Below are 143,137 nucleotides of genomic sequence, written 5' to 3' on the forward strand. Positions count from 1 at the left end.
TATTGACATGTTATCAGTATTGTTACTACTGTAATATCAACGTGTTATCAGTACTGTGTTACTACTGTGATATCAGTACTTTGTTACCGGCCAACAGCTCTGCACCCCCCCGCAACAACTGGCCCAAGACCCCCCCCCCCCTCCGCCGCCATTGTCGCAATCCCTATTACTAGTCTGTTCAACCTCCCTTTCACATATCATCTGAGATTCCTAAAGATTGGAAAGCTGCCGCGGTCATCCCCCTCTTCAAAGGGGGAGACACTCTAGACCCACACTGTTACAGACCTATATCCATCTTTCCCTGCCTTTCTAAAGTATTCAAAAGCATAGTGAACAAACAGATTACCAATCATTTCGATTCCCACCGTACCTTCTCCGCTGTGCAATCTGGTTTCTGAGCTGGTCACGTGAGCACTTCAGCCACGCTCAAGGTCCTAAACAATATCATAACCACCATCGATAAAAGAAAGTACTGTGCAGCCGACTTCATTTACCTGGCCAAGGCTTTCGACTCTGTCAATCACCGTATTCTGCCAGGTCGCAGTTGCAAATGAGAACTTGTTCTCAACTAGCCTACAGTGAGGGAAATAAGTATTTGATCCCCTGCTGATTTTGTACGTTTGCCCACTGACAAAGAAATGATCATTCTATAATTTTAATGGTAGGTTTATTTGAACAGTGAGAGACAGAATAACAACAAAAAAATCCAGGAAAACACATGCCAAAAATGTTATAAATTGATTTGCATTTTAATGAGGGAAATAAGTATTTGACCCCTCTGCAAAACATGACTTAGTACTTGGTGGAAAAACCCTTGTTGGCAATCACAGAGGTCAGATGTGTCTTGTAGTTGGCCACCAGGTTTGCACACATCTCAGGAGGGATTTTGCCCCACTCCTCTTTGCAGATCTTCTCCAAGTCATTAAGGTTTCGAGGCTGACATTTAGCAACTCGAACCTTCAGCTCCCTCCACAGATTTTCTATGTGATTAAGGTCTGGAGACTGGCTAAGCCACTTCAGGACCTTCATGTGCTTCTTCTTGAGCCACTCCTTTGTTGCCTTGGCCATATGTCATGCTGGAATACCCATCCACGACCCATTTTCAATGCCCTGGTTGAGGGAAAGAGGTTCTCACCCAATATTTGACGGTACATGGTCCCTTTGATGCGGTGAAGTTGTCCTGTCCCCTTAGCAGAAAAACACCCCCAAAGCATAATGTTTCCACCTCCATGTTTGACGGTGGGGATGGTGTTCTTGGGGTCATGGGCAGCATTCCTCCTCTTCCTCCAAACACGGCGAGTTGAGTTGATGCCAAAGAGCTCCATTTTGGTCTCATCTGACCACAACACTTTCACCCAGTTGTCCTCTGAAGATGTTCATTGGCAAACTTCAGACGGCATGTATATGTGCTGTCTTGTTTTCTTGTTGACTATGGTTCCAGCTGCCTTGAGATCATTGACAAGATCCTCCCATGTAGTTCTGGGCTGATTCTCATGATCATTGCAACTCCACGAGGTGAAATCTTGCATGGAGCCCCAGGCAGAGGGAGATTGACAGTTCTTATGTGTTTCTTCCATTTGCAAATAATCCCACCAACTGTTGTCACCTTCTCACCAAGCTGCTTGGTGATGGTCTTGTAGCCCATTCTAGCCTTGTGTAGGTCTACATTCTTGTCCCTGACATCCTTGGAGAGCTCTTTGGTCTTGGCCATGGTGGAGAGTTTGGAATCTGATTGATTGATTGCTTCTGTGGACAGGTGTCTTTTATACAGGTAACAAACTGAGATTAGGAGTACTTCCTTTGAGTGTGCTCCTAATCTCAGCTCGTTACCTGTATAAAAGACACCTGGGAGCCAGAAATCTTTCTGATTGTGAGGGGGTCAAATACATATTTCCCTCATTAAAAATGCAAATCAATTTATAACATTTTTGGCATGTGTTTTTCTGGATTTTCTCATTGTTATTCTGTCTATCACTGTTCAAATAAACCTACCATTAAAATTATAGACGGATCATTACTTTGTCACTGGGCAAACGTACAAAATCAGCAGGGGATCAAATACTTTTCCCCTCACTGTTCCTGGTTAAATAAAGGTGAAATAAAACATTCTTATTGGCAGACTCAACAGCCTTGGTTTCTCAAATGATTGCCTCGCCTGGTTTACCAACTACTTCTCTGATAGAGTTCAGTGTGTCAAATTGGAGGGCCTGTTGTCCGGACCTCTGGCAGTCTCTATGGGGGTGCCACAGGGTTCAATTCTCAGGCCGACTTTTTTCTCTGTATTTATCAATGATGTCGCTCTTGCTGCTGGTGAGTCTCTGATCCACCTCTACGCAGACAACACCGTTCTACGCAGACGACACCGTTCTGTATACATCTGGCCCTTCTTTGTACACTGTGTTAATAAACCTCCAAACGAGCTTCAACGCCATACAACACTCCTTCCGTGGCCTCCAACTGCTCTTAAACGCTCGTAAAACTAAATGCATGCTCTTCAACTGATCGCTGTCCCGCCTGCCTAGCATCACTATTCTGGATAGTTCTGACTTAGAATATGTGGACAACTATAAATACCTAGGTGTCTGGCTAGACTGTAAACTCTCCTTCCAGACTCATATTAAGCATCTCCAATCCAAAATTAAATCTAAAATCGGAATCCTATTTCACAACAAAGCCTCCTTCACTCATGCTGCCAAACACCCTTGTAAAATGGACTATCCTGCCGATCCTTGACTTCGGCGATGTCATTTACAAAATAGCCTCCAACACTCTACTCAGCAAACTGGATGCAGTCTATCACAGTGCCATCCATTTTGTTACCAAAGCCCCTTATACCAGCCACCACTGTGACCTGTATGCGCTCATTGGCTGGTCCTCGCTACATATTCTTTGCCAAACCCACTGGCTCCAGGTCATCTATAAGTCTTTGCCAAGTAAAGCTCCGCCTTTTCCCAGCTCACTGGTCACCATAGCAACACCCACCCGTAGCACGTGCTCCAGCAGGTATATTTCATTGGTCATCCCCAAAGCCAACACCCCCTTTGGCTGCCTTTACTTCCAGTTCTCTGCTGCCAATGACTGGAACAAATTGCAAAAATCACTGAAGTTGGAGACTTATATATCCCTCAATAACTTAAATCATCGGCTGTCAGAGCAGCTTACCGGTCGATGCAGCTGTACACAGCCCATCTGTAGATAGCCCATCTAACCAACTACCTGCCTCATCCCCATATTTTTTTCTTTTTTTTTCTGCTCTTTTGCACACCAGTATTTCTACTTGCACATCCTCATCTGCGCATATATCACGCCAGTCTTAATGACTAAATTGTAATTATTTCGCCACTATGGCCTATTTATTGCCTTACCTCCTTACTTCATTTGCACACACTGTATACAGATTTTCTATTGTGTTATTGACTGTACGTTTGTTTATCCCATGTGTAACTCTGTTTTTGTCGCACTGCTTTGCTTTATCTTGGCCAGATCGCAGTTGTAAATAAGAACTTGTTCTCAACTGGCCTACCTGGTTAAATAAAGGTGAAATAAATAAAAAGACTACTGTGATATCAACGTGTTTTCAGTACTGTTACTACTGTGATATCAACGTGCTTTCAGTACTATTACTACTGATATCAACGTGTTTTCAGTACTGTGTTGCTACAGTGATATCAACGTGTTTTCAGTACTGTGTTGCTACAGTGATATCAACGTGTTTTCAGTACTGTTACTACTGATATCAACGTGTTTTCAGTACTGTGTTGCTACAGTGATATCAACGTGTTTTCAGTACTGTTACTACTGATATCAACGTGCTTTCAGTACTGTGTTGCTACAGTGATATCAACGTGTTTTCAGTACTGTTACTATGATATCAACGTGTTTTCAGTACTGTTACTACTGTGATATCAACGTGTTTTCAGTACTGTTACTACTGTGATATCAACGTGTTTTCAGTACTGTTACTACTGTGATATCAACGTGTTTTCAGTACTGTTACTACTGTGATATCAACGTGTTTTCAGTACTGTTACTACTGATATCAACGTATTATCAGTACCGTGTTGCTACAGTGACGTCAACGTGTTTTCAGTACCGTGTTGCTACAGTGACGTCAACGTATTATCAGTACCGCGTTGCTACAGTGACGTCAACGTATTATCAGTACCGTGTTGCTACAGTGACGTCAACGTATTATCAGTACCGCGTTGCTACAGTGACGTCAACGTATTATCAGTACCGTGTTGCTACAGTGACGTCAACGTATTATCAGTAGTGTTACTACAGTGACGTCAACGTATTATCAGTACCGTGTTGCTACAGTGACGTCAACGTATTATCAGTACCGTGTTACTACAGTGACGTCAACGTATTATCAGTACCGTGTTGCTACAGTGACGTCAACGTATTATCAGTACCGTGTTGCTACAGTGACGTCAACGTATTATCAGTACCGTGTTGCTACAGTGACGTCAACGTATTATCAGTAGTGTTACTACAGTGACGTCAACGTATTATCAGTACCGTGTTGCTACAGTGACGTCAACGTATTATCAGTACCGTGTTACTACAGTGACGTCAACGTATTATCAGTACCGTGTTGCTACAGTGACGTCAACGTATTATCAGTACCGTGTTGCTACAGTGACGTCAACGTATTATCAGTAGTGTTACTACTGATATCAACGTGTTATCAGTACCGCGTTGCTACAGTGACGTCAACGTATTATCAGTACCGCGTTGCTACAGTGACGTCAACGTATTATCAGTACCGTGTTGCTACAGTGACGTCAACGTATTATCAGTACCGTGTTGCTATAGTGACATCAACGTATTATCAGTACCGTGTTGCTATAGTGACATCAACGTATTATCAGTACCGTGTTGCTACAGTGACGTCAACGTGTTATCAGTACCGCGTTGCTACAGTGACGTCAACGTGTTATCAGTACCGTGTTAACATGCTCCCTGTGTCTACGAAAGGTTCATTCAATGTTTGTGTAATAAGTTTAAACTTTACATTATTGTAAATTTGCCAGCTGCATATACACTGCTTTACATGAATGTGATGTGTGTATGTATTATTTGTCCACAGACAGATAAGAAGCCTGTGCTAACTACTGCTGTAGATCTGAAGAGGAGGCGTTGTAAAGACACTCTTACCTGAACCAGACAAAGGACCAAACAATGAAACCACCCAGGAACGTGTATATAATTCATTTATATTAAATCACTGCTATCTGTCTGTCTGCCATGCTGTTGCACTGTAATAGTAGAAAACGGATCAATCGTGTGTGTGTGCGTGTGCGCCTGTGTGAACAAATGTTTTACTCAACTGTTCAGGAGTGTGTGGTCGTGTTTTTAGGCCTTGCCTGTATTTATAGTCAGATTTGTGGAAAAATTACCTTTCATGTGGTGGCTGGGCCATTGTGGAGATATGAGGCACATGATTAGTAGTATCTGCTTCATTATCAAATCATAAACTACAGACTTGAAATGTCTAACTGTTTGTGTCCCAAATGGAACCCTAGTCCTTATATAGTGTGCTACTTTTGACCAGAGACGCATGGGCCCTGATCAAAAATAATGCACTATATAGGGCATAGGTTGAAATTGGGGACAGAGACCATGTTAACCGCTTTATTCTGTTAAACATCCCATGTTCTTTGAGTTGCCTTCAGGAGTAAGTAAAGAATGCTGTTTTCCAATAAACTTGAAATGTGTAGGTAGGGCACACTGGACCATTTTGTTTCTTGTAAACACTTGTTCAGAAGCTTCTAAGCTTTTGTATTGATTTCGGGCCAATGTGTTTTTATACATGTAGTATTTTTCTCATTCATTAGCTAGAATCTTAATAAAAAAATGTTCCATGCCATCTTAGAGAAGTCTTTCTTTGTCAGGCTTGACTAGCTATATATGATTGTCTTCTCCTGGAACACTCAAATGGCACCCTATATTCCCTATATAGTGCACTACTACCATATGGACCCTGGCCAAAAGTAGTGCACTATAAAGGAAATGGTGCAATTTGGGAAACATAATCAGTTTAATGACCCATCACTATGATAAGTAGATGTTATTAACACTTACCCCCTTCCACGGTCAATAAATCTTGTCGCTTTGACCCGCCTCAAAACCAATTGGAGAAGGTCAGAGAGTAGGGACCCTGGGCTTTCTCGTCCAATGGATTTTGAGGAGTCGAGGAGAGGATGCAAGGAGTATGCATTTAGATTCTACCACTGTCATCTGGCATGAGTTTGACATTTGACTCACAAACCAGAGACAGGCTGTGGGTTGAAATTTTACATTACATTTACATTTAAGTCATTTAGCAGACGCTCTTATCCAGAGCGACTTACAAATTGGTGCATTCACCTTATGACATCCAGTGGAACAGCCACTTTACAATAGTGCATCTAAATCTTTTAAGGGGGGTGAGAAGGATTACTTTATCCTATCCTAGTTATTCCTTAAAGAGGTGGGGTTTCAGGTGTCTCCGGAAGGTGGTGATTGAATCTTCAGGTCAGAAGGAGCTCTAGAAAGATGGCCTAGTTTCCGACATGGAATTCCAAGTTGACCATTCAAAATACTTTTCCCAAGCAGAGCTGCCCCCCTTAAAAGAGACACCTGAAACCCCACCTCTTTAAGGAATACCTAGGATAGGATAAAGTAATCCTTCTCACCCCCCTTAAAAGATTTAGATGCACTATTGTAAAGTGGCTGTTCCACTGGATGTCATAAGGTGAATGCACCAATTTGTAAGTCGCTCTGGATAAGAGCGTCTGCTAAATGACTTAAATGTAATGTAAATGTAATGAAGATCACTGACGTCATGATTTGACAGCGTTTTTTCCACAGTTGTCTTGAAAGCACAATAATCATAGTTGTAATGGATGCCTTAGTTTCCCTCTACACGCACAAACAGAAGGTGTAACCAGACACATCACAGGTGAACTATCTTGGGTTAGTTATACTTGTCTTCGGTACATTTGAAGACAGTTACATAAACAACATTTCCCATGATATTGAAAATGAGAAGAGATATTGACATCTAATGATACGGAAACAATGAAAGCATTGATAAAATGCAGTGCATGTCAGCGTTTGCCAAGATTTGGTCCGCTATCACGAGATCCACCAGCATGAGAAACCGGAAGGGAATGGCTAACTAAAAAACGATGATGCGAGTACAATAAAAGGGACGATATTGAAACTAGTGGTGTGCCAAATCACAGATTATAGTTTTTTTCTTCTTCTGAATACGATTTTCAATTCCGTATGTTCCCGACATGGCAAAAACTCCGTGGATTATTATTTTATCAGTCATTCTCCGGTCATCTCAGGTAAAATAGGCAGTTAGCTGTTATGCTAGCTAAAGCTAGCTAGTTAGCTCACGGTATGTATCATAACAGTACAGAGATAGATGGAGCTAGCTAGCAAGCAAGCCAGGTCCAACTCTGTCGACAACTATGTGATATTTATTTCACAAATAATATCGACAACTGGATAATATCACCTTTACAATTGTCATTTCGAGTGTATATCCTGTTAGGCAAGTTTGCCATGTTCATGTAGCTAGCTAGCCAATCGCCACCAGCTAAGTTTGCCAGCTGAGTTCTTTCATGGCTTGTCTATGGGGAAGTACCCAACTTTCCAGGCAAGCTTCAGAGTGGAACAGATACTGACAGTGTAATGAAAAAGTGTTACACAGCTAACACTGATCAGTCTCTGAACAAACGATATGTTGTTGTTTCTTATACTTTGTTTACTTTGAAATACATGTTGGTTGTATGTATTTCACTTAGTTACTGTTTTTATTCCACACAGGTGATCTGTCAAGAGGCAATCTTGCACATCTCAAATGGAGACACAGATAAAGAATACTGCCTGGTCTACAACTCCCTATGGACCAACCTGTCACTCTCACTCAGCGCTGCTGTAAGTCCAGTACAGCAACATCGCCATTCTGATATTCAGCTGCCCTATGCCCCCATTTGCTCCAGCTTCAACTGTGTTAGAGTTTAGTATCTGTTGGTGAACCCACAGCACTTTGTGAACCTCACCTGACATCCAGCCTGCTGTTAGGTGGCTCTGAGATTCAGCCTTGCTACAGTGACAAGACATCATAGCTATTAATATATTGATTGTCTAACTGTACCTGTTGTCCTGTGTTAGACTGCGTATCCCCTGGTGAACTTGTCGTCCAGGCTACTGTGTAGCTCTGCAGGGGTGAGCCCAGCCATAGTGAGAGGCAAGGCGGTGGTGGTCATGAGAGGGGGGTGTAACTTCAGCCAGAAGGCTGAGATAGCCCAAGACCTGGGGGCTGCCGCTCTGATCGTTGCCAGCACTAAACCTATGGTAATACTTTGATAATTGATCTACAATGTATTTACAATATATCAATAGTGTTACCTCCAATGTGTTTATTATGCAACACTTAATTTACATTTGTCATAACATGATAGGCCTACATCTTTGTGTGTTCTTTTTAAGACGTGTTTTGTTTTACCTCTCATTTGATTGCTTCTAAAGAGTCCCCCGGGGGCCAATGTGACAGAGTATGAGAAGGTCCAGATTCCGCTGGCTCTGATGAGATACATGGACTTCCTGGATGCACAGAATGTGAGTTCTCTGATACTGTAGGTCCTCTGGTATAGAGGTCACTACAACTCACTATAAGATATGGTATAGTGCTTATTCACGCCTTCTAATTGACTTGTCATCTACAGTATTTCTTTCAATCAATAAGAATAGACACGAGACACTAGTGTGTGTGTCTCAGGTGTGTTAGTGTCTGATCTCTCTGTGTGTTTCTCCAGGTGTTTGGTGAGGAGATGCAGGTTAGGCTGTATGCCCCGGCGGTGCCTGTGTTTGATGCCAGCATTGTGGTCATGCTTCTCATAGGAGTGGTGACTGTTGCTCTGGGAGGCTACTGGAGCGGAGCCTGTGAGAGGTAAGACTGCACACACACACACGTTTCTTTATTTCCTTTGGAAAAGGACAGCCATGCATGCTGTCCACTCTTCAGCCACTCTACACTCTGTGTAACAGTCTGTGTGTTGTGTGTGTCTGTGTGTCAGAGAGAGGCTGAGTGCGTCTCGAGGAGGAGGAGGAGGAGGGGAGAAGAGTGACAGTGGGGACTTGGCTCTGTACTCTCCCCTAAAGGTGGTCATTTTTGTAGGTCTGATGTGTCTGATGCTGGTACTCATGTACTTCTTCTACAAGTACCTGGGTGAGTCTTTCACTCTGGACAAACACTGCTTAATATATTTGTATTACATTTTCATAATGTATTACGTTTATTAACAGTTTATTAACAGTTCTATATGCAAAGCAAACATACCACCCCAGAAGTTGTTAGATACTCAGTGATCGTCTCATAATGAGTTAGTTCAGGAGTATTTTGATACTTTTTGTGTGTGTGTGTGTTTTCCAGTGTATGTGATCATCGCCATATTCTGCTTAGCATCAGCCACCGCCCTCTTCAGCTGTCTGGACGCCCTGTTGGACCTGGCCAAGTGTAGCCCCATGAGGTACACACACACCACACACCACACACACAGAGAGTCACCATTTTCCTGGGGTTTTCACCCGAATTCAAAAAGAAAATCCCCATAACATAGTCCCCCCCCCCAAACAAGGAAAACAAAGTATTGTCTGACAAATGTCACAGCTCATTAAAATCATGGTATTTACATGGAGTCAAGGTTTTCTATAGTAACAACGTAAAGTATGATTTCCCTGTTCCACATACATCTGTCCTCCCTGTCAGTTTCTCTGTCTGTTCCATAGACATCTGTCCTCCCTGTCAGTTTCTCTGTCTGTTCCATAGACATCTGTCCTCCCTGTCAGTTTCTCTGTCTGTTCCATAGACATCTGTCCTCCCTGTCAGTTTCTCTGTCTGTTCCACATACATCTGTCCTCCCTGTCAGTTTCTCTGTCTGTTCCACATACATCTGTCCTCCCTGTCAGTTTCTCTGTCTGTTCCATAGACATCTGTCCTCCCTGTCAGTTTCTCTGTCTGTTCCATAGACATCTGTCCTCCCTGTCAGTTTTTCTGTCTGTTCCATAGACATCTGTCCTCCCTGTCAGTTTCTCTGTCTGTTCCACATACATCTGTCCTCCCTGTCAGTTTCTCTGTCTGTTCCATAGACATCTGCCTTCCCTGTCTGTTTCTCTGTCTGTTCCATAGACATCTGCCTTCCCTGTCTGTTCCATAGACATCTGCCTTCCCTGTCTGTTCCATAGACATCTGTCCTCCCTGTCAGTTTCTCTGTCTGTTCCATAGACATCTGTCCTCCCTGTCAGTTTCTCTGTCTGTTCCATAGACATCTGTCCTCCCTGTCAGTTTCTGTGTCTGTTCCATAGACATCTGTCCTCCCTGTCAGTTGCTCTGTCTGTTCCATAGACATCTGCCTTCCCTGTCTGTTCCATAGACATCTGCCTTCCCTGTCTGTTTCTCTGTCTGTTCCATAGACATCTGTCCTCCCTGTCAGTTTCTCTGTCTGTTCCATAGACATCTGTCCTCCCTGTCAGTTTTTCTGTCTGTTCCATAGACATCTGTCCTCCCTGTCAGTTTCTCTGTCTGTTCCACATACATCTGTCCTCCCTGTCAGTTTCTCTGTCTGTTCCATAGACATCTGCCTTCCCTGTCTGTTTCTCTGTCTGTTCCATAGACATCTGCCTTCCCTGTCTGTTCCATAGACATCTGCCTTCCCTGTCTGTTCCATAGACATCTGTCCTCCCTGTCAGTTTCTCTGTCTGTTCCATAGACATCTGTCCTCCCTGTCAGTTTCTGTGTCTGTTCCATAGACATCTGTCCTCCCTGTCAGTTGCTCTGTCTGTTCCATAGACATCTGCCTTCCCTGTCTGTTCCATAGACATCTGCCTTCCCTGTCTGTTTCTCTGTCTGTTCCATAGACATCTGTCCTCCCTGTCAGTTTCTCTGTCTGTTCCATAGACATCTGTCCTCCCTGTCAGTTTCTCTGTCTGTTCCATAGACATCTGCCTTCCCTGTCTGTTTCTCTGTCTGTTCCACATACATCTGTCCTCCCTGTCTGTTTCTCTGTCTGTTCCATAGACATCTGCCTTCCCTGTCTGTTCCATAGACATCTGTCCTCCCTGTCTGTTTCTCTGTCTGTTCCATAGACATCTGTCCTCCCTGTCAGTTTTTCTGTCTGTTCCATAGACATCTGTCCTCCCTGTCAGTTTCTCTGTCTGTTCCACATACATCTGTCCTCCCTGTCAGTTTCTCTGTCTGTTCCATAGACATCTGCCTTCCCTGTCTGTTTCTCTGTCTGTTCCATAGACATCTGTCCTCCCTGTCTGTTTCTCTGTCTGTTCCATAGACATCTGCCTTCCCTGTCTGTTCCATAGACATCTGCCTTCCCTGTCTGTTTCTCTGTCTGTTCCATAGACATCTGCCTTCCCTGTCTGTTCCATAGACATCTGTCCTCCCTGTCTGTTTCTCTGTCTGTTCCATAGACATCTGCCTTCCCTGTCTGTTCCATAGACATCTGCCTTCCCTGTCTGTTCCATAGACATCTGTCCTCCCTGTCAGTTTCTCTGTCTGTTCCATAGACATCTGTCCTCCCTGTCAGTTTCTGTGTCTGTTCCATAGACATCTGTCCTCCCTGTCAGTTGCTCTGTCTGTTCCATAGACATCTGCCTTCCCTGTCTGTTCCATAGACATCTGCCTTCCCTGTCTGTTTCTCTGTCTGTTCCATAGACATCTGTCCTCCCTGTCAGTTTCTCTGTCTGTTCCATAGACATCTGTCCTCCCTGTCAGTTTCTCTGTCTGTTCCATAGACATCTGTCCTCCCTGTCAGTTTCTCTGTCTGTTCCATAGACATCTGCCTTCCCTGTCTGTTTCTCTGTCTGTTCCACATACATCTGTCCTCCCTGTCTGTTTCTCTGTCTGTTCCATAGACATCTGCCTTCCCTGTCTGTTCCATAGACATCTGTCCTCCCTGTCTGTTTCTCTGTCTGTCATAAACAACTCATAGGTCATAGTTTCATATGGAAGTTCAGAGATGTAAAAAATAAAGAAGTAAATCAGACACATACCAGTCTCCTTGAACATCTCTCTCTCTCTCACACACACACAGACATGCAGACCTTTCTGTGGTTGCTTGCGGTCTTTCTCTCTTCTCTCATGTGTGTTGTGTTCTTCCAGTGTGACGGTCCTGGGTGGGAGTGTATCTGTGAGGTCGGTGCTGCTGTCTGCTGTGTGTGTCACTGTAGCCGTGGTCTGGGGAGTCTACAGGAACGAGGACAGGTACTGTCTATCTCTCTCTCACGCACACTCACTGACACACACACACACACTGACGCACCCCTTGGGAATTCTGTGGGTGGGACAGGAAGCAGGAAGTGGTGTTTGGGGTGAGGGAGTCTGGAGGACTCGGACGTCATCAGCAGAGTAGAGGTGTGTTGTTGCTGTTAGTTTAGTTCAGCATCACTCACTGCCTCATTGACTCTGACTACTGTCTCTGAATGTGTCTCAAATGGTTGGAATAGTGCTACTTACACTGGTCAAAAGTAGTGCACTTATAGGGAGTAGGGTGCAATTTGAGATGCACTTTCTGACAGACAGAAACTCTTAGTCTCTCTAATTTCCAATAACAGAATAACATAATGATGGGTAATGTTTGTGTGTGTATTCATACAGGCCAATGACTGTCCTTAGACCTTAGCACAGTAGAAGTATTAGTGGACTGGATAATTAAATGTCCCCAGTCTACAACAGCAACACACGGTCCACAGCTAATCTCCTATGAAACTTTTCCATGAGCAAAAGCATGGTGGATATTTATAATGTTCTAGAGAATGTGGTTTCACTTCCCTTTCCACCCCCACACATTATAACTCACTCAGATTATACATTTACTCATTCACTGGATCATTACTTGGAAAATGCTCTCATTTTTGCATTTATAAAACTCTAACTAAAACTAAACTAACAATGAATTCCTGGGCCATTTCAGGGTAAAGCACAGGATCCATTGGCAATGGTTGTCCTCATGTTTGTGAGGATGATAAGCTTGACATGCACTTTATAACCTATTTCTTTATTACGTTTATTTAATCAGTTTGGTTATATTTAATAGTTAGTTGACAGGCTGAAGTGTGTTGTTGAAAAAAATGAAGACAATAAACCTTGTACTCTACTTTATTGCCAGGTGGATCTGGATCCTGCAGGACCTCCTGGGTGTGGCCTTCTGTCTCAACTTCCTGAAGACCATCTCACTGTCCAACTTCAAGGTGAAATCATCACTCTGACCCTCTGATTTCTGATCTTCAGTCACAAAGAGGGCCACTCCCTGGCTGAGGTTGGACACGTCCATAGAGATAGATCACAACATGGAAATAAACTGTTTTTACATTGACATACACATTGAGGACTTCCACCGTTTTAAAGTAGTCAACTGGGTGGGATCAGCCAATGAATTATACTTGTGAGCAAACATTCCATAACTGCAGGTGGCAGTAGATCACCAACCTTGACTTTATACCTGTTCAGACAACACACTCCAAGTAGCAGTATGCACCATTTCAGTTTGTTTACCAACTCAGAATTAGTCGAAGAAAAAGTACTACTTCAAAATGGAGATGGCCTCAATGGCGCTGCCTATACTCTCACAGACGCCATAACGGGTCAGGTAAAAAGATGTCGTCTAACTAAGTCTATGGACACGTCTCTAATCATCTGTTCTCTCTTTCCCTCTCTCTTTCTTCTCTCTCCCCCTCACCTGTCTTCCCCTCAACTGACTTCCATCCCTCCTCCACCCCCTCTCTCTCCCCTCACCTCTTCCCCCCCACCCCTCTCTCCCCCTCACCTCTCCCCCCTCTCAGATCTGTGTGATCCTGTTGAGTCTGCTGCTGTTGTATGATGTTTTCTTTGTCTTCATCACTCCTCTGTTCATGCCGGTGAGTCACTTTCCCCGTTAAATACAGTGCAATGTTATTGTCCTATATTTTTTACTAGAAAGGTTAAATACATTGTCCCATGTTTTAAATGTTTTATATGTACAGAATGGAGAGAGCATCATGGTCCAAGTGGCCCTGGGTCCAGATGCAGCAGGAGAGAAGGTAACCACTCATCTGTCTGCCTGTCTGCCTGTCTGCCTGCCTGCCTGCCTGCCTGCCTGCCTGCCTGTCTGCCTGCCTGCCTGCCTGCCTGCCTGCCTGCCTGTCTGCCTGTCTGCCTGTCTGTCTGCGTCTGTCAAAACTTGAATCTTCAATCTCTGGATGTTAAGACGGCTTGATTAACAATCAGTAGGGTCAGGAGTTTTCCTTGACTGAGTGTTCCCCGACCCAGTAAACACTCCTGCCCCTAACTAGAATCAGGCTCCGTAGCTGGGATCTCATCTGCTGTGTACCGTTGCAGCATTGCTGTGTAGATTAGATTCCCCTCTGGGTCTGAATGGCTGACTGTCTGAGGATGCGTTTCAAATGGCACCCTATTCCTTACGTAGTGCATTAATTTTGACCAGAGTGCTATGGGCCCTGATTAAAAGTAGTGCACTATGTAGGGAATAGAGTGCCATTTGGGATGCAAACTGACTGCGTCTGGTTGGGGTGTTCTGTCTCGACGCAGGGTAACACAGTGGAGGTGCCAGCCGAACCCTCGACTCCATATGAAAAAGTAAGACCCCAGTGCTTTACTACTCAGCTTCATATGTACATATGTACTGTTAATTATCATATCAATTCATCTCTTTACTACTCAGCTTCATATGTACATATGTACTGTTAATTATCATATCAATTCATCTCTTTACTACTCAGCTTCATATGTACATATGTACTGTTAATTATCATATCAATTAATATCTTTACTCCTCAGCTTCATATGTACATATGTACTGTTAATTATCATATCAATTCATCTCTTTACTACTCAGCTTCATATGTACATATGTACTGTTAATTATCATATCAATTCATCTCTTTACTACTCAGCTTCATAGTTTAGAGCTATATGTTGTTAGTTTTACAAAGACATTGTTTAAAAACAATGAAGTAAAACAGCCATTTATGTTATGCTGGGGTAAGACAGTTCTACTAAGTTCATAAGATGTATTCTTCAAGAATAAATTGGTATTTATATAAATATTGGAGATGGTTCCTTGCTTTGGAAATGTAAACACATGTTTGCCATGCCAATAAAGACCCTAAAATTGAAATGGAATTGAATTGAGAGACAGAACATACAGTACATACCAACCAACTGTCACATGACCAGCTCTTATGTCACAGCTGTGTTAACGTCTGATTCGTCATGTGTAGGGCCAAGAGTTTTATCAAGTCATCCTGGGTATAACAAACTTTACGATACTATTATACAATATTACACAATCTCAAGTCATTGCATTGTAGCTTAAGTGTTTAAATAATGAGAGGGCTTGATCTGAATTGAATTAAACATTGATATATTTGTTGTGTGATTTGGTGATGAACTGATTGCTTTCCTGTGTGTGTCATGTTCATGTCATTAACAAACACTACGGCTTGACAGTTGGCATATTGACATTACATGTATGTCTGTTTTCTGTTTTGTAATGGAAATACTGTAATTGGTTTTGATACAGAATCTATCATAGTGAATCCTCAGTATGTCTCTCTGTGATTGATTTGAGTTTTAGTTTAGTTTTGGTTGAGCTTAAGTTAACTGTTAGTCAATTGTTATTTAACAGAGTGTTAGATGGTTTTTATTTAATCATTAGTTGACCGTTAGTTGCCTGTTGCCTGTGGTGTCTCCCTGGTAGCTCCCGGTAGTGATGCGTGTTCCACGGTTCTCTGCGTGGACACAGAACCTGTGTGGCATGCAGTTCTCCATCCTGGGCTATGGGGACATCATCGTACCAGGTGAGATAAACATGCTTGCATCCCAAATGGCATCCTATGCCCTATATAGTGCATTACTTTTGACCACAGCTAGGGTTGCAAAGGGGGGGGGTATATTACTGTAAACTTATGTTTTTATTTTATCAGATACCATCTAGTGGGCTTTTTGGGTACATCAGATGATCTATATACAATAAAATATATACAATGACAACTATAAAACATTATCCTAAATATGAACCATCAACTTAGTGAATACCATTAGTGTTTATCAGGAGGGTTTCAGCATGAAATTTCCTTCTATTTATTTAACTATGCTAATATGTCTTTGTTGTCAATGTTTTGGCGCCAAACTGGTGACAGTTGTGAAGAAAGTCAATAGTTGGAAGAGTTGCAGAGTTAATTGAAAAAAAATGCCGTTGTTGAAATGCTTTTCTCATTATTATAATAATTTTCTTCTTGAACCATATGGTCTATCCACTGGAAACTCATGGACAATATGGGCACAGAAAAATTACCATAGATTACCTGTTAATTACCAAAATTACAGAAGATTCTGGTAACTTTGGTAAATTACCGGTCGCTTTGCAACAATAACCAGAACCCCTATGGCTCCATGTTTCTAGACAATGATCTAAGGTCAATATTATGCTTCCCTCTATAATGGTTATAATTAGGATGTGTGGAGTGTAAGTTGATCCTAGATCTGTTCATAAGGTAATTTTCTTCCTGGTGCGATCTAAAGCTTCAGTATCAGCTCCATCTTCACACCCTTCTGTTCTGCCTTCTCATTGGACGATAGCTTCAGACCTTCATATATTCTGTTTGCTGATTTGTCCAACAGGTCTTCTTGTGGCCTATTGCAGCAGGTTTGATGTGTGGGTCAACAGCTCCAAGAAGATCTACCTTTTCTGCTGCTGCATAGGTAATTCATGGACATTATCAATATGTTACTGATCATTATCATCATGGTGTTGATCATCTCCTCTCCACCCCTCCCCCAGCCTATCTGTGTGGTATGGTTTTGACATTTGCGGTGATGTTGGTGACTAAGATGGGGCAGCCAGCCCTGCTCTACCTGGTTCCATTCACCCTGCTAGGATCTACACTGTTGGCCTGGAGGAGAGGGGAGATGAGGCAGTTCTGGAACGGGACCACATATGAGGTGAGAAGACAAGACACTTTTCCTTAGCTGGTGGGGATTCTATTTATTTGATTACATTTAATTGAATATTTCATAACTTCAAAGGGTTTGGGCCTAATTCAATTTGAATTCACACAACTCAGGAAATTAATTTAAATTTGATTATACATGTTTTTGTTATTATGTATTTCTAATATGGAGGGTTGTTATATAGTAGTGTGTGATGTAATGATGATGATTTAATCTCCATCAGGTGTTGGACTCCACCAGGGAACCCTTACTGCCAGGTGTGCTTTCACCCCCTGACCTCTAACCCCTGAGGCCAGTAAGGGCTACTCACGTACTCTTCTACTGCATCCTCCCCGCCATCTAGCTACCCTATGTCTCTAGACTAGCATTATGTTTTCTTCTTACACAGCCTTTCAGCCTTTACTTCAAAGCTTTAGCAAATCAAAAACATAACACTGGAATGTCAACTTGAGTTATGTGTAATATCATGTTACATACTCAGACCAGCAGTACCCGATGTGGTCACTAGATGTCCCTAGAGTCCTGGAAATGCAAGTGGCGCCACAGATTTCACTCTAGCTTGGACACACACACACACACATTTTGGTTAGAAAGTCTGTTTCTATTGTTTTATTTCTTTAGTCTGTTTGTCAATGTCTGCATCCCTTAATTTTTTTCCCAACAGCCGTCCATCTCTTCTAACCAGAGTACAACCATCTCATAACGTTTTTAAGAGTTTGAATTTTCCCCGTGCAGCTGTGTTTTATTCAGAGGGGGAGTTGCCACGTGGGAGCTTTGTTTGTTGTTTATGTTTTGTCATGCTTTCTGTAAACCTGTGGTTTGCTTCTGTTCAGAAGGGTGAACATTTCAGAACGTTGCAGTTAGAAATACAATGCATAGAACAGACACAATAGACTATCTATGACAACAAAGATAAGTGTCTGTTCTACATGAATGTTCTGTACAGTTTCACCCTCCTGAATAAGCTGTGCAAAGCAGACTGTCTGTTGGCTACTGGACTAAGCTTTATGTTGTATGACATGTCTGTCTTATACTGATAAACTCCTCTCCTCCTCTCTGTTCCCTCTCCTCCACTCCCTCTCCTAGATGGAACACCTGACTCTGGCAGCGGAGGAAGAAAGTGCTGACTACAGCTGATCTATGAGCCAACTAACAAACCAATCGCAGGGGCTCTTTTCTACTCTTCAAATCAAGCATCTAGTTTATCATCCATGGGATGCAAGGGAAATACTAGAGCTCGTCTATCAATCAATAAGGATTTATACTGGGGAGGGGTAAGGGGTATGGGTTGTACAGTGTGGGTCTCTGTTGATTGGACAGTGAGAGTGAGTTTAATTTGAGAGGCTTACTAGTGGCTAAGAATGCAGTGGCTAGCTAGTGGCTATAATATTAAAATGATGCCTAAACTGTGTTGCCTTGGTAAACGATGCAAGTGATTTATTGAGAAAGCACTTTAATACTCATGTTGGCAGGTATTGGGGGATTTTAAATTTAAAGTTAGACTGTAGGTGAAGATGTTTTTTTTTTTCGATAACAGCTTTTCTGTGGTTTTCTGTAAAACTTGTTTGTTTTATTGAGAAACACAATCTTTGATTGCTTTTGTTGCCTTAAATGAGTCCAATCTGATTTGAGCTCTGTGTGTTCTTATGTGTTCTATGGCCTGTACTTTATCTAACACTTCATGTCTTTTTAAAGCTCACAGTTAACTATGACATAACTGACTGAAATAATTATAGACTCTAACAAAAACTCACTGTATAAGTTGAATCAGCTGTGTTACTGCCTGGCTGGAGCAAAAGCCTGCGCCCACACTGGCCCTTCACAGGTATCTTTGTCCACCTGTGAGCTAAGTCACTGTGGGGATGGGGCTGGTCAGTGTTACATGGCTCTGTATCTGTACTTGTTACCACCGGTACTTTAGAAAGAGCAAATATTGAGTTAGTGATCTGATTTTGGAAAGGCACTGACTGACTGCTGAGCCCATGGTACCCATTAATGAGAGTGAGAAAGAGTGAGGGGGTGGAGGAAGGCCTGGGAAGAGTGAGGAGGGTGGGGGAGGAAGGCCTGGGAAGAGTGAGGAGGGTGGGTGAGGAAGGCCTGGGAAGAGTGAGGGGGAGGAAGGCCTGGGAAGAGTGAGGAGGGTGGGTGAGGAAGGCCTGGGAAGAGTGAGGGGGTGGGGGAAGGCCTGGGAAGAGTGAGGAGGGTGGGGGGGGCCTGGGAAGAGTGAGGAGGGAGGGGGAGGAAGGCCTGGGAAGAGTGAGGAGGGTGGGAAGAGGGGGAGGAAGGCCTGGGAAGAAGAGGAGGGGGGGAGGAAGGCCTGGGAAGAGTGAGGGGGGGGGGGAGGAAGGCCTGGGAAGAGGGAGGGGGAGGGTGAGAATAGCAGGGAAAGAGAAAGGGAGGGAGATGGAGAGATCAAACTTGTACAGTAAAGAGGGAGAATGAGTTAGAGGTGGCTTTTTGTACTGTTGCAAAATGTTATTTTTTAGGGTTCATCTGTGGAGTTCGTCATGTTTCAGCCTGTTGTAGTTTATTACTGGTGACTTGCCACTTATTGCCTACGTACCAGTCAGATTGAGAATGAGAATAATGTAGATCTACCACATTGACCTAGAAACCTGTTTACAGTACACGCTTACGCCTGTTGCAAAATACACTTATCAAAACACTCATTCCATGGCAATACACTTTAATATCAATGCGGGTATTAATCAATCAAATAATAGATAAATATTCAGGTATTTGACCCCCCCGGTCATGTGACGTGCTCAGTACTCCGGGGCTGACTCAGCTGGCTTCGTCACGCAGCGGCGTCAGTTCAGAGTCGCACAATTATGAAAAGGCAACCTTCCGCTGGAGCTGCAGCTAGGGCAGATTTCACCAGCGACAACTGGACTTTCCTTCCAAGGCTAACAGAAAAGAACACCGCCGATAGATGGATAACGACATCGGAGAAGCTCTTCCTGAGTCTCAACGGTGAAAAGAATGGTACGAGATCCAACCAAAGTGTTCTTCTGCGGGTTTTTGTTTAATCCAGTAGAATGTTTGAGGTTGAATGTGAGCTTCTAGAATGTCAGGTCGGAGGATCGAGCGAGTCGAGGAAGGAGATATGAGTAGTTGGCAGTTATTTACATGCTACGTGATTGTCAAGAAGATCATGATCAGTTGGTATTGCGTACTTGTGTTTAACTATCTATCTACAATAACGTTGGATATGGTTCAGTGGCTAGCCTTTGCCACCGACATCTGGGTAAAACATCTGGGCACCTTTTGCATTGGTAGTAAAAAGGCATCGGCCGAACGTTCGCTGAAATGCAAACTGCGGCTGGCTGAGTAGCGATGCCGCGGCTAGGTAGTTAAGCGAGCTAACGTTCGCATTTACCATCCATCCACAATGGCGTTAGATGCTAACTAGTGAGCCAGCTCCAGTTAGCTCTGTCCGCCAACGGACTTGAGTACAAAGTGATGTGACTGCAGAGCCATGCCAACTCGTGCGATGACTTGACAAAGTTGGATTCCAAGAAAAGGGGTGGAGATGATTGTCCCGGCGAGACAGTACTGGGACCCAACATTCAAGGCTTGCATTTATCAGTCTTGACTAGCTAGAAAATTAGCCTACTAGTTTTCATTTTGCGTAAATGATCAGAGATTGTGTCGCTAACTCGTGGTATTGTTGTCTTTGCTATGGCATGTTGTCATTAAACAATAGCTTAGCCAGCTACATTAGCTTACGAATTTCTGTCTTTGTGGAACCCCCGAGGGGAATCAGTCTCTGGATTGTTCCTCATCTAGTTAACCACCACAGACTAGCATAGTTAAGCTATATATAAAATGGTTTGAAGCTTCTGATCAGCTTGTCATCAGACCGCTAAAAGTCAGTTGAAAACACACGACTTTTTAAAGGCATCTCTCTTGAAGAGTTTAAGGCTACATCGGGCCACTGTCAAGTCGCCGCCGGTTTGGACAGACAGACGCTGTATGTGGCGTCACTAATTGTGCGCGGTGGTCTGGTTGTCATGCTGCTGTGTGTGATGCTCTGTTGTAGTCTGCATGTGTTCACTGTCCAGCGGTTTACCAGGCCAGATGAATGCATGCAGGCTACAGGATATAGAACGGACACCAGCAAATGGTCCCCGATATAATAGAACATCATTTAATTAAACAATATAACCACACCAGTCCTACTTCCATCTGTTTTAGACTACAGGGGATCATTAGACCACGCATCATTTTTTTTGCAAGTGTCAAAGGCCTTTATACAGCTCTGTCCATTCTATACTGAACAAAAATATAAACGCAACATGTAAAGTGTTGGTTTCATGAGCTGAAATAGAAGGTCGCAGAAATGTTCCATACACAAAATGCCTATTTCTCTAAAATGTGTTTACATCCCTGTTAGTAAGCATTTCTCCTTTGCCAAGATAATCCATCTACCTGACAGGTGTGGCATATCAAGATGCCAATTAAACAGCATGATCACTACACAGGTGCACCTTGTGCTGGGGACAATAAAAGGCCACTTTAAAATGTGCAGTTTTGTCACACAATACAATGCCACAGATGTTTTAAGTATTGAGGGAGCAAGCAATTGGCATGCTGACTGCAGGAATGTCCACCAGAGCTGTTTCCAGAGAATTGAATGTTAATTTTGCTACCATAAACTGCCTCCAACGTTATTTTAGAGAATTTGGCAGTACGTCCAACCGGCCACATAACTGCAGACCACGTGTATGGTGTTGTATGGGCGAGCGGTTTGCTGATTTCAACATTGTGAACAGAGTGCCCCATGGTGGCGGTGGGGCTATAGGGTATGGGCAGGCTTAAGCTACGGACAACGACACAATTGGATTTTATCGATGGCAATTTGAATGCACAGATACTGTGATGAGACCCTGAGGCCCATTGGTGTGCCATTCATCTGCCGCCATCTTGTTTCTGCATGATAATACACAGCCCCATGTCGCAAGGATCTGTACAGAATTCTTGGAAGTTGATATTGTCCCAGTTCATCCATGGCCTGCATACTCACCAGGCATGTCACCCGTCGAGCATGTTTGGGATGCTCTGGATCGAGGTGTACGACAGCGTGTTCCAGTTCCCGCCAATATCCAGCAACTTCGCGCAGCCATTGAATAGGAGTGGGACAACATTCCACAGGCCACAATCAACATCCTGATCAACACAATGTGAATGAGATGTGTCGCGCTGCATGAGGAAAATAGGGGTCACACCAGATATTGACTGGTTTTCTGATCCATGCCCCTTACCTTTTTTTTTTAAAGGTATCTGTGACCTACAGATGCATATCTGTATTCCCAGTCATGTGACATCCATAGATTAGGGCCTTAAACATGTATGCCAATTGACTGATATCTTTATATGAACTGTAACTCAGTAAAATATTTGTTGCATGTTGCATTTATTTTTGTTCAGTATAATTTCAGTAAGAAGGACTTGATGGAGGTGGCCGTGGGTTGAATACTGGGTGTAGGAAAACCAGTCCTGTCTGAACCTGTAAATTCCTTGGAGTGAGTGAATGTTATCATTTGTGTTCTCTCAAAGTTCTTCCTCCCTCTGCATCATATGCAGGTTGTTGTAATGCTACTCCTTGTTAGTGTAATGGTCACAGAAGGTTAATGAATAATTCATTACAATGACCTATTATGATGCATTGCTATCACTTTTTTACAAGACCTCTAGGTGCCTCTTAAATGGTACTTTTCCCTATAAAGTGTACTACTTAGTAGTGGTGTGTCCCAATGGTGCCATTGGGACACAGCCCTAGATTGTGGACACCAACCATGGGTTTTCTGTCAAACTTTCCCAGAAGAGCCTGGTTCTGCAATAAGTTCTGGCCAGGGCAGGTGTTGTGGAACTGCTCCTTGTTTCCCTCAGTCCCTGTCCCCTTTCAGCCTGTCACATGCCTCAGCTTACAGCCACTTAGCACGTTGTAGCAGTAGGGTGGTTTACCGTAGCCCTGCTGCAGACAGGCCACCGCTGCAGAGACATGCTGAGTAAGTGTGACTGTCTCGAAGATCGGCCAACCTGATTTTAAAAAATGTAAACTCGCTGATCTACAAATAATTTTGCATCCCAAATAAATGTATTTAAAATGTATGGGACCTGGACTGTAACTTGCGTAGGGCAAGCCCCCTGGAATGCACCCCCTGACTGTCAGTTTGCTAGAGGGCTAATCATGGACCAAAGGAGACTACTACTGTATAGGAGTCTGGCCTGTTCTATATACAGTAAGTAGTGTATAGACTGTTATCACTGCCTTCACTACTTCACGCAGTGACACAGTATAATAGTGAAGGCGGCAGTGTTCTTGTGAAGTAGCAGTAGCATCACTAGCTATCCTCCTCCTGTTCTACCTTATTCACTCTGAGAGAAGAGTCTCTTATATTACACTACTATGCCTACAAGGGCTCCCTGGGAGTGTGAACTGAAGGCTCGTCACACTGCTGTCCCGTGACTTTTCACATGGCTCCACACTTAGCTTTGTTTCAAGTTTGATTAGTCACATGGACAGGTACAGCGAAATGCTTAACTTGCCAGCCCTACCCAACAGGGCCGTATTCAATGTCAAAATAGTATAATTAATAGAAATAAATAATTAGAAGAATGTAAGTTATATACAGGGTCAATGCCAGTACCACATTTACAATGTGCAGGAATAGTGGAGTAGTTAAGGTTGATATGTACATGTAGGCAGGGATCAGGAGGAAGTGACTGGTGACCGGATGAATAATAATAATAGTAAACAATATGGCAGTCGTATAATGATGTGTGTGTGCTAGAGTGTCAGTGTATGTGTGATAGGTGAATATACATGTAAATAGGAGTAATAGTGACCAGTAGCAGGATAAATATACAGTACTAGATACACCTACTCATTCAAGGGTTTTTCTTGATTTTTACTATTTTCTACACTGTAGAATAATAGTGAAGACATTACCTGGATTTCTGCATAAATTTGACATTGTCACAACAAACACAGTGCGCTTAAACTAATAACACACATTATTGTATTTTTTCTTGTCTATATTGAATACATAATTTAAACTTTCACATTGTAGGTTGGGAAAAGTATATGAACCCCTAGACTAAGACTTCTCCAAAAGCTAACCTGGAGTCAGGAGTCAGCTAACCTGGAGTCCAATCAATGAGACGAGATTGGAGATGTTGGTTAGAGCTGCCTTGCCCAATAAAGACACTCACTCGCGTTGCCTGATGTGAACCATGCCTCGACCAAAAGAGATCTCAGAAGACCTAAGTTTAAGAATGGTTGACTTGCATAAAGCTGGAAAGGGTTACAAAAGTATCTCTAAAAGCCTTGCTGTTCATCAGAACGGTAAGACAAATTGTCTATAAATGGAGAAAGTTCAGCACTGTTGCTACTCTCCCTAGGAGTGGCCGTCCTGCAAAGATGACTACAAGAGCACAGCGCAGAATGCTCAATGAGGTTAAGAATCCTAGTGTCAGCTAAAGACATGCTAACCTCTCTGACCAGTCTACGATATGTAAAACACTAAAGAAGAATGGTGTTCATGGCAGGACACCATGGAAGCCACTGCTGTTCATAAAAACCATTGCTGCACGTCTGAAGTTTGCAAAAGAGAACCCTGGATGTTCCACAGCGCTACTGGCAGAATGATTCTGTGGACAGCAGAAACTACAGGGGAGTTGTTTGGAAGGAACACACAACACTATGTGTTGAGGAAAAAGGCACAGCACACCAACATCAAAACATCATCCCATCTGTATCCCAAACTATGGTTGAGGGAGCATCATGGTTTGGGGCTGCTTTACTGCCTCAGGGACTGGACAGCTTGCTATCATCAACGGAAAAATGAATTCCCAAGGTTATCAAGATGATTTGCAGGAGAATGTAAGGCTTATCTGTCCGCCAATTGAAGCTCAACAGACGTTAGGTGATGCAACAGAATGGCTTAAACAGACTGTGATGCTGTGGCATGACCTCGACCCGACTGTGATGCTGTGGCATGACCTCGAGCAGTTCACACCAGACATCCCAACAATATTGCTGAACTGAAACAGTTTTGGAAAGAGGAATGGTCCAATATTCCTCCTGACCATTGTGCAGGTCTGATCCACAACTACAGAAAACAGTTGGTTGAGGTTATTGCTGCCAAAGGAGGGTCAAGCAGTTATTAAATCCAAGGGTTCACATACTTTTTCTTTCCACTGTAAGTCCTGGATGGCTGGGACCTCGCCCCCTGTAAATGCACTGAGCTGTCTGCACAACCCTCGGTAGGGCCTTCTGTCTGCAGTTGCGATACTAGATGGTAATACAAGCAGTCAGGATGCTCTCCATAGTGCAGCTGTAAAAGTTCCCAAGGATCTGAGTGGCCATTCCAAATGGTTTCAACCTCCTAAGGGAGAGGACGTGCTGCCGTGCCTTCTTCACCACCGTGCTGCCGTGCCTTCTTCACCACCGTGCTGCCGTGCCTTCTTCACCACCGTGCTGCCGTGCCTTCTTCACCGCCGTGCCTTCTTCACCACCGTGCTGCCGTGCCTTCTTCACCGCCGTGCTGCCGTGCCTTCTTCACCGCCGTGCTGCCGTGCCTTCTTTGCCGTGCCTTCTTCACCACCGTGCTGCCGTGCCTTCTTCACCACCGTGCTGCCGCCTTCTTCACCGCCTTCTTCACCTGCCGTGCCTTCTTCACCGCCGTGCTGCCGTGCCTTCTTCACCGCCGTGCTGCCGTGCCTTCTTCACCGCCGTGCTGCCGTGCCTTCTTCACCACCGTGCTGCCGTGCCTTCTTCACCACCGTGCCACCGTGCTGCCTGCCTTCTTCACCACCCGTGCCTTCTTCACCACCGTGCCTTCTTCACCACCGTGCCTTCTTCACCACCGTGCCTTCTTCACCACCGTGCCTTCTTCACCACCGTGCCTTCTTCACCGCCGTGCCTTCTTGCCGTGCCTTCTTCACCGCCGTGCCTTCTTCACCGCCGTGCTGCCTTCACCACCGTGCTGCCGCCTTCACCACCGTGCCTTCTTCACCACCGCCTTCTTGCTGCCTTCTTCACCACCGTGCCTTCTTCACCACCTGCCGTGCCTTCTTCACCACCGTGCCTTCTTCACCACCGTGCCTTCTTCACCGCCGTGCCTTCTTCACCACCGTGCCTTCTTCACCACCGTGCTGCCGTGCCTTCTTCACCGCCGTGCCTTCTTCACCACCGTGCTGCCGTGCCTTCTTCACCACCGTGCTGCCGTGCCTTCTTCACCACCGTGCTGCCGTGCCTTCTTCACCGCCGTGCCTTCTTCACCGCCTTCACCACCGTGCCTTCTTCACCGTGCTGCGTGCCTTCTTCACCGCCGTGCTGCCGTGCCTTCTTCACCGTGCTGCCGTGCTTCACCGCCGTGCTGCCGTCTTCACTGCCCACCGTGCTGCCGTGCCTTCTTCACCACCGTGCTGCCGTGCCTTCTTCACCGCCGTGCCTTCTTCACCACCGTGCCTTCTTCACCACCGTGCTGCCGTGCCTTCTTCACCGCCGTGCTGCCGTGCCTTCTTCACCGCCGTGCTGCCGTGCCTTCTTCACCACCGTGCTGCCGTGCCTTCTTCACCACCGTGCTGCCGTGCCTTCTTCACCACCGTGCCTTCTTCACCACCGTGCCTTCTTCACCGCCGTGCCTTCTTCACCGCCGTGCCTTCTTCACCACCGTGCTGCCGTGCCTTCTTCACCGCCGTGCTGCCGTGCCTTCACCGCCGTGCCTTCTTCACCACCGTGCTGCCGTGCTTTCTTCACCACCGTGCTCTTCACCGCCCGTGCTGCCGTGCTTCTCACCACCCGCCGTCTTCTTCACCACCGTGCCTTCACCACCGTGCTGCCGTGCTTCTTCACCACCCTTCTTCACCGCCGTGCTGCCGTGCCTTCTTCACCACCGTGCTGCCGTCTTCACCACCGTGCTGCCGTGCCTTCTTCACCGCCGTGCCTTCTTCACCGCCGTGCTGCCGTGCCTTCTTCACCACCGTGCTGCCTTCTTCACCACCGTGCTGCCTTCTTCACCACCGTGCTGCCGTGCCTTCTTCACCACCGTGCTGCCGTGCCTTCACCACCGTGCTGCCGTGCCTTCTTCACCACCGTGCTGGTGTGAGAGGACCATGTTAAGTCCTCAGTGATGTGGACACAGAGGAACTTGACCCTCTCCACTGTGGCCCAGTGGAGGGGTGTGCTCCAGCCCCTGTTTCCTGTAGTCCACCATCAACTCCTTAGTCCTGCTGACGTTGAGGGAGTTTAACCTGCTTGAGGCAGCCATCTACAGCCAGCTATAGATACTTTAACAACATTATCATATCATGTAGCTACAGTTAATATAAATAACATTATCATGTTGTGTGGTAATAGGACTTATAACAACATTATGCCATGTTGATGATTGTAGTACTTTTTGCTTTAGCTATGAGATCAATCATAGTGACAGCCTGAATCTTATCTTTTCCAATGTCCAAGCTTATTGACCTTCATTAATGCTGTAAAATGTCAGGCAATGATTGGAGTTGTATTACAACTCTGGGTCATTGAGGGCAGTAGTTTATGGTGTTTTATGAAGAGCAGTCAGGACATTTAAGGACATGTTTATGGTGGTGTCTACAATAAATATTGATTTATTATGAAGGGAGGAGAGTGATAGTTCTCTTAGAGTAGATTCCACTGTGCAACTGTTATGGGCCGTGCCACTACCTACCCGGGTGGGAAGTGGGGCCGTGCCACTACCTACCCGGGTGGGAAGTGGGGCCCTGCCACTACCTACCCGGGTGGGAAGTGGTGCCGTGCCACTACCTACCCGGGTGGGAAGTGGTGCCGTGCCACTACCTACCCGGGTGGGAAGTGGTGCCGTGCCACTACCTACCCGGGTGGGAAGTGGGGCCTTGCCACTACCTACCCGGGTGGGAAGTGGTGCCACTACCTGCCCGGGTGGGAAGTGGGGTGCCCACCTACCCGGGTGGGAAGTGGGGCCTTGCACCTACCCGGGTGGGGGTGGGGGAACCCGGGTGGGAAGTGGTGCCGTGCCACTACCTACCCGGGTGGGAAGTGGGGCCGTGCCACTACCTACCCGGGTGGGAAGTGGTGCCGTGCCACTACCTACCCGGGTGGGAAGTGGGGCCTTGCCACTACCTACCCGGGTGGGAAGTGGGGCCGTGCCACTACCTGCCCGGGTGGGAAGTGGGGCCGTGCAACTACCTACCCGGGTGGGAAGTGGGGCCGTGCCACTACCCGCCCGGGTGGGAAGTGGGGCCGTGCAACTACCTACTGGTGAAGAGGGACTGGGGAGAGGTCTGTCCTTAACAACGCTGTCAACAAGGTAGGTCATACAGGTCCTATTTTTGTCGTACCTGGACTACTGTCCAGTTATGTGGTCAGATGCCACAAAGAGGGACTTAAGAAAAGTACAACTGGCCCAGAACAGGGCAGTACGGTTGGCCCTTAAATGTACACAGAAAGCTAATGTGTCAATCTCTCCAGGCTCAGGTAATTGGACTGGACTGATGTGATTTGAGTAGAGGAAAGATTGACTTAATCACTACTTGTATTTGTGAGAAGTGTTGACATGTTGAATGCACAGAGCTGTCTGTTTTAAACTACTAGTACACAGATCAGACACCCATGCATACCCAACCAGACATGCCACCAGAGGTCTCTTCAGTCCCCAAGTCCAGAACAGATTATGCGAGGAGCACAGTACTACAAAGAGCAATGACAACATGGAACTCTATTCCACATCAAGTAACTGATGCAAGCAGTAAAATTCAATAAAATAAAGATAATAATACACGTTATGGAACAGCGGGGACTGTGAAGAGACACACCGACACACACACACTATCATACTCACTATACACACATGTACACATGGATTTTGTGTTGTGGGTATGTGGTAGTAGAGTAGTGGCCTGAGGGGGCACACTTAATGTGTTGTGAAATGTATTTTAATGTTTAAATTGTATTATAATGTATATTACTGCCTTCATGTTGCTGGACCCCAGAAAGCGTAGCTGCTGACTTGGCAGCAGCTAATAGGGATCCTTAGTAAATACAAATACTGGTGTATGTTGAAGTTGCCCTTAGATGCTAGTTTGGGGTCAGTTTTTCATTTTCTGTCCCTCACTAATGGCTAAGGTTGGGATTGCATTGTTGGGAAGGGCCCGTAAGTAAGCATTAGTTACTCTACACCCGTTGTTTACGAAGCATTTGACAAATAACATTTGATTTGATTGGAGGAGGGGAAGCTAATCCTACATATTCACCGGGGGGAAACATCACCCCAGCGTGTACCTACTCTCTAGGTATCCTGTTGTCTCTTGTGACAGGCTAGTTACATGGGCCTACATGTTAACATGTTCCGTATCTCAATTGGGTTGAGGTCGTGTGATTGTGGAAGCTAGATCATCTGATGTAGCGCTCCATCACTCTCCTTCTTGGTCAAATAGCCCTTACACAGTCTGGAGGTGTGTTGGGTCATTGTTGAAAAACAAAATATATATTCCCACTAAGGGCAAACCAGATGGGATTGTGTATCGCTGCAGAATGCTGTGGTCGCCATGCTGGTTAAGTGTGCCTTGAATTCTAGTACATTAGCGTTATCGGCCATAATCGGTGTCCAAAAATGCTGATTGCAGTCAGCATGCCAATTGCACACTCCCTCAAACCTTGAGACATTTGTGGCATTGTGTTGTGTGACAAAACTGCACATTTTAGAGTGGCCTTTTTATGTCCCCGGCACAAGGTGAACCTGTGTAATGATCATGCTGTTTCATCAGCTTCTTGTCACCTGTCATGTCACCTGTCATGTAGATGGATTATCTTGGTAAAGGAGAAATGCTCACTAACAGGGATGTAAACGGATGTGTGTAAAATATGAGAGCAATAAGCCTCTAGGATCTCATGAAACATGGGACCCACACTTTACATGTTGCATTTTATATTTTTGTTCAGTGTAGTTCTTCCCCTCTTATCTCCTTATCTCTCCCTTGTGGTGTGTCCACCTAATCCTTCTGTCTTTGTTTTAGTAATATTAATAATGCCTATTTAGAGGTGATAAAGATAGCGGTCTGTCTGTGTCTGCTACAGAGGCAAGGCCAGTGTGCAAACCACTTTATGTGAGAGGTAAGCCTATTCACCCAGCCTCTCGTAGAGGACAAAGGAAGGTGATTTGAAGCATTTTCAATTATCTTTATTGTAAAAAAAAAACACAAAAAAAATGCAGAGCATTTTTCAATCAACACTGGCCTTCTGAAGATGACTCCACCTCTTTTACACTGACTTTTTGTTGTCATATAGCAGACGCTGTTATCCAGAGCAACTTACACAAGCAATTAGGGTTAAGTACCTTGCTCAAGGGCACAACGACAGATTTTTCACCTAGTCGGCTCTGGGAATTGAACCAGCGACCTTTCAGTTACTGGTCCAACGTTCTTAACCAATAGGCTACCAGCCTTTTACACATTCTCCTGTTTGACCCTGAGATTCTCAGCTTTGTCATGCGCCTTGCCTGGACCGCCAGCCTGGCAGGTAACAACAGTATAAACTCTCTCTTGTTATTAACACCCCAGCACCACTACTTCATGCTTATGTCTTCTCTCTCCCCCAGTTTATAGACTCATTATCAGTGTGAGAACAGGCTGGTTGGCTGGCCAGATGTTATCTGGAATTCTATGAGTCAGTCAGGCATGTTGGCCAGAGGAGTGGGAGACGAGAGGTTAACTAGGGCTGCAGGCCAGGGCTGTGGTGTGCATTTAGCCACCTTTCTCTGTCACTGCCACAGCCCTCCGACCTGGGAAACGGGTTGGAGAGTGGGTGGGGAGTTGGGTGCTTCGTGAGGGTTGGAGAGTGGGTGGAGAGTTGGGTGCTTCGTGAGGGTTGGAGAGTGGGTGGGGAGTTGGGTGCTTCGTGAGGGTTGGAGAGTGGGTGGGGAGTTGGGTGCTTCGTGAGGGTTGGAGAGTGGGTGGAGAGTTGGGTGCTTCGTGAGGGTTGGAGAGTGGGTGGGGAGTTGGGTGCTTCGTGAGGGTTGGAGAGTGGGTGGAGAGTTGGGTGCTTCGTGAGGGTTGGAGAGGGTTGGAGTTGGGTGCTTCGTGAGGGTTGGAGAGTGGGTGGGGAGTTGGGTGCTTCATGAGGGTTGGGAGTGGGTGGGGAGTTGGGTGCTTCGTGAGGGTTGGAGAGTGGGTGGAGAGTTGGGTGCTTCGTGAGGGTTGGAGAGTGGGTGGGGAGTTGGGTGCTTCGTGAGGGTTGGAGAGTGGGTGGGGAGTTGGGTGCTTCGTGAGGGTTGGAGAGTGGGTGGGGAGTTGGGTGCTTCGTGAGGGTTGGAGAGTGGGTGGGGAGTTGGGTGCTTCGTGAGGGTTGGAGAGTGGGTGGGGAGTTGGGTGCTTTGTGAGGGTTGGAGAGTGGGTGGGGAGTTGGGTGCTTTGTGAAACCGACTCATGTCGTCAGAAGGTAAAGGGTCAACTGTGTGTGTGGAAATGGGGCTGGTTAATTTCCTACAGGAAGACTAAGTGGCCAAAAAGAGCCCTTCCTCTGTTTGGCAGAGAGGGAGGGAGGGAGGTAAGGGTACAGCTAGTGACGAGGGAGATAGAGAGAGGGGGAATGAGGGAGGTAGAGAGAGAGGGGGAGGGAGGTAGAGGGAGAGAGATGTGTTTGTGTTCCTGGCTGGGGCTTTAAAGTGCATCTAAATTGAGTCTTTTGTTGCCTGACATTCTCAGGTACCATGGAGACAGGTCAGCGGGGACCAAAGCCTCTCTAACAACCCTCTGTTAACACTATTAACCGTCAGACCACCTGAATGAATGAGATGTCCTGTGTTCATTATCTGAAGCATTCAAATCTTCTCCTGTTATCATAATATCACCATTCTATTGAAGATAGTTTTACCATAATGAATAGTCCTGGGAATTGCCAGGGACTCACAATATTATCACGATACTTAGGTGCCGATAAGATATGTATTGCGATTGTCACAATTCTATATATATTGCGATTCGATACTGTGACTTTGTGCTTTGATGTTCTAAACATATTGCTCACTATAGAGAGTGTCTGCTGCAGAGAGACAAGAAGAGAGCATGAGAACGAGATTTGATCAGCCAGGGAAATAAAAGAGCTGGAAACATGTCGACTCATCATTTAAAAAGAAGATTGAAAACAAGCTATAGGATGAAAAATACAGGAGTTTTGGTGCAGGTACAGCCGACTAGCGCTCGCTAAGCCTACCTACTATAGCATAAATAAATATATTATACAGTCAAAAGTTTGGACACCTACTCATTGAAGGGTTGGTTGTTCTTTTTTATTTTTATTTTACATTGCAGAATAATAGTGAAGACCTCAAAAATATGGAATCATGTAGTAACCAAAAAAAGTGTTAAACAAATCAAAATATATTTTTGATTTGAGATTCTTCAAATTAGCCACCCTTGGCTTTGACAGCTTTGCTTACTCTTGGCTTTCTCTCAACCAGCTTCACCTGGAATTATTTTCCAACAGTCTTGGAGTTCCCACATATGCTGAGAACTTGTTGGCTGCTTTTCCTTCACTCTGCTGTCCAACTCATCCCAAACCATCTCAATTGGGTTGAGGTCGGGTGATTGTGATGGCCAGGTCATCTGATGCAGCGCTCCATCACTCTCCTTGGTCAAATAGCCCTTACACAACCTGCAGGTGTGTTGGGTCATTGTCCTGTTGGAAAACAAATGATAGTCCCACTAAGCGCAAACCAGATTGGATAGCGTATCGCTGCAGAATGCTGTGGTAGCTATGCTGGTTAAGTGCCTTGAATTCTAAATAAATCACAGACAGTGTCACCAGCAAAGCCCCCCCCACATCACACCTCCTCCTCCATGCTTCACGCTGGGAACCACCCATGCAGAGATCATCTGTTCATGAACTCTGAGTCTCACAAAGACCACGACGGTTGGAACCAAAAATCTCAAATTTGGACTCTGAACAAAGACCGGTGGGAATCTGTCCTAATGTCCATTTGCTCGTGTTTCTTGGCCCAAGCTCGTCTGTTCTTCTTATTGATGTCCTGTAGTAGTGGTTTCTATGCAGCAATTCGACCATGAAGGCCTGATTCACACAGTCTCCTCTAAACAGTTGATGTTGAGATGTCTGTTACTTGAACTCTGAAGCATTTATTTGGGCTGCAATTTCTGAGGTTGGTAACTATAATGAACTTATCATCTGCAGCAGAGGTAACTGGGTCTTCCATTCCTGTGGCGGTCCTCATGAGCCAGTTTCATCATAGCGCTTGATGGTTTGTGTGACTGCACTTGAAGAAACATTCAAAGTTCTTGACATTTTCAGCATTGACTGACCTTCATGTCTTAAAGTAATGAGACCGTTTCTCTTTGCTTATTTGAGCTGTTATTGCCATAAGCTCTATTTGGTAAAAGTCCAAGTCCATATCTTCTGTATACCCCCCCTACCTTGTCACAACACAACTGATTGGCTCAAATGCATTAAGAAGGAAAGAAATTCCACAAATTTACTTTTAACAAGACACACCTGTTAATTGAAATGTATTCCAAGTGACAACCTCTTGAAGCTGTGCCCAGAGTGTGCAAAAAAAACATTTTTCTTTTTTGGTTACTACATGATTCCATATGTGTTATTTCATTGTTTTGATGTCTTCACTATTATTCTACAATGTAGAAAATAGTACAAATAAAGGAAACCCATTGAATGAGTAGGTGTGTCCAAACTTTTGATATGTACTGTATATAGGCCTATACATATAATTGTTTTTTACAAATCGATACTTTGAGTCAAATATCTATATAATATTGCAATATGTAACTGTATATATATCCCCCACAGATAGCCTTGTGAAATCAGCTTGATCTCTCGATCGCTCACATTCTGTTTAACTTCACGTCAACGTGAACACAGCGGACAGTCTGCTTGACCAGGCTAGAACAGATTTGAATAGCAGTAATGCCATTGACCAGAGTTGGGCCTAGTTTCAGTGGGAAGTGAGTCGCTCCCAGTGGCTATTAGTTGCCTTGGTAAGCCTTACCAAGTCGTCCTGTAAGTACCTAACCTGTGGGCCTTGTGTATATAGTGGAGGTGGTTGGTTGAATGAAACATGCTCACGTGACGAGTGAGACTGTCTCAGCAGGTGGTCTGGAGAAGATCTAAATTACTGAGGCCTCTACCATCCTGCCCCTCTCTCTCTCTCTCTCTCTCTCTCTCTCGGGTAATAAGCAGTGTGTCTCAGAAACATTCATCAGCCCTCTGAGTGTCTCTGTCTTACAGATTAACTCCTATTCACAGTTAGAGTAACACAAGGTTTCTCTCTACTGCTCACTGATCGCTCAGCTTTTAACTGACACGGATTTGCAATTTTCCATCACCTTTTAGACTTTGAGACTGGAACGATTATGTGTTGAGGGACAGAGCGTGGGAGAGGAAGATATAGTGACAGATGGTATCTGTGGAGATCTGTTGATGCTGTGCTGCTGGTCTGCAGTGCTGGTGTGGTTGGTTGGCCAGGAGATGCATGAAGGTTATTTGGTATGTTCCTGTACTCAGCCCTTGAACACCACCGCGATGAAGAAGAGGACAACTTCCAGGTAGACGACCTGTTTTATCTGTGTTTTAGAACTTCTGTTGTTCTACAACTTCTGGTCTTCTACCTCCTGTTTTAGAACTTCTGTTGTTCTACAACTTCTGGTCTTCTACCTGTTTTAGAATTCTGTTCTACTTCTGTTCTAGAACTTCTGGTCTTCTACCTCCTGTTTTAGAATTCTGTTCTACTTCTGTTGTTCTACAACTTCTGGTCTTCTACCTCCTGTTTTAGAATTCTGTTCTACTTCTGTTGTTCTACAACTTCTGGTCTTCTACCTCCTGTTTTAGAATTCTGTTCTACAACTTCTGGTCTTCTACCTCCTGTTTTAGAATTCTGTTCTACTTCTGTTGTTCTACAACTTCTGGTCTTCTACCTCCTGTTTTAGAATTCTGTTCTACTTCTGTTCTACAACTTCTGGTCTTCTACCTCCTGTTTTAGAATTCTGTTCTACTTCTGTTGTTCTACAACTTCTGGTCTTCTACCTCCTGTTTTAGAATTCTGTTCTACTTCTGTTGTTCTACAACTTCTGGTCTTCTACCTCCTGTTTTAGAATTCTGTTCTACTTCTGTTCTACAACTTCTGGTCTTCTACCTCCTGTTTTAGAATTCTGTTCTACTTCTGTTGTTCTACAACTTCTGGTCTTCTACCTCCTGTTTTAGAATTCTGTTCTACTTCTGTTGTTCTACAACTTCTGGTCTTCTACCTCCTGTTTTAGAATTCTGTTCTACTTCTGTTGTTCTACAACTTCTGGTCTTCTACCTCCTGTTTTAGAATTCTGTTCTACTTCTGTTTTAGAACTTCTGGTCTTCTACCTCCTGTTTTAGAATTACGTTCTACTTCTGTTGTTCTAGAACTTCTGGTCTTCTACCTCCTGTTTTAGAATTCTGTTCTACTTCTGTTTTAGAACTTCTGGTCTTCTACCTCCTGTTTTAGAATTCCGTTCTACTTCTGTTGTTCTAGAACTTCTGGTCTTCTACCTCCTGTTTTAGAATTCTGTTCTACAACTTCTGGTCTTCTACCTCCTGTTTTAGAATTCTGTTCTACTTCTGTTGTTCTACAACTTCTGGTCTTCTACCTCCTGTTTTAGAATTCTGTTCTACTTCTGTTGTTCTACAACTTCTGGTCTTCTACCTCCTGTTTTAGAATTCTGTTCTACTTCTGTTGTTCTACAACTTCTGGTCTTCTACCTCCTGTTTTAGAATTCTGTTCTACTTCTGTTGTTCTACAACTTCTGGTCTTCTACCTCCTGTTTTAGAATTCTGTTCTACTTCTGTTGTTTTAGAACTTCTGGTCTTCTACCTCCTGTTTTAGAATTACGTTCTACTTCTGTTGTTCTAGAACGTTTGATGTGCCACTGCTGTGTTACAACTTCCATTTGACCTTCAAGCTCTGTTTCTGAAACGCCTGTTGTCCTAAACCTGTTTCTGGCTGGTTATGTTCTTTCACTGTGGGAAGACAACAGGGCTACTAGGCCTCTTCAAACCTGGTCATTCCCAGTGTTGTGTACTTCTCTGAGTTAGGAGGAGGTGAAGAATTTCAGCCTGTTCCTTTGTGAAGGGAAGGATTATTGGTGCTAATCGTCTGTGAGGCCCTGTGTTGTTTAGAACCAGGAACAAAAAGCTATCGGAACGATGGAACCCTGAAAAATAATTAAAAATTCTTCTGACATAAAGCCCTCGCTCTCGCTGGACGCTCGGCCGCCTGTCTCAGGAGAGTGAGAGAGTTTGTGGTTGTGAACGGACTGCGCTGTTCACACACACACACACACACTGCTGTCCACTTGGCAGCACTAGCAGCTCTGGTCTAATACACAGCAGGATTTAGTCTGATTACATTTATTAGTTTATCAATCAGAATACTGAGCCTCCTGGATTAGGGGGTCACTAGGAGCTCCTGGCTGACTAGTTTGGGGTGCCCCTGGGGGGAGCTCGGCTCTGGTTACTGGTTAGTTACCACAGCAAACATTGATTGGACTGCCTTTAACTGTGAAAATATTGTCTTGTATTTGTGTTGACATGAGTTCAAATTGTATGTATGTACAGTCATGGACAAGTTTTGAGAATGACACAAATATTTATTTTCACAAAGTCTGCTGCCTCAGTTTGTATGATGGCAATTTGCATATACTCCAGAATGTTATGAAGAATGATCAGATGAATTGCAATTAATTGCCAAGTCCCTATTTGCCATGCAAATGAACTGAATCCCCAAAACACATTTCGACTGCATTTCAGCCCGGCCACAAGGACCAGCTGACATGTCAGTGATTCTCTCGATAACACAGGTGTGAGTCTTGACGGGGACAAGCATGGAGATGACTCTGTCATGCTGATTGAGTTTGAATAACAGACTGGAAGCTTCAAAAGGAGGGTGGTGCTTGGAATCATTGTTCTTCCTCTGTCAACCATGGTTACCTGCAAGGAAACACATGCCGTCATCATTGCTTTGCACAAAAAGGGCTTCTCCCAACCGTTCAGGAACAGTTTGGTGACGAACAATGCATTTTCCAGCATGATGGAGAAACTTGCCATAAGGCAAAAGTGATAACTAAGTGTCTCGGAGAACAAAACAGATATTTTGGGTCCATGGCCAGGAATCTCCCCAGACCTTAATCCCATGAACTTGTGGTCAATCCTCAAGTGGTGGGTGGACAAACAAAAACCCACAAATTCTGACAAACTCCAAGCATTGATTATGCAAGAATGGACTGCCATCAGTCAGGATGTGGCTCAGAAGTTAATCGACAGCATGCCAGGGTGGATTGCAGAGGTCTTGAAAAAGAAGGGTCAACACTGCAAATATTGGCTCTTTGCATCAACTTCATGTAATTGTCAATAAAAGCCTTTGACACTTGTAAAATGCTTGTAATTATACTTCAGTATTCCATAGTAACATCTGACAAAAATATCTAAAGACACTGAAGCAGCAGACTTTGGAAATTAATATTTGTGTTATTCTCAACTTTTGGCCAAGATGGTGAATGTTCAGGGTAAGTCAATTGAGCAACAAAGTAGACCAGCTACAGCCCCGTTTGAACTGTACATTGGCCCATGGTTTCCCTACTATAGTGATCTCTGATACAGGGAGACAATTTGTAACATTGTGATTCATTATATTTCTGTCTCCTCTCTCCACAGTCCCAGAAATCCTGGATAGAAAGCACTTTCACCAAGAGGGAATGTGTCCACATACTTCCAGTGTCGAAAGACCCCCACAGGTATCAATCAATCAAATGTATTTATAAAGCCCTTTTTATATCAGCCGATGTCACAAAGTGCTATACGGAAACTCAGCCTAAAACCCCAAACAGCAAGCAATGCAGACGCAGAAGCAAGATTGCTAGGAAAACTCCCTAGAAAGGCAGGAACCCAGGAAGAACCCTAGAGAGGAACCAAGCTCTGCGGGGTGGGCATTCCTCTTTTGGCTGTGCTGGGTGGGGATTATAACAGTACATGGCCAAGATGTTCAAACGTTCATAAATGACCAGCAGGGTCAAATAATAATAATTAATCAGTGGTTGTAGAAGGTGCAACAGGTCAGCACCTCAGCAGTAAATGTCAGTTGGCTTTCCATAGCCAATCATAGAGAGAGAGTCGAATGCAGCAGGTCCGGGACAAGTTATCACATCCGGTGAACAGGTCGGGGTTCCATAGCCGCAAGTAGAACAGTTGAAACTGGAGCAGCAGCAGGTGGACTGGGGACAGCAAGGAGTCATCAGGCCATGTTGTCCTGAGGCATGGTCCTAGGACTCTGGTCCTCCTAGAGGAGAGAGTTAGAGGGAGCATACTTAAATTCACACAGGACACTGGATAAGAACAGGAGAAATACTCCAGATATGACAGAGTATGTCTTTCTGTCTCTTTCTCTCGCATGTATCTCTCTCTCCCATTATTACCTGCATGGTGGGGTTAGTACACTGCAATCTGTAATTACACTGAGTGTGTCAGTAAAGGCCAGAAGGTGAAACTTAACCTCTACTGTAGTAAGTAAGATGTGGTGTTAGGTCAGGGTGTAGCCCAACTACTAGGTTATCCACCAACAGCCAGCCAGCCAAGGGTGTAACTTTGTGTTGGATGTTGGAAGGTTCAGGGTCAATTGGTTCCCGTGTCAACACCCATCTACAGGGGGTCCGGGGGCTTGGGAGATTTTATTTTATTTGCTGTGAAATGGTTGTTTCTGTTGACTTTCTAAGGGAAAATGCAGTCAGAAAAGATGAGCGCTGAACCGATAGTGATGTAAATAGCAGTGCAACGTGTTTTACCAGACTGCCTTATAACTCAAATGTAAAATGTTTATGTGATGTCCTGTTTGTCATCACCCTGTGCTCTCCCCTTTCTCTACGGACTGTCTCTGATCCCTGCCATGACAACCAAATGAATTCAGAATGCAGACAGCAGTCATTTTGTTGTTTCACTTGGGCCGTAGTCTGCAAAGATGAGGAGTTGAACTTATAGTGCCTTATAACTCATTCTCACCTGATGACCTGTTCATCCTCTCCCTGCCTCAGCATGGGGGATGCTCACTCTCTCTGTTGCCTCTCTTTGAACCCTGCCATAATCATATGATGAAAATGTCTGGCCTTAACAATGATGGGGTTACCCAATAAAGACTAATTAGATTTTGCTTTTATTAGCTAAATTATTGATTTACTGTCTGGGAATAAGTATAGCTAGCTAGCTGACTGCATAGTACCAGTCTATTGTACAGTGTAGATGGCTATGTAGCCATTAATTTACTTAGTCTACTGCACTCCTTCGATCTTATGTCCGGCACTTTTCTTGTCTTTTGTATTGGCATCTCCATTAAGCTACTTTTTCACGAGGGTGACCACTGACTCACTGAGTGCTGCTCATCTGAAACTGATTGGAAAGATAAAAGGGAAGATCAAGATACTGTGCTAGCTTGCTAATGTTAGCCTAGCTAAAATAGCCAACCTAGCATTGCATCACTTAGTGTAAAAACAGTTTTATACCATCTCATCACCAATAGTTTGCTAAATAGACAACAACAGGACTACATTTTGTAAAATGTTCATGAATTTTTACTCGTTTTAAACTTTCAAAACATTTCTACATTGGAGCGCTCGTAAATATAGCTTCTCAGGGCTCAAGACTAATCTTTATTCTGGAGTGGTACCGGAGACCGCGTCTTCCACCACCACCAACAAAGCAACAAATTATGGAATTTCCATGCCTATGCACATTGAAGCTGTTCTGGCAGCTCGTGGTGGCCCAATGGCTTTATGCAGTCAGCTAAGATCCTTTATGCTTTCTCTCCATGTCTCCATCCCACCCATGGCATTATTAACCGAAGCTCGCAGAGCGGAAACCAAAGCCTACTGGAGGCACGGTTTGTTCAAATCAAACAAGAGCGGAGAGAAAGACCAGTGTCTGTTGCTCACCGCGTATCATCCACCTTGTACCTCTGAGAGGAGAGAAAGACCAGTGTCTGTTGCTCACCGCGTATCATCCACCTTGTACCTCTGAGAGGAGAGAAAGACCAGTGTCTGTTGCTCACCGCGTATCATCCACCTTGTACCTCTGAGAGGAGAGAAAGACCAGTGTCTGTTGCTCACCGCGTATCATCCACCTTGTACCTCTGAGAGGAGAGAAAGACCAGTGTCTGTTGCTCACCGCGTATCATCCACCTTGTACCTCTGAGAGGAGAGAAAGACCAGTGTCTGTTGCTCACCGCGTATCATCCACCTTGCATCTCTGAGAGGAGAGAAAGACCAGTGTCTGTTGCTCACCGTGTATCATCCACCTTGTACCTCTGAGAAGAGAGAAAGACCAGTGTCTGTTGCTCACCGCGTATCATCCACCTTGTACCTCTGAGAGGAGAGAAAGACCAGTGTCTGTTGCTCACCGTGTATCATCCACCTTGTACCTCTGAGAGGAGAGAAAGACCAGTGTCTGTTGCTCACCGTGTATCATCCACCTTGTACCTCTGAGAGGAGAGAAAGACCAGTGTCTGTTGCTCACCGCGTATCATCCACCTTGTACCTCTGAGAGGAGAGAAAGACCAGTGTCTGTTGCTCACCGCGTATCATCCACCTTGTACCTCTGAGAGGAGAGAAAGACCAGTGTCTGTTGCTCACCGCGTATCATCCACCTTGTACCTCTGAGAGGAGAGAAAGACCAGTGTCTGTTGCTCACCGCGTATCATCCACCTTGTACCTCTGAGAAGAGAGAAAGACCAGTGTCTGTTGCTCACCGTGTATCATCCACCTTGTACCTCTGAGAGGAGAGAAAGACCAGTGTCTGTTGCTCTGTTGCTCACCGCGTATCATCCACCTTGTACCTCTGAGAGGAGAGAAAGCACCAGTGTCTGCTCACCGTGTATCATCCACCTTGCAGTGTCTGTTGCTCACCGCAGTATCATCCACCTTGTACAGTGTCTCTGAGAGGAGAGAAAGACCAGTGTCTGTTGCTCACCGCGTATCATCCACCTTGTACCTCTGAGAGGAGAGAAAGACCAGTGTCTGTTGCTCACCGCGTATCATCCACCTTGTACCTCTGAGAGGAGAGAAAGACCAGTGTCTGTTGCTCACCGCGTATCATCCACCTTGTACCTCTGAGAGGAGAGAAAGACCAGTGTCTGTTGCTCACCGCGTATCATCCACCTTGTACCTCTGAGAGGAGAGAAAGACCAGTGTCTGTTGCTCACCGCGTATCATCCACCTTGTACCTCTGAGAGGAGAGAAAGACCAGTGTCTGTTGCTCACCGCGTATCATCCACCTTGCATCTCTGAGCAGAGGCAGTCAGCAGTTTGAAAGTAGCCTAGCCAAAATCAGACCAATTATTTGATAAATACTTCCTTATGCCATTGAAACCAGCTTTCTTTCATTGTTCCAGCAGCCAAAGACACAATCCTAGTCATATTAGCAACCCATGCTAGTTGTTGCATCTATAGATCTCCCCTCTTTCTAAATGCTTTTTAGTGACTTCCAGCTACTTGCTTTCTGGAACATTCATGCAGAGCCTACTGCCGCGTGTGCGTTGTTACGCTTATTCTGATCTGTTGCATCAGCCTTATTGCTTTGTATTTATTTTTTATATACAGTGGTTATATGAATGTTGGATCTGTTGTCCCAGAACAGTCCCAAGGTCTGTTTTGAACCGTCCCAGACATCTAATTTTTAACGTCCCGGGTTGAAAGGGACACCTTTTGAATTTTGAGCCCTGTAGCTACATCTCCTCAGCAAACAGCACAAAGAGAGAGAGGTAGTGCATGCTGCTGAACTGTTACTGCAGGGCTGCTACCTCTGGGGACCGAGAGCAACCTAAAGCGTTTTTGGAGACTGGGGGATCCAATTATAAATGAGGAGCAGGTGTTGTTTTCTATGTTTATAATCTGACAATATAATATGATGGTGTGACGTGTAGGCTAGGCTGTGTGTGTTGTGGTTAAGGCTTGTATGAACTTGAAGGTCTCCTGTCGCTTAGTACTGTAGTATTTCCTACTTGAACTTGCTGGAATGTGACATTGCAGTGCTGGAATACTACAGAGGTCCCATTTGAACACTTTTCACACTACTAAACCAAGCTGGCCGGGTTACAATGCTGCAACTGTGTTGGGAAAGACAATCTGAAAAGAAAAATCCAAGCAAGCACAGTACGGTTTGGGTTCGAGACAGTGTGAAAAGGGTTCTAGTGTGTGGTAGGTTACAGTCATTCAGTTCACCACGTCTACTGGACAGCTAGACACTCAAATAATCCGGCTCTCTTCAAAACATGTATTTTATTGTGAAGTACTAACAAAGGATTTCACACTGGCAATTTTTCCCAATATGACATCAATCGTTTCCAGTTTCCCCTCAGTGACACGGATTCCATCTCCACACTCTAAAAGTAGTGGTTCCCAACCTGGTGTTTCTTGAGGAACTCTCAGGTGTGCCGTGAAACTTCTTCTATTCTTGATTTAAAAAATTTGAACACTTAGTTAAAAGTGACCAGTGGAATGCACATGGGCGCAGTGGCAGTCAGATAATACACTAAATGGCACATGGTTACATCTGTATCGTTGGTTCAAGTCGTGTGCTCAGGCTGTTACATTTGTATCTTTTGAAAACCATTGTCACAGGCAAGTTTGATTAGGCTTAACCAGAGTCATTTATTTGTTAATATATGGCTCTGGACTTAGCTATGCCACAGCCTCTGCCATAGAACCAAATGGATCATGGCTTTGTCTGTGGTGGCACCTTTTACAAAGCAGGAAAACGATCATCTGTTGCCAAAACCATTCAAAACTAAATACCTATTTTACCGGAACTACATTTTCTTATTTCTGGCGCAGGTTGAGGGACGCTCTTAAAACGGGTGCACACTAAAATGAACCATCATGAGTAAGGAACTATCAAAACTATGAAAATATTTCAAATAAACCCTAATGTGTATATATAAAAAAAAGTTTTCAAAATAAACAGCTATTTTTAGTTCTCAACAGGGATGTTAGATTGGGTTCAAGTCCGTGCTCTGGCTGGGCCACTCAAGGACATTCAAAGACTTTTCCCGAAGCCTCTCCCGCATTGTCTTGGCTGTGTGCTTAGGGCCGTTGTCCTGTTGGAAGGTGAATCTTTGCACCAGTCTCAGAACCTGCTCAGAACGCTCAGGACTTCATCAAGGAGCTCTGTCCTTCTGGAAGATTCTCCCATCTCTACAGAAGAACTCCAGAGCTTTGTCAGTGACCATTGGGTTCTTTGTTTCCTCCCTAACTAAGGCCCTTCTCCCCTGATTGCTCAGTTTGGCAGGGCGGCCAGCTCTAGGAAGAGTTTTGGTGGTTCCATACTTCTTCCATTTAGGAATGATGGAGGCCACTGTTCTTGGGACCTTCAATGCTGCAGACATTTTGTGGTACCCTTCCCCCAGATCTGTGCTTCGACACAATCCTGTCTCGACGCTCTACGGACAATTCCTTCAACCTCATGGCCTGTTTTTAGCACTGACATTCACTGTCAACTGTGGGACCTTATATAGACAGGTGTGTGCCTTTCCAAATCATGTCCAATCAGTTGAATTTACCACAGGTGGACTCCAAGTTGTAAAAGCATCTCACGGATGATCAGTGGAAACAGGATGCACCTGAGCTCAATTTCGAGTCTCATAGCAAATGGTCTGATTACTTATGTAAATAAGGAATTTATGTTGTTATTCTTTATACATTTGCAAAAATGTTATGTTTCCGCTTTGTCATTATGGGGTATTGTGTGTAGATTGCTGAGGATTTTATTTATTTAATCCATTTTAAAATGAGGGCTGGAACGTAACAACGTGGAAAAGGTGAAGGGGTCTGATTGCCTTCTGAAGGCACTGTGTCTATATACACATCAATTACACAAAACACGAAAAGCAGAACACAAACATATGAAACAAACCCTTTCTTCAGTAAAAAGGCCATCTAACGTCTTCCTGAATTTCCCCTAGAGCCACCAACTTTAGGCACTTTTGGAGATAATTCCTAACTCTGTGGAGATCATATCAAATATCAGCTTTCTGTATAAACTAGAGGAGTCTCAGTTGGCCCGACCAACCAAATCAAATTTTATTTGTCACATACACATGGTTAGCAGATGTTAATGCGATTGTAGTGAAATGCTTGTGCTTCTAGTTCTGACAATAGTAATAACTAATGGTTCATCTAACCTAACAATTTCACAACAACTACCTTATACACACAAGTGTAAAGGGATGAAGAATATGTACATAAAGATATTTGAATGAGTGGTACAGAATGGCATAGGCAAGATGCAGTAGATGGTATAGAGTACAATATATACATATGAGATGAGTAATGTACGCTATGTTAACATTATATTAAGTGGCATTGTTTAAAGTGGCTAGTGATGCATTTTTTTACATGAATGTTTCCATTTTTAAAGTGGCTGGAGTTGAGTCAGCATGTTGGCAGCAGCCACTCAATGTTAGTGGTGGCTGTTTCACAGTCTGATGGCCTTGAGGTAGAAGCTGTTTTTCAGTCTCTCGATCCCTGCTTTGATGCACCTGTACTGACCTCGCCTTCTGGATGATAGCGGGGTGAACAGGCAGTGGTTGATGTCCTTGATGATCTTAATGGCCTTCCTGTGACATCGGGTGGTGTAGGTGTCCTGGAGGGCAGGTAGTTTGCCCCCGGTGATGCGTTGTGCAGATCTCACTACCCTCTGGAGAGCCTTGCGGTTGTGGGCGGAGCAGTTGCCGTACCAGGCGGTGATACAGCCCGCCAGGATGCTCTCGATTGTGCATCTGTAGAAGTTTGAGTGCTTTTGGTGAGGAGCCAAATTTCTTCAGCCTCCTGAGGTTGAAGAGGCGCTGTTGCGCCTTATTCACCATGCTGTCTGTGTGGGTGGACCAATTCAGCTTGTCCGTGATGTGTACGCCGAGGAACTTAACTTACTACCCTCTCGTCTACTGTCCCGTCGATGTGGATAAGGGGGTGCTCCCTCTGCTGTTTCCACGATCATCTCCTTTGTTTTGTTGACGTTGAGTGAGGAGGTTATTTTCCTGACACCACACTCCGAGGGCCCTCACCTCCTCCCTGTAGGCAGTCTCGTCGTTGTTGGTAATCAGGCCTACTACTGTAGTGTCGTCTGCAAACTTGATGATTGAGTTGGAGGCGTGCATGGCCATGCAGTCGTGGGTGAACAGGGAGTACAGGAGAGGGCTCAGAACGCACCCTTGTGGGGCATCAGTGTTGAGGATCAGCGTTATGGAAAAGTTGTTACCTACCCTCACCACCTGGGGGTGGCCCGTCAGGAAGTCCAGTACCCAGTTGCACAGGGCGGGGTCGAGACTCGATGATGAGTTTGGAGGGTATGGTGTTAAATGCTGAGCTGTAGTCGATGAACAGCATTCTCACAGGTATTCCTCTTGTCCAGATGGGTTAGGGCAGTGTTTAGTGTGGTTGCGATTACGTCATCTCTGGACCTGTTGGGGCGGTAAACAAATTGGAGTGGGTCTAGGGTGTCAGGTAGGGTGGAGGTGATATGGTCCTTGACTAGTCTCTGAAAGCACTTCATGATGACGGAAGTGAGTGCTATGGGGCGGTAGTTGTTTAGTTCGGGTACCTCAGCTTTCTTGGGAACAGGAACTATGGTGGCCCTCTTGAAGCATGTGGGAACAGCAGACTGGGATGAGGATTGCTTGAATATGTCCGTAAACACACCAGCCAGCTGGTCTGCGCATGCACTGAGGACGTGGCTGGGGATGCCGTCTGGGCCTGCAGCCTTGCGAGGGTTAACACGTTTAAATGTTTTACTCACATCGGCTGCAGTGAAGGAGAGTCCGCAGGTTTTGGTAGTCAGTGGCACTGTATTGTCCTCAAAGCGAGCAAAGAAGTTGTTTAGTCTGTCTGGGAGAAAGACATCCTGGTCCGCAACGAGGCTGGTTTTATTTTTGTAATCCGTGATTGACTGTAGACCCTGCCACATACCTCTTGTGTCTGAGCTGTTGAATTGCGACTCTACTTGGTCTCTATACTGACGCTTGGCTTGTTTGATTGCCTTGCGGAGGGAATAACGACACTATTCGGTCATGTTTCCGGTCGCCTTGCCCTGATTAAAAGCAGTGGTTCGTGCTTTCAGTTTCGTGCGAATGCTGCCATCAATCCACGTTTTCTGGTTTGGGTAGGTTTTAATTGTTGCTGTGGGTACGACATCACCGATGCACTTGCTAATAAACTCGCTCACCGAATCAGCGTATTCATCAATGTTGTTTGACGCAATGCGGAACATATCCCAGTCCACGTGATCGACGCAATCTTGAAGCGTGGAATCAGATTGGTCGGACCAGCGTTGAACAGACCTGAGCGCGGGAGCTTCCTGTTTTAGTCTCTGTCTATAGGCTGGAAGCAACAAAATGGAGCCGTGGTCATCTTTTCCGAAAGGAGGGCGGGGGAGGGCCTTATATGCGTCGCGGAAGTTAGAATAACAATGATCCAGGGTTTTACCAGCCCTGGTAGAACAATCGATATGCTGATAGAATTTAGGGAGTCTTGTTTTCAGATTGGCCTTGTTAAAATCCCCAGCTACAATGAATGCAGCCTCAGGATACGTGGTTTCCAGTTTACATAGAGTCAAATAAAGTTAGTTCAGGGCCATCGATGCTTGGGGGGGAATATATGCGGCTGTTATTATAATCGAAGATAATTCTCTTGGTAGATAATGCGGTCGACATTTGATTGTGAAGAATTCTAAGTCCGGTGAACAGAAGGACTTGAGTTCCTGTGTGTTGTTATGATCACACCACATGTTTTTCACTGTCGTTTTACTATTGTTTTTATTTCTTTACTTACCTATTGTTCACAATACCCTTTTGCACTATTGGTTAGAGCCTGTAAGTAAGCATTTCACTGTAAGGTCTACCTACACCTGTTGTATTCGGTGCATGTGACAAACTTTTTGATTTAATTTATATATCAGTGTGAGTGTTACTCAGTCAATGCTAGCTGGTTTACTTATTGATCATACTAACAACACTACTGCTTCATGTGAAGTACAACCCTGAGATGGGCTAACAATGGGTACATGATGAACGTGTCTTCAAACAAGACTAGATAGAAACGGTTGTCTGGGTTCACCTCTTATTTTATAAGGCCAGGTTACAGCTAAACTATATATGCAAAAGTATGTGGACATCCTTTTCAAATGAGTGGATTCGGCTATTTTAGCCACATCCGTTGCTGACGGGTGTATAAAATCGAGCACACAGCCATGCAATCTCCATAGACAAACACTGTCAGTAGAATGCCGTATTGAAGAGCTCAGTGACTTTCAACATTGCACCGTCATAGGATGCCACCTTTCCAACAAGTCAGTTAGTCAAATTTCTGCCCTGCAAGAGCTGCCCCATTCAGCTGTAAGTGTTGTTATTGTGAAGTGGAAACATCTAGGAGCAACAACGGCTTAGCCGCGAAGTGGTAGGCCACACAAGCTCACAGAACTGGACCACTGAGTGTGTAGCATGTAAAAATCTTCTGTCCCCTCTTAAGAGTTCCCACATATGCTGAACACTTGTTGGCTGCTTTTCCTTCACTCTGCAGTCCAACTCATCCCAAACCATCTCAATTGGGTTGAGGTCGGGTGATTGTGGAGACCAGGTCATCTGATGCAGCACTCCATCACTCTCCTTCTTGGTCAAATAGCCCTTACACAACCTGCAGGTGTGTTGTCATTGCCCTGTTGAAAAACAACGGATAGTCCCACTAAGCCCAAACCAGATGGGATGGTGTATAGCTGTGATAGCCATGCTGGTTAAGTATGCCTTCAATTCTAAATAAATCACAGACAGTGTCACCAGCAAATCACACCTCCATGCTTTACGGTGGGAAATCACATGCAGAGATCATCTGTTCACCCCACACCGCGTCTCACAAAGACGCAGCGGTTGGAACCAAAAGTCTCCAATTTGGACTCATCTGACCAAAGGACTGATTTCCACAGGTCTAATGTCCATTTGCTCAGGTTTCTTGGCCCAAGCAAGTCTCTTCTTCTTATTGGTGTACTTTAGTAGTGGTTTCTTTGCTGTAATTCGACCATCCGTCTCATCTGAACAGTTGATGTTGAGATGTGTCTGTGACTGGATCTCTGAAGCATTTATTTGGGCTGCAATTTCTGAGGTTGGTAACTATAATGAACGTATCATCTGCAGCAGAGGTAACTGAGTCTTCCATTCCTGTGGCGGTCCTCATGAGAACCAGTTTCATCATAGCGCTTGATGGTTTTTGTGACTGCACTTGAAGAAACGTTCAAAGTTCTTAATGTTCAGTATTGACTGACCTTCATGTCTTAAAGTAATGATGGACTGTCGTTTCTCTTTTGTTTATTTGAGCTGTTATTGCCATAATATGGACGTGGACTTCTACCAAATAGGGCTGTATACCACACCTACCTTGTCATAACACAACCTAATGCCTTTGAGCCAATCAGAAGAAAAGACATTGCACAAATTAACTTTTATAAGGGCACACTTCTGTAGCTCAGTTGGTAGAGCATGGCGCTTGTAACGCCAGGGTAGTGGGTTCGATTCCCGGGACCACCCATACGTAGAATGTATGCTTTGGATAAAAGCGTCTGCTAAATGGCATTATTATTATTATTATTATTATTATTATTATTATACACCTGTTAATTGAAATGCATTCCGGGTGACTACCTCATGAAGCTGGTTGAGAGAATGCCAAGAGTGTGCAAAGCTGTCATCAAGGCAAAGAGTGGCTACTTTGAAGAATCTCTAATCTAAAATAAATGTGGATTTGTTTAACACTTTTTTCTACATGATTCCATATCTGTTATTTCAGTTTTGATATCACTATTCTACAATATAGAAAATAGTAAAAAATAAAAACCTTTTTGAATGGTAGTGTAGGGATATAATGTATGTATAATACTTATATTTGACTTCATACTCTAATGTGAAGATGTGTTTGTTGATGTTGTTTCAGATGCCTTCCAGGATGTCAGATCTGCCAGCAGTTGGTGAGGTGAGTCTTTGGCCCTATTCTGATCTCTGACAGACATGAGCCCAGTCCTTGACTCAAGACCCTGGGACCTCCTCAATTCAACCAACCTCTTCTAAAATACTGTACTGACTGACATAAACAATAACTGGTATTAAAGTTCTATGTGGAAGTGTAGCCTAGTCTCTATTGCACTCCACGCCTATGGCTCTTTACTGTATCTAGTGCTGTATCAGTGGCAGTCGGTGCCGTTTTAAGATGAGGAATGACGATTTTTACGATATTTTTATGAGCAGGCCGTTATTTCTGTTACAGCATATTTGGTGACTGTCATTCATATTCCATTCACCCAACTCAATGTAACATCGTTTAGGTTACTACATGATACTCAAATTGTCCCTATGCCCATCATAAGGTTGTTACAACCTATCTTATGAACGTTTACAATGTAGGTGCACAGGTCGAGAGAAACATTTGAGTAATCAAGGTAATCAATCTCATTCAATACCGCCTTGCACAATCTTGCCTGCATCTAGCTGATCTAGTGTGTAACTAATTATTAGCCCAATAGTTGCAAACGAGAGTTTCTATTGGACAAATGAATGTATGTGTATCCCCGTTTCGTTACGTTTGCTCCAGTTTAACCTCATAGTCTACCAATACCGGATCTGGGTTCGTGACTACGGCTCAAGCTCATTAGCATAACTCACAATGCGAAAAAATATTCCTAAAAATATTTAACCTCCACACATTAACAAGTAAAATAGCTCAAATGAAAGATCAACAAGTTGTTTATCTACCCTAGATTTCTAAAATGTTTTATGGCGAAAACATAGCACATATTTATGTCAAACCACCACCACAGACATAGCTCATTTGCATAGCCAAGTAGGAAAAAATATGCAATCAACAAACGCAGGATTAAAAGAAATAATTTCACTAACCTTTTGAAATCTTCATCAGATGACAGTAATATAACATGTTACACAGTACATTCATTTTTTTTTTTTCAATAATCTGCAATATATATCCATAAATCTCTGTTTACAATGATGCATCGTTCAAAAAATGCTACTAAAATGTCAGGAGAAATGCCGATAGCTCCGGCACATAACGTCAGCTAACAAGGAATACACATCACAAACTTTGACTAAATATGCATGTTTTACATATGTATAGGAAGATACACTTCTTCTAAACGCAATCGCTGTGTTACATTTATTTTTAACGTTACAGGTTGCGTTCACTAGGCTATACTAGAGTCGGCGCTCCAAAATTAGCATTATCGCTCCTCTATCTTGGAGTCGACAGAAACCCAAATTTACCACATAAATATTCCCTTACCTTTGCTGTTCTTCCATCAAAAGACCTGGAAGGGATTATACTTACCAAACCAGCGTTTAGTTTTCAAGTCTGCGTCTTTCGGTTCTCAAAATAGCCACATTTCGGTCGAAATGTAGGCAAAATTCAAGTGGATGCGCACCAAAACGTCGAAATTACATATTATATGTAAAGTAAACTTGTCAAACTATGTTCATAATTAAGCTTTAACATGTTATAAAGGTGCACATAAATCTTGAGGACGAACAGAAACACACACGTCGTTTAATCGATCCTGAAGAAAATACATCACCCGGCCAGAGCGCGCGTAACAGTCACCTTTTTTTTCGCTTGGCCGAGAGGTTTCGGCTCGCTCAAACTCCCGTGAGCGCGCGATTCTCACAATGAGAAGCCCCATTGAAAGCAGGCTTCGCGCTGAACACGTACAGACTGTTTCCAGAGCGGTAGCTGTTTGGGAAGTGCGTGTGAGATGACGTCAAAGTTGGGCCAACTTTTTCCATGACAAGAGAGCATTTGGGAGAATGCATGCCCTGAGGGTTCTGCTTTACATAGAGACAAAATTTAAACGGTTTTAGAAGCTTTAGAGTTTTCTATTCGATAATATTTTTATATGCATATATTAGCAATTTTGGGGAAAAATATTTTCAGTTTACTATGGGCACACACTTTCTCCAACAGGGGCAGTATAGAGCAAGAGTTCTAAGAGGTTAAGGAAGTTTTTTGGCGGAATGAATACACCCCTGATCATACGCAAATACAGTTCACTTTCATAGCAGCCACATACAAACAGCATGATCACTTTCCTCATTAAATTCTTCTCAAATCTATGCGCTTTCTTCCTCTCACTTTTTCCCTTCATTTGTGGGCTTCAGTGCACAATACATCAGCTGTCTGTGACCAGGCAAAAAACACTTTCCATGCCAAACCTTTATATCATAACCGCTAACCTCTACACGTAGCCTACGTCGTTGTCACCATATTAGCCAACGTCAGTCAACATAGCTACTAGAACTAACGTGTTAGTAAACCCGCTACAGTCATGCAGTACAGTGTACAGTTAGCAAGCAGTTTAGCAGATACACTGGCGGGCCCCGGTGGCAATACATTTATAAAGCTTACCTTGGAAAAGTTCCAGTGTTGAATAGCCATACCCAGCTAGCTAACATGGCATCCCTCTCTGTTTGAGCCAGGTGTTTTGAGTAGGCTAAACTAGCTAGCTGCATTCGCTAGCTAAAGTAAGTGAAAGTAAAAATATAAAATTAATATAGTTTGTTCTCTCTATCTCTTGCTTCTCCATTTTTTAAATAAATTAAATAGTTTATAACTGTTCAGCTATTGTCTTTCTCTCTCTCTGTGAGTCAACTACTCACCACATTTTAAGCACTGCAGTGCTAGCTAGCAGTAGCTTATTCTTTCAGGGTAGCCTAGTGGTTAGAGCATTGGACTAGTAACCGGAAGGTTGGAAGTTCAAACCCCTGAGCTGACAAGGTACAAATCTGTCGTTCTGCCCCTGAACAGGCAGTTACCCCACTGTTCCTAGGCCGTCATTGAAAATAAGAATTTGCCTAGTTAAATAAAGGTACAATTTTAAAAATACGAGTCATTATCTGATCCTTTGATTGGGTGGACTATATTTCAGTTCAAGCTGCAAGAGCTCTGATAGGTTGGAGGAAGTCCTCCGGAAGTTGTCATAATTACTGTGGAAGTCTGTGGAAGGGAGTGAGAACCTTGAGAATCCTAGGTTTTGTATTTAAGTTCATGTACTCAGAGGAGGATGGAAACTAGCTGTCCTGCGGCTACACTACAGAGTGCTGCTGAGGCTACTGTAGACCTTCATCTCAAACCTTGTGTTTTAATCAATTATGTTATGACACGTGAATATATTTAGTATAGTTTTATCTAAAAAGGATAACATTACTATTTTTGTTTTTTATTCACTGAGGATGGTCCTCCCCTTCATCCTCTAAGGCACCTCCACTGTACTGTATATAGTACTCCACTGTATATTACTGTGTATATAGTACTCCACTGTATATTACTGTGTATATAGTACTCCACTGTATAGTACTGTGTATATAGTACTCCACTGTATAGTACTGTGTATATAGTACTCCACTGTATAGTACTGTGTATATAGTACTCCACTGTATAGTACTGTGTATATAGTACTCCACTGTATAGTACTGTGTATATAGTACTCCACTGTATAGTACTGTGTATATAGTACTCCACTGTATAGTACTGTGTATATAGTACTCCACTGTATAGTACTGTGTATATAGTACTCCACTGTATAGTACTGTGTATATAGTACTCCACTGTATAGTACTGTGTATATAGTACTCCACTGTATAGTACTGTGTATATAGTACTCCACTGTATAGTACTGTGTATATAGTACTCCACTGTATAGTACTGTGTATATAGTACTCCACTGTATAGTACTGTGTATATAGTACTCCACTGTATTGTGTATATAGTACCCCACTGTATAGTACTGTGTATATAGTACTCCACTGTATAGTACTGTGTATATAGTACTCCAGTGTATAGTACTGTGTATATAGTACTCCACTGTATAGTACTGTGTATATAGTACTCCACTGTATAGTGTATATAGTACCCCACTGTATTGTGTATATAGTACCCCACTGTATATAGTACAGTACTACACCCGGGTCCTGAAAATAAACCATTACCTTCCAGGCTTTGTGTGTCTGGAGGAACACGTCATCCCTCTGAGAGAGGGTGTAGCAGGACCTAGACTGCCCTGTGTGTCACTTTATAGAAATGTAGAGGGGTAAAGCTGATATGGGGCTCTGATGTGTCTGTGTGTAAAATAATATGTATCTCTGTGTCTCCCCCCCCTTCCTCTAGATGCTGCTGTGGTCGGCTGGTACGGCAGCATGCTGGGTTTACAGCCAGCCTGGCCATGAAGTACTCAGACGTGAACTTGGGTGGGGGGGCAGAGGGTGGGGTGCAGCCGGAGTTGGAGGAGTGGGCTGTGGACAAACACACACAGGAGAGCCCTACAGACGCTTACGGCATCGTTAACTTCCAGGGAGGGTCGCACTCTTACAGAGCCAAGGTAGGGTGGAGAGAAGCTTACACACACACTCTCTCACATCTCCATGGTGGACCTCACAGAGATGGACACTTTCTAAGCGCTTAGCTCAACAAATCAAACCAGTGTCTCCGCCACATTGTCTCTGGCCATCGCCACCAGCTCCAAAGGTATACATTATAAGATATCCTTTGACCTGGCCTGGCCTAGCATTCTGGAAACTCTTCCCTGAGCTGAGCAGCCTAGCCTGTCTAGTCTGCCTCCATAGCCAGTGGGTGAGTCCCAAATGGCATCATATTCCCTATATAGTGCACTACATTTGACCATGGCCCATTGGGCTCTGGTCAAAACTAGTGCACTATGTAGGTAAAAGGGTGACATTTGGGATGCAGACACCTATACAACACCTAGGAAAACACTTTTACCTCAGACTAACTTACTTACTTAGGCCTGTGTATTCCTTGCAAAACATACGCAATGTTTTTGATGAGTCACCTCCATCCCTTTTGGGCTAAACTAAGTGTTTATTATTGGTTATTCTACATGAAGTAGAATATAATCCCACAACGCCATTTAGTCTACTATTTTAGAAACAGCAGTGACTGTAATACGGGCAAATCCCCCTCTTAAAACTACAGGTTTATTATGCCTTGGAACAAGTGAAGGGGTTGTGTGGCTGTGAGACTGAGAATATCCTTTACGGTACGTTCAGGACCGCTTTCCACGGCCCAGATTGACACATTTAATGGTGACGATGTATCAAGCATGTCCATGTAGGTCCGGGAAATCCACCCTCAAAGACCCAAGTGTTGACATTGGAACATCATTAATAATCATGTTAAGCTCGAGTTCAAACTTAAAATTAAAGGTGGGTGTATTTTGAAAGGACTGCAACATTTAGTTTGTACAAGAGAAGTTCAAACCCTCCAATCTCTCCTTTCCTCCCCTCCTCTCCACTCCTCTCCACTCCTCTCCACTCCTCTCCACTCCTCTCCACTCCTCTCCCCTCCTCTCCACTCCTCTCCTGTCCCCAGTATGTGCGTCTGTCCCATGACAGCAGGCCAGAGAGCATCCTGAGGCTGATGCTGAATGAGTGGCAGATGGAGCTTCCTAAGATCCTCATCTCTGTCCACGGAGGCATCCAGAACTTTGACCTGCACCCCCGAATCAAACAGGTGGTGGGGAAGGGCCTGATCAAAGCTGCTGTCACCACCGGGGCATGGATCCTGACAGGAGGGGTGAACACAGGTGATGCACATACACACGGGCATAGAAAAACACACATACGCACAGATTCGAGCAAACTCTCTCACACACAGAGACTTCCTGTTCTTAGTAGGTAAAAGACACACAAGTCGGGTGTTCTGTCTTAGCAGAGTTGTGTGTCTCCATCCCAGTGCTACTGGGACCTACATACTGTGTTTAACTCATTACGGAGACCTAATGATAATGTTTGACTCCTTACTTAATGACAGTGTTTAACTGATTACTTAATGGGTTAATTAACCAGACTGGTGTTTATTCTGACTGGTCCTGATAGTAACACTCAGCTACAGCAGACTGGTTGTCCAGACAACTACACTAGTCTGTTTTGATCCATTGCTTGGTGTTGATTGGTTGTATTTTAACCCCTGACCTCAAGGTGTTGCCAAACATGTGGGTGATGCGTTGAAGGAACACTGTTCTAGATCGTCAAGGAAGATCTGTACAATTGGAGTCGCTCCCTGGGGCGTCATTGAGAACCGCAATGACCTCATCGGGAGAGACGTGAGGAACACACACTCACACACACAAAAGTTTGTTTTTTACTATCCTTGTGAGGACTTCTGGATAGTGAAACCAAAACACAAAGAAGCACATCACAATACTTATTTACCCAGTAATTATTTTAAGTGGTCAAAAATATCTGCTGTCCAGTCTGAGTAAAGTGTGTGTATGTTCCAGGTTGTAGCCTCCTACCAGACGTTGCTGAACCCCCTGTCCAAGCTCAACGTGTTGAACAACCTCCACTCCCACTTCCTGCTGGTGGATGATGGGACGGTGGGGAAGTACGGCGCTGAGGTCCAACTACGCCGCGAGCTGGAAAAACACATCAAACTGCAGAGGATACACGCACGTAAGAGACACACACATGATAAACACATCAAACTGCAGAGGATACACGCACGTAAGAGACACACGCATGATAAACACATCAAACTGCAGAGGATACACGCACGTAAGAGACACACGCATGATAAACACATCAAACTGCAGAGGATACACGCACGTAAGAGACACACGCATGATAAACACATCAAACTGCAGAGGATACACGCACGTAAGAGACACACACATGATAAACACATCAAACTGCAGAGGATACACGCACGTAAGAGACACACGCATGATAAACACATCAAACTGCAGAGGATACACGCACGTAAGAGACACACGCATGATAAACACATCAAACTGCAGAGGATACACGCACGTAAGAGACACACACATGATAAACACATCAAACTGCAGAGGATACACGCACGTAAGAGACACACATGATAAACACATCAAATTGCAGAGGATACACGCACGTAAGAGACACACACATGATAAACACATCAAACTGCAGAGGATACACGCACGTAAGAGACACACGCATGATAAACACATCAAACTGCAGAGGATACACGCACGTAAGAGACACACGCATGATAAACACATCAAACTGCAGAGGATACACGCACGTAAGAGACACACGCATGATAAACACATCAAACTGCAGAGGATACACGCACGTAAGAGACACACACATGATAAACACATCAAACTGCAGAGGATACACGCACGTAAGAGACACACACATGATAAACACATCAAACTGCAGAGGATACACGCACGTAAGAGACACACATCAAACTGCAGAGGATACACGCACGTAAGAGACACACGCATGATAAACACATCAAACTGCAGAGGATACACGCACGTAAGAGACACACACATGATAAACACATCAAACTGCAGAGGATACACGCACGTAAGAGACACACATCAAACTGCGAGGATACACGCACGTAAGAGACACACATGATAAACACATCAAATTGCAGAGGATACACGCACGTAAGAGACACACACATGATAAACACATCAAACTGCAGAGGATACACGCACGTAAGAGACACACACATGATAAACACATCAAACTGCAGAGGATACACACACGTAAGAGACACACACATGATAAACACATCAAATTGCAGAGGATACTTCAGCAATAAGGCATGAGAATTGTGGATTATAGTGAATTACACACAATTCTGGGCTGTAGTTAGGCACAGTGGGAAGCGGCGTGCCGGGAAACAACCCTAGAGTCTGTTATTCATGATCATCTACAGGTTTGAGTCTGTTATTCATGATCATCTACAGGTTTGAGTCTGTTATTCATGATCATCTACAGGTTTGAGTCTGTTATTCATGATCATCTACAGGTTTGAGTCTGTTATTCATGATCATCTACAGGTTTGAGTCTGTTATTCATGATCATCTACAGGTTTGAGTGCCTTATTGCTTATATAAAATGATTACTAGCATGTTTTCATAAAACAAAAAAATGAGTAAATTCATTTTATTCATCTTTCCACCCAATGATAGTGTCTGGACAAACCCCAGTTGTGTGTTCTATTTATGTGGTTGCTTGCCAAAAGCACATTGTTTTTGTTTGTTTTATTGGCACATTAGCTAGTCAAGTGAACTGGTCGTCCGTTCTAATTGATAAAGGTTACTATGCAGGCTAGCAATTGTTCCTTTTCTAGCTAAGCAACTAAAGCTAACACAATCACACCAAGCAGCTGGAATGGCAGCAAACTAGCTACATTTTAGTTTGTTTCACCTTTGTTTCTATTGCCATTTCTTTGAATATATCCATAATAATTATGCTGATGCATGAACAGGGCCGGCCCGCCCATTAGACAGGATTAGGTGGTTGCCGAGGGCGGCATTTTACGAGCTAAACTGACCAGGAATCACCTCCAACACATAACGCCTCACATAATTCTGCCCAAAAACAATGAAAATGTATCTCGCCCAATGGCATACGGGCTATTTAGGTGAGTGCTGATACCACCCCATGATAAAGAGTGCCCCCTTTGCCAAAGTCAGGTTTGCAAAATATTTAGCTTGTCCATTCCCAGCATGCCTCTCCAGGGTGCTGTTGGAGATGAGCAGAGTGGCGGTGCTCCACCAACACTCAAGTCACATAACATTAATCATGTGGCCTTTAGTAGAAAGAGTAGTAACCTGTGGTTTTTCTGTTGCCTACAGACTGGAGACCATATTTATGACAATGTTATGAGACAGGCACTTTTTTTTTTTTTTTTTTTTTTTTACATCAAGCACGTCTCTTTGACCAAATAGCCCTATTAAATAAAAATGCAATCTATATCCTAAAACCAGAATGGGTCCAAATAGAATGGACAATATGGAATTAAATGAGGCTCCTCACGACTGCTGTCCGGGAGTTTCACTCCGATTGGTTAAATGGTCATGAATCAATTGTAGGCCAATTTGTCCATTTTTTTACGAGCTGATCATAGCAACGAAGAAAATACTTCTGTATTTCCGGCTGTGTAAACACACGGATTCTCACTGAAAATGGACTCATAACTCCTGATTATCTTGGGTATCTCATATGCAGATCTTAAATAGACAAAATGATTAGTCTTAAGCCTTGGTCAGGAATCCGGATTAGGCTAATAAAATGTAACTACCTGTTTTACAAACAGTAGTACATGGATGGGCATTAATAAAATTGCATTGTGGGCTGTCACTGTAGGCTACACTATTCTAGTTTTTCTGGGATAGGAGGTGGGCGGTAATTTGTTCTCGCCTAGGGCGGCAGAACGGCCAGGACTGGGCCTGCCTGAATTCACCGGGCTCAGAGAAGCTGTCTGTCTCGTCCGGACACGTTCATTCTCATTTTGCACATTGAAGGTTGCATTCCAACACTGTTGCAGAGATTGGAGAGGCAGACTGCAGGGTTTAGACAACCCCCCACTGTTGCAGAGATTGGAGAGGCAGACTGCAGGGTTTAGACAACCCCCCACTGTTGCAGAGATTGGAGAGGCAGACTGCAGGGTTTAGACAACCCCCCACTGTTGCAGAGATTGGAGAGGCAGACTGCAGGGTTTAGACAACCCCCCACTGTTGCAGAGATTGGAGAGGCAGACTGCAGGGTTTAGACAACCCCCCACTGTTGCAGAGATTGGAGAGGCAGACTGCAGGGTTTAGACAACCCCCACTGTTGCAGAGATTGGAGAGGCAGACTGCAGGGTTTAGACACCCCCCCACTGTTGCAGAGATTGGAGAGGCAGACTGCAGGGTTTAGACAACCCCCCACTGTTGCAGAGATTGGAGAGGCAGACTGCAGGGTTTAGACACCCCCCACTGTTGCAGAGATTGGAGAGGCAGACTGCAGGGTTTAGACACCCCCCACTGTTGCAGAGATTGGAGAGGCAGACTGCAGGGTTTAGACAACCCCCCACTGTTGCAGAGATTGGAGAGGCAGACTGCAGGGTTTAGACAACCCCCCACTGTTGCAGAGATTGGAGAGGCAGACTGCAGGGTTTAGACAACCCCCCACTGTTGCAGAGATTGGAGAGGCAGACTGCAGGGTTTAGACAACCCCCCACTGTTGCAGAGATTGGAGAGGCAGACTGCAGGGTTTAGACAACCCCCCACTGTTGCAGAGATTGGAGAGGCAGACTGCAGGGTTTAGACAACCCCCCACTGTTGCAGAGATTGGAGAGGCAGACTGCAGGGTTTAGACAACCCCCCACTGTTGCAGAGATTGGAGAGGCAGACTGCAGGGTTTAGACAACCCCCCACTGTTGCAGAGATTGGAGAGGCAGGGTTTAGACAACCCCCCCCCCCACTGTTGCAGAGATTGGAGAGGCAGACTGCAGGGTTTAGACACCCCCCACTGTTGCAGAGATTGGAGAGGCAGACTGCAGGGTTTAGACAACCCCCCACTGTTGCAGAGATTGGAGAGGCAGACTGCAGGGTTTAGACAACCCCCCACTGTTGCAGAGATTGGAGAGGCAGACTGCAGGGTTTAGACAACCCCCCACTGTTGCAGAGATTGGAGAGGCAGACTGCAGGGTTTAGACAACCCCCCACTGTTGCAGAGATTGGAGAGGCAGACTGCAGGGTTTAGACAACCCCCCACTGTTGCAGAGATTGGAGAGGCAGACTGCAGGGTTTAGACACCCCCCACTGTTGCAGAGATTGGAGAGGCAGACTGCAGGGTTTAGACACCCCCCACTGTTGCAGAGATTGGAGAGGCAGACTGCAGGGTTTAGACAACCCCCCACTGTTGCAGAGATTGGAGAGGCAGACTGCAGGGTTAAGACAACCCCCCACTGTTGCAAACCAAATGCTAGGCTAGAAACATGGGGAAATAATGTCAAGATGCTGTTTCCGGTAGAGAGAGAGTTTTGGAATTGCCTGGCTGGGCTGTGGGACAGTGAATGCGCAGTGATAATTCAAATAGAACTGTTAACAAGCATTACCTGAGGATTATCGTAAATAAATAATGACTATCAACCAATTATCATCCAGGATCCAAACGTAACGTTTTATAATGATTATTTCCACCACAGGCATCTTCTCTGCGGCTGTGTGTTGAGAGTACTTTAACACCTGAAGGCAATGTCTAAGAATAATGGTCAGGTCCAAAATTATTGGCACTTTTGATAAAAATGAGCAAAAGAAGTCTATCAGTCAGTGTCTACTGTAGTTGCTGTATCTCCGCCTTTTCTGTCTCCGTGCGGTGCTTCTAAGTGCCAGTGTGTGACAGAGGCAGTTACCAGAGACTGGCTATTATCACAATAACCTTAGATCCCCTATTATTAAAATAGCCTTGGCAGACACCCATACAGAATGCACACCCACTGTTATTATGGTGTGGCAGTCTGCTGACCTGCTGAAACACCCTCTTAAAATGGAGCTTTAAGACCTGTCACATGTCTCTCTGTAAACCCTTTACTGCTTTCCTGTTGTCATCACAAACCGAGACCAATAGAATACAGCATCTCGATGAACATACACTGTTGCTATTTGAGATGTTTCCAATGTTCTTAACAGCATATTTAGTGATCTTCTGGCTTTCTCTCTTTTTCTCTGTCCTTTCTCCCTCCCCCCAGGAATTGGTCAGGGTGTTCCTGTGGTAGCGTTGATATTTGAGGGGGGTCCCAACGTAATTCTGACTGTGTTGGAGTACCTTCAGGAGACTCCCCCTGTTCCTGTGGTGGTCTGTGAGGGGACTGGGCGTGCTGCTGACATACTGGCCTACGTCCACAAACAGACTGAGGAGGGGGGGTGAGACACACTTTCTTCTAACAGATTGCACCACATATAATGGGGTTCCACAGGGTTCTGTGCTAGGACCGTTACTTAGAGGAATGATCGTGGATGTAACTTCCTTTAACCCTTCAGGGGTCTACCTGACGGTGTGGAGACAGAAATCATCGCTACGATCAAAAAGACATTCAACTTCAGCCACAGCGATGCTATGCACCTCTTCCAGACCCTTATGGAATGTATGAAGAGCAAAGAACTGGTAAACACATGGTTAAACTCACAGTGAATACATGGAAATCTATTCCACATCAGGTAACTGATGCAAGCAGTAGAATCAGATTTAAAAAACAGATAAAAATACACCTTATGGAACAGCGGGGACTGTGAAGAGACACACAGGCACAGACACAGGCACATAAGATACACACGTACACATGGATGTTGTTTTGTAAATATGTGATAGTGGACTAAATGTATTGGGTAAAGTGTTCTGAAATGTCATGTAATATTTCAAATTGTATATAACTGCCTTCATGTTGCTGGACCCCAGGATGAGTAGCTGCTGCCTTGGCAACAGCTAATGGGGATCCTTAACAAATACTGAATGAATTTTAAGAGAACGCTGAATCCTACAATGCATACTGTGTTGTCTGTTCATAGTCTGATTAATATAAAGATGACTCTTATAGTTTTTCATAAATACCAGAACCTATTGCATTACTTTAGATTTTTTAATGACCATGTGGGTTTTCTCTCCCTCTCTCCTTCCTCTGAACGACAGATCACTGTGTTTCATATCGGCTCTGAGGACCACCAGGATATCGATGTGGCCATACTGAGGGCATTACTGAAAGGTGTGTTGGGTAACTTCCTCTGTGTCCTGCTGTTTGACTGACAGAAGATCTGTGCCCATGACCTCTGACCTCCTAGAGAAAGGGAGAGGGCAAATGAAAAGATCACAATAATAAAACAAACAGAAGGGCGAGACAGTGGGTTGTGGAACCAAAGTTTTCATTTTGAAACTGATACTATAGATATGTTTTGAGAAGTCAACACTCTCCTCCCTCAGTCTGTCTCTCTCTCTCTCTCTCTCGTCCTGCTCTCTCCCTCTACTCCTGAGCTCTCTCACTATCTATCTCTTGTCCTGCTCTCTCCCTCTACTCCTGAGCTCTCTCTCTCGTCCTGCTCTCTCCCTCTACTCCTGAGCTCTCTCTCGTCCTGCTCTCTCCCTCTACTCCTGAGCTCTCTCTCTCGTCCTGCTCTCTCCCTCTACTCCTGAGCTCTCTCACTATCTATCTCTTGTCCTGCTCTCTCCCTCTACTCCTGAGCTCTCTCACTATGTATCTCTCTCTCGTCCTGAGCTCTCTCTTGTCCTACTCTCTCTCGCTATCTATCTCTCCCTCTACTCCTGAGCTCTCTCTTGTCCTGCTATCTCTCGTCTTATGTTTCTCTCACTATCTCTTGTCCTGCCGCTCTCTCACTTGCTCTCTTTTGGGGTTTCCCTGTGGGTCTCGGAGGGGCTTTTTGCTAGATACTCCGAGACCCCATTCTCACAACACATAAAGCTGTCCTCTTCTCACTTTTCTCTGTTCTATTCTATCCGATCTGGCTCTAACACAGAGGGCAAGAAAGAGCTCTGAAAGGATAGGTATTCACATGAACTAGTCTGTCCCTGTGTATTCAGTAGTTGTGTGTATGTCTATCTATCAGTGGTCTTCTGTCATTGAATAAGAAGTTCAGACAAATGCAGGAATGTGTTCAAAGTCCGCCCCACGCAGCTTGTCTACCAGCTATGTAGATCTCGTAGTAGAGGAACCAGTCCAGTCAGTCAAGACTTCAGGACATTCTGACTGAGCATAATAATCCCCAGCCAGCAGGAAAATATAAGCCTGTCAAACCGGCATTAGTCTTGGTCAACCAGTAACACATCCTCAATAGAAGGCCTCAATAGCTCATTCGACCCTAAAGGAAACATACACAAGCATATGGAAATACCTTTAAAATAGCTGTCCAGTGTTTCCAGATTTCTATGAAATATGACCTACCCTGCTCAAAAAAATAAAGGGAACACTAAAATAACACATCCTAGATCTGAATTAATGAAATATTCTTATTAAATACTTTTTTCTTTACATAGTTGAATGTGCTGACAACAAAATCACACAAAAAAGATCAATGGAAATCAAATTTATCAACCCATGGAGCTCTGGTTTTGGAGTCACACTCAAAATTAAAGTGGAAAACCACACTACAGGCTGATCCAACTTTGATGTAATGTCCTTAAAACAAGTCAAAATGAGGCTCAGTAGTGTGTGTGGCCTCCACGTGCCTGTATGACCTCCCTGCAATGCCTGGGCATGCTCCTGATGAGGTGGAGGATGGTCTCCTGAGGGATCTCCTCCCAGACCTGGACTAAAGCATCCGCCAACTCCTGGACAGTCTGTGGTGCAATGTGGCGTTGGTGGATGGAGCGAGACATGATGTGCTCAACTGGATTCAGGTCTGGGGAACGGGCGGGCCAGTCCATAGCATCAATGCCTTCCTCTTAGCCACATCAGCTAATGAGCCAGCTCGGTGATAATGAGAAGTCTCCTCTATGAGGAAATGGCAAGCATTTTTGAAATGGTCTGCTTGAGAGGTTGTTTTTTTTCTGTATTTTATGCTTTGGTCACATGAGTATAGGAAGAGTATAAGTCAACAACATGATTTGTGTTTGAGTTAACAGATTATGAGCTGCTAAATGTGAGATTTTCTTTGGACAGTTACTTTAAGATTTCCTCCATAAACATATCAGATGAACCGTAAGGTTACAGAGACATGTTTTTAAATATGGAAATGTCCCGTCTCCCACATCAGGATTTACATCCTGAAAATACAACTTGAACTTTAAACTTTACCAAAAGGAAATCCTGTAGGAAATGATCTCTCTATGGTGGTTGTATTTGACTGTGTATTAGTATGCACTATTATTATTTTTTATTTTTAATAAAAACAGTATGGGGATGAGGTAGGTAAAAATGGGTGTTCTATTTACCGATAGACTATGTACAGCTGCAGCGATTTGGTTCGCTGCTCAGATAGCAGATGTTTGAAGTTGGTGAGGGAGATAAAAGTCTCCAACTTCAGCGATTTTTGCAATTCGTTCCAGTCACAGGCAGCAGAGAACTGGAACGAAAGGCGGCCAAATGAGGTGTTTGCTTTAGGGATGATCAGTGAGATACACCTGCTGGAGCGCGTGCTACGGGTGGGTGTTTAGCTTTCATTCACTAGAATACTAACTTGGTGTGTAACTCTGACTCCATGGGGTTATATGGATGATTAGAGTGTACATTGGATCCCATGTTAGGATATGGTTCTGTGTAAAACAGTAGTGGTGATTTAGTATGGTAATTCATCTGTATTATTCTGTATGGTTGTTTCTGTATTGTCCTTCCCCAGCCCGGTTCTCTAAATCCTGCTGCTCAGTCAACAGGAAACACACAATTAATGTGGCTTTGCCTAGCAATTAGTTTGTGTGTGTGTGCTTACGCTGCTGCTACTCTGTTTATTATATATCCTGATACCTAGTCACTTCTAACCCTGTCCACATGTACATACTACAAACTACCTGGTACCCCTGCACATTGACTCAGTACTGGTACTCCTCGTATATAGCCTCGTTAATGTGTTTGTTACTATTTCCTTTTTATTTAGCAAATATTTGTCTTTTTATCTCTGCATTGTTGGGGCTCGTACGTGAGCATCTTCCTGTACACCGGTTGTATGTGATGCATGTGACCAATAACGTGTGATTTGTGTGCTGCTCCTCCAGGCACCAATGAGTCTGCGTTTGACCAGCTGGTTCTGACTCTGGCCTGGGACCGGGTGGACATCGCCAAGAACCATGTGTTTGTCTACGGACAGCAGCTACTGGTACGTCTATCTGTGTGTGGCTGGCTGACTCTCTTTGGCTCTTTCACTGGCTGGCTCTATCTATTTATGTGGCTGGCTGGCTCTCTGTCTGTCTGTGTGGCTGGCTGTCTGTCAAGACTGCATCTATTATGAATTTGCTGTTCATCAGGATCAGCCTTAATGGAATAAATGTCATTTAAACCCCAAATATCTCCTAAGCTAGCCACTCCAGAGTCAGTGGTCCTATATGACCCAAGGGACAGGCTACAGGAAGGCTGCCAGTAGTGTTTATTTTGACTAATCTGAACTGGTCTGGTGTATTTATTCATTGTTAGTGCAGTCAATGTTGGATCCATGTTGAGGTGTGTGTGTGTGTGTGTGTGTGTGTGTGTGTGTGTGTGTGTGTGTGTGTGTGTGTGTGTGTGTGTGTGTGTGTGTGTGTGTGTGTGTGTGTGTGTGTGTGTGTGCAGGTGGGTTCGTTGGAGCAGGCCATGCTGGATGCCTTAGTGATGGACCGTGTGGAGTTTGTGAAGCTCCTGATTGAGAATGGAGTTAGCATGCACAGGTTCCTCACCATCACACGGCTGGAGGAGCTATACAACACGGTAACACACACACGGCTCACCAATTTCACACACATACATGTAATGATGCTCCACAGGGCTCTATGCTGGTACCATTTACTGTTCTCATCACACGTGCAACCTGTCAATTCTAACGTTTGATTCGTATTCTGTCAAAATCATTTCTACACGGTCTGTTTATCCATGGTCCTGCTGGGCATCGTGTTTTTATCGGTGTCTCTTCTGTTCCAGAAACAGTCTCCTACCAATCCCACGCTCTTCAACCTCGTAAGGGATGTCAAACAGGTGCATCTTTGACTTCTTGTCAACCATTGATTGGCAAAGTTTGAATTAATTTGAACAATAGTAATTGATGATGGTGTTGTTGATTAGTATGGCTCACTATGACTCTAATTGTTTCCAGGGTAATCTCCCCCCTAACTACAAGATGACCTTAATTGACATTGGCCTGGTGATAGAGTACCTGATGGGCGGGACTTACAGGTGCAACTACACCAGGAAACGCTTCAGGATCATCTACAACAATTTCCATGGCAACAGCAGGGTAAGGGTTAACAGTTAATGTTGAAGATAAAAGGTTAAAATGTAAGTTCGCTTCAGGGTCAAGGGTTAAACTCATTGTTCACACAGGTTATTTTGATCTTTCACTGATTGATTCATTTAGAGTAATGGTGAAAGTAAACTGTTCTCCTACTTTTTCTCTGTCTCTCTCCAGAGGTCAGGTCGCCACTCTGCAGGGCCTGGGTCCCACCTGAGGAAGAGCCAAGAGTCGTTCAGTATCCAGGCCGACAAGAAGGAGAAGACCAGGCACAACCACTTCATCAAGACTGCACAGCCATACAAACCCAAGGTACACACACACGCACAACATGGAGAGTCATATTTGAGAACACACTGTGACTTGTGTGATGGCAAGAAACAGCCTGTCCACTGATGACCTTGAGGAAATCTATACCAATGTAATCTGACCATGCCTGGAGTATGACAGTGTGTTGCTGGTAGGCTGCACAAAGATGCAGCAAGCTGCACTGGATAAGGTACAGAAAAGGACAAGCAAGATAATAACAAAAACAGAGACATCCCACTGACCCTTCCACCACTACAGCCATGGAGAGAGCAAGCAGCAGTAAGATTGGTCACTGACATGCACCAACCTGACCACCGTCTACAGGATCTCCTAACACAGAAGGGGAGAGTACTGGCAGAGTCCTCCGCAACCAGAACCAACTGTCCAGCATCAACGCAAGGAAAAATAGGCTGAAAAATTCTACCATTGACATCTGCCATCAGACTTTTTAATAACAAAATGTTAAACTGTAATTTCTTGTAAGATGGGACCTTTTTTTATTTAATGTAGTATCTTGTTTTTGAAGTATTGTCTGAATGTAACTGTGCATTCTGCATTACTCTTGTTGACTGCGAGCATGAATGAAAAAAATAAATCAAATCACTACAAACCCAGGGTGTACACACACACACACACACACACACACACACACACACACACACAATATCAGCCATACAAACCCACAGAACTGAGCCATCAGATTATTCAAATCGCCCTCTTGACGCCCACCCCTCTCCCTCTTAGTTGGAGTCGGCGACAGACCAGTCCAAGAAAAAAGCCAAGGAGGAGATAGTTGACATGGATGACCCGGAGACACGCAGGTTCCCGTACCCGTTCAATGAGCTGCTGATGTGGGCCGTCCTGATGAATAGGCAGAAGATGTCTCTGTTCTTCTGGCAGCATGGGGAGGAAAGCATGGCCAAGGCCCTGGTGGCCTGTAAACTCTGTCGCTCCATGGGCTATGAGGCCAAGAAGAGTGACGTGGTCGACGACACCTCCCAGGAACTCAAGGACTACTCCAAGTATGACACATTACACACCAAATGACTAGGACACTTCAATCCTCACTAATACTCAAGACTACTATAATATGTGACAGATTACATACTAATACTAAGTACTCCAAGTATGATGCATTACTACTAGTAGTCACTAATACTCAAGGCTACTTGAAGTATGAGTATTACTGAGTATTAGTATGTGATGTATCAGACTATTTTTGTGAGTGAAGTGACCATGAGGAGCTGTGTTGTGGTGACTGAGGATGTTAATGATGGTGTTTTCAGTGAGTTTGATACTGTGGTATGTGTGTGTCATGTTCAGAGGGATGATGTCTGGAGTAATGTAAGGTTGATTATTATTATTTCATAGTGAATTTGGCACCCTAGCAGTGGACCTCCTGGAGCAGTCATTCAGACAGGATGAAACCATGGCGATGAAACTGCTGACCTACGAACTGAAGAACTGGAGTAACAGCACCTGTCTGAAGCTGGCCGTGTCGTCGCGGTTACGACCCTTCGTGGCTCACACCTGTACCCAGCTGCTGCTGTCAGACATGTGGATGGGACGACTCAACATGAGGAAGAACTCCTGGTACAAGGTGACACTGCCCAGCAATGCAGTGTGTGTGTGTGTGTGTTCCACATGGCTCTGTGCTCGGATGGTTATTATAGATGTATGTTTTTCCAGGTGATTCTCATTATCCTGGTCCCTCCTGAGTAAACATAAATAAACATATACATTTAAAAACGAAATATAATAATGTATATATCTCTAGGTGATCCTCAGTATCCTGGTGCCTCCTGCAATCCTCCTGTTGGAGTACAAGACAAAGGCAGAGATGTCCCACATCCCTCAGAGTCAGGACGCCCATCAGATGACCATGGAGGACAGTGAACACAACTTCCATAACACCACTGACAACATACAGATGGTCAGAATCAATATGACAGAGTTCATGTCATCTTTTATTTTCTTACTGTGTCTGTTCTGGCAAGTACACTGGTGCTACTGGTATTCTAATGATCCTGGGATTTAGCTATGAGGGTCCCGGGGTTTAGCTATGAGGAGAAGCTATGAGGGTCCCAGGGTTTAGCTATGAGGAGAAGCTATGATGATCCCAGGGTTTAGCTATGAGGAGAAGCTATGAGGGTCCTGGGGTTTAGCTATGAGGAGAAGCTATGATGATCCCAGGGTTTAGCTATGAGGAGAAGCTATGATGATCCCAGGGTTTAGCTATGAGGAGAAGCTATGATGATCCCAGGGTTTAGCTATGATGATCCCGGGGTTTAGCTATGAGGGGAAGCTATGATGATCCCAGGGTTTAGCTATGAGGAGAAGCTATGATGATCCCAGGGTTTAGCTATGAGGAGAAGCTATGATGATCCCAGGGTTTAGCTATGATGATCCCGGGGTTTAGCTATGAGGGGAAGCTATGATGATCCCGGGGTTTAGCTATGAGGAGAAGCTATGATGATCCTGGGGTTTAGCTATGAGGGGAAGCTATGATGATCCCGGGGTTTAGCTATGAGGAGAAGCTATGATGATCCCAGGGTTTAGCTATGAGGAGAAGCTATGATGGTCCCAGGGTTTAGCTATGAGGAGAAGCTATGATGATCCCGGGGTTTAGCTATGAGGAGAAGCTATGATGATCCCGGGGTTTAGCTATGAGGGGAAGCTATGATGGTCCTGGGATTTAGCTATGAGGGGAAGCTATGATGGTCCTGGGGTTTAGCTATGAGGGGAAGCTATGATGATCCCGGGGTTTAGCTATGAGGGGAAGCTATGATGATCGCAGGGTTTAGCTATGAGGGGAAGCTATGATGGTCCCAGGGTTTAGCTATGAGGGGAAGCTATGATGGTCCTGGGGTTTAGCTATGAGGGGAAGCTATGATGATCCCAGGGTTTATCTATGAGGAGAAGCTATGATGGTCCCGGGGTTTAGCTATGAGGAGAAGCTATGATGATCCCGGGGTTTAGCTATGAGGAGAAGCTATGATGATCCCGGGGTTTAGCTATGAGGAGAAGCTATGATGATCCTGGGGTTTAGCTATGAGGGGAAGCTATGATGATCCCGGGGTTTAGCTATGAGGAGAAGCTATGATGATCCCAGGGTTTAGCTATGAGGAGAAGCTATGATGGTCCCAGGGTTTAGCTATGAGGAGAAGCTATGATGATCCCGGGGTTTAGCTATGAGGAGAAGCTATGATGATCCCAGGGTTTAGCTATGAGGGGAAGCTATGATGGTCCTGGGATTTAGCTATGAGGGGAAGCTATGATGGTCCTGGGGTTTAGCTATGAGGGGTAGCAATGATGTCCTGGGGTTTAGCTATGAGGGGAAGCTATGATGGTCCTGGGGTTTAGCTATGAGGAGAAGCTACGATGATCCCGGGGTTTAGCTATGAGGAGAAGCTATGATGGTCCTGGGGTTTAGCTATGAGGGGAAGCTATGATGATCCCGGGGTTTAGCTATGAGGGGAAGCTATGATGATCGCAGGGTTTAGCTATGAGGGGAAGCTATGATGGTCCCGGGGTTTAGCTATGAGGGGAAGCTATGATGGTCCTGGGGTTTAGCTATGAGGGGAAGCTATGATGATCCCGGGGTTTAGCTATGAGGGGAAGCTATGATGATCCCAGGGTTTAGCTATGAGGAGAAGCTATGATGATCCCAGGGTTTAGCTATGAGGGGAAGCTATGATTGTCCTGGGATTTAGCTATGAGGGGAAGCTATGATGGTCCTGGGGTTTAGCTATGAGGGGTAGCAATGATGTCCTGGGGTTTAGCTATGAGGGGAAGCTATGATGGTCCTGGGGTTTAGCTATGAGGAGAAGCTATGATGATCCTGGGGTTTAGCTATGAGGAGAAGCTATGATGGTCCTGGGGTTTAGCTATGAGGGGAAGCTATGATAATTCTGGGGTTTAGCTATGATGGTCCTGGGGTTTAGCTATGAGGGGTAACTATGAGGGTCCTGGGGTTTAGCTATGAGGGTCCTGGGATTTAGCTATGATGGGTAGCTATGAGGGTCCTGGGATTTAGTTATGAGGGGTAGCTATATGAGAGAGGGGGTTGGACTGCAGTGCTCTCTTCATTCGTGGTTTCTTAATTTCTGGTGCTGGGGTCTGTTTTCAGTCTGCATGTATATATATGGACATATACATGTCTATACAGTCTATTAAAGAGGCGTTATTAAACATGATTCTTCTCCAGGATGTGTTCCAGGAGGCGAAGGCGGATGACAACGTGGAGGTGAAGGATGAGGCGGAGACACAGGTCCGCTCCCGAAGACTTCCTCTAACCAGGAAGTTCTACGCCTTCTACCACGCCCCCATCGTCAAATTCTGGTTCAACACGGTATGAATCCCTAGCCCCTGGCTCTACCCCCTCCATGTGAGCTGACTAGCAGACACTCTGAGCCCTACTATGTTTAATGGTACAGCAGAGTTCTGACTACCAAGGTTTTCCCTGTGGAGCCGCTAAGCAGCTTAAATGGAAGGGATGTTTCCTTTCTCCTCGTGGGATATTTCCTGTGTGTGTGTGTGTGTGTGTGGATGAGTTCATTTTGAATCGCTTTGTGTCCCGGGTGGGTGGAGATTTCCCTTTAGAAGCAATGTAACGGTCTAAAACTGAGCACCACTTGCCCAGTGTGTGTACTATGAGACCAGGGAGGACTGACATGAAACGTCTCCATGTTGAGAGGACAGAGGGAGGCTGGGGCGTGTGTGTACTTTTCCAGAGCTCTACCTCCCACACCCTGCATACTTCACACACACACACACACACACACACACACACACACACACACACACACACACACACACACACACCCTCAGGTGGTGTTCCAGGTGCCCTGGCTTCATTTGCATGTCCTGATAGCATCAGTAGAACAGTCCTTAACATAACTATATCTGCTGTACCCAGATCAATGCTCATCTACCCCACAATCAACATCAACATAATTATGCTGCCTGCCACACAATGATCCAGCTCTCACACTATGTCTGTCAGATCATGATCTCTGCTTCCACATAATAACCCTGCCTGCCCCAGTCAGCACTGATCCCCACACTGAGCAGTCTCAGTTTAGTCACGGCCCTCCAACAGCCACACACCCTACCAAACCCCCGGGCCATAGTTCGAATGACTGATGTCTAGGGTGGGGGTGGGGGGTCTGTATAATGGCTGAGAGGTGTTGTTGAATGCTGTAGTTTACTTCATGCTTCACTAGTCATGCTCCCAGTGTTCACCTCTAAAAAGACCTGGGGGTATGTCACAAAGCAGGAACAAAGTAGGACTGCTGTAATAGGATCAGTTTAGCCTTTTAGGTCATAATGACCCCTACAGATCAGACTTTTTCAAACCTCTCCTCTAACGGCCCTAAACTAGCACACCTGTTTTACCTGGTCGAAGGCTTGATGATAAGTTAACTAGTTGATTCGGGTGTGCTAGTTCTGGAATAGTTCAAATACATGGAATATCTGGGGGTCTCTGAGAAAAGGTTTGAGAAGGTTTGATATAGATTTTAAATAAGATTATATGGACGGGGGGGGGGACACTTTTTAAATATGGGCCCTGGGCATTGTCTTAGACAAGGGTTTAGTAACAATAAAGAAGCATTTTCAATCAGCTTTACGCTTACCTGGTTCTTTCTGTATTAGAGTGTGTGTTACCAGTATCGATACTGGTATCACAATACTACAATACCAGTATCACAATACTACAATACCAAAACAAGCACAAAGCAGACTGTGGTGCTGTTGTACAACAGTGTGTGCTATTGATTGCAAAATAAACAAATGTGACTCAGTGACAACAAGGCCGTTCTTTTCCAACATTAGGACTGTTTTCCTCAAGTAATTAAGTCTGCTTCATTTTTCCTTTCCTTCCTTACTTCCTAGTATCGCGGTACTGGTATATTGATAACCCTAATTTAAGTTGTATGTGTGTGTTGTGTGTCTCCTGGCTAGCTGATGTACGTTTGTGGGTCTGTATAATAGTCTGTGTATGGTATGTAAAGGTGTGTGTTGTGGGTCAATATAATAGCCTGTGTCTGGTATGTAAAGGTGTGTGTTGTGGGTCTGTATAATAGCGTGTGTGTGTGTGCGTGCGTTTTCCCCTGGATAGCTGGCGTACCTGGGCTTTCTGATGCTTTACTCGTTTGTCGTTCTGGTCCGGATGCCCGAGTTTCCGTCTCCTCAAGAGTGGGTGGTCATCCTCTACATATTTACCTCCGCCATCGAGAAGATACGAGAGGTACGCTAATGCTGCTCCCTGCTCTCTACATCAATAGGGTTATGTTCCATCGAGAAGATACGAGGGGAGGGGTACACGAATGCTGCTCCCTGCTCTCTACATCAATAGGGTTATGTTCCATAGAGAAGATACGAGGGGTACACGAATGCTACTCCCTGCTCTCTACATCAATAGGGTTATGTTCCATAGAGAAGATATGAGGGGTACACAAATGCTGCTCCCTGCTCTCTACATCAATAGGGTTATGTTCCATAGAGAAGATACGAGGGGTACACGAATGCTGCTCCCTGCTCTCTACATCAATAGGGTTATGTTCCATAGAGAAGATACGAGGAGTACGCGAATGCTGCTCCCTGCTCTCTACATCAATAGGGTTATGTTCCATAGAGAAGATACGAGGGGTACACGAATGCTGCTCCCTGCTCTCTACATCAATAGGGTTATGTTCCAATTGGCACCGGATTTGCTATGTAGTGCACTGCTTTTGCCATTTGGATTGGACCCTATGACTGTATGAGTAAGACAAGACACTTACCCAGCCATCTTTGTCTCTCAGAGGATTCAATACAATTTAGTTTAGTTCAATTTGCTTTAAACAAGCTCATTCTTCTAGTTGACAGTTTAAACAGAAGTACTGAGTCCACATTCACATTGATAGAAATGGAGAAATATTCTATCACTTTGTTTCCATATTTGATTTGAGCTCTCAGTTCACTGGATGCACTCATGTCCTATTGTCTGTTCTGTATCTTTCTTTGTAGATGTTTATGTCTGAAGCTGGGAAGATAAGCCAGAAGGTTAAAGTCTGGTTCAGTGACTATTTTAACCTCTCAGACTTCCTGGCTATTGTCACCTTCTTTGTGGGCTTTGGATTGAGGATCGGAGGAGAGGATGTGCTTGTCCCAGGCCGGACTGTGTATTGCTTGAATATCATCTTCTGGTACGTGAGACTCCTAGATATTCTGGCAGTCAACCAGCAAGCAGGACCGTATGTGATGATGATCGGTAAAATGGTGAGTTATTTGTTTCCCGTAATTCTTTACTAATCCAAATTCGTTCTTCAACTGTGTCAAATCAAATTGTATTTGTCACATGCGCCAAATAAAACAGGTGTAGACCTTACAGTGAAATGCTGAATACAACAGGTGTAGGTAGACCTTACAGTGAAATGCTGAATACAACAGGTGCAAACCTTACAGTGAAATGCTGAATACAACAGGTGTACGTAGACCTTACAGTGAAATGCTGAATACAACAGGTGTACGTAGACCTTACAGTGAAATGCTGAATACAACAGGTGCAAACCTTACAGTGAAATGCTGAATACAACAGGTGTACGTAGTGAAAGAGTACACCTTACAGTGAAATGCTGAATACAACAGGTGTACGTAGACCTTACAGTGAAATGCTGAATACAACAGGTGCAAACCTTACAGTGAAATGCTGAATACAACAGGTGCAAACCTTACAGTGAAATGCTGAATACAACAGGTGCAAACCTTACAGTGAAATGCTGAATACAACAGGTGCAAACCTTACAGTGAAATGCTGAATACAACAGGTGCGAACCTTACAGTGAAATGCTGAATACAACAGGTGTACGTAGACCTTACAGTGAAATGCTGAATACAACAGGTGTACGTAGACCTTACAGTGAAATGCTGAATACAACAGGTGCAAACCTTACAGTGAAATGCTGAATACAACAGGTGTAGGTAGACCTTACAGTGAAATGCTGAATACAACAGGTGCAGGTAGACCTTACAGTGAAATGCTGAATACAACAGGTGTAGGTAGACCTTACAGTGAAATGCTGAATACAACAGGTGTAGGTAGACCTTACAGTGAAATGCTGAATACAACAGGTGTAGGTAGACCTTACAGTCAATGTGGAGGCTTTATACAGGGGGTCCCGGTACAGAGTCAATGTGGAGGCTATATACAGGGGGTAACGGTTCAGAGTAAATGTGGAGGCTATATACAGGGGGTCCCGGTACAGAGTCAATGTGGAGGCAATATACAGGGGGTACCGGTACAGAGTCAATGTGGAGGCAATATACAGGGGGTACCGGTACAGAGTCAATGTGCGGGGGCACCGGTTAATTGAGGTAATAAAGAAAAAAAGAAACATCCTCGCACTGTCAACTGCTTTTATTTTCAGCAAACTTAACATGTGTAAATGTTTGTATGAACATAAGATTCAACAACTAAGACAAACTGAAAAAGCTCCACAGACATGTGACTAACAGAAATTGAATAATGTGTCCCTGAACAAAGGGGGGTCAAAATCAAAAGTAACAGACAGTATCTGGTGTGGCCACCAGCTGCATTTAGTACTGCAGTGCATCTCCTCCTCATCTCCTCCTCACCAGAATTGCCAGTTCTTGCTGTGAGATGTTACCCCACTCTTCCACCCAAGGCGATCCCGCTCCAGAGTACAGGCCTCGGTGTAACATTCATTCCTTCAACGATAAACGCAAATCCGACCATCACCCCTGGTGAGACAAAACCGTGACTCGTCAGTGACGATCACTTTTTGCCAGTTCTGTCTGGTCCAGCGACAGTGGGTTTGTGCCCGTAGGCGACGTTGTTGCCGGTGATGTCTGGTGAGATCCTGCCTCTCTCAGCATATTGCGGACAGTCTGAGCACTGGTGGAGGGATTGTGTGTTCCTGGTGTAACTCAGTTAGGTTGTTGTTGCCATCCTGTACCTGTCCTGCAGGTGTGATGTTCGGATGTACCGATCCTGTGCAGGTGTTGTTACAAGTGGTCTGCCACTGCGAGGATGATCAGCTGTCGGTCCTGTCTCCCTGTAGCGCTGTCTTAGGCGTCTCGTAGTACGGACATTGCAATTTATTGCCCTGGCCACATCTGCAGTCCTCATGCCTCCTTGCAGCATGCATGAGCAGGGACCCTGGGCATCTTTCTTTTGGTGTTTTTCAGAGTCAGTAGAAAGGCCTCTTTAGTGTCCTAAGTTTTCATAACTGTGACCTTAATTGCCTACTGTCTGTAAGCTGTTAGTGTCTTAACGACCGTTCCACAGGTGCATGTTCATTAATTGTTTATGGTTCATTGAACAAGCATGGGAAAAAGTGTTTAAACCTTTACAATGAAGATCTGTGAAGTTATTTGGATTTTTACAAATGATCATTGAAAGACCGGGTCCTGAAAAAGGGCAGTTTCTTTTATTCGCTGAGTTTATGTGCATGTAGGAAGAGTTAAAAGTGCCTGTGCATAGATTATAAACCGAGAGTAGAAGCAGAGTAAAACAGGGGTCTGGGTAGCCCTTTGATTAGCTGTTCAGCCTTTTGGCCTTCCAAACCCTACCCATGCTCGTGACGTTCAGGCCTTACCCTACCCAAGCCCGATTGGCTTCTGCCAAATGAAGAGCCGGCCCTGCCCAAAACCAGAAATAACTTATTTTGTTTAGTAAATCCCTTAGCTGCTCGTCTCGGTCTGTCACTCACTCCCTGTGCGAATCTCACTCTGCATGTACTCTGTAAGTATCCATAGCAACGGCTCCACTTGGGCTGCTCTGCTCAATGAAGAGAACAGTTAGCTGTTTTTCATCACTCTAAACCTCAAGGAACAGTATTTTCTGTGAAATAATCTCTCCTGTAGTATATATTTGACAAGGTTGAAGCACTTCTGACACCATGTTATGATCTTAGTCAGATATGACTGTGCTGCATAGCAGAGCACGAGCAAATGGCTCAGCTTCAAAATGTTACTGATCAATTTAGTGAGAGGAGCTCTATCCATTTTATATGTATGTACTGTATTCTAGTCATGGCTCATCCTATATACAGTAACTACAGCTATACACATTTTCTATTCATATACTGTCCTCACACACTGAAAAATAGCTCAAAGAAACTAAGGGAGGTGCGGGAGACAACCAATGGGTGTGTCTATAAAAGGCTTTCCGACGGAGGTTGGTTTGCGTAGACTGGGAAATCACTGTGGAGAGCCTATAAGAACACAAGGTGAGAGGAAGGTAGCCTTTGACCAATTTATTTAGGTAATGTGTGACGGTAGATTGGATGTTTTTCAGTCAATAGCACATCTCTAGGGTTCCATGCTGGTTTGCTTTGAAAGAGGCTAATGATTGGCGGCGGGGGTGTTTTTTAAAGGGGTAGCCCCGCCTTTCAGGTGGACATGATCTGGTGGATTACATTGAATGAGGTGTGTGGTGACCAATAGGTGGCAGGTTCCCCTCCAGGGTAGGAGGGAAGTGGGAGGAGTTGTTTGTCTTTTTTTTTTTGGGGGGTCTGTATTGTATTTCTACATTTTACTGCCCTGTTGGAGATAGAATGGTGTTTTGTTGATGGAAAACAGTCTCAGGCGCCGTTCCATAATCTCACATTGATGTTCAATTGGGTTGAGATCTGGTGACTGAGGCACACACCCTTTAAACCCCCTATGCTCCTTTGAGACCCCTAATTGGCAACTGGACATTTTTATTTGGATGTTAATAGCTTAATTAACTCAGGAACCACACCTGTGTGGGAGCACCTGCTTTCAATATACTTTGTATCTGTCATTCACCCAAGTGTTTCCTTTTAATTTGGCAGTTACCTCTATATATCAACATGTTTTACATAGTGGCAGTTACCTCTATATATCAACATGTTTTACATAGTGGCAGTTACCTCTATATATCAACAACATGTTTTACATAGTGGCAGTTACCTCTATATATCAACAACATGTTTTACATAGTGGCAGTTACCTCTATATATCAACAACATGTTTTACATAGTGGCAGTTACCTCTATATATCAACAACATGTTTTACATAGTGGCAGTTACCTCTATATATCAACAACATGTTTTACATAGTGGCAGTTACCTCTATATATCAACAACATGTTTTACATAGTGGCAGTTACCTCTATATATCAACAACATGTTTTACATAGTGGCAGTAATGTCTACTATCAACAACATGTTTTACATAGTGGCAGTAATGTCTATATATCAACAACATGTTTTGATAGACTACGGGGATCCAGCACCAGTTCTGTTCATTCTGAGGCGCTGTAGCTGTGAGTCCGGAAATTCTCTCAGTATTTCCCAGGAACTTGGACCTGGTTAACTGCATGCACATGCCCTTAATATAGTGGTGGTAATGTCTCTATTCATACAGATAGCTGTTTTATATTGTTGTGATAATGTATAGGACAATGTTTATATTCCTCTAGGTGGCGCTTGTGTTGAGTTATGGCATGCCCCAGAAAGCCATCCTGTAATGTGTGTATGTAATATACATGTTATTCCTCTAAGCCATCCTGTAATGTGTGTATGTAATATACATGTTATTCCTCTAAGCCATCCTGTAATGTGTGTGTGTATGTAATATACATGTTATTCCTCTAAGCCATCCTGTAATGTGTGTGTGTATGTAATATACATGTTATTCCTCTAAGCCATCCTGTAATGTGTGTGTGTGTGTGTGTATGTAATATACATGTTATTCCTCTAAGCCATCCTGTAATGTGTGTGTGTGTGTGTGTATGTAATATACATGTTATTCCTCTAAGCCATCCTGTAATGTGTGTGTGTGTATGTAATATACATGTTATTCCTCTAAGCCATCCTGTAATGTGTGTGTGTGTATGTAATATACATGTTATTCCTCTAAGCCATCCTGTAATGTGTGTGTGTATGTAATATACATGTTATTCCTCTAAGCCATCCTGTAATGTGTGTGTGTATGTAATATACATGTTATTCCTCTAAGCCATCCTGTAATGTGTGTGTGTATGTAATATACATGTTATTCCTCTAAGCCATCCTGTAATGTGTGTGTGTGTGTATGTAATATACATGTTATTCCTCTAAGCCATCCTGTAATGTGTGTGTGTATGTAATATACATGTTATTCCTCTAAGCCATCCTGTAATGTGTGTGTGTGTATGTAATATACATGTTATTCCTCTAAGCCATCCTGTAATGTGTGTGTGTATGTAATATACATGTTATTCCTCTAAGCCATCCTGTAATGTGTGTGTGTAATATACATGTTATTCCTCTAAGCCATCCTGTAATGTGTGTGTGTGTATGTAATATACATGTTATTCCTCTAAGCCATCCTGTAATGTGTGTGTGTAATATACATGTTATTCCTCTAAGCCATCCTGTAATGTGTGTATGTAATATACATGTTATTCCTCTAAGCCATGTAAATATATATACATGTTATTCCTCTAAGCCATCCTGTAATGTGTGTGTGTGTGTATGTAATATACATGTTATTCCTCTAAGCCATCCTGTAATGTGTGTGTGTGTGTATGTAATATACATGTTATTCCTCTAAGCCATCCTGTAATGTGTGTGTGTGTGTATGTAATATACATGTTATTCCTCTAAGCCATCCTGTAATGTGTGTGTGTGTGTATGTAATATACATGTTATTCCTCTAAGCCATCCTGTAATGTGTGTGTGTGTATGTAATATACATGTTATTCCTCTAAGCCATCCTGTAATGTGTGTGTATGTAATATACATGTTATTCCTCTAAGCCATCCATAATATACATGTTATTCCTCTAAGCCATCCTGTAATGTGTGTGTGTATGTAATATACATGTTATTCCTCTAAGCCATCCTGTAATGTGTGTGTATGTAATATACATGTTATTCCTCTAAGCCATCCTGTAATGTGTGTGTATGTAATATACATGTTATTCCTCTAAGCCATCCTGTAATGTGTGTGTATGTAATATACATGTTATTCCTCTAAGCCATCCTGTAATGTGTGTGTATGTAATATACATGTTATTCCTCTAAGCCATCCTGTAATGTGTGTGTATGTAATATACATGTTATTCCTCTAAGCCATCCTGTAATGTGTGTGTATGTAATATACATGTTATTCCTCTAAGCCATCCTGTAATGTGTGTGTATGTAATATACATGTTATTCCTCTAAGCCATCCTGTAATGTGTGTGTATGTAATATACATGTTATTCCTCTAAGCCATCCTGTAATGTGTGTGTATGTAATATACATGTTATTCCTCTAAGCCATCCTGTAATGTGTGTGTATGTAATATACATGTTATTCCTCTAAGCCATCCTGTAATGTGTGTGTATGTAATATACATGTTATTCCTCTAAGCCATCCTGTAATGTGTGTGTATGTAATATACATGTTATTCCTCTAAGCCATCCTGTAATGTGTGTGTATGTAATATACATGTTATTCCTCTAAGCCATCCTGTAATGTGTGTGTATGTAATATACATGTTATTCCTCTAAGCCATCCTGTAATGTGTGTGTATGTAATATACATGTTATTCCTCTAAGCCATCCTGTAATGTGTGTGTATGTAATATACATGTATAGGATAATGATCATGTGTGTCATATATATTCCTCTAGGTGGCCAATATGTTTTATATTGTGGTGATCATGGCGGTGGTGTTGTTGAGTTATGGCGTGCCGCGGAAAGCCATCCTGTACCCAAATGAGGAGCCCAGTTGGACGCTGCTCAAAGATGTGGTCTTCCAGCCGTACTGGATGATGTACGGGGAAGTGTATGCGTATGAAATTGACGGTAAGGAAGACAAGCCTTGTATAAACAACTACGATGGTAAGAGTTTTCTTAAGGATTCTCACCACGGCATGAGAAGCTGATTAGCACTGGAAATCAATCAAAAACCCAGGTTTGGTCTAATCAACGCGTCCTGCACCGCACCGCACAGTCGCCCACAGTCGCCTCACAGTCACCTCACACAGTCGCCACAGTCGCCTCACAGTCACCTCACACAGTCGCCACAGTCACCTCACACAGTCGCTGTGTTTAAATGATTTTGATTTAGAGTACAGAATGAGACCCTAGACCCTTGGTTGGATATGCATATGTTTTACTATTCCTATCCAGTTCTTTCATAAGTAATCAAGTCCTTAGGAGGTAGGGGCTAGGAGTTGATTGGGGACACAGCCAGTCGGCCCCTGTTAGGGGAGGTATAGCCAGCAATGGTAGAGAACAGCAGCTTTTAACCAATCAGGGCTTTAGTTTAGTGTCCGGATTTCTCTTGAAGCATGTCAAATGTAAGTGATATCCTTGTCTCATCGCGCACCAGCGACTCCTGTGGCGGGCCGGGCGCAGTGCGCGCTAACCAAGTTCACCAGGTGCACGGTGTTTCCTCCGACACATTGGTGCGGCTGGCTTCCGGGTTGGATGCACGCTGTGTTAAGAAGCAGTGCGGCTTGGTTGGATTGTGTATCGGATGACGCATGACTTTCGATCTTCGCCTCTCCCGAGCCCGTACGGGAGTTGTAGCGATGAGACAAGATAGTAGCTACTAAGAATTGGATACCACGAAATTGGGGAGGAAAAGAGGGTAAAAATTTAAAAAATGTAAAAATGCAAATCAATTTATAACATTTTTGACATGCGTTTTTCTGGATTTTGTTGTTGTTATTCTGTCTCTCACTGTTGAAATAAACCTACCATTAAAATTATAGACTGATTATTTCTTTGTCAGTGGGCAAACGTACAAAATCAGCAGGGGATCAAATACTTGTTTCCCTCACTGTATAGTAATCGCAGCTACCTGTCTCGCTCATCAGACTCCACCCCAGTTGTGTGGGAGATACAGCGGCTGTGGGAAGAGACCTGTTTATATATATATATATATATAGAGCAGAATGTATACAGTAGCAGTAGATACTGTGCAGTATAATGAAACGTTATTCTACAAATTAGATGGTAGTTGCTGGATTTACTGACCCAAATTATGTTTACTCCTACACAACAACAACAAAAAAATCTGTAGAGACAAAGACAGTAGAAAGCTTAATCTGGCTGTACAAAACCAGTGCATGGAGTTTAGAGGTGTGTGTGTGTGTGTGTGTGTGAATGATCTACACTTGTCACTGTGTGTTGTTTGGGATGTGTGTGTTATTTGTGTTGGGATGTGTGAAGCACCGTGTGTGTGTCTCTGACCCAGTCCCCTCTCTCCACAGTGTGTGCCAATAATTCTGATACGAATGTGAAATCCCTGTGCTCCACTTCAGTGTGGATCACTCCTTTCCTACAAGCAGTCTACCTCTTTGTCCAATACATATTGATAGTTAACCTTCTCATCGCCTTCTTCAAGTAAGACTACACACACAATGGTGTTCCACAGAGTGCTGTTCTGTGACCAATACTATTCTCATTATTCATTTAATAACATTATCATGTTTTTCCCCAATTTTCTAAATCACTGTGTATATCTATTTTTGCCATCTCTCTCTTCTCCTCAGTAATGTGTACCTCCAAGTGATGTCAATCAGTAATCTGGTATGGAAGTACCAGAGGTATCATTTCGTCATGGCCTACCATGAGAAGCCAGTCCTCCCTCCTCCCCTCATCCTCCTCTCCCACCTCGTCTCTTTCTGCTCCTGCATCTGTCACAAGAGGAAGAAGGACAGTCACTCTTACGGACCAAGTACGGGAACTACCATTTATTGCTCTAAAATGCGGATATGACAGAACCACTTGGTGATCAGAGAGAACAAGAGTGGCCCTAGTACTGAGCTCTGGGGGACACCAGTAGTGTATGAACAGACTATAATATGTATAGGTGTCTCTGGGATCTCTAGTTTATCAGCAAAAATATATGCAGCTACAATAACTTATTTGAAAATGTGTACTAGTAGTTACGTTGATCTGTAAAAGAGGTGAAATGCCTTGTTGAAACTAGAACGCTCTTCATCCTCTCCCTTCCCATCTTTCCTTCCCTCCCTTCCTCCCTCCAGAGTTGTTTCTAACGGAGGAGGATCAGAAGAAGCTCCATGACTTTGAGGAGCAGTGTGTGGAGACTTACTTCCATGAGAAAAACGACCAGTTCCACTCAGGGAGCGATGAGCGCATCCGCCTCACCTCAGACAGGTAACTGTTACATTAGTTACCATTCACCCCAGTTTTTATTTAACCCTTGCGCTGACAGTAACAGTTATTGTGTATATATAACATAAGAGGATTAGGAGGTTAATTGAATATTGAACTCTGTGGCAACATAGATGTGTTTCTCCTTTCTCTCCTCAGGGTTGAGACCATGTGTATCCAGCTGAAGGAGGTCGGTAACAGAGTGAACTTCATCAAGCGTTCCCTCCACACGCTGGACTCTCAGATCGGCCACCTTCAGGACCTGTCAGCTCTGACCGTGGACACTCTGAAGACCCTGACCGCCCAGAGGGCCTCTGAAGCCAGCAAGGTCCATAACCAGATCACCAGGGAGCTCAGTCTGTCCAAAAACTTTGCCCCCAGCCTGGCCCCCACCCCCCAGGACCCTACCCCCCAATCCAAGGGGGTCAAACGTAGCGTGGGCGCCTACTTTGGTTCCTCCTTCCCCCAGGTGTCTGGGGTGGTGGTGGGAGGCAACATGGCTGATTCTCTGTTTGGGAGTGGGGTGGACCCAAACCCGCCACTGACGCTCAGTCCCCCAGAGAGGAGAGGAGACTGGGCTGGGCTGGGGCACCAAGCTACTACTGCTATAGAGGCTGGATCTTCCACGGGTGGCAGTGCCAGTCACAGTGCCTTCTCCCTCTGCCCAGCTCCGGTGCCCCCTACTGTCAGTCCTCCAGAGCTGCGGCTACGCGGCCATTCCTTCACCCAGTGGCAGCTGACCCGTCCAGTGCAGGTGGGCATCTCCGACTGCCCCTCCAGCCTGCCCAGCGTGCCCTCTGCTAGGGCTGCTTTCTACGTCAGCTCTACCCCCTCCCAGCCCTCTGTCTCCAGCCACCCAGAACTCAGCCTGGCTGGGCCAGACAAAGACAGAACCTCTGCTTCCACCTCTGCCTTTGCTGTAGAGTTTGGTGCGTTTGTTGGTAAGTATTACTGTGAGGAGAAAGACGAGGACATTAGCTGTGTGTACCCCACTGTTGTTGTGTCCAAGACTTCTGACATTGCTCGCCCCGTTTGCTTGCCTGCTTCCATTGAGAAACGGGAGGCAATTGGTGAGAAGGAGGGGAGGGGTGAGGGAGGGGAGAGGGCGAAAGGGAGGTGTGAGAGGAAGGGGAGGGCAGAAGGATATGTGAATGAGGCATTTTCCGATGACGAGGGAAGACCGGAAGGAGTTCTGATGGATGGGCAGGGCAGAAGTGCTGAGCTTCCGTTGTCTCCTGAGACCGCCCGTCAGGCCGCCCCCTCGCCGCATGCTGACGCTCACAGGAACAGCCCCCTCCCTGGCTGCGCCCTGGCCCCTGCAGTGGTGCCCAGGAGACCCCGCAGCTGTAGAACAAGAGAGGTGGGGTCCTCAAGCCCCATGGCCCAGCCAGGGTCCCCTCAGCAGGGGGAAAGAAGGACTGAAGCCCCCCTGAGAAGTGACAGCAGGGAAACTACCAGAGACAGAGGTTTGAGTCGGAGTTTGAGTCAGAGTTTAAGTTGGCAGTGGGGAAAATCTCAGATCACACTCTACCTTTCACCTGTAACACACCTTTTCCTAACCAGGGTGAAGTATGGTTGTTAGTGGTCTAACGTGGTGGTATGGGGTCTAACTCAAATTAAATAGCCACAGGTGTGTTCTCAAAATTCAAAAACCCTGAGCATAACCTGATATGGCACCATGCTCAATCAAGACTTCAAAATAAACCAATCAGAATGGCACCATGCTCAATCTAGACTTCAAAATAAACCAATCAGAATGGCACCATGTTCAATGAAGACTTCAAAATAAACCAATCAGTATGGCACCATGCTCAATCAAGACTTCAAAATAAACCAATCAGTATGGCACCATGCTCAATCAAGACTTCAAAATAAACCAATCAATAGACTTCATAAACTCATAGCAACAACTCATTGTCATTCGCCAGTAAAACATACACATTTGATATCAGTCAATAAACGGTTGTAAACTTTAAAGAAAAACCTGGGGTACCCTTACAGTGGCTTGCGAAAGTATTCACCCCTCTTGGCATTTTTCCTATTTTGTTGGCAACCTGGATTTAAAATATATATAAAATATATTTTGGGGGGGTTTGTATCATTTGATTTACACAACACACTTTGAAGATGCAAAAACTTTTTTTATTGTGAAACAAACAAGAAATAAGACAAACTGAACTTGAGCGTGCATAACTATTCCCCCCCCAATTTCAATTCTTTGTAGAGCTATCTTTTGCAGCAATTACAGTTGCAAGTCTCTTGGGGTATGTTAATATAAGCTTGGCACATCTAGCCACTGGGATTTTTGCCCATTCTTCAAGGCAAAAACTGCCCCAGCTCATTCAAGTTGGATGGGTTCCGCTGGTGTACAGCAATCTTTAAGTCATACCACAGATCCTCAATTGGATTGAGGTCTGGGCTTTGACTAGGCCATTCCAAAACATTAAGATGTTTCCCCTTAACCACTCGAGTGTTGCTTTAGCAGTATGCTTAGGGTCATTGTCCTGCTCGAAGGCAAACCTCCGTCCCAGTCTCAAATCTCTGGAAGACTGAAACAGGTTTCCCTCAAGAATTTCCCTGTATTTAGCTCCATCCATCATTCCTTCAATTCTGACCAGTTTCCTAGTCCCTGCTAATGAAAAACATCCCCACAGCATGATGCTGCCACCACCATGCTTTACTACTGTGGGGATGGTGTTCTCAGGGTGATGAAAGGTGTTGGGTTTGCGCCAGACATAGTGTTTCCCTTGATGGCCAAAAAGCTCAATTTTAGTCTCATCTGACCAGAGTACCTTCTTTCATATGTTTGGGGAGTCTCCCACATGCCTTTTGGCGAACACCAAACGTGGTTGCTTATTTTTTTCTTTAAGCAATAGCTTTTTTCTGGCCACTCTTCCATAAAGCCCAGCTCTGTGGCGTGTACGGCTTAAAGTGGTCCTATGGACAGATAATCCAATCTCCGCTGTGGAGCTTTGCAGCTCCTTCAGGGTTATCTTTGGTCTCTTTGTCGCCTCTCTGATTAATGCCCTCCTTGCCTGGTCTGTGAGTTTTGGTGGGCGGCCCTCTCTTGGCAGGTTTGTTGTGGTGCTATATTATTTACATTTTTTAATAATTGTTTTGATGGTGCTTCGTGGGAATTTCAAAGTTTATGATATTTTTTTATAACCCAACCTGATCTGTACTTCTCCACAACTTTGTCCCTGACCTGTTTAGAGAGCTCCCTGGTCTTCATGGTGCCCCTTGCTTAGTGGTGTTGTAGTTATCGTAGTTTCATCGCCCACGTCACTTCAGTTAACTGTACGTGCATGTTGCACATGGCTAGTCGAACACCGAACTCTTAATTGAGACAATGTTCGCATTTTTATGTTTTGAGCTGAAATCAACATGAAAGAAAAGTTATTTTGCAAATTCAGCAGGCTATACTGTGACATAGGCTATTAGAAGTGCCGTTTAGTTAATGCCCTCTTTGTGCTTTCGAATGCTTATCAATGCACAAGTCCCTTTTTCCCTACCTATCAATAAAATCATTTTAGAAAATCATACACACGTTTCACTATGCGTCAACTTTCAAATGCATGCTGTGATTACTAAATGTGTAATGTGATAGGTATTTTTAATATTACTATAGAAAAAAATAGTTAAAATAGTTCAATCAGTCGTCCTCAAATGAAGGGGATGACAACGTAGTCTTGGTGAGAGGGAGGGAATCTAATTTCATTGGTCCTCAACTCACGCCTCAGACTCTTCATTCGGATAAATGGAGTTAGCCCCGAGTTAGCCTGCCCCTGGTCAGGTTAGTTCTGAAGGATTCCTTGCAAAATTTTACTCTGAGTTGACCACACTTACCTCGCTAACTCCTCTTTGTAGTATAGGGCTCTGGTCTCGTCACTCAGTCATCAACTCTTCTTAGCTACTTATACAGTGCACATGCTACATGCTACATATACAACAGCTATTTACATTACAGCTAAACAGTTACAGAAGTCTGCTTTAAACTGGGAATCAAAATCCCCTCAGAACTAACTCCGCCCTCCAACTATTGTAATTTGTTCCCTTCACTTTCCCTACGGACCCTCTGATTTGTCTAAGGGGGATCTTTAAAGGAGCTGCATGGTCAATCCTACGTCTGCATTGACATGTAGCGTTTATGGTAATACGGACTATGCAGAATTCAGGGTATTCATACTTCTTGCGCTTCGTCGAGAAGCGCAGAGCTGTTGTTAAGAAAATGAGTTTGTGTTTATACAGGACTTCCCGCCCTCACCTACCATCAACCAATAAAGTCTTTGCGGAGCTGTACGGAATTTACTAAATTTGAGAGAAGCACGGCGATCCGTACGAACTCAATTTGGCCTCTGTGCCCCCCGGAGGCTCTGCAATTGCGTCACACCATCCATACGGCACCTCCGACCACATTTTCGGATCAAGCATAAATTGGCTTTTAGTCAGCAACAGGGAAGAATGCTGCGTTCATAACCAAGTGGAAAGGTGGTAGGCCTATTTACCACTGGGGAAAATCAGGGGAGAACGATTGCCCCATTTCATTGAAGCCATGCAGTTTAAGGCTGACCGGGATACTGCAGGATCCCCCATTATAGTCATTGGGAAAATGTCTATATTTGTGGTCAATATTCGTGATAATATTTTTTTATCCAAAATAATCATAGTACGAATAATTGCTTCTATTAGACAGATGTATGTCCTTGAACCGATTTATTGTTTTTAAATCGCACACAGAATACGTTTTTAAATTATTGATTCAAGGACATACATCTGGTGTAATAGAAACAATTATTGTAATTCCACACAGAATAAGTTGAGGATAATTGATTTGCTTCCTTACAGTAAAGCAAATCAAATCACATGTATTTATATAGCCCTTCGTACATCAGCTGATATCTCAAAGTGCTGTAACCCAGCCTAAAACCCCAAACAGCAAGCAATGCAGGTGTAGAAGCACGTCCAGTACCCTGGACAACCTTCAACTTGAGCTATTCAGAGGGGGCAGTCGTTCTCCCCTAGTCGGCAACATCACTTCCTGGAGTAGCTCAAACTGTGCATGTTATGTATGTCTTGAGAATCCCCCAATGTAGACGGCATCTTAGCAAGCTAAAACAGACTTCCTCTGCTTCAAATGCACCATTTAGTCTTCACATAGGAATGAATGGTGTGATGTCATCATAGATGGCTTTGTTCATTCATATACAGTCATTGGGAAAGATCCAGTTGAACGCCCCTCCAGCTCATAATTACTAATGGGGACCTTGTCTATCAACCCTGAGCTCCGACTTCTCTCACGTGCTGACCTCTCATGTCAACTATTAAAATGTAACAAATATAACCATTATGAATTATTCATAAACATTCATTTATTAATATGTGAACGCCTCCAACTGGTAACTACTACCTTTCTACTTGGTTATGAACGCAGTAGTGCACGACATAGGGAGCAGGGTGTGATTTGGAACATTGCCTAAGAAGAGGTGCCTGGGCTGTAGGGTGCTAGGATCAGATTTGTAATTAACTCGTCGTTGTTGTCTCAATTTCAGATTTCTCTCTTTTTCTTGCTCTACCTGTCAATTATTATGTCAACCTTTTGTCTTGTCTAATGTCATTGTTGTGTTGGGGTGTTGGCCTCTGGTTGATGGTGACCGAGTTGTGACTGTATCACCATGGATTGATTGATTGGTTGAAATTTGCAACCTTTCCTGAAATTGTCTTTATTGGTTAAAGGGTTTGTCACATGGAAAGGTTGAGGCACCTACCCTCTGTCCATTTGTCTTTCAGTGACTGTCCCAGAGGTCTAAGATGTTCTCTCTAAGGCACAGAACCAGGTTTGGTCAACCCCTGACCTGGATCAGGGTTTGGGTCAATTCCATTTTAATTCAGGATTGGAATTGAAATGACTCTAACAAAAAAGCCTGCAGCCTTCCAGGACAAGTGTTGGCCACCCTTGGTGTGATGCTGTCTCTGTATCTGTCTAACAGTGTTCCGGTCCTCCAGGTCATAAAGACAACCTGCACCTGGACCTGCAGCGCTCCTTCCCCAGAGACATCTCCTCCAGACAGCTCAGCCCAGCCACGCAGCCCAGGGAACAGGTGAGACAGTATGTGGGGTTATGTGTGTGTTCCTCCTCCTAGGTATTGAGGCAGTTATTTACTTGCTCTTAGTTCCTGGTTGGGAAGTGGTTGTTGGTTGGTAGAATGTTTAGTCAATGTTATGACCAATTATTTTAAAAAACTGTTAGTTCTAGTTCGATATTGCTGCCAGGGCGAAGCAGTTTATTTACATGAAACATCAGAGACACTTCCACAGAACAAACCAGAATTCCTTAATGGCTTCCTGTCCAAACACATTGTCCCCACAAATCCTAACGTTAGCCTCACTATGTGAAAAACAGGAAAACCGATCTCATCAGCTGAGCCCAGTAGGAGGAAGTTGCTCCTAGACACTGATGCCAGTGTGTCTTTCTCTCTGTCTACAGGGTCATCCTGAAGGCCAAGGTAATATGAGGACGGTCAACTCATATGCTGGCTTCACTGAGTTTGACCGGAGTCCCTCCTTCCTCCATCCAGACTCCTGTAAGTCCAGGAAGATAGACCTGTGCTGCTCGACGCATGAATACACTGCAGAACCCTGACAAGACCTGCCAGAGGTCACGACATGTATACTATGTGTGCTAACTGAAAGGGTCTTTGGTTGTTGTGTCTGCAGCTCTCAGTAAGCGAGAGAGGAGCGGCGTGTCAGCAGAAGACATCCTCATCCACGAAGACCCCAGAGCTGCACTACTACTGGTGAGAACTGTCCCATAACTGTATGATGTCTCACACCCCTTCAGGTTCGGAAATCACTACTGACTGACTGTACCTCTGACTACCACTGACTGACTGACTCTACCACTGACTGACTGTACTGCTGACTGACTGTATAACGGACTGACTGTACCTCTGACTACCTCTGACTGACTGTACCTCTGACTGACTGTACCTCTGACTGACTGTACCTCTGACTGACTGACTGTACCTCTGACTGACTGACTCTACCACTGACTGTATGACTGACTGACTCTACCACTGACTGACTGACTGACTGACACTGACTGACACTGACTGACACTGACTGACACTGACTGACACTGACTGACACTGACTGACTATGACTGACTGACTATGACTGACTGACTATGACTGACTGACTATGACTGACTGACTATGACTGACTGACTCTGACTGACTGACTGACTATGACTGACTCTGACTGACTATGACTGACTCTGACTGACTGACTCTGACTGACTGACTCTGACTGACTGACTGACTCTGACTGACTGACTCTGACTGACTGACTCTGACTGTGACTGACTATGACTGACTGACTCTGACTGTCTGACTGACTGACTATGACTGACTGACTATGACTGACTATGACTGACTGACTATGACTGACTGACTGACTGACTATGACTGACTGACTATGACTGACTGACTCTGACTGTCTGACTGACTGACTATGACTGACTGACTATGACTGACTGACTCTGACTGACTCTGACTGACTGACTCTGACTGACTGACTCTGACTGACTGACTCTGACTGTCTGACTGACTATGACTGACTGACTATGACTGACTATGACTGACTGACTCTGAAACTGACTGACTGACTATGACTGACTGACTGACTATGGCTGACTGACTATGACTGACTGACTGACTATGGCTGACTGACTATGACTGACTGACTGACTATGGCTGACTGACTATGACTGACTGACTGACTATGGCTGACTGACTATGACTGACTGACTGACTATGGCTGACTGACTCTGACTGTCTGACTATGACTGTCTGACTGACTCTGAAACTGACTGACTGACTCTGAAACTGACTGACTGACTCTGAAACTGACTGACTGACTATGACTGACTGACTGACTATGACTGACTGACTCTGACTGACTGACTGACTATGACTGACTGACTGACTGACTCTGACTGACTGACTATGACTGACTGACTGACTATGACTGTCTGACTATGACTGTCTGACACTGACTGACTATGACTGACTGACTGACTGACTATGACTGACTGACACTGACTGACTATGACTGACTGACTGACTGACTATGACTGACTGACACTGACTGACTATGACTGACTGACTATGACTGACTGACTATGACTGACTGACTCTGACTGACTGACTATGACTGACTGACTCTGACTGACTGACTACAAGTGACTGACTGTATGACTGACTGGCATGTTTTCCTCTCTCCTCAGGAGAGGGCTCAGGTCAAGACAGCTCAGGCCAGCAGTCTGTAAGTACCTGACATGCATTCCTACCATCATCCTGTTTTTTCAGCTGGGGTCAACTTACACGTACAGCCCTGGAAGAGTAGAGTAGATGAACTCACTTACAGCTGTGGGTCTAGTAGATCTCTTGGTTGTTGATCAGTTCAGTGTTCCCACAGTTTGGTTCATAACCCTGGGCCAAGCCTGGCTTACCGTTACCATGGTGACCGGAAACAATGTTCCAATCACATTCCCAACACAGCTATTAGGGGGAGTGGGTGGTTGCCTGTAGTGTTAGTTAATAGGTGAACGGTGTTTTACTACTGTTCTACTGTATAGCGTCTGTGAGAGCAGCGCCATTGAGGCCATCTCCATTTTGAAGTAGTACTTTTTCTTCTACAACTTCTATGAGTTGGTAAACAAACTGAAATTGTGCATACTGCTACTTGGAGTGTGTTGTCTGAACAGGTATAAAGTCAAGGTTGGTGATCTACTGCCACCTGCAGTTATGGAATGTTTGCTCACAAGTATAATTCATTGGTTGATCCCACTACTTTCAAATTATGGAAATCCTCATTGACGATGCATATGCAAAATGGGTTATTTAATTTATTTAACCTTTATTTAACGAGGCAAGTCAGTTAAGAACAAATTCTTATTTACAATGACGGCCTACCAGAGGGCAAAAGGCCTCCTGCGGGGACGTGGGCTGGGATTTAAAACATCACGTCAAGAGACACCACAGCACTACATAAAGAGAGAATTGAGACAACAACATAGCATGACAGCAACACATGGAACCACTGCATGGTAGCAACACATTACTACAACAACATGGTAGCAACACAACATGGCAGCAGCACAACATGGTACAAACAATTATTGGGCTCAGACAACAGCACAAAGGGCAAGAGGGTAGAGACGACAACAAATGTAATGATCTCTATCTTTGAGGTGGGTGTTAATGTCCGTTGTGTGTTCTCTCTCTCAGCAGGGCACCAGGGGAGGACTCGGGTATAAATGGTATGTGTCCATTGGAACTTGCTTTCTGTACTATTACTGTAACTTGATAGTTCCTGATTTCTTTCTCTGAGATGAACAGGCTGTTCACCTCTCTATTCGCCTCTTTGACAATTATATTTTCTCTCCTTCCTCTCAGTTGCATCATGTCTCTACAGACACGCCCACCTGGGGAGCAGGAAGGATTGTGAGTGGCTGTAATTAACTACTAACTCCTTGAGATGTGATCTAACCCTTTAACTACGTCTAACTCATTGTGATGTGATCTATCCCTTTAACTACATCTAACTCATTGTGATGTGATCTATCCCTTTAACTACGTCTAACTCATTGTGATGTGATCTAACCCTTTAACTACATCTAACTCATTGTGATTTGATCTAACCCTTTAACTACGTCTAACTCATTGTGATGTGATCTAACCCTTTAACTACGTCTAACTCATTGTGATGTGATCTAACCCTTTAACTACATCTAACTCATTGTGATGTGATCTAACCCTTTAACTACGTCTAACTCATTGTGATGTGATCTAACCCTTTAACTACGTCTAACTCATTGTGATGTGATCTAACCCTTTGAGTTAGACGTAGTTAAAGAGATAGATCACGTCTAACTCATTGTGATGTGATCTATCCCTTTAACTACGTCTAACTCATTGTGATGTGATCTAACCCTTTAACTACATCTAACTCATTGTGATTTGATCTAACCCTTTAACTACGTCTAACTCATTGTGATGTGATCTAACCCTTTAACTACGTCTAACTCATTGTGATGTGATCTAACCCTTTAACTACATCTAACTCATTGTGATGTGATCTAACCCTTTAACTACGTCTAACTCATTGTGATGTGATCTAACCCTTTAACTACGTCTAACTCATTGTGATGTGATCTAACCCTTTGAGTTAGACGTAGTTAAGAGATAGATCACGTCTAACTCATTGTGATGTGATCTATCCCTTTAACTACGTCTAACTCATTGTGATGTGATCTAACCCTTTAACTACATCTAACTCATTGTGATTTGATCTAACCCTTTAACTACGTCTAACTCATTGTGATGTGATCTAACCCTTTAACTACGTCTAACTCATTGTGATGTGATCTAACCCTTTAACTACATCTAACTCATTGTGATTTGATCTAACCCTTTAACTACGTCTAACTCATTGTGATGTGATCTAACCCTTTAACTACGTCTAACTCATTGTGATGTGATCTATCCCTTTAACTACGTCTAACTCATTGTGATGTGATCTATCCCTTTAACTACGTCTAACTCATTGTGATGTGATCTAACCCTTTAACTACGTCTAACTCATTGTGATGTGATCTAACCCTTTAACTACGTCTAACTCATTGTGATTTGATCTATCCCTTTAACTACGTCTAACTCATTGTGATTTGATCTAACCCTTTAACTACGTCTAACTCATTGTGATGTGATCTATCCCTTTAACTACGTCTAACTCATTGTGATGTGATCTATCCCTTTAACTACGTCTAACTCATTGTGATTTGATCTAACCCTTTAACTACGTCTAACTCATTGTGATGTGATCTAACCCTTTAACTACGTCTAACTCATTGTGATGTGATCTAACCCTTTAACTACGTCTAACTCATTGTGATTTGATCTAACCCTTTAACTACGTCTAACTCATTGTGATTTGATCTAACCCTTTAACTACGTCTAACTCATTGTGATGTGATCTAACCCTTTAACTACGTCTAACTCATTGTGATGTGATCTAACCCTTTAACTACGTCTAACTCATTGTGATTTGATCTAACCCTTTAACTACGTCTAACTCATTGTGATGTGATCTAACCCTTTAACTACGTTTAACTCATTGTGATGTGATCTAACCCTTTAACTACGTCTAACTCATTGTGATGTGAACTATCCCTTTAACTACGTCTAACTCATTGTGATGTGAACTATCCCTTTAACTACGTTTAACTCATTGTGATGTGATCTAACCCTTTAACTACGTCTAACTCATTGTGATGTGAACTATCCCTTTAACTACGTCTAACTCATTGTGATGTGAACTATCCCTTTAACTACGTTTAACTCATTGTGATGTGATCTAACCCTTTAACTACGTCTAACTCATTGTGATGTGAACTATCCCTTTAACTACGTCTAACTCATTGTGATGTGAACTATCCCTTTAACTACGTTTAACTCATTGTGATGTGATCTAACCCTTTAACTACGTCTAACTCATTGTGATGTGATCTAACCCTTTAACTACGTCTAACTCATTGTGATGTGATCTAACCCTTTAACTACGTCTAACTCATTGTGATGTGAACTATCCCTTTAACTACGTCTAACTCATTGTGATGTGATCTATCCCTTTAACTACGTCTAACTCATTGTGATGTGATCTAACCCTTTAACTACGTCTAACTCATTGTGATGTGATCTATCCCTTTAACTACGTCTAACTCATTGTGATGTGATCTATCCCTTTAACTACGTTTAACTCATTGTGATGTGATCTATCCCTTTAACTACGTCTAACTCATTGTGATGTGATCTAACCCTTTAACTACGTCTAACTCATTGTGATGTGATCTAACCCTGTACCGCTAAAATTAATTCATCTCTTCACCTCTGTACTTTTTCATCCTTATTCTCTTCCCTACATGCTTATTTTTTTTATTGTACTTTTATTAGCAATAGTCATGAGAGGAGAGCTTGCAAGTAAGCATTTTGTTGTGTTGTGTACACTTCCTGTAACCATGCATATCACAAATACACTTTATATTTGATTGGATTTGAATAACTGACAATTACATTTTTCTTAGCAATTGGTTCCCCTTTCAAGCCAATGGAAAGCTACCAATACTCAGGTGAGGTTTGGACCTTAAAGCATACTGTAGTCAATCTCAAGTCACACCATATTCCACACTACATGGAGTAGGATGTCATTTGACTACTGTAGCCTCCTGCCAATGTTGTGTGTATTTGACTCTGTGTGTTTCCCTCCCTGTAGCTGTGGAGCGTAACAACCTGATGAGGCTGTCTCAGAGCATCCCCTTCACCCCAGTGCCCCCTAGAGGTAAGATACAGTATTACTACACGCCCCCTTCACCCCAGTGCCCCCTAGAGGTAAGATGCAGTATTACACATCCCTCTCACACCAGTGCCCCCTAGAGGTAAGATGCTGTATTACACGTCCCCTTCACCCCAGTGCCTCCTAGAGGTAAGATACAGTATTACACACCCCCTTCACCCCAGTGCCCCTAGAGGTAAGATACAGTATTACTACACGCCCCCTTCACCCCAGTGCCCCTAGAGGTAAGATACAGTATTACACGTTCCCTTCACCCCAGTGCCTCCTGGGTCCATTTCATCAGGCACCACAGTCGGGGTTTCAATTTCTTTCACAGACTATGTTCTACTGTCTGACTCAGCTGTAATCTGTCTAGTTGAAAGGACTACGGTGTTGGGGTCAATTCCGGAAGTAAAAAGAAATGTCTAAACAATGAGAGAGAACTGTCTCACCCCAACCCTGGAGAACTGGACATGTGACAGACGAGGTGACCCCACCCAGTCTGTTAGAATGAGGGCATAAAGTGGGACATATCATGGCCAGTTAAGGGAGATAAGGAAGCCAGTTTAACCTACAAATAATAGTCAGAATTTGGTGGGTGCTTATTTGTCCTATTTTATTAATCAGGTGTGAATTGAAAATGTGTTTTTGCATATCTCAACTCCCCCTGACACACCCAAACCAGTTGAACTTATCTATTCATCTATCCTGTGTGGCTGGAATGATGTATGTAATACACACCTTCACTCTCTCTGTGTCTGTGTGTGCTGCTCCCTGTAGGTGAGCCAGTAACAGTGTATCGTCTGGAGGAGAGTTCTCCCAACACCATCAACAACAGCATGTCCTCCTGGGCTCACAAAGGTCTCTGTGCCAAGATCGAGTTCCTCAGTAAGGAGGAGATGGGAGGGGGGCTGCGACGTGCACTCAAGGTACAGTTGGTGTGTGTGTGGTCACTACTGTCTAGTGTCTTCACTACATGTAACAGAGATGGAACTGAACATTAAAAAGTATTGGTTTGTTGTTGCATTGTTATACAATGTATTTCTCGGGAGGACAATAAACTATAACTATTGTATTGTACTCTAGGTGCTGTGTACGTGGTCAGAGTATGACATTCTGAAGCCAGGTCACCTGTATATCGTAAAGTCCTTCCTACCAGAGGTGGTCCAGACCTGGCAGAGCATCTACAAGGAGGACACTGTACTGCTGCTCTGTCTCAGGGTAGAGGAGAACACACACTACGCTTCACCCAATGATATAGATATATACATATATATCTCTATATATATATCTCACACACACACAGTTGTGGACAAAAGTTTTGAGAATGACACAAACATTAATTTTCAAAGTTTGCTGCTTCAGTGTCTTCAGATATTTTTGTCAGATGTTACTATGGAATACTGAAGTACAATTACCAGCATTTCATAAGTGTCAAAGGCTTTTATTGACAATTACATTAAGTTGATGCAAAGAGTCAATATTTGCAGTGTTGACCCTTCTTTTTCAAGATCTCTGCAATCTGACACAGGACTGATGGTAGCGCTCACCTTGTCTTCTCCGGGCAAGCTTTTTTCCGGAGGGCTTCTTTGCTGCCCTTCTTGATACCAGGCCATCCTCCAAAAGTCTTCACCTCACTGTGTGTGCAGATGCACTCACACCTGCCTGCTGCCATTCCTGAGCCAGCTCTGTTCTGGTGGTGCCCTGATCCCTCAGCTGAATCCATTTTAGGTGACAGTCCTGGCGCTTTCTGGACTTTCTTGGGTGCCCTGAAGCCTTCTTCACAACAATTGAACCGCTCTCCTTGAAGTTCTTGATGATCCGATAAATGCTTAGGTGCAATCTTACCGGCAACAATATCCTTGCCTGTGTAGCCCTTTTTGTGCAAAGCAATGATGACGGCACGTGTCTCCTTGCAGGTAACCATGATTGACAGAGGAAGAACAATGATTCCAAGCACCACCCTCCTTTTGAAGCTTCCATTCTGTTATTCAAACTCAATCAGCATGACAGAATGATCTCCAGCCTTGTCCTTGTCAACACTCACACCAGTGTTAACAAGAGAATCACTGACATGGTGTCAGCTGGTCCTTTTGTGGCAATTATTAGCAATTCATCTGATCGCTCTTCATAACATTCTGGAGTATATGCAAATTGCCATCATACAAACTGAGGCAGCAGACTTTGAAAATTAATATTTGTGTCATTCTCAACTTTTGGCCATGACTGTGTGTGTGTATATATATATATATATATATTACACTCAGGGTACAAAACATTAAGAACACCTTCCTAATATTGAGTCTCCCCCCCCCACTTAAATCTTTTGTCTTGCCCATTCACCCTCTGAATGGCACACATACACAGTCCATGTCTCAAGGCTTAAAAATCCTGTTTTAACATGTCTCCTCCATTTTGTCTACAGTGATTGAAGTGAATTTAAAAGGTTACATTCAGACCCCTTGACTTTTTCTAAAACTTTATTTTCAAATTGATAAAATTATTATTTTTCCTCATCAATCTCTACACAATAAATACCCCATAATGACATATCGAAAACAGTTTTTTAGATTTTTTTGCGAAATGTATTAAACATTTAAAACAGACACCTTATTTACATAAGTATACAGACCCTTTGCTATGAGGCTCAAAATTGAGCTCAGGTGCATCCTGTTTCCATTGATCATCCTTGATGCTTCTATAACTTTATTGGAGTCCACCTGTGGTAAATTCAATTGATTGGACATGATTTAGAAAGGCACACACTATGTAAGGTACCACAGTTGACAGTGCATGTCAGAACAAAAACCAAGTCATGAGGTCGAAGGTATTGTCAGTAGAGCTCCGAGACAGGATTGTGTCGAGGCACAGATCTGTGGAAGGGTACCAAAACATTCCTGCAGCATTGAAGGTCCCCAAGAACACAGTGGCCAAACTGAGCAATCTGGGGGAGAAGGGCCTTGGTCAGGGAGGTGACCAAGAATCTGATGGTCACTCTGACAGAGCTCTAGAGTTCCTCTGTGGAGATGGGAGAACCTTCCAGAAGGACAAACATGTCTGCAGCGCTCCACCAATCAGGTCTTTATGGTAGAGTGGCTAGACGGAAGCCACTCCTCAGTAAGGAAACCTGGAGGAAACCTGGCACCATCCCTACGGTGAAGCATGGTGGTGGCAGCATCATGCCATGGGGATGTTTTTCTGCGGCAGGGACTGGGAGACTAGTCAGAATCGAGGGAAAGATGAATGGAGCAAAGTGCAAAGAGATCCTTGATGAGAGAACCTGCTCCAGAGTGCTCAGGAACAAAGTCTGTGGCGAAGGTTCACCTTCCAACAGGACAACGACCCTAAGCACACAGCCAAGACAACGCAGGAGTGACTTTGGGATAAGTCTCTGAATGTCCTTGAGTGGCCCAGCCAGAGCCCGGACTTTAATCTGATCGAACATCTCTGGAGAGACCTGAAAATAGCTGTGCAGTGACGCTCCCTGTCCAACCTGACAGAGCTTGAGAGGATCTGCCGAGAAGAATGGGAGAAACTCCCCAAATACAGGTGTGCCAAGATTGTAGTGTCATACCCAAGAAGACTCGAGGCTGTAATCGCTGCCAAAGGTGCTTCAACAAAGTACTGAGTAAAGTGTCTGAATACTTATGTAAATGTTATATTTCAGTTTAGAATTTTAATACATTTGCAAACACTTCTAGAAACACTTTTTTTGCTTTGTCATAATGGAATATTGTGTGTAGATTTGATGAGGGGGGGGGGACAATTGAATCCATTTTAGAATAAGGCTGTAACGTAACAATGTGGAAAAAGTCAAGGGGTCTGAATAATTTCTGAATGCACTGTATAAACTGTACGTCATTGGCTTCACCTCAGTGTACACACACTCTTCATAATGACACAACATAGCAGGACAACTATGTTTAGTTTTCCTTTTTAATATATGATCATTTCCACCACCCTCTTCTTCCATTCTATTCATCCTTCCTTCCTTCCTCTGGTTTATTCAAGGCTATTCAATGTGGAAATACCTCATACACTGGTATCCTCTCTCTTGACAGGAAATTCAACAGCAGAGAGCTGCTCAGAAACTGACATTTGCCTTCAACCAAATGAGGCCCAAGACAATCCCTTACTCTCCCAGGTAAACTAACACACCAGAGCCACACTTCTCATTTAGCTGCTTGTATTCAGCTGCTATTCATTTAAAAATGTATGTCTTTTGACATTTGAAACATGAATTTCAGAAGACACAGTGCCTACCTCTCTCTCTGTAGGTTTCTGGAGGTGTTTCTGTTGTACTGTCACTCGGCAGGCCAATGGTTCGCTATAGAGGAGTGTATTACTGGAGAGTTCAGGAAGTTTAACAATAACAATGGGGATGAGATTGTCCCAACCAACCTTCTGGAGGAGACCATGTTGGCCTTCAGCCACTGGACATACGAGTACACCCGGGGAGAGCTGTTAGTGCTGGACCTACAAGGTAATACTGACATTCAACCCCTAACCTTTAACCCCTGATCCTTCAGTAGGGTTGCAAAACTTTCCAGTAAATTTCCAGAATTTTTTTGGACATTTTCCATTGGAAGTTAAGCCCAGGTATTTTGCTTAAATTCATCAAAACAAGTTAGCTTATAACAGTGAACCTTTTTGTGGGATACTACACATAGGTCTTGTGGCATATTTTGTTTAAAATATCCCCAATTCAATGGATTTGCAACCCTCTGCATGCACAGTGCATTCTTCCATCACATGTACAGCTGATTCTCATCTTGCACACTGAGATGCTATTGAGCCCACACTACTACACTGTCTGAGCCAAGGACTACATGCTTACTGGTGAGTTTTGATTACAATACTGGGTGGGGTGAATATATTTTATGACATACGTGATTTTTGTTAACTAGTAAATAGTAGCCTACAGCAAAGTGTTTTAAATCATTTCTAACTTGTTAACAATTTCTGCTAGTTAATTTTGCTACCATGTGGGTTTTAGCTTGCTTGTGCCTGTTAACTGAGGAGTGTTAACTCACCTGTTTCCATACATGTTTCATTTTAAAACATTTGTCTTACAAAGGAGTTGTTTAATCTAACTGCTTAACTATTTATCTGTACATGGAATTGTATTTGTTATTTTTTTACAAATGTTTTCTAATCTTTACAGGAAAATGCCACATCTATCTGATGTGTGGAGACATTTCACTGCAGCTAATGTAGTAGGAAAAGCTGTGTACATTTGCAAATACGGTGCCAAATCATATGTGAAGAATGCAACAAAGATACAGAATCATCTGGCCAAGTGCATAAAGTTCCCTCAGCGCTCACAACAAGCAACCTCTGACAAAAGTCCCTCTACTTCTATTCAAGGTGAAAACGATGAATCAGACACCTTATCGATAGCAACAGCTCATGGTCCTCCTGGAATCAGACGTTTTTTTGGCTCAATGGATGAACGTAGTCAGAGAAATGCTGATGAATGACTTGCTCGAGCTGTGTATGCAACTGGTTCACCTCTGCTCACAGGCAATGTGTATTGGAAGAGATTCCGTAATGTTCTTCGCCCAGCATACACCCCTCCAGCCAGACATGCTTTATCTACTAATTTGCTGGGTGCAGAGTTCAAGTGAAGGTCAAGCAAATCATAGAGAAAGCATACTGTATTGCAATCATCTCTGATGGGTGGTTGAATGTTTGTGGGCAAGGAATAATTAACTACATCTCCACCCCTCAACCAGTATTCTACAAGAGCACAGACACAAGGGACAACATGCATACCGGTCTCTACATTGCAGATGAGCTGAAGGCAGTCATCAATGACCTTGGACCAGAGAAGGTATTTGCACTGGTGACCGACAATGCTTCTAACATGAAGGCTGATCTAAAGTGGAGGAGTCCTACCCTCACACCACACCCATTGGCTGAATCTGCTCCTCATGGACATCATGGCACTGAAAACAATGGATACACTTGACAAGAAAGCCAAGGAAATGGTTAGGTATGTGAAGGGTCATCAAGTGATAGCAGCAATCTACCTCACCAAGCAAAGTGAGAAGAATAAGAGCACCACATTGAAGCTGCCCAGCAACACCCGCTGGGGTGGTGTTGTCATCATGTTTGACAGTCTCCTAGAGGGGAAGGAGTCTCCAAGAAATGGCCATATCACAGTCTGTCGATATGGACAGCCCCATCAAGAGCATCTTCCTGGACGATGTATTTTGGGAGAGAGTGGTAAGCAGCCTGAAACTCCTGAAACCTATAGCAGTAGCCATGGCACGGATTGATGGAGACAATGCCATCCTGTCTGATGTTCAGACTCTGCTTGCAGATGTAAGAGGAGAAATCCGTACTGCCCTGCCCACTTCACTGTTGCTCCAAGCAGAAAAAATGCAGTTCTGAAGTCCATCAAAAAGCATGAAGACTCCTGCCTGATGCCCAAACACGCCGCAGCATACATGTTGGACCCCAAGTATGCTGGTAAGAGCATCCTGTCTGGTGCAGAGATCAACAACGCCTATGGTGTCATCACTACCGTGTCTCGCCACCTTGGCCTGGATGAGGGCAAGGTTCTTGGCAGTCGGCGAAGTACACTGACAAGCAAGGACTTTGGGATGGAGATGCAATATGGCCGTCGTGCCAACATTTCTCAGCCACCTGGTGGAAGGGACTTTGGGATGGAGATGCAATATGGCCGTCGTGCCAACATATCTCATCAGCCCCTGGTGGAAGGGACTTTGGGATGGAGATACAATATGGCCGTCGTGCCAACATATCTTATCAGCCACCTGGTGGAAGGGACTTTGGGATGGAGATACAATATGGCCGTCGTGCCAACATATCTCATCAGCCACCTGGTGGAAGGGACTTTGGGATGGAGATACAATATGGCCGTCGTGCCAACATATCTTATCAGCCACCTGGTGGAAGGGATTTTGGGATGGAGATGCAATATGGCCGTCGTGCCAACATTTGTCAGCCACCTGGTGGAAGGGACTTTGGGATGGAGATGCAATATGGCCGTCGTGCCAACATTTCTCATCAGCCACCTGGTGGAAGGGACTTTGGGATGGAGATGCAATATGGCCGTCGTGCCAACATATCTCATCAGCCACCTGGTGGAAGGGACTTTGGGATGGAGATACAATATGGCCGTCGTGCCAACACATCTCATCAGCCACCTGGTGGAAGGGATTTTGGGATGGAGATACAATATGGCCGTCGTGCCAACATTTCTCATCAGCCACTTGGTGGAAGGGACTTTGGGATGGAGATACAATATGGCCGTCGTGCCAACACATCTCATCAGCCACCTGGTGGAAGGGATTTTGGGATGGAGATACAATATGGCCGTCGTGCCAACATTTCTCATCAGCCACCTGGTGGAAGGGACTTTGGGATGGAGATACAATATGGCCGTCGTGCCAACATATCTCATCAGCCACCTGGTGGAAGGGACTTTGGGATGGAGATGCAATATGGCCGTCGTGCCAACATATCTTATCAGCCACCTGGTGGAAGGGACTTTGGGATGGAGATGCAATATGGCCGTCGTGCCAACATTTCTCAGCCACCTGGTGGAAGGGACTTTGGGATGGAGATGCAATATGGCCGTCGTGCCAACATATCTCATCAGCCACCTGGTGGAAGGGACTTTGGGATGGAGATTCAATATGGCCGTCGTGCCAACATTTCTCAGCCACCTGGTGGAAGGGACTTTGGGATGGAGATGCAATATGGCCGTCGTGCCAACATTTCTCATCAGCCACCTGGTGGAAGGGACTTTGGGATGGAGATACAATATGGCCGTCGTGCCAACATTTCTCATCAGCCACCTGGTGGAAGGGACTTTGGGATGGAGATGCAATATGGCCGTCGTGCCAACATTTCTCATCAGACACTTGGTGGAAGGGACTTTGGGATGGAGATACAATATGGCCGTCGTGCCAACACATCTCATCAGCCACCTGGTGGAAGGTATTTTGGGATGGAGATACAATATGGCCGTCGTGCCAACATTTCTCATCAGCCACCTGGTGGAAGGGATTTTGGGATGGAGATACAATATGGCCGTCGTGCCAACATTTGTCATCAGCCACTTGGTGGAAGGGACTTTGGGATGGAGATACAATATGGCCGTCGTGCCAACATTTCTCATCAGCCACTTGGTGGAAGGGACTTTGGGATGGAGATACAATATGGCCGTCGTGCCAACATATCTCATCAGCCACCTGGTGGAAGGGACTTTGGGATGGAGATGCAATATGGCCGTCGTGCCAACATATCTCATCAGCCACCTGGTGGAAGGGACTTTGGGATGGAGATGCAATATGGCCGTCGTGCCAACATTTCTCAGCCACCTGGTGGAAGGGACTTTGGGATGGAGATGCAATATGGCCGTCGTGCCAACATATCTCATCAGCCACCTGTTGGAAGGGACTTTGGGATGGAGATACAATATGGCCGTCGTGCCAACATATCTCATCAGCCACCTGGTGGAAGGGACTTTGTGGATCTTAGCCCCTTTCCCCTGTTGCCTCCATTATCCTCCAAATCCCACCAACACCAGCCGCCTCAGAGCACAACTGGTCCTTGTTTGGGAACACGCATACCAAAGCACGCAAGCACCAAGGCTGACCAATACAAGGGTTGAGAAATTAGTGGCTGTATGTGGCAAATTTTAGGCTTTTTGAGCCTGACAACAAGCCATCCTCAACGAGGTTGGAAAGTGACAGTGAAGATGAGGCCTCAGAGTCTGATGTTCAAGAGGTGGACATTGAGGAGGTCCAGGGAGAAGACATGGAAGCCTGAGGGGAAGACAACCAAAGCTTTAGTTTCTACACTATAATTTTACAGATGTATGTTGAAAATGTTTTTGTTGTTCAGTGAAATCATCCCATGTGAAGAGTCAACTAATTTAATTAAAGTTCAATTCGTAACTAAATTGTTTGTTTTTCTATTGGAAGCATTTAATAATTTGCAATTATGTCAATGTAAAATGTTTGTCTCCATATGATATGGTAAATATATCCAATGCAAAAACATCTACATTTAAATGTTATTCATATTAATTTGCATATATTCCCATTAATTCCCACGAGAGTTTCCACCTGAAATTTAGCAAAATATGCAACCCTACGCTTCAGTGACTGGACATATGAGTACACTCAGGGAGAGCTGTTAGTGCTGGACCTGCAAGGTAATACTGAACCCTAACTTCTGACCTCCAACCCCTAACTTTTAACCCCTGACCTTCAGTGACTGGACATATGAGAACACCAGGGGAGAGTTGTGCTGGGCTGGTCAAAATCCTGTAAATACAAGTCCCTCCCATTAGTAACTGCTATATTTGTGTTTTTAGGAGTGGGGGAGATTCTGACTGATCCGTCTGTCATAAAGAGTGGAGAGAAGGGGTGTGTAAACCTGTTTTCTGTTCTCACATTCAAAAATCATGTTTCACTTTGTTGTAAAATCTTTAACACTCACATTCTATTTGAATCCATAGATCATACAACACAATATTTGGACCTTTAGAATGCTCACATAATTAATAATGTTCTCTTGACTAATCTGTAGGTCATATGACATGATATTTGGTCCTGCCAACCTGGGAGACGACGCCATCAGAAACTTCCGGGCCAAACACCACTGCAACTCTTGCTGCAGGAAACTCAAACTTCCCGGTAAGGAATTCTCTCTCTGTTTACCGTTTGTATCCGAGTGTGTCCATTACTATGGAGATGAGGTGAGCTTATCTTCTGCTAATATAAGGATCTAGGACAATGTAGTAGTGACATTGTTATTTCAGCTTTATGTAGTAGATGGATGCCTGGCTGTCTGCCTCATCTCTCTCCTCTTCCTGTGTCTGTTAAGATCTGAAGCGGAACGAGTACACGCCGGACAAACTGATGCTGCCTCAGGACGAATCACACGACCCGGGAAGCGGGACCCGCCATTCAATGAGGCTCATGCTCTGATCCTATAGGACACAGCCAGAGAGAAGAGGCCGGTGCTGTTATTCTATTGGCCAATGCCAGAGAGGACAAAGGAAAAACTAGTGTGCACACCTCATGGCTAGAAGGGATCCAGCTTTTGTCAAATTAGCATCAGATTTGACTTTTGGTAGCAGGTTGGGAGGACTTAATGCAGCAGGTTAGGTGAATGATGTTAATGTTAGGAAAAGATTTAGGGTTAGCAAAAAAAAAAAAACTTTTTTTACATTAATTTGACAAAAGCTCGATAAGGTGCGTCTAGCCATGACCCATCTCATCCAATCAACTGGAAGAGCCAAGCCTGTGTTTCCATGGAGACCCATGTATGCATGCAGAACTGTGTTACTTTTGTATCTGTCCAACCAATGCCAATCAGCAACCAACATGATTATTCAAAAAATGTGTAAATGGGGAACAAAACTTTTTAAAGATGTTTTTTTTACTACAAGTTTATATGTTATGAGTGTGTGTGTGTGTGTGTGTGTGTGTGTGTATAAACATAAATGGCTATCAACAGGTACAATATCATTGCATAAAGAGACAGTACTTATTCTGAACAATGAAAAGTTGCCTTGTATAAACTAAAGTGCATTGTCTGTCTGTAGTGCAGGACTGTAAGGGTCAACCTGCTGAGATACAATTTGCAACACTTTATACAGAATGTCACCAGATACTTTTTTATAAATGTAAAATACATGTATTATTATGGAATTAGTGGTTCATATTTAATGAGAAGACACATGAATTTGAAAATCTTGTAAAATATGGGCAGATTGCAATGCAACTTTTACAGTACATATATGTACTAATTGTGTTGAACTCTTCTGAAATGTGTCCACTGATTATTTCTGATAGTTTTTAAGTGTTACAATGCTGGTACTATTATTGTTATTTCTTTGTCATCACGCAAATACCAATCTAGTGTATCTTATAGATACTTATATCTGCTACTGAGCAGAAGCAGATGCTGTTTTATTCAGGGGTGTGTAAGGGTCTATTACTCTATACATGTTCTACTGTATAACATTTTAAACTAATAAAATGACAGTTATGTCCCATTCCTTGTACAGTATGATGCTGATACTGTCTGGTGGGGATGAGGCCCCCACATTCTTCAGTAAGACTGCAGCTGCTGGCAGACAGACGTCCACAGAGAGAAACATTCTCTCACACACCTGTTGATGAGCCTGCTGCTAAAGAACCCAGTAGCCAACAGTTACACATCAGTTACTCGTCTGTAACCCCACACCTTTACCCTACAGTTAGGTCTGGATGGGAACTCTGCATATTTCATCCTTTTCACAAACCTCATCTCCACCTACATCTTTAGCAGTTTGGGAACATCGATCAACAGTGATGAAACCTTTCTTGGTGATGTCACATACAAAGTCCAGTGGAAAGCAACATTGTGTAAAATAAGAGTATGGTAATGAAACAGCAGGGAGCAGGCCTTGAACCCTCGACCTTCGAGCCCGAGGTCCGGCGCGCTATCGACTGTGCCGCAAAAGCATGCTCGTGCGGTAGAGTCGATTTCCGCGCTTATAAACCCAGGGTCGTTACAGTATGGACAGTAATATGTCCATTTTACATCCACAGAGCTGTCAAATCCACCAGTGGCTCCTGGCATTATACCTGAACTGGACATTGCCTTGGCTGCACGGAGTTAAGGTCCAACACTGGAGTGTGAGATGTAATCTACATCTCGATTAGGATAAAACCCTTATTTTCATTGACTGATTTTTTCATTTGAGCGTAGTTATTTCTATACAGCCTACATTTTCTCGCTCTGAACTTCTAAAGCGAATGGGGGCAGGTGTGGCTTCATGAAGATGCCAGAGCAGCTGCCTACCGATTTAACAGCTCCAAACGCAGTTCCACCACCAAGTCATCCACTATGCAGGTGTCTGCTGTCGCTGGTTAATCCTCTGATTGAATCTAAGCCGCAGTAGTTATTAGTGATAGTAGGCTTCCATATATTTGTTGTTTTTATGTCTTGTGAATTTGTAGTTCGCAAATTTCTGTGAAAATAGACAAAATTATTTTTGATCTTCGGCCAATAGAGAGAGCAGAGTACAGTATATTGAAAGTCTGTTGGTCGAATAGCAGATTCTTTTAACCACTTCCTGTCTAGGCTTGATAAACCAGTCTTACCAGTTACCTGAAGGGCGTGGTTATATTGGGGCCAGTGAATCTGCCGTTTACTCACCTTGTTCCTAACAACGCTCACCTGCTCTCACTTTGTCTCTTTCCCATTGCTCTCACACACAAAAACACGTCCCAGAGAGGAGAAACTACCAAGAGAGAAGAATCATGTCTGTGGAAGTCCACATAGAATATTGGTAAGTTATTGTTTCACGTTGTACTACATATGTTAATGTCTACTCTAAAATGTTATTAGGAGATATGTTGTTATACCAAAGATAACAACAGTGAGACAGTGAACAAACTGTCTGAATGTGTTGGTATTGGCTCAGGTTATTGATTTAAAGAGAGAGTTTGCAGACAAAAACAAAACATTGACATGATTTTCCAGTTAGAGAAACTCATTATTTACATCAGTCCAACTACCCCCTCAATTTCTATTGTCCAGTGTAAAGTTCTAGATATGACATGCCATGTGCAGCCTGTGTGTGTGTGTGTGTGTGTGTGTAACGGTGTGATTTTGGTCTGCAGTAGTGGATGAGGGTACGAGTCTCGCTATCAGGACCTAGCATCTGCCATCAAGCGAAATGTTCCTGATGTGACGGTGACGGGAATCACGGGGCGGCGCTGTAAGTGTCACACACACACACACACACACACACACACACACACACACACATCACAGCTGTGCTTTACACACAGAACGACATTACAGATCTCATCGGACGTCAACTACACTCTGGTGGTCCATCCATTAGATTTGATCAATACCTCAGTAGATTATTATGTTATATTCTAACTGATCATGGTTTGTCCCACAGCCAGTTTCGATGTAACAGTGAATGGTAAACTGGCCTACTCTAAACTGGGGGCAGGAGGATTCCCAGACACCAAGGAGGTGGGTGTTACTCCTGTTCTAAACACCAGGTAACACCATACTCACAATGTATCATCATGTATCGTCTGAGGTAAAGCCACAGTATCTGAACTGTAGTTCAGAAGTGTTAAATTGGGGAGCATGGATAAATGGGATCCAATCCCAGTCAAGTCCTACTATTTCTTTAAGCATTTCATTGTACTGTATAGTATACACCACGTGTATCCTGTGCATATAATATGACAAATATACCTTCATTTGATTTATCTCCAACATCCTCTCTGTAACATGTGCTCTACTGTCTGACCAGATGGTGGCGATGGTGAAGGAGGTGAGCCGTGGAGGAAAGGTGGAGAAAGTGAAGAAGAAGGATAACAAGTGTTTTCTCCAATAGATGAGTGGTTATTGAGAGAATGAGAGTGTTTTTTTAAGATCCTGGGTCCTGATCTGATTCTATTAATGATTGTTCACAAATGAAACTAGGGATGTGAACATGAAGTTTACAGTCATTTCAACTCTGTGATCTGAGGGAAATACTCTCATTCTGTGTCTCTGTGTTATACTGTCATGTCTTGTGTTATTCCTTGTCTGATTTTCTTTCCTTATACAGACCAAGATATAACTAGCATTTAGTTTTACATTCTAGAAATATTGTACTCAATGTAGACCTCTGCAGTTGTATAGGCTGTACGTGTATTTTTAAATTATCAAATAAATTCTAGGAATCAATTAGTATTGAGTTTGTGTGTTGGGAGGGTGCTGTTGGACATTTACAATAATGCTGTTGGACATTTACTGGTGTTGTTGTGTTATTATTGGATGTTGTGCCAGGAAATCTTTCCCATCTTCACTTTGCCTCTTTCACTTTCTTTCTTACCGGGTGTGATGATGCAATAGATATACTGCCACGGCCTTTATAGCGGTCAAGGGATTTTATTTGATCTTATCTGATTTTGTGTGTAGGCTGAGACTGGATTCTATCCCCCAAAATGTTATTCCTCTGTGTGTTATATAATTGTAGAGGTACAAAGTCTTTAGTATTCGTTTTTATATGGCTGTATAAAGATGACAGTTTATTATCAAACTTGTGATAGAGATCACACTTCAGCCAAGAGGGGAATTTAATGCAGTTGTGATGTGGGAAAGGGAATTACCACTCTGCCATCTGGAGTTTTACTACATTTTTACCAAAACTGGATTCCATGTAACTTAGAGCTGATTGATTATTCATTATATCCACTCTATTAGCCTCTGTAAAATGCACTTTAAACTGTAATACATCTGTTCTATGATGTCCTCCAGCATATTGGAGAATATTCTAGAATCTGACCCTTTCTACCCCTCTATCTCTCTGGCCCCCATCTAACCATGTCCTTCAGGTAACAGGTGGATAGAGGGAGAGTCACGCAGCTTATCTGTGACAGTGGCCACCTGCTCTCACATCTCTTTCACATTGCTCACACACACACACACACACACACACACACACACACACACACACACAGAGAGAGAGAGAAGAATCATGTCGGTGGAAGTCCACATAGCATATTGGGTGGTTATTGTTTCACGTTGTACTACATATGTTAATGTCTACTCTAAAATGTTATTAGGAGATATGTTGTTATACCAAAGAAAACAACAGTGAGACAGTGAACAAACTGTCTGAATGTGTTGGTATTGGCTCAGGTTATTGATTTAAAGAGAGAGTTTGCAGACAAAAGCAAAACATTGACATTATTTTCCAGTTAGAGAGACTCATTATTTACATCATCAGTCTAACATTTACCAACATTTTAACTACCCTCTCCATTTCTATTGTCCAGTGTAAGTTCTAGATATGACATGCCATGTGCAGTCTGTGTGTGTGTTTACGGTGTGTTTGTGTTGTGGTCTGCAGTAGTATATGAGGGTACGAGTCTATCAGGACCTAGCATCTGCCATCAAGCGGAACGTTCCTGATGTGACGGTGACGGGAACCACCGGGCGGCGCTTGAAGTTACCCTGTCAGATAGTGACGTCACAGCTGTGCTTCACACACAGAACGCCGTTACAGATCTCATCGGACGTCAACTACACTGATGGTCCATCCATTAGATCAATACCTCAGTAGATTATGTTAATTACTCAATTCTGGGGACACCCCTGAGTGAACGTTTTTTGTTGCCCTAGTGTGACAGGTTAAAGGAAATACTCATAGCCTGTTATATATTAAAAATTATTAGTAAGTTCATAGTATGTGAGGATCTTAAAACATCCAAGGTTAAAATGATCATGCATTCAGTATTAGTTGATAGAGATTGATAATTCATATAATTGTGTTAAAGTTCAAATCTGTCAAGCGTACAAAGGGTACGAATTGTGAGAGGAATGTGTAAACGTTATATTGATTACTTTATTTTGTGGTGCCTAACGGAAGGGGAAAAAGGTTCATCTGTGAGCTACTAAATGCTCTTAACCTATGAGCCTAAGATCGATTGCTCTGGTCTCCACCCAAGTTCCCGGAGAAATCGCAATCTTTTCTTTTTGCACTAAAAGTTATTGAGGAAATAAGACCGTATCACTCTCGTGATTATTTCTCCCCTTTTTCAGGGACGTAACACTAGCACTACACAGCTGATTCAAATAATCAAAGCTTGTTGATGAGTTGGTTATTTGAGTCAGCTGTGTAGCGCTAATGCAAACATCAAAACGTGCTCCCAGGGGGGGGGGCAGGACCGAGTTCGGGAAACCCTGCTCCAGTAGATGAGTGGAGAGCAAGAGGTGGAAAGGAGAGAGGGGGAGGACAGTGTTTTATAAGATCCTGAGTACTGACCTGATTCTATTAATGATTGTTCACATTGAAACTAGGGATGTGAACATGGAGAATAGAGTTAGTTAAATAAAACAAGGCACGTCAGTTAAGAACCAATTCTTATTGACAATGACGGCTAAACCTGGACGATGCTGGACCAATTGTGCGCCGCCCTATGGGACTCCCAATCACGGCCGGCTGTGATACAGCCTGGAATCTAACCAGGGTCTGTAGTGTCGCCTCTTGCACTGAGATGCAGTACCTTAGACCGCTGCGACACCAGGGAGCCCCTAGAGTAATTTCAACGGTCTGTGATTTAAGGAAAATACTCTCATCCTGTCTGGTTTATACTGTTATGTTATTCCTATGTTTTTCTTTCATGATACAGACAGGGATATTATTTAGACTAGCATTTAGATTTATATTCTACTCAATATAGATCTCTGCAGTTGTACTTGTATTTTTAAATGATCAAATAAATTAAATCAATCCGTTGGTATAGATTGTGTGTTGGGAAGGTTATAGGGGAGCAGGGCACACACACACACACTGCACTTTACCAGGTAACATCCACACACTCCAGCAGCATCACAGACTGGCCTACCAGGTGACAGTAGTGCGTGCACAACGGACAGATACAATCTCATACCGCCTGAGATCAGAGCACCAATCTACTGCAGACTTCCTGTCCAGATCCTCATCTACCAATCTTTCGCTCTTTTTCTCCTTTCTCTCTCTATCCCACCAGGTTCTGAATGATCAGAGAGGGATATATCTGCGCTATACACAAATCAACATCCTACTGATATTACACAGTGACAACAGTGCCAGCAGTGGTGTAAAGTACTTAAGTAGTACTTTAAATTATGTTTACTTAAATTGTTTATTTGGGGTATCTGTACTTCTTTACTATTTCTATTTTTGACTTATTTTACTTCACTACATTCCTAAAGAAAATAATTTACTTTTTACCCCATACATTATCACTTTTTTAATGCTTAGCAGGCAGGACAGGAAACTGGTCAAATTCACGCAAGATAAAAAATCCCTGTTCATCCCTACTTCATCTGATCTGGCGGACTCACTAAACACAAATGCTTTGTTTGTAAATTATGTCCGAGTGTTGAGTGTGCTGTTTGTTTAATATAAGGAATTTAAAATTATTTTGATACTTAAGTATATTATAGCAATTCAATTTAATTTGATACTTAAGTATATTTAAAACCAAAACCAACATTACGAACACGCATTCAGTGGGGCAAAAAAGTATTTAGTCAGCAACCAATTGTGCAAGTTCTCCCACTTAAAAATATGAGAGAGGCCTGTAATTATCATAGGTACACTTCAACTATGACAGACAAAATGAGATTTTTCTCCAGAAAATCACACTGTAGGATTTTTAATGAATTAAATTGCAAATGATGGTGGAAAATAAGTATTTGGTCAATAACAAAAGTTTATCTCAATGCTTTGTTATATACCCTTTGTTGGCAATGACAGAGGTCAAACATTTTCTGTAAGTCTACACAAGGTTTTCACACACTGTTGCTGGTATTTTGTCCCATTCCTCCATGCAGATCTCCTCTAGAGCAGTGATGTTTTGGGGCTGTTGCTGGGCAACATGGACTTTCAACTCCCTCCAAAGATTTTCTATGGGGTTGAGATCTGGAGACTGGCTAGGCCACTCCAGGACCTTGAAATGCTTCTTACGAAGCCACTCCTTCGTTGCCCGGGCAGTGTGTTTGGGATCATTGTCATGCTGAAAGACCCAGCCACGTTTCATCTTCAATGCCCTTGCTGATGGAAGGAGGTTTTCACTCAAAATCTCACGATACATGGCCCCATTCATTCTTTCCTTTACACGGATCAGTCTTCCTGGTCCCTTTGCAGAAAAACAGCCCCAAAGCATGATGTTTCCACCCCCATGCTTCACAGTAGGTATGGTGTTCTTTGGATGCAACTCAGCATTCTTTGTCCTCCAAACACAATGAGTTGAGTTTTTACCAAAAAGTTATATTTTGGTTTCATCTGACCATATGACATTCTCCCAATCTTCTTCTGGATCATCCAAATGCTTTCTAGCAAACTTCAGACGGGCCTGGACATGTACTTGCTTAAGCAGGGGGACACGTCTGGCACTGCAGGATTTGAGTCCCTAGCGGCATAGTGTGTTATTTTTTAATTTAATTTTACCTTTATTTAACCAGGCAAGTCAGTTAAGAACATATTCTTATTTTCAATGACGGCCTGGGAACAGTGGGTTAACTGCCTGTTCAGGGGCAGAACGACAGATTTGAACCTTGTCAGCTCGGGGGTTTGAACTCGCAACCTTCCCGTTACTAGTCCAACGCTCTAACCACTAGGCTACTGATGGTAGGCTTTGTTACTTTGGTCCCAGCTCTCTGCAGGTCATTCACTAGGTGGTTCTGGGATTTTTGCTCACCGTTCTTGTGATCATTTTGACCCCACGGGGTGAGATCTTGCGTGGAGCCCCAGATCAAGGGAGATTATCAGTGGTCTTGTATGTCTTCCATTTCCTAATAATTGCTCCCACAGTTGATTTCTTCAAACCAAGCTGCTTACCTATTGCAGATTCAGTCTTCCCAGCCTGGTGCAGGTCTACAATTTTGTGTCTGGTGTCCTTTGACAGCTCTTTGGTCTTGGCCATAGTGGAGTTTGGAGTGTGACTGTTTGAGGTTGTGGACATGTGTCTTTTATACTGATAACAAGTTCAAACAGGTGCCATTAATACAGGTAACGAGTGGAGGACAGAGGAGCCTCTTACAGAAGAGGTTGTAGGTCTGTGAGAGCCAGAAATCTTGTTTGTTTGTAGGTGACTAAATACTTATTTTCCACCATAATTTTGCAAATAAATTCATTAAAAATCCTACAATGTGATTTTCTGGATTTTTTTGCCCCACTGTACACACCCACCTGCCCCATGTAACACAGCTACTGTAAGAGCAGATGTATAACTCACAGCACAAAACCCAGGAAGAAGTAAGTCCAAGGGAAGCAAACATCATTCACTGTCCCCCACAGTCTAGTGACATTAACTGTCCCCTGTCCACAGTCTAGTGACATTCACTGTCCCCTGTCCACAGTCTAGTGACATTAACTGTCCCCTGTCCACAGTCTAGTGACATTCACTGTCCCCTGTCCACAGTCTAGTGACATTCACTGTCCCCTGTCCACAGTCTAGTGACATTCACTGTCCCCTGTCCACAGTCTAGTGACATTCACTGTCCCCTGTCCACAGTCTAGTGACATTCACTGTCCCCTGTCCACAGTCTAGTGACATTCACTGTCCCCTGTCCACAGTCTAGTGACATTCACTGTCCCCTGTCCACAGTCTAGTGACATTCACTGTCCCCTGTCCACAGTCTAGTGACATTCACTGTCCCCTGTCCACAGTCTAGTGACATTCACTGTCCCCTGTCCACAGTCTAGTGACATTCACAGTCTGTCACCCCTGTCCACAGTCTAGTGACATTCACTGTCCCCTGTCCACAGTCTAGTGACATTCACTATTCCCTGTCCACAGTCTAGTGGCTAGTGACATTCACTGTCCCCTGTCCACAGTCTAGTGACATTAGTGACATTCACTGTCCCCTGTCCACAGTCTAGTGACATTCACTGTCCCCTGTCCACAGTCTAGTGACATTCACTGTCCCCTGTCCACAGTCTAGTGACATTCACTGTCCCCTGTCCACAGTCTAGTGACATTCACTGTCCCCTGTCCACAGTCTAGTGACATTCACTGTCCCCTGTCCACAGTCTAGTGACATTCACTGTCCCCTGTCCACAGTCTAGTGACATTCACTGTCCCCTGTCCACAGTCTAGTGACATTCACTGTCCCCTGTCCACAGTCTAGTGACATTCACTGTCCCCTGTCCCAGTCTAGTGACATTCACTGTCCCCTCCAGTCTAGTGACATTCACTGTCCCATTCAGTCTGTCCCCTGTCACAGTCTAGTCCACATATGACATTCACTGTCCCCTGTCCACAGTCTAGTGACATTCACTGTCCCCTGTCCACAGTCTAGTGACATTCACTGTCCCCTGTCCAGTCTAGTGATCATTCACTGTCCCCTAGTCCCAGTCTAGTGACATTCACTGTCCCCTGTCCAGTCTAGTAGATATCATTCACTGTCCCCTCTCCAGTCTATAGATATCATTCACTGTCCCCCTCCACAGTCTAGTAGACATTCACTGTCCCCTGTCTCTATAGACAGTCTATAGACATTCACTGTCCCCTCTCCACAGTCTAGTGACATTCATCATTCACTGTCCCTCTCCAGTCTATAGTCATTCACTGTCCCCTCTCCAGTCTATGACATTCATCCAGTCACTGTCCCCTCTCCAGTCTATCCATTCACTGTCCCCTCTCCAGTCTATAGACATTCACTGTCCCACTCCAGTCTATAGTGTCCCCTCTCCAGTCATTCACTGTCCCCTCTCCAGTCTATAGATACATTCACTGTCCCCTATCCATTCACTGTCTCCAGTCTATAGATATCATTCACTGTCCCTCTCCAGTCCATTCACTGTCCCCTCTCCAGTCTATAGATACATTCACTGTCCCCTCTCCAGTCTATAGATATTCCACTGTCCCCTCTCCAGTCTATAGATACATTCACTGTCTCCAGTCTATAGATATCATTCACTGTCCCTCTCCAGTCTATAGATTCATTCTGTCCCCTCTCCAGTCTATAGATGATTCATGTCACTCCAGTCCCTGTCCCCCTCCAGTCTATAGATACATTCACTGTCCCCCTCCAGTCCACAGTCTCCAGTCTATAGATATCATTCACTGTCCCCCTCCAGTCTCCAGTCTATAGATATCATTCACTGTCCCCTCTCCAGTCTATAGATACATTCACTGTCCCCCCTCTCCAGTCTATAGATACATTCACTGTCCCCTCTCCAGTCTATAGATATCATTCACTGTCCCCTCCAGTCTATAGTCATTTACTGTCCCCTCTCCAGTCTATAGATCCAGTCTATAGATTCATTCACTGTCCCCTCTCCAGTCTATAGATATTCACTGTTATTCACTGTCCCCTCTCCAGTCTATAGATATTATTCACTGTCCCCTCTCCAGTCTATAGATATTATTCACTGTCCCCTCTCCAGTCTATAGATATCATTTACTGTCCCCTCTCCAGTCTATAGATATCATTCACTGTCCCCTCTCCAGTCTATAGATATCATTCACTGTCCCCTCTCCAGTCTATATATATTATTCACTGTCCCCTCTCCAGTCTATAGATAACATTTACTGTCCCCTCTCCAGTCTATAGATATCATTCACTGTCCCCTCTCCAGTCTATAGATATCATTCACTGTCCCCTCTCCAGTCTATAGATATCATTCATTGTCCCCTCTCCAGTCTATAGATATTATTCATTGTCCCCTCTCCAGTCTATAGATATTATTCACTGTCCCCTCTCCAGTCTATATTATTCATTGTCCCCTCTCCAGTCTATAGACATAATTTACTGTCCCCTCTCCAGTCAATAGATATCATTCACTGTCCCCTCTCCAGTCTATAGATATCATTCACTGTCCCCTCTCCAGTCTATAGATATCATTCACTGTCCCCTCTCCAGTCTATAGATATCATTCACTGTCCCCTCTCCAGTCTATAGATATCATTCACTGTCCCCTCTCCAGTCTATAGATATCATTCACTGTCCCCTCTCCAGTCTATAGATATCATTCACTGTCCCCTCTCCAGTCTATAGATATTATTCACTGTCCCCCTCCAGTCTATAGATATCATTCACTGTCCCCTCTCCAGTCTATAGATATCATTCACTGTCCCCTCTCCAGTCTATAGATATTATTCACTGTCCCCTCTCCAGTCTATAGATATCATTCACTGTCCCCTCTCCAGTCTATAGATATCATTCACTGTCCCCTCTCCAGTCTATAGATATCATTCACTGTCCCCTCTCCAGTCTATAGATATTATTCACTGTCCCCTCTCCAGTCTATAGATATCATTCACTGTCCCCTCTCCAGTCTATAGATATTATTCACTGTCCCCTCTCCAGTCTATAGATATTATTCACTGTCCCCTCTCCAGTCTATAGATATCATTCACTGTCCCCTCTCCAGTCTATAGATATCATTCACTGTCCCCTCTCCAGTCTATAGATATCATTCACTGTCCCCTCTCCAGTCTATAGATATCATTCACTGTCCCCTCTCCAGTCTATAGATATTATTCACTGTCCCCTCTCCAGTCTATAGATATCATTCACTGTCCCCTCTCCAGTCTATAGATATCATTCACTGTCCCCTCTCCAGTCTATAGATATCATTCACTGTCCCCTCTCCAGTCTATAGATATCATTCACTGTCCCCTCTCCAGTCTATAGATATCATTCACTGTCCCCTCTCCAGTCTATAGATATCATTCACTGTCCCCTCTCCAGTCTATAGATATCATTCACTGTCCCCTCTCCAGTCTATAGATATCATTCACTGTCCCCTCTCCAGTCTATAGATATCATTCACTGTCCCCTCTCCAGTCTATAGATATCATTCACTGTCCCCTCTCCAGTCTATAGATATCATTCACTGTCCCCTCTCCAGTCTATAGATATCATTCACTGTCCCCTCTCCAGTCTATAGATATTATTCACTGTCCCCTCTCCAGTCTATAGGTAACATTTACTGTCCCCTCTCCAGTCTATAGATATCATTCACTGTCCCCTCTCCAGTCTATAGATAACATTTACTGTCCCCTCTCCAGTCTATAGGTAACATTTACTGTCCCCTCTCCAGTCTATAGGTAACATTTACTGTCCCCTCTCCAGTCTATAGGTAACATTTACTGTCCCCTCTCCAGTCTATAGGTAACATTTACTGTCCCCTCTCCAGTCTATAGATATCATTCACTGTCCCCTCTCCAGTCTATAGATATCATTCACTGTCCCCTCTCCAGTCTATAGATATCATTCACTGTCCCCTCTCCAGTCTATAGATATCATTCACTGTCCCCTCTCCAGTCTATAGATATCATTCACTGTCCCCTCTCCAGTCTATAGATATCATTCACTGTCCCCTCTCCAGTCTATAGATATCATTCACTGTCCCCTCTCCAGTCTATAGATATCATTCACTGTCCCCTCTCCAGTCTATAGATATCATTCACTGTCCCCTCTCCAGTCTATAGATATCATTCACTGTCCCCTCTCCAGTCTATAGACATAATTTACTCTCCCCTCTCCAGTCTATAGACATAATTTACTGTCCTCTCTCCAGTCTATAGATATCATTCACTGTCCCCTCTCCAGTCTGCTGGGTGTAAGGTCCCTGATCATTATGCTGGGTGTTTAAGGTCATTGAGGTCAGAGAGTTTAACATGTTTCTCAAACCCCCAGACTTCTGTCTGACTCACTACCTCTCCATTCCTCACACTCTCTCCATCCTGGTCTCTCACCAATTCCCCCTCCCGCTTTGCTTGTTTTTGAGATTCAGTCCCAAGAGTCCCATCTGGGAGCCAGTAAGGATGTCCCCCTTCATCAGTAATCTCTATAATCCATCATCTAAACAGCCAGTGTCAATAGAACTAGTGATAATAACTGGGTATTAACATGTTAGCCAGTTCCCCATGATGAACCACAGCAGTGACGGGCTGCTGTTAGTCGACTGGGAGAAAACATGTCAACAGGATATAACAGTCACACATTGACAACATCAGCTCAGCTCTCAGTATGTTGTATGTGTTCTATGGTAGGAAATCAGGTGTCTCAGTGTTGCATGTTCTGAGGGCCTGAGAGGTCGAGGGCTATAAAGACCCTTTGATGGTTCAGATATACAATGCTATACACGCTTACCTCCATTCACTCACTCTGTCTCCCCTCCTCCATCCCAGAGACTTTTGGTGACATTAAAACAGTCACTCTTAGCCAGAAATCTACTCTGGGGCAGAGAGACATTGTATGGGAAGCAGGGAAAGGGGGTCAAACTCATTTGCAAGGTTTGCTTGGGGTGAGTGCAGGCTAGTCAGAGAGCACGGCTTGTGTGTACAGTGTGGGTCAGCAAGACAGTGCTGATAGTATAAACAGATTGGAGAAGCAGCAGATAATACTGCTCTTCCCATGGCTCAGGGGTGTGTGTGTGAGAATAAACGTGATAAGTGTATATCAGATGGAAAGCCAAAACCGTTAAAAGCCGGCATAACAGAAACTAGTAGCGATCATCAAGATGAGATAGTGACACTCTTGAATAACAGTCTCAGTCACGATCTGATCTCATCTTGATGGGGCAGGCCTCATGCTCCACATCTCATCTCTCCGATACACTTCTCAGAATCGGAATAAAAAGTGCTGACTTGTGTAACAAGATACAACTGCAGCGTCCTAGAAGGTTTTCTGTGGCTACATGTCGAGAACAGCAGTTACCACAGCTTTGTATGTGATGGTGACTAAAGTGCCATTAGTTAAGAGGTGTCGGTCTCTGTCTGTACATCTCATCCTGGTAGACAAGGATGAGACCGAATGGTTACGGCCCTGGTCTAATCCCGCCCCCTCACTGACAGACACGTCTCATTGCTGTAGCGTCACTGAGCGTAGGACTGAATTCTCTGGCTAGGAGAAAACACTGGATTTCCAATTCACCAGAAATACATTTAGCAAAAACTATTGAGACAAATGTGACTCCGTGAAAGACAAAGTTGTGTTTCTCACAGCAATGGCTGTGTTTCTTAGAAGGCTTGCGGTGGCTGTGTAGAGAATAGCAGTAACCACAGCCTTGTATGTGACGGTGACTAAAGTACCATTAGTTGCATCTAGAATAGCAGTAGCTGCAGTTGTGTAACAGGATACAAGTCAGCGCTTTTATTCTAAGAAGAGAAGAGACAAGATGTGGAGCCTGAGGCCTGCAAGACCATGATGGGGAGATGAGGGGTAGTGTGTAGGCTGATAAACACTTATGTGACCGTAACAAGAAGTCAGAAAAAGTTCTGAAGTCAAAGTGAAACCAAAAGGACTCCCAGTGTCTTTAGCATCCTGCAGTCTCTCACACTCACCTTTAACAAAAGACAGTACTGTAACTCCATGACAAACTTTTTATTTAGAAAAAGACATAAATAACGCACTATAGGGAACAGGGTGCATTTGCAATGCAGACCATGTCTAGTCAATTGGTCTGAGGCAGACATGCTTAATATCATCTCACACTGTAGCACCACTGTCTGTAAAGCCCTGAAAAACATTACATACCATCTCAGACACAGATAGAAACCTACACAGACAGACCAAGGATATTTAACTACAGGCCTGGAGGACCTGAACACTTCTGGTTTTCATCATCTCAAGAGACTCTGGCCGGCCAATCAATTAGCAGGTAGAAAAGAATCGAGCAGTAATGTGGACCTACGGGCCTGGAGTAGAAGAACCCTGTTTTTATAAACCAGAAATGGATGTCTAACATGACGAGAGAGAAAAAGGTTAAAAAAAAACTACAAAATAACAATGAAATCTGCCAAGGGGCAAAATGCAAAGATGGCAACTTAACATTTTTATTTCATATAAATATAATATATTAATGTATGTTTATTACACTAAAAAATATTCTTGCCACACACACACATTACTTGAAGTAGAAAGGCAAGAGGGACATTCATAAAAACAAGTCAGGACACCAAGCAGTGGACAAAATGATGGGGTTTGTCCCCAAATGCCACCCCATTTCTATATAGGTCAGGGATATTGAAATCTGGACCAACAAGCCAGTTCCACAGTTGATTTTCATTCCTCCCCTCTTACCAGGAATGGCTTTAGACCTGAGACACCAGTTGGGTGCCATTAATGATCAGGCAGAACAGAAAAGCAGGACTACTTCAGAACGTCAGGCTTGGATTTGAATAGCCCTGATATAGGGATGAAGTCCCCATTTGAGAAGCAGCCATCCACATCTAAATGGTCATCTTTGTAGCTGCACGGTCAAACAGAATGCAACCAACCATAGTAGTCCAGTTGTGGTCAACACAACATGTGGTCCCTGTGCGCTCGTTTTGACAAAATACTATAATTTAATAACATAACAGAGGAAAGATATGCAAACTAATAATATTCACATATTCCATCATTTCAGAAGGCCTTTAGTTTGTTGTGGTACAGGTATGACTCTAGGTATGACTGAATCATAGAGTTGGTAATAGTTTAAGGTATTACTGCAGACTGAAAGATGTGGAAACATTCAGTTGATGAATGAAACTAAACCATGTAATGGAATCCTGCTTTAGTGTGACACATGGGCGTAACTCACCAGGGGGTGAAGGGGGACATGTCCCATCCACTATTTTAAAAAAAAGATATTTTGGCCCTAAGTTAGTCTCTCCCCCCACCCCTCATTTTCAAGACAGTGTTGTGCCCCTGTTGTGACACCATTTAACCCATTGAGGACCTACCACACGGCCATCACTTTGAAATGAGACTGATGATGCAGCAGGGCTTGTGCTGTGTGTTAGCGGACCAGGAGGAAGGTTAACCCTGCGATGCCCACGCCAGCAGCAGCAAACAGGGCAGTCTTCATGGACGAGTCCTGGTTCACCTCTCTTGCTGTGTGGAAGAACTTACAGAAGCCCTCCTAGAAGAGAGAGGATTAGATCCATATATTTTATTGAACACTTATTTCAGGTCACGATGGTGTATCAAAGGACCAGGCTAGAGATCAAAATAAGGAAGTCAAGAAACTTAGTTCAATACTGCTCAAAAAGCCCCATTTCCTCTCGTTTTTTCAGACCGAGAGAGAACTGTCTGTGGACAGTCCCTGCTATAACAGTCCTGTGTCGTGATCAGTAAGGCAAATCTCAAAATGTGGTTGTGTTCATCAGTCTATTTGTTGTTCTGATCCAGACCCAGCTGGTTGTGTTCATCAGTCTATTTGTTGTTCTGATCCAGACCCAGCTGGTTGTGTTCATCAGTCTATTTGTTGTTCTGATCCAGACCCAGCTGGTTGTGTTCATCAGTCTATTTGTTGTTCTGATCCAGACCCAGCTGGTTGTGTTCATCAGTCCATTTGTTGTTCTGATCCAGACCCAGCTGGTTGTGTTCATCAGTCCATTTGTTGTTCTGATCCAGACCCAGCTGGTTGTGTTCATCAGTTTATTTGTTGTTCTGATCCAGACCCAGCTGGTTGTGTTCATCAGTCTATTTGTTGTTCTGATCCAGACCCAGCTGGTTGTGTTCATCAGTCCATTTGTTGTTCTGATCCAGACCCAGCTGGTTGTGTTCATCAGTCTATTTGTTGTTCTGATCCAGACCCAGCTGGTTGTGTTCATCAGTCTATTTGTTGTTCTGATCCAGACCCAGCTGGTTGTGTTCTGATCCAGCTGGTTGTGTCAGTCTATTTGTTGTTCTGATCCAGACCCAGCTGGTTGTGTTCATCAGTCTATTTGTTGTTCTGATCCAGACCCAGCTGGTTGTGTTCATCAGTCCATTTGTTGTTCTGATCCAGACCCAGCTGGTTGTGTTCATCAGTCCATTTGTTGTTCTGATCCAGCTGGTTGTGTTCATCAGTCTATTTGTTGTTCTGATCCAGACCCAGCTGGTTGTGTTCATCAGTCTATTTGTTGTTCTCATCCAGACTAGTTTTTGAGTATTAACGATAGTTGTGTGCTTGGAGGTCACTAGACTGTTACGTTAGAGACAGTACATACGGCTGTTGGGACCAGCTGGCTAGAGGGGGGGGTTAATTCACAAAAGCAGTCAACAAATTGAGCTGCAGCTGTGTTGTTGCTACCCCAGCACTACAGTCCTATGTTGTTTTGGAGTACCCCAGTAACCCCACTACCCCTGATCCACTTTATATGACTATACTGGCTGTGTTGACCTTGTACAAACCATCTTTAAAGTGACAGGTAGATCTTTGACCTCTCAGACAACCAGGGTTTATAGTCCACACCACAGTAAAATCACTCTGTATTTAGTGTATTGACTGAAGAGTTATGCATTTATAAATCTACTGTGACACAACAGCCTACTGACATGTAACACATTACAAGTCAAACACCCATTTCTAATAAGCATTAAAAAGGCTAATTTGGTGGCCTCCCGGGTAGCGCAGCGGTTAAGGGCGCTGTACTGCAGCGCCAGCTGTCACACCAGAGACTCTGGGTTCGCGCCCAGGCTCTGTCACCGGTCGCGACCGGGAGGTCCGTGGGCGACAAACAATGGCCTAGTGTCATCCGGGTTAGGGAGGGCTTGGCCGGTAGGGATATCCTTGTCTCATCGCGCACCAGCGACTCCTGTGGTGGGCCGGGCGCAGTGCGCGCTAACCAAGGTTGCCAGGTGCACAGTGTTTCCTCCGACACATTGGTGCGGCTGGCTTCCGGGTTGGATGCGCGCTGTGTTAAGAAGCAGTGCGGCTTGGTTGGGTTGTGTATCGGAGGACGCATGACTTTCCACCTTCGTCTCTCCCGAGCCGTACGGGAGTTGTAGCGATGAGACAAGATAGTAGCTACTAACAATTGGACACCACGAAATTGGGGAGAAAGGGGTAAAAAAAAGAATAAAAAAAAAAAAAGGCAAATTTAGGGCCCAGACACAATTTTCAAATGGGAATTCTCCATCTCTAATTGCTCTTCAATCCAGAACTACTACTTTTACAGTAATTTAAGTTATTTAGTAGTCACTCTTATCCTTAATTTACAGGAGGAATTCTGGTTAAATGCCTTTTGCTCGAGGGGACATTGACAGATTTTTCACCTAGTTGTCTCTGGGATTCAAACCAGCGACCTTCCCGTTACTGGCCTAACGTTCTTAACCACTACGCTACCTTCCGCCCCTAGACTTAATCTGTGTCCGGGAAACTGGCCCCCAATATTGTCATATTTCTTGTACCACAAAAATCCTGTGTTTTAAGCAGTCATTTCTGGATTAGACCTGAACATTGTGTTGGTAATACAAACACAGCAGCCACATGGCAAGAAGCCACAAGGTGTCTGAAACAGACATTATTGACAATAGAAGGTGTCATTGTCCAACTGTTTCTCTTAGCTTGACAGAGAACTAGTGCTGCTGATATTAGCCCAGATTCCCATCTCTAATTCCCACCAGCTTAGTCAATGATCCTGTGTGTGTGTGTGCATGTGTCCATAAGCGCATGTGTGTGATGCTTACTGCTCAAACCTACCCAGCCTTTGTTCTCCAGCATCCAGTCACTCTTCTCCTCTCCTAGGTAGTCTGCTATGGTCTCCGCCAGTGCCCTGCAGCTCTCCTTCCCCCCCAGCTCCATGCCATTACCCAGCCCCTGGTCTGTGTCCTCTCCCTGTAGTTCTCTCACCAGCACACCAGTGAAGGTGAACAGAGAGACCACCCTCCCCCAGTTCATCTGTCCGTCTCCCACCAGCTCCTCCATCACCCTCCTCAGACAGGCGCAGGGGTCCGGCCCACATTGGCACAGGAAGCTGTGTGCCAGGGCATGGAAGCGGGCCCGGTGCTTGGCCTCCATGTCCCGGGCCTGGCGCCGCATGGCTGCAGCAGAGTCGCTGGGAGGAGGACCAGGCGGGGCTTTCTGGGACCCACTGGCAGGGATAATACTGCAGACAGACAGGTAGTCCTCTGCTATTGCCAGGGTTTCTTTCCACAGCCCACATGACATGGTCTACAGGAAGACATACAGTTAATACATCATCTATATCCTGTATATCAGAAAGGGCCTCTGCTACAGTTGTTTTCCACAGGCAGCACGACATGATAAATACAGGAAACACTATCAATACATTATCACATGCAGTTAATTTCTCACAGCCCACACTGCAGGGGCTAGACTATAGAGGAAACACTATCAATACATTATCACATGCAGTTAATTTCTCACCGCCCACACTGCAGGGGCTAGACTATAGAGGAAACACTATCAATACATTATCACATGCAGTTAATTTCTCACCGCCCACACTGCAGGGGCTAGACTATAGAGGAAACACTATCAATACATTATCACATGCAGTTAATTTCTCACCGCCCACACTGCAGGGGCTAGACTATAGAGGAAACACTATCAATACATTATCACATGCAGTTAATTTCTCACCGCCCACACTGCAGGGGCTAGACTATAGAGGAAACATTCTCAGTATTCATATTGTTATGCCTAAAAGGGTAATACATTATACAGCAGGCTTCTTTCCACAACCCATCCAACACGGTCTATTGGAAACAACCTCAATCTAATCCCAAAGAGGTGACATCCTCTGTGCAATACCAAGAAGAGGCTTGTACTCAAAACTGAAAGCAAAGCTACGTTTCCCAATGAGCTGCATAGACCACATAGCAAGCGTGAACTAATCTGTAAATAGAACGGTAAACAGTTGGCTAGGTAGCTTTGTAACTAGCTAGCTAAATAACTGGCTATGTGAGCAAGACAGTCAAATCTAATTGAAGAGCCCTTGAAGTCTGGATTAATTCAGGACGTGGCATGAAAGAAACAAGGGTTGTAGCTAGAGCTAATGCTAATACGTTAGCTAGCTACAGTACCGTATAAAGAAAACTGAATTGACTTGAACATTGACATATTTGTACTTGCTAGCTTGACTGTCAAATCGAAGGCAAGTCACACACATCGCAATCTAGCTAGCTAAATTAGCTATCCAGATAACGTTAAGTTGTTGGATTGTTTTACATTTTCTTGTCAACATCAACATTGGAAAATAGATAAGCAGTCATGGTTTGGATATGAGTAAGCAGGGCTTCTCGCGAACGTTAGACATTTCTGGCTAGCAGCTGAAAGCTAACTAGTGTAGTACTGATTGACACAAAGGACCAGAGAAACCAAGGCAGCGGACAACATCAGTGGCTCAAACCGCATCGATCCATTCCCTCAATCTGTAAAACCGAAGCTTGACACGCTTATCCAAGAATAGTTCGAGTTGAAGAAAAATAAATCGCATATTCTAGGTAGTAAAAAGTTAACAAAAAGCTCACCCTCCCAGCGATCAGACTGCTTTCTCCACGTACAGACGGAAGGAGGATCGCTGTCGTCAACCGTATTTCCGCCTCACCGGGCTCTCGCCAGACTTTATACTCACTAAGCAACGTCACAAAAATGGCATTTCCCTGAATGGTATTGTTCCGCTAGAAGAGAATCAGATGTAATGGAAATAACGTTACCTGTCTCCATATCATCATCCTCTTCGTCATTTCCATCGGATAAAACAAACTTGTAAGACACCATTAATCAATCATTTAAATAAAATGTATTTATTTCACAAGAAGACTATGATTACAAATGAACAATACGTCAAAACACTCCCTCTTTCTCCCTCTCTGGCTAGCCACAGTCTATGGTCTGGTTTTATATCAGTAGTATTGCACTTTAGATCTGAGCAAGTTACAACCTGGGCAGACTAATTGACTGGTAAACTACAGACTGTGAAGCAGGTTTAAAAGGGGACTAGGGAGCATAAAAACGGCAGTGAGTTAGCTTCTATACAGGAAAGTCAGTACTGCATGGCATTGGCTAGGACCTGCTGTAGAGGAAAACTGCTCAAATGGCTTTAGTAATAAAATAGTAATAATAATTGTAATACTGCTAATAATAAAGCTTTAGGACCTCATTGACCTGATGAGCATTTGGTATAGTCCAACTTCAGTCAAATAAATAGTCTCTGTGAGTCAAACCTAGATAGTTTATTATTGTGCGTGTGTAACTGAATATAGTTTCTATAGGCAGATTCTTTCTGCGGCAGGGTGTGCTCCATGGGCACTCTGGGTCGACTGGTCACATGACTCTGGTCCTGACCCTTAACCTCTGACCCCTGACTTCCAGGGGTTCAGTCTCGCTCTGATGACATCACAGCAGCTCTAGGCCCAGATCTGTTAGAGAAAGAGCACAGAACATCAGATTGTATTCAATAAGACATTTAAACAACAGCACTTGTCAAAAAGTATATTATAGGCACCCGGTGCAGACCCCAAAGAGCAGGCAGCAGCAAGACAATGAAAACTCCCTGGAAGGAAGAAACCTTGATAGAAATCAGATTTTTGGGGAGATGGAGAATCCTCCTTTGTCAGACCGGTGTAGATAATGAGGCAGAGCAACTCAGAGGAGAAGTGGTCCTGTGTGGCTCTGTTGGTAGCGCGTGGCACTTGCAACACCAGGGTTGTGGGTTAAATTCCCACGGGGAATCAGTATGGAGGGGGAAAAGTATGAAAATCTATGCATCCACTAAGTCGCTCTGGATAAACATGTTTGCTAAAATGATGTACGTGAGATCACCAGAGGGAAGACTATGGCTGTGTTACTATACTTCCACAGATATTAATGAAGAACAACTACTACAGTATCTCTCAGTGGTGGTTTCCGCGTCCTATATTGTGGCTGTGCCTGTAGTGGAAAACAGAAGTATGTACTGTGGGGATAGTCTGACGCATGACTCTGCAGAACCAGGGTTTTCCACAAATAGGTACTCTTAGCCTCTCCCCCTCTCTCTAGCCCATGTTGTATCACATCCGGCCGTGATTGGGAGTCCCAAATGGCGGTGCACAATTAGCCCAGCGTTGGCCGGGGTAGGCCGTCATTGTAAATAAGAATTTGTTCTTAACTGACTTGATTTTTTTTTAATAAGGTGTTGTCCCTCCTTGTTTCAGCTCCCTTCCGACCCCCCTACCCTCTTGTCTCACCCGTAGAGTGTTGTCCCTCCTTGTTTCAGCTCCCTTCCGACCCCCCTACCCTCTTGTCTCACCCGTAGAGTGTTGTCCCAGGACCCGGAGCAGAAAGCAGTTCCATCAGGAGAGACTCTGAGTGAGCTGACTCTGTTCTCATGACCAAACAGGATGGCTACTCTGGTCCCCTTCAGGACGTCCCACACATTGATGGTGTAGTCATTATAGCCAGCAAACAACAGACGACCTGGAGGAGGGGTGGAGAGAGAGAGAGAAAGATGGATACAGAGATTGAGGGGTAGAAAGGGTCAGATTCTAGAATATTCTCCAATATGCTGGAGGACATCACAGAACAGATGTATTACAGTTTAAAGTGCATTTGACAGAGGCTAATAGAGTGGATATAATGAATAATCAATCAGCTCTAAGTTACATGGAATCCAGTTTTGGTAAAAATGTAGTAAAACTCCAGATGGCAGAGTGGTAATTCCCTTTCCCACATCACAACTGCATTAAATTCCCCTCTTGGCTGAAGTGTGATCTCTATCACAAGTTTGATAATAAACTGTCCTCTTTATACAGCCATATAAAAACTTAAACTAAAGACTTTGTACCTCTACAATTATATAACACACAGAGGAATAACATGTTGGGGGATAGAATCCAGTCTCAGCCTACACACAAAATCAGATAAGATCAAATTTATTTAATCTTTATTTAACCAGGTAGGCTAGTTGAGAACAAGTTCTCATTTACAATTGCGACCTGGCCAAGATAAAGCAAAGCAGTTCGACACATACAACGACACAGAGTTACACATGGAGTAAAACAAACATACAGTCAATAATACAGTATAAACAAGTCTATATACGATGTGAGCAAATGAGGTGAGATAAGGGAGGTAAAGGCAAAAAAGGCCATGGTGGCAAAGTAAATACAATATAGCAAGTAAAACACTGGAATGGTAGATTTGCAGTGGAAGAATGTGCAAAGTAGAAATAAAAATAATGGGGTGCAAAGGAGCAAAATAAATAAAATAAATACAGTAGGGAAAGAGGTAGTTGTTTGGGCTAAATTATAGGTGGGCTATGTACAGGTGCAGTAATCTGTGAGCTGCTCTGACAGTTGGTGCTTAAAGCTAGTGAGGGAGATAAGTGTTTCCAGTTTCAGAGATTTTTGATAAATAAAATTCATTGACCGCTATAAAGGCCGTGGCAGTATATCTATTGCATCATCACACCCGGTAAGAAAGAAAGTGAAAGAGGCAAAGTGAAGATGGGAAAGATTTCCTGGCACAACATCCAATAATAACACAACAACACCAGTAAATGTCCAACAGCATTATTGTAAATGTCCAACAGCATTATTGTAAATGTGTTCATGATCGGGGGACCAAAAGATGTTTAGTTGACTCTAGTCTCTGTTGAGAGGAAGCTAATAAAGAGGTATTATCTGTCAAACGGTTGCTGACTATTGTCCACATCTTACCACTAAGAGAGAAGTCCACACTGGCGGCTCCAAACATTATGCTGTCTTTGGAGTAGATGGACACCTCCCGATCAGCCCTGAGATCAAACAGACGGCACTGGAACACACAGACAATCAATGGGACATTTTCATTCAACCCATTACATGCTAGTTGTTGTTTCTGTCTGTGCTGTGAACTCAAAGGCCCAGCATATTTCCTAATGAGAGACAAAGTTACATTGTAATTTTCCCATGATGTACAATAAAGTTATATCGTAAGAAGTGGCCCGAATAACACTTCTTAAAACAATACAAACCTGTGTAGTAATGTAAAACAGTGGGATGCTTTGACACATGTACTGTATGATGTGAAAGAGCGGTCTTTGACCAGTGACATCACAGTAAGATAATCAATTCTCTCCCAGAGATTCTGTTAACTGAACGGTGTTATTGAGACAGAGTGTCCGACTGCCACACACAACCCACAGAATCACATCAAAGGTCCATCATCTGTCAAGTGACACCCTATTCCCTTTATAGGGCACTACCTTTGATTAGAGCTTTTTGGTTGCAACTCTATGTGGCTTTGTTCAAGAGTAGTGCACTAAGTAGGGTGTATAAGTGTGTTATAAACTCACGGTAGAGTCGTCAGAAGCAGAGGCAAAAGCATCGCCACTGGGGTAGTACCTGGAGAGAGAGAGCGAGAGAGAGGGAGAGCGATAGCGAGAGAGAGAAAGAGAGAGTGTGAGAGGAGTAAAAAGGTTGATGTGTACACTAAGCTGTATGAAAGCCTAGTGGTTAGAGCGTTGGGCCAGTAACCGAAAGGTTGCTAGATCGAATCCCTGAGCTGACAAGGTAAAAATCTGTCGTTCTGCCCCTGAACAAGACAGTTAACCCACTGCTCCTAGGCCGTCATTGTAAATAAGAATTTGTTCTTAACTGACTTGCCTAGTAAAATAAAGGTTAAATAGAAAACAATAATAAAAAGGGTTAGGTTTAGGGTCAATGGATGCTGTTAGCTGTACTGTAGAGATTATGTGGATACTATAAGGATAGGTGATCTGTAGACAGTGGAGCTGTGTAAAGGGTTAGGTTTAGGGTCAATGGATGCTGTTAGCTGTACTGTAGAGATTATGTGGATACTATAAGGATAGGTGATCTGTAGACAGTGGAGCTGTGTAAAGGGTTAGGTTTAGGGTCAATGGATGCTGTTAGCTGTACTGTAGAGATTATGTGGATACTATAAGGATAGGTGATCTGTTGAGATGCAGCTGTACTGTAGAGCATGTGGATACTATAAAGGGTTAGGTTTAGGGTATGGATGGATCTGTAGATACTATAAGGATAGGTGAGTGGAGCTGTGTAAAGGGTTAGGTTACTATAAGGATAGGGGGATCTGTAGACAGTGGAGCTGTGTAAAGGGTTAGGTTTAGGGTCAATGGATGCTGTTAGCTGTACTGTAGAGATCATGTGGATACTATAAGGATAGGTGATCTGTAGACAGTGGAGCTGTGTAAAGGGTTAGGTTTAGGGTCAATGGATGCTGTTAGCTGTACTGTAGAGATTATGTGGATACTATAAGGATAGGTGATCTGTAGACAGACAGCTGTGTAGAAGGGTAAGGATAGGGATCTTTAGGGTAAAGGGTTAGGTTTGGATGCTGTTAGCTGTACTGTAGAGATCATGTGGATACTATAAGGATAGTTGATCTGTAGACAGTGAAGCTGTATAAAGGGTTGATGTGGATGCTGTACTGTAGAGATTATGTGGATACTATAAGGATAGGGGATCTGTAGACAGTGGAGCTGTGTAAAGGGTTAGGTTTAGGGTTGATGTATGCTGTTAGCTGTACTGTAGAGATTATGTGGATACTATAAGGATAGGGGATCTGTAGACAGTGGAGCTGTGTAAAGGGTTAGGTTTAGGGTCAATGGATGCTGTTAGCTGTACTGTAGAGATTATGTGGATACTATAAGGATAGGTGATCTGTAGACAGTGGAGCTGTGTAAAGGGTTAGGTTTAGGGTCAATGGATGCTGTTAGCTGTACTGTAGAGATTATGTGGATACTATAAGGATAGGGGATCTGTAGACAGTGGAGCTGTGTAAAGGGTTAGGTTTAGGGTCAATGGATGCTGTTAGCTGTACTGTAGAGATTATGTGGATACTATAAGGATAGGGGATCTGTAGACAGTGAAGCTGTGTAAAGGGTTAGGTTTAGGGTTGATGGATGCTGTTAGCTGTACTGTAGAGATTATGTGGATACTATAAGGATAGGGGATCTGTAGACAGTGGAGCTGTGTAAAGGGTTAGGTTTAGGGTCAATGGATGCTGTTAGCTGTACTGTAGAGATTATGTGGATACTATAAGGATAGGGGATCTGTAGACAGTGAAGCTGTGTAAAGGGTTAGGTTTAGGGTTGATGGATGCTGTTAGCTGTACTGTAGAGATTATGTGGATACTATAAGGATAGGTGATCTGTAGACAGTGAAGCTGTGTAAAGGGTTAGGTTTAGGGTCAATGGATGCTGTTAGCTGTACTGTAGAGATTATGTGGATACTATAAGGATAGGTGATCTGTAGACAGTGAAGCTGTGTAAAGGGTTAGGTTTAGGGTTGATGGATGCTGTTAGCTGTACTGTAGAGATTATGTGGATACTATAAGGATAGGTGATCTGTAGACAGTGAAGCTGTGTAAAGGGTTAGGTTTAGGGTCAATGGATGCTGTTAGCTGTACTGTAGAGATTATGTGGATACTATAAGGATAGGTGATCTGTAGACAGTGAAGCTGTGTAAAGGGTTAGGTTTAGGGTCAATGGATGCTGTTAGCTGTACTGTAGAGATTATGTGGATACTATAAGGATAGGGGATCTGTAGACAGTGGAGCTGTGTAAAGGGTTAGGTTTAGGGTTGATGGATGCTGTTAGCTGTACTGTAGAGATTATGTGGATACTATAAGGATAGGTGATCTGTAGACAGTGAAGCTGTGTAAAGGGTTAGGTTTAGGGTCAATGGATGCTGTTAGCTGTACTGTAGAGATTATGTGGATACTATAAGGATAGGGGATCTGTAGACAGTGGAGCTGTGTAAAGGGTTAGGTTTAGGGTCAATGGATGCTGTTAGCTGTACTGTAGAGATTATGTGGATACTATAAGGATAGGGGATCTGTAGACAGTGGAGCTGTGTAAAGGGTTAGGTTTAGGGTCAATGGATGCTGTTAGCTGTACTGTAGAGATTATGTGGATACTATAAGGATAGGTGATCTGTAGACAGTGAAGCTGTGTAAAGGGTTAGGTTTAGGGTTGATGGATGCTGTTAGCTGTACTGTAGAGATTATGTGGATACTATAAGGATAGGTGATCTGTAGACAGTGAAGCTGTGTAAAGGGTTAGGTTTAGGGTCAATGGATGCTGTTAGCTGTACTGTAGAGATTATGTGGATACTATAAGGATAGGGGATCTGTAGACAGTGGAGCTGTGTAAAGGGTTAGGTTTAGGGTTGATGGATGCTGTTAGCTGTACTGTAGAGATTATGTGGATACTATAAGGATAGGTGATCTGTAGACAGTGGAGCTGTGTAAAGGGTTAGGTTTAGGGTCAATGGATGCTGTTAGCTGTACTGTAGAGATTATGTGGATACTATAAGGATAGGGGATCTGTAGACAGTGAAGCTGTGTAAAGGGTTAGGTTTAGGGTTGATGGATGCTGTTAGCTGTACTGTAGAGATTATGTGGATACTATAAGGATAGGTGATCTGTAGACAGTGAAGCTGTGTAAAGGGTTAGGTTTAGGGTTGATGGATGCTGTTAGCTGTACTGTAGAGATCATGTGGATACTATAAGGATAGGTGATCTGTAGACAGTGAAGCTGTGTAAAGGGTTAGGTTTAGGGTTGATGGATGCTGTTAGCTGTACTGTAGAGATTATGTGGATACTATAAGGATAGGTGATCTGTAGACAGTGAAGCTGTGTAAAGGGTTAGGTTTAGGGTCAATGGATGCTGTTAGCTGTACTGTAGAGATCATGTGGATACTATAAGGATAGGTGATCTGTAGACAGTGAAGCTGTGTAAAGGGTTAGGTTTAGGGTTGATGGATGCTGTTAGCTGTACTGTAGAGATTATGTGGATACTATAAGGATAGGGGATCTGTAGACAGTGAAGCTGTGTAAAGGGTTAGGTTTAGGGTCAATGGATGCTGTTAGCTGTACTGTAGAGATTATGTGGATACTATAAGGATAGGGGATCTGTAGACAGTGAAGCTGTGTAAAGGGTTAGGTTTAGGGTCAATGGATGCTGTTAGCTGTACTGTAGAGATCATGTGGATACTATAAGGACAGGGGATCTGTAGACAGTGAAGCTGTGTAAAGGGTTAGGTTTAGGGTTGATGTATGCTGTTAGCTGTACTGTAGAGATCATGTGGATACTATAAGGATAGGGGATCTGTAGACAGTGGAGCTGTGTAAAGGGTTAGGTTTAGGGTTGATGTATGCTGTTAGCTGTACTGTAGAGATCATGTGGATACTATAAGGATAGGTGATCTGTAGACAGTGAAGCTGTGTAAAGGGTTAGGTTTAGGGTCAATGGATGCTGTTAGCTGTACTATAGAGATCATGTGGATACTATAAGGATAGGTGATCTGTAGACAGTGGAGCTGTGTAAAGGGTTAGGTTTAGGGTCAATGTATGCTGTTAGCTGTACTGTAGAGATTATGTGGATACTATAAGGATAGGGATCTGTAGACAGTGGAGCTGTGTAAAGGGTTAGGTTTAGGGTCAATGGATGCTGTTAGCTGTACTGTAGAGATTATGTGGATACTATAAGGATAGGTGATCTGTAGACAGTGAAGCTGTATAAAGGGTTGATGTGGATGCTGCTACTTACTTGACACAGTTGATGTCAGAGTCGTGGGTATCAAACGACTGGACGTTCTGCCCTGAGCGCAAGTCCCAAACGTTAGCCTTCTTATCAGAACCCTGGAATGAACAAACAGACATGTTCGGGGAGGGACAGAGAGATAGATAGGACACACACACACACACACACACACACACACACACACACACACACACACACACACACACACACACACACACACACACACACACACACACACACACACACACACACACACACACACACACGCACACACACACACTGACCCCGGAGACGAAGGTGTTTCCAGTCTCAGAGGGGGCGAGGTCCAGAGTGAGGACATCAGCAGAGTGACCGTGGAAACTCTGCAGCAGCTGACCACTCTCCACGTCCCACAGCGCACTGGTACCGTCCCCACTGGATGTCAAGATCTACACACACACACTTTATCAGCATACTGAAACACACACACAGCAACACACACACTTTATCAGCATACTGAAACACACACACAGCAACACACACACTTTATCAGCATACTGAAACACACACAGCAACACACACACTTTATCAGCATACTGAAACACACACAGCAACACACACACTTTATCAGCATACTGAAACACACACACAGCAACACACACACTTTATCAGTGTACTGAAACACACACAGCAACACACACACTTTATCAGCATACTGAAACACACACACACAGCAACACACACACTTTATCAGCATACTGAAACACACACACTTTATCAGTGTACTGAAACACACACAGCAACACACACACACTTTATCAGCATACTGAAACACACACAGCAACACACACACACTTACAATACAGTGCCACTGACACGTCCCACAACTAAAACATGCGGACTCTCCTTCACTGCAGCCGACGTGAGGAAAACATTTAAACGTGTCAACCCTCGCAAGGCTGCAGGCCCAGACGGCATCCGCGCCCTCAGAGCATGCGCAGACCAGCTGGCTGGTGTGTTTACGGACATATTCAATCAATCCCTATCCCAGTCTGTTGTTCCCACATGCTTCAAGAGGGCCACCATTGTTCCTGTTCCCAAGAAAGCTAAGGTAACTGAGCTAAACGACTACCGCCCCGTAGCACTCACTTCCATCATCATGAAGTGCTTTGAGAGACTAGTCAAGGACCATATCACCTCCACCCTACCTGACACCCTAGACCCACTCCAATTTGCTTACCGCCCAAATAGGTCCACAGACGATATTCTTTATCCCCTTACACTTGTGTCTATAAGGTAGTAGTTTTGGAATTGTTAGCTAGATGACCTGTTGGTTATTACTGCATTGTCGGAACTAGAAGCACAAGCATTTCGCTACACTCGCATTAACATCTGCTAACCATGTGTATGTGACAAAAACAATTTGATTTGATTTGACTTTATCAGGATACTGAAACACACACAGCAACACACACACTTTATCAGGATACTGAAACACACACAGCAACACACACACTTTATCAGGATACTGAAACACACACAGCAACACACACACACTTTATCAGGATACTGAAACACACACAGCAACGCACACACACTTTATCAGGATACTGAAACACACACAGCAATGCACACACACTTTATCAGGATACTGAAACACACACAGCAATGCACACACACTTTATCAGGATACTGAAACACACACACACACACACACACACACACACACACACACACACACACACACACACACACACACACACACACACACACACACACACACACACACACACACACACACACACACACACACACAGCAATGTATTCTTAAACATGGGGAGATGTGTGATCCTACTACCCTTTTGTGGTAGTTTGGGGTAATATAACTAATCTACGGCCATTACACAGAGCTGGTTAACTACTGGGGTGTACCCAGCTAACGCACAACGTTCTGAGAACCATATGTTTCCTAGAACTTGGTGAGTGAGTGGTTGTGCCATGGTTATTTTGCATACAACTTTCCCACAACTTTCTGGGAATGGTGCAGGATAGTTGCTTGGCTTTGGACATTCTGAACACATTTAAGGAACTTGACAAAAAAACATAATTGTATTGGTATTTCATTACTTTAACAGAACGTTTCCTAAAAGTTCAAACATGGTTACATTGCATTTCAATTTTGGTAATGTTCTTGACATTGGGAATATTCTCAAATAATTAAGAGAATGTTAAGAACCAACATTCTTCTGTGTGAATGTCAGTACTTCAGCATAACATTTCCTACAGGTTTCCTCATGGTTCTATTTAAAGTAAAGTTCTCAAATTGAGCTGAGAACATTAAAGAAAAATTACCATAAAAACTACTAGAAAACTTTAGTAATGTTCAGAGAACATTCTAAGAAAGTTATTTAAAAGCATATACATTCTGTTCTTAGCATCAACAAAACTCTCTCTATCCTCTCTTGTTAAGTGTGTTCAGGTGTGTTGGCCGCGCCCATTAATTGGCCCCACCTTATCTTAATGAGTGCTTATTTCCTTTTAAATGGGGTCTGTTTGAATAGACAAAATTAACAGCTTTGTATGTGCAAAAAAAACATGGCATGCTAGTTCCATCCTGGTGGGGCAGTGGACTAATTCCATGGATAGAGAACATTGGGTTCAAATCTCATTGATGCAGTGACACAAAAAAATGCATGTGTTTGCATGATTAATGACTAAGGAAATTAATTTCTATGTTTTCAATCATGCTTGGACTTCAAAAAAGTGAACCCAAAATAAGCTATCAGTGTTATTAAATGTCTTATTGGAACATTCAGTGAACGTTTAAAAAAAGTTATTCTAAAATCCTCCAAATAACCTATAATGTCTATTCTCACAGTGTTAAGAAAACGTTCAAGGAATCAGAGTAAAATGTTCTCACAACCTCCCTACAACCTAAAAATAAACATTCCCAGAACAGGCTAAATGTTATTTTCTGTTCTTAGAACATTTAAATAAAGAAATCTGTTTTACCGGTCAGGAAACGTATGGCTTCGTTCTCGCAACCAACGTGAAGCCAAAAACATCCATTCCTATAACTTTCAAGGAACCAAATGTGCTAACTGTGTATTCACTAGGAACCAAATGTGCTAACTGTGTATTCACTAGGAACCAAATGTGCAAACTGTGTATTCACTAGGAACCAAATGTGCAAACTGTGTATTCACTAGGAACCAAATGGTTGATATGAAACATCCCCCTGTCAGTCAGACAAAGATATGAAACATCCCCGTCAGACAATAATGATATGAAAGTGAGACTGAACTGAGATTGACTGGGGCAATGTAGTCTTGACTCTCCACAACCCTGTGCTTTATTCCACACACACGTCTTCACAGCTCAACACCCACCAACAGACCCCAGTGCATTAGGGAGACAGATTGTGTGTGTGTGCCCTTAGGTATGAGTTTTCAGCTCTGACAGATAAAGGCCTCTTAATGTCTATTAATACACTCACAATGGACGGCCATCTCTCTCTATGGGCCACTTCTCTGTTTCCTCTCCTCTCTCATCACCTTCTCCTCATCCAGCTATAATTCTCAACAGTTCCTCTCCTGTCTAGCAGAGATGAATTATTAACAGCCTTAAACATCTAATATTTCCTTCCTTCTATTCCTCCCTCCCTCTATCCATTCACTCCTTCTTGTTCTGAAAATCTCAATTTCCTTCCCTCTCCTCATTGTGTTGTGTGTGTCTGAGTGTGTCTATGTCTGTGTGTGTGTGTGCATGTATGTGTGTGTCTAGTCCCTAACTTGCATGTCAGAGTTGGTGAAGGTGCAGCCGGACAGGTAGTTGGTATGCATGGCAACCGACTTCTTCTTGGCCGCCAAGTTCTCGTCCTTGTCCAATGAGAGAGGGTACACTGAGCACTTATTATCCAATCCCCTGTCAGACAGACAGACAGACAGACAGACAGACAGACAGACAGACAGACAGACAGACAGACAGACGAGAGAGAGAGAGATTTGTAGGGCATTACTTTAACATCAAGCCCTCAAGCCAGTACTTCAGCATCAAGCCAATACCTTTCTTGGGGCTAAGGGGTTAAAGGTCAGAGGTTAGGGTGAGACTCACCCACAGGCGATGGCACAGCCAGAGGGGGCGTAAGCACACGCCATCACCCACGTAGTCGGCATGGTCACTGCATGTTCCTAGAACACAGTGTGCATATACATTAACGTAAATAAGCCTGGTTAAGACCGCTCCACCATGGGACTGAATTAGGCTGCCATTAGTGCACTAACACACACTCCGGCTGCTTTTACTAACCTTATTGGTGGTGAAAGCATCCCATACGATGACCTTCCCATCCTGGTAGACAGAAGACAAGGAAAATGAATGAAGAAGTGAGGAGAGAGGTGAGAGAAGGGAAGAAGGGAGGAGAGGGGCGAGAGAAGGGAAGAAGGGAGGAGAGGGGCGAGAGAAGGGAAGAAGGGAGGAGAGGGGCGAAAGAAGGGAAGAAGGGAGGAGAGGGGCGAGAGAAGGGAAGAAGGGAGGAGAGAGGCGAGAGAAGGGAAGAAGGGAGGAGAGGGGCGAGAGAAGGGAAGAAGGGAGGAGAGGGGCGAGAGAAGGGAAGAAGGGAGGAGAGAGGCGAGAGAAGGGAAGAAGGGAGGAGAGAGGCGAGAGAAGGGAAGAAGGGAGGAGAGAGGCGAGAGAAGGGAAGAAGGGAGGAGAGAGGCGAGAGAAGGGAAGAAGGGAGGAGAGAGGCGAGAGAAGGGAAGAAGAGAGGCGAGAGAAGGGAAGAAGGGAGGAGAGAGAAGGGAAGAAGGGAGGAATGAAGAGGAAGAGTAATTGATATAAGTGGAGTCAGGGAGTTCAGCATCATGGACAGGGTTGTGACCAAAACACACTAATGACAGTAGAATAGAAGGAGGATAGGGGGATAGGGCGGAGAGGGAGGAAAAGAGAGCAGTTTGTGTGTGTGCATACCTGTGAGGAGCTGACAATGCGTCGTTTGTCTTTGCACCAGTCCATACAGAGCACCTTGTTGCCATGGCCCTTCAGTGTCCTCCGAGTCTTCATGTTTAACTCACCAAGAGCTTCCGCCTTCTCAGCTACCTTCTCCACTACACACACACACACGCGACAATGAATTGTCGTGTAAATGAATAGATAGGATATTTATTTGATCATCCTGTTGCAGGAAAACTTCTCTGCAATGCTCTCTATTCACTATCTTCTGGTAGTTCCTAGGAAGCTCTTTGCCACCTTCTCCTCCCTCCTGAATCCTCCTCCCCTCCCCCCTCCTCCCTCTCTGCAGATGACTTCGTCAACCATTTTGAAAAGAAGGTCGACGACATCCGATCCTCGTTTGCTAAGTCAAACGACACCGCTGGTTCTGCTCACACTGCCCTACCCTGTGCTCTGACCTCTTTCTCCCCTCTCTCTCCAGATGAAATCTCGCGTCTTGTGACGGCCGGCCGCCCAACAACCTGCCCGCTCGACCCTATCCCCTCCTCTCTTCTCCAGACCATTTCCGGAGACCTTCTCCCTTACCTCACCTCGCTCATCAACTCATCCCTGACCGCTGGCTACGTCCCTTCCGTCTTCAAGAGAGCGAGAGTTGCACCCCTTCTGAAAAAACCTACACTCGATCCCTCCGATGTCAACAACTACAGACCAGTATCCCTTCTTTCTTTTCTCTCCAAAACTCTTGAACGTGCCGTCCTTGGCCAGCTCTCCCGCTATCTCTCTCAGAATGACCTTCTTGATCCAAATCAGTCAGGTTTCAAGACTAGTCATTCAACTGAGACTGCTCTTCTCTGTATCACGGAGGCGCTCCGCACTGCTAAAGCTAACTCTCTCTCCTCTGCTCTCATCCTTCTAGACCTATCGGCTGCCTTCGATACTGTGAACCATCAGATCCTCCTCTCCACCCTCTCCGAGTTGGGCATCTCCGGCGCGGCCCACGCTTGGATTGCGTCCTATCTGACAGGTCGCTCCTACCAGGTGGCGTGGCGAGAATCTGTCTCCTCACCACGCGCTCTCACCACTGGTGTCCCCCAGGGCTCTGTTCTAGGCCCTCTCCTATTCTCGCTATACACCAAGTCACTTGGCTCTGTCATAACCTCACATGGTCTCTCCTATCATTGCTATGCAGACGACACACAATTAATCTTCTCTTTTCCCCCTTCTGATGACCAGGTGGCGAATCGCATCTCTGCATGTCTGGCAGACATATCAGTGTGGATGACGGATCACCACCTCAAGCTGAACCTCGGCAAGACGGAGCTGCTCTTCCTCCCGGGGAAGGACTGCCCGTTCCATGATCTCGCCATCACGGTTGACAACTCCATTGTGTCCTCCTCCCAGAGCGCTAAGAACCTTGGCGTGATCCTGGACAACACCCTGTCGTTCTCAACTAACATCAAAGCGGTGGCCCGTTCCTGTAGGTTCATGCTCTACAACATCCGCAGAGTACGACCCTGCCTCACACAGGAAGCGGCGCAGGTCCTAATCCAGGTACTTGTCATCTCCCGTCTGGATTACTGCAACTCGCTGTTGGCTGGGCTCCCTGCCTGTGCCATTAAACCCCTACAACTCATCCAGAACGCCGCAGCCCGTCTGGTGTTCAACCTTCCCAAGTTCTCTCACGTCACCCCGCTCCTCCGCTCTCTCCACTGGCTTCCAGTTGAAGCTCGCATCCGCTACAAGACCATGGTGCTTGCCTACGGAGCTGTGAGGGGAACGGCACCTCAGTACCTCCAGGCTCTGATCAGGCCCTACACCCAAACAATGGCACTGCGTTCATCCACCTCTGGCCTGCTCGCCTCCCTACCACTGAGGAAGTACAGTTCCCGCTCAGCCCAGTCAAAACTGTTCGCTGCTCTGGCTCCCCAATGGTGGAACACACCCCTCACGACGCCAGGACAGCGGAGTCAATCACCACCTTCCGGAGACACCTGAAACCCCACCTCTTTAAGGAATACCTAGGATAGGATAAAGTAATCCTTCTCACCCCCCTTAAAAGATTTAGATGCACTATTGTAAAGTGGCTGTTCCACTGGATGTCATAAGGTGAATGCACCAATTTGTAAGTCGCTCTGGATAAGAGCGTCTGCTAAATGACTTAAATGTAAATGTAAATGTAGTTTATCTAATGCGGTTTCATGGCCGCGGGCACATCTCTGGAAAATCAGATGATTTTTGGCATGAATATCAAATTCAATTGGGATATAATAAAGGATATAATAACAGTTTCTGCATAACTTTCATGTTTAGGGTACAGACAGTAAACATTTTGTGCATCGCGAGGCCCCTCTCCCTCCCATTAAACTCACACTCCACATCGTGCAGCTTCTTCCGCTCCTCCTCGAGCTTCTTCCTCAGCGTCTCGCTCTCCGCCTTCAGCGACTTCAGAGTCTCGCCGCTCGCAAGGCCCTGGCACGCCATCTTTAGAGAGGGTGAACGAAAGAAGGGAACGGGGAAAGGACAGAAAAGGGAACAGCAAGAGCAGATGTTTTTAGTCGCGCGCTGGCTGCGCCCGTCAAGGCGGCTCTGCCTTCCTACAGCTGGTGCGTATTCATTACGCCGATTCTGTTGCAAAACGTTTCTTAACGGAACGAAACGGAGACCTACCTGCATTTTTCCCAATATGAATTCTCGTTTTTGTTTGGACTAATGAATATGCCCCTAATGCTGCTGCCGCGCTGATGTGCTCCCTCTCCCCCGCTCTCTCTCCCTCTTTCCCTGTCTCTTGTCTCACTCGCTCTCTGGCAAGTCTCTACCTCTTTCTCTCTCCCTCTTTCTAGATCTCGGTTTTTCTCGCTCCAGAGAAGCCACTATGACTGTCTTTGGTAGTAATTGCACTAAATATAGTCCAACTTTCCTCTAATAATATTCATTTAAATACTTGACAGAAAAATCACATTTTCCATATTTTATTTTACCACATTGCAGTTTCCTTGTTTAAATGTATGTTATTTTCCTTTGAAAGGTGTTATTGCACCTATTGTTGTTTAGAGAAGTGAAAGACAAGGTTGCTGTAAGTGTGGATGAGCTGCCAGAGAGAAGGGAGTACAGATAAAATGAGGTGGTGAATTCATCCAGCAATGGTGTGTGTGTGTGTGTGTGTGTGTGTGTTGAGAGAGGCTCGCTGCTACTGTATATCAGACAGATAGGGAGGCTGCATTCTCAGATGGGGTCCTCTCCAACCCCCTAAAAATACATCAAGAATCTCAAATCTACCCCTATTCCCTGGGAATTTGTGAAGATCTTAAAGGATTGTATTGGTCCAGGAAGGAGACGTTAGATTGGTTAGAGTCAGAGGTTAGAGGTCATGGATAAAGAGACGTACAATCTCCATGCATAGTGAGCAGTAGTTGATGGGTTCAGTCTTGATGTATAGATTCATCAAGGGGCGGTTCTCCGAGCAGCTGTCACACGGCCCGAAGGTGATGGCCAAAAACGTCTGGTCACACATGGCTGCAGCTGATTAACCACAGACCTGTATAGAGGAGAAAAAGGAACACAGTGTCAACATTCAGGTATGAGAAATAACACACATACACACTGTTATCGATTCCCATGAAGGGAGCATTGCTATTTTGTGTGTGTGTGTGTGTGTGTGTGTGTGTGTGTGTGTGTGTGTGTGTGTGTGTGTGTGTGTGTGTGTGTGTGTGTGTGTGTGTGTGTGTGTGTGTGTGTGTGTGTGAGAGAGTGAGAGAGAGAGCTAGAGAGATAGGGAGAGAATGTGTGTATGTGTGAGTCAGTTAGAGAGAGATAGTGAATAAGAGACTGAGCGAGAGGAGAGAGGGAATGAGAGAGAGGGAGTGAGAGTGTGTGTGTAGGTGTGTGTGTGCGCTGACAGCTGTATTGACGATAAGCAGTGGGGAATCTCCTTCCTGCCTGATCCTGCTCAGAGAAGGGGTGAGCATTCGGCCTATTTTAGGAGATGCATGGACACACACACACTTGGATGTACATTATTACACCATATAATGGTGGGGATCGGTAACTGCCACTGATATTGATAGTCTCGGGAATGAATCATAGACATGCAGATATGGATATGGACCTGCAATATACACCGTGTAGAAATAGAACAGATATATAATGACCTGCAATATCTATCTGTTCTATTTCTGCAGTGTCCATATTGCAGGTCGTTATCTATCTGTTCTATTTCTATAGTGTCCAATGAACTGCAACATAGACACTGCAGAAATAGAACAGATAAATAATGAGCTGCAATATACACAGTGTAGAAATAGAACAGATACAGTTGAAGTTTACATACACTTAGGTTGGAGTCATTAAAACTCATTTTCAACCACTCCACACATTTCTTGTGAACAAAATATAGTTTTGGCAAGTCGGTTAGGACATCTACTTGTGCATGACACAAGTCATTTTTCCAACAATTGTTTACAGACAGATTATTTAACTTAACTCACTGTATCACAATTCTAGTGGGTCAGAAGTTTACAGACACTAAGTTGACTGTGCCTTTAAACAGCTTGGAAAACTCCAGAAAATTATGTCATGGCTTTAGAAGCGTCTGATAAGCTAATTTACATAATTTGAGTCAATTGGAGGTGTACCTGTAGATGTATTTCAAGGCCTACCTTCAAACTCAGTGTCCCTTTGCTTGACATCATGGGAAAATCAAATGAAATCAGCCAAGACCTCAAAAAATACAATTGTAAACCTCCACAAGTCTGGTTCATCCTTGGGAGCAATTTCCAAATGCCAGAAGGTATCACGTTCATCTGTACAAACAA

At 44.1% G+C, this 143,137-nt stretch overlaps 5 protein-coding genes and 4 long non-coding RNA genes across 72 annotated transcripts in view; 4 read left to right on the top strand and 5 right to left on the bottom strand.

The window, feature by feature from the left end:
• The first annotated feature begins 3,481 nt into the window (after nucleotides 1-3,481).
• On the top strand, nucleotides 3,482-5,872 carry LOC127929155 (uncharacterized). The gene is made up of 2 exons (XR_008133469.1): nucleotides 3,482-3,537; nucleotides 5,093-5,872. It is a non-coding gene; the product is annotated as an uncharacterized LOC127929155 (long non-coding RNA).
• On the top strand, nucleotides 3,544-4,998 carry LOC127929156 (uncharacterized). The gene is made up of 2 exons (XR_008133470.1): nucleotides 3,544-4,272; nucleotides 4,485-4,998. It is a non-coding gene; the product is annotated as an uncharacterized LOC127929156 (long non-coding RNA).
• Nucleotides 5,873-7,117: 1,245 nt separating the features above from the next.
• Nucleotides 7,118-18,646, top strand: zgc:123258 (uncharacterized protein LOC641502 homolog). 4 transcript variants are annotated; one of them, XM_052516671.1, is made up of 17 exons: nucleotides 7,118-7,340; nucleotides 7,825-7,935; nucleotides 8,173-8,355; nucleotides 8,530-8,619; nucleotides 8,817-8,950; nucleotides 9,078-9,229; nucleotides 9,434-9,530; nucleotides 12,173-12,274; nucleotides 13,179-13,260; nucleotides 13,852-13,926; nucleotides 14,032-14,088; nucleotides 14,597-14,644; nucleotides 15,768-15,867; nucleotides 16,691-16,771; nucleotides 16,851-17,011; nucleotides 17,244-17,315; nucleotides 18,107-18,646. In XM_052516671.1, exons 1-16 carry the CDS (start codon nucleotides 7,287-7,289, stop codon nucleotides 17,301-17,303), a joined length of 1,587 nt encoding a protein of 528 aa, XP_052372631.1. In that variant the 5' UTR covers nucleotides 7,118-7,286; the 3' UTR covers nucleotides 17,304-17,315; nucleotides 18,107-18,646. The 4 variants fall into 4 exon arrangements, with proteins under 4 accessions (XP_052372631.1, XP_052372632.1, XP_035618091.2 ...); XM_052516670.1 differs by having other exon boundaries at nucleotides 7,120-7,340; nucleotides 17,244-17,277; XM_052516672.1 differs by lacking the exon at nucleotides 17,244-17,315 and having other exon boundaries at nucleotides 7,119-7,340.
• A 1,167-nt stretch (nucleotides 18,647-19,813) lies between these two features.
• trpm7 (transient receptor potential cation channel, subfamily M, member 7) lies at nucleotides 19,814-108,372 on the top strand. Of its 4 annotated transcripts, none has more exons than XM_052516731.1 (44): nucleotides 19,814-20,005; nucleotides 37,740-37,819; nucleotides 49,037-49,075; nucleotides 53,270-53,480; nucleotides 54,491-54,704; nucleotides 55,099-55,223; nucleotides 55,401-55,572; nucleotides 60,641-60,815; nucleotides 60,933-61,056; nucleotides 61,579-61,651; nucleotides 64,609-64,709; nucleotides 65,159-65,293; nucleotides 65,504-65,557; nucleotides 65,676-65,816; nucleotides 65,988-66,122; nucleotides 66,864-67,141; nucleotides 67,491-67,719; nucleotides 67,897-68,052; nucleotides 70,327-70,470; nucleotides 72,241-72,369; nucleotides 73,131-73,382; nucleotides 79,752-79,926; nucleotides 81,342-81,474; nucleotides 81,624-81,808; nucleotides 82,119-82,251; nucleotides 82,408-83,189; nucleotides 88,252-88,346; nucleotides 88,733-88,829; nucleotides 88,963-89,042; nucleotides 90,533-90,570; nucleotides 91,539-91,567; nucleotides 91,704-91,751; nucleotides 94,391-94,435; nucleotides 94,579-94,644; nucleotides 95,419-95,567; nucleotides 95,725-95,859; nucleotides 98,700-98,782; nucleotides 98,916-99,121; nucleotides 103,994-104,045; nucleotides 104,209-104,315; nucleotides 104,506-106,963; nucleotides 107,298-107,395; nucleotides 107,588-107,664; nucleotides 107,954-108,372. In XM_052516731.1, the coding sequence occupies exons 1-41, from the start codon at nucleotides 20,003-20,005 to the stop codon at nucleotides 104,607-104,609; spliced, it is 5,712 nt and encodes a 1,903-aa protein (XP_052372691.1). In that variant the 5' UTR covers nucleotides 19,814-20,002; the 3' UTR covers nucleotides 104,610-106,963; nucleotides 107,298-107,395; nucleotides 107,588-107,664; nucleotides 107,954-108,372. The 4 variants fall into 4 exon arrangements, with proteins under 4 accessions (XP_052372691.1, XP_052372693.1, XP_052372690.1 ...); XM_052516733.1 differs by having other exon boundaries at nucleotides 65,510-65,557; nucleotides 91,536-91,567; XM_052516730.1 differs by having other exon boundaries at nucleotides 19,816-20,005; nucleotides 91,536-91,567; nucleotides 107,588-107,693.
• Nucleotides 39,882-41,337, bottom strand: LOC127929142 (uncharacterized). Of its 5 annotated transcripts, none has more exons than XR_008133363.1 (3): nucleotides 41,051-41,337; nucleotides 40,540-40,771; nucleotides 39,882-40,307 (listed from the first exon to the last, which is right to left on the bottom strand). It is a non-coding gene; the product is annotated as an uncharacterized LOC127929142 (long non-coding RNA). The 5 variants fall into 5 exon arrangements; XR_008133367.1 differs by having other exon boundaries at nucleotides 39,882-40,481; nucleotides 40,656-40,771; nucleotides 41,051-41,332; XR_008133365.1 differs by having other exon boundaries at nucleotides 39,882-40,481; nucleotides 40,598-40,771; nucleotides 41,051-41,332.
• LOC127929141 (uncharacterized) lies at nucleotides 73,393-74,436 on the bottom strand. Of its 2 annotated transcripts, none has more exons than XR_008133361.1 (3): nucleotides 74,017-74,436; nucleotides 73,764-73,938; nucleotides 73,393-73,674 (listed from the first exon to the last, which is right to left on the bottom strand). It is a non-coding gene; the product is annotated as an uncharacterized LOC127929141 (long non-coding RNA). The 2 variants fall into 2 exon arrangements; XR_008133362.1 differs by having other exon boundaries at nucleotides 73,978-74,122.
• LOC127929139 (uncharacterized) lies at nucleotides 100,938-103,163 on the bottom strand. 50 transcript variants are annotated; one of them, XM_052516740.1, is made up of 10 exons: nucleotides 103,125-103,163; nucleotides 102,864-103,058; nucleotides 102,534-102,665; nucleotides 102,336-102,467; nucleotides 102,207-102,272; nucleotides 102,012-102,143; nucleotides 101,814-101,945; nucleotides 101,616-101,747; nucleotides 101,421-101,552; nucleotides 100,938-101,354 (listed from the first exon to the last, which is right to left on the bottom strand). In XM_052516740.1, the coding sequence occupies exons 3-10, from the start codon at nucleotides 102,585-102,587 to the stop codon at nucleotides 100,947-100,949; spliced, it is 1,188 nt and encodes a 395-aa protein (XP_052372700.1). In that variant the 5' UTR covers nucleotides 102,588-102,665; nucleotides 102,864-103,058; nucleotides 103,125-103,163; the 3' UTR covers nucleotides 100,938-100,946. The 50 variants fall into 50 exon arrangements, 46 of the variants coding, with proteins under 46 accessions (XP_052372700.1, XP_052372695.1, XP_052372712.1 ...); XM_052516735.1 differs by having other exon boundaries at nucleotides 101,814-102,077; nucleotides 102,144-102,272; nucleotides 102,534-102,599; XM_052516752.1 differs by having other exon boundaries at nucleotides 101,814-102,077; nucleotides 102,402-102,467.
• Nucleotides 108,373-119,502: 11,130 nt separating the features above from the next.
• bcl2l10 (BCL2 like 10) lies at nucleotides 119,503-125,527 on the bottom strand. The gene is made up of 3 exons (XM_052516834.1): nucleotides 125,380-125,527; nucleotides 123,587-124,057; nucleotides 119,503-121,039 (listed from the first exon to the last, which is right to left on the bottom strand). Exons 2-3 carry the CDS (start codon nucleotides 124,052-124,054, stop codon nucleotides 120,917-120,919), a joined length of 591 nt encoding a protein of 196 aa, XP_052372794.1. The 5' UTR covers nucleotides 124,055-124,057; nucleotides 125,380-125,527; the 3' UTR covers nucleotides 119,503-120,916.
• A 107-nt stretch (nucleotides 125,528-125,634) lies between these two features.
• gnb5b (guanine nucleotide binding protein (G protein), beta 5b) overlaps nucleotides 125,635-143,137 on the bottom strand; it is a 27,118-nt gene continuing 9,615 nt past the window's right edge. The window contains exons 2-13 of one of the 4 annotated variants that reach the window (XM_052516832.1): nucleotides 141,712-141,861; nucleotides 140,696-140,807; nucleotides 138,345-138,481; nucleotides 137,685-137,726; nucleotides 137,490-137,566; nucleotides 137,168-137,300; nucleotides 133,682-133,825; nucleotides 133,404-133,495; nucleotides 129,165-129,213; nucleotides 128,548-128,644; nucleotides 127,140-127,306; nucleotides 125,635-126,270 (exon numbers count right to left, since the gene is read on the bottom strand). In XM_052516832.1, coding sequence (XP_052372792.1) covers nucleotides 126,259-126,270; nucleotides 127,140-127,306; nucleotides 128,548-128,644; nucleotides 129,165-129,213; nucleotides 133,404-133,495; nucleotides 133,682-133,825; nucleotides 137,168-137,300; nucleotides 137,490-137,566; nucleotides 137,685-137,726; nucleotides 138,345-138,481; nucleotides 140,696-140,807; nucleotides 141,712-141,837 — 1,188 coding nt within the window. In that variant the 5' untranslated portion in view covers nucleotides 141,838-141,861 and the 3' untranslated portion in view covers nucleotides 125,635-126,258. Of the gene's footprint in view, nucleotides 126,271-127,077; nucleotides 127,307-128,547; nucleotides 128,645-129,164; nucleotides 129,214-133,403; nucleotides 133,496-133,681; nucleotides 133,826-137,167; nucleotides 137,301-137,489; nucleotides 137,567-137,684; nucleotides 137,727-138,344; nucleotides 138,482-140,695; nucleotides 140,808-140,993; nucleotides 141,161-141,711; nucleotides 141,862-143,137 lie in introns of those variants that run through there. The other 3 variants (XM_052516830.1, XM_052516833.1, XM_052516831.1) reach the window with 3 other exon arrangements.

This window comes from Oncorhynchus keta, unplaced genomic scaffold (genome assembly GCF_023373465.1).
Source record: "Oncorhynchus keta strain PuntledgeMale-10-30-2019 unplaced genomic scaffold, Oket_V2 Un_scaffold_5444_pilon_pilon, whole genome shotgun sequence".
NCBI lineage: Eukaryota > Metazoa > Chordata > Actinopteri > Salmoniformes > Salmonidae > Oncorhynchus > Oncorhynchus keta.

Excerpts from the sequence above, each read along its gene's own strand:
- zgc:123258 (XM_052516670.1), top strand. The coding sequence starts at position 7,287 with ATGGCAAAAACTCCGTGGATTATTATTTTATCAGTCATTCTCCGGTCA. Across the intron at positions 8,356-8,529 it reads TTGCCAGCACTAAACCTATG|AGTCCCCCGGGGGCCAATGT; the intron begins GTAATACTTTGA and ends TTGCTTCTAAAG. Across the intron at positions 13,261-13,851 it reads TCTCACTGTCCAACTTCAAG|ATCTGTGTGATCCTGTTGAG; the intron begins GTGAAATCATCA and ends CCCCCCTCTCAG.
- trpm7 (XM_052516730.1), top strand. Across the intron at positions 67,720-67,896 it reads GGAAGAACTCCTGGTACAAG|GTGATCCTCAGTATCCTGGT; the intron begins GTGACACTGCCC and ends ATATATCTCTAG. Across the intron at positions 91,752-94,390 it reads CCTGGGGAGCAGGAAGGATT|CAATTGGTTCCCCTTTCAAG; the intron begins GTGAGTGGCTGT and ends CATTTTTCTTAG.
- LOC127929139 (XM_052516735.1), bottom strand. The coding sequence starts at position 102,587 with ATGTGTTGGCACGACGGCCATATTGTATCTCCATCCCAAAGTCCCTTC. Across the intron at positions 102,078-102,143 it reads CCCAAAGTCCCTTCCACCAG|GTGGCTGATGAGATATGTTG; the intron begins GTGGCTGATAAG and ends CCCTTCCACCAG. Across the intron at positions 101,355-101,420 it reads CCCAAAGTCCCTTCCACCAG|GGGCTGATGAGATATGTTGG; the intron begins GTGGCTGATAAG and ends CCCTTCCACCAG.
- bcl2l10 (XM_052516834.1), bottom strand. The coding sequence starts at position 124,054 with ATGTCATGTGGGCTGTGGAAAGAAACCCTGGCAATAGCAGAGGACTAC. Across the intron at positions 121,040-123,586 it reads TGCTGGAGAACAAAGGCTGG|GAGGGCTTCTGTAAGTTCTT; the intron begins GTAGGTTTGAGC and ends TCTCTCTTCTAG.